Here is a 144179-nt window from a genome sequence, read left to right on the forward strand (position 1 = left end):
GCTTTTCCCATGATCCCCAGCTCTCTCCCAAACACTAGCTGGCTCCTTCCGTTCTCTCCCTTCTCAGAGGCACGTGATACCCATGATCCATCCCTGGCCACACCACAACCTGTGGCAACCTACAACACTATGCCTTACATGTTCCCATCATTCGCCAATGGCTGACTCCAACACCACCATGCTTAAAGTGATTTCTCCTAATGCTAAAGTACTCAACCACTTGGTAAAGCACACATATTTTTCTGACTACTGCCACACTCTTAACGGCAATCTGTTCTTCTTGCAGGAGACCAGAATTGGCTATAAAGAAGCGCTATCCTTCCCTTTTGAAGGGTTTCAGACATTGCCTGCTCCCCTGCTATCTCCCAAATAAATGGGGTCCGTACACTGATCTCCAAGAAATCTGACCTCCCAATTATCTCATCAGTACCAGATAACGATGGTAGATGATTAATTACATGACTCCAAAATCCCACTATGGAAATCTATGCAGTTAATATATACACACCTACCATAGAAAACCCTAAATTTTGGGATCCTCTCTCGGTCAAACTTACACTCGCGCGAATGCGTGGATTGTTCTTGGTGGCAACGTCAACCTCCCAATGGACCCCCTCCAGACAGGCGATCTGCCTTCATATACAGAATCCCTATATCCCATAAAGCATTTCATGCCTTGTGCTCGACTTACAAACTAGCCCATTCCTGGACACTCCACAACCCCACTGGCAGCTACTTTAACTTTTCTCACCTCCACATAACACTTTCTCCAGAATCGACTACCTCCTAGTAGTTTCCACTCTCCTTCAACATGCCACCTCTACCTCTATAGAACAGATCATTAATTCGGACCATGCAGCCATCTCGATACATCTCCAGCTCCTTCTCCATGTCCCAAAATCAAAGAACTTGCATATGAGTTTAGAGATCCTGGAGGATTCAAATGTGGTTAAGGAATGTTGGACTTGGCCCTTTTTGCAGGGTCATCCCTGAACTTTTTTCCTTCCTCCTGTATTTTTTCTGACCTGTTGTTGCTTTTTTATGACTCTGGGCACTTTACCACTGTTGATCAGTGCTTAAGTGCATATGCTCTCCCTATTGTAAATTGATGTATGGATTAGTGACTCCATGATTGTCTGGTTTGGTTTACGTGTCAGACCCTAGTACAGTGCACTGGTGTGCCCAGGGCTTATAAATAAAATGCTGCTGGTGGGCTTGTAGCACTGGTTGTGCCACCCACAGAAACAGCCTGTAAAGTGTCCCAGGTCTGCCATTGCAGAGCCTGTGTGCAGTCTGGTACTGCCATGTTGACTGGGCAAGTGCACCCACTTGCCAGTTCCTAAACCTTCCATTTTCTGCATATTAGTGACCCCTATGGTAGGCCCATGGGCAGGGTGCATTGTAGGTAAAGGTTAGGACGTGCCCTGATGTGGGTGGCATGTCCTGATAGTGAATTACAGCCATTTTCGCTTTTCACTATTGCAAGCGTACCTGTTCCCCATAGGCCTGAATGGGCAGTTTGATTATTACACCTTATAATCCTAACTGACTCAGGGAACCAGGTAGAAATTCGAGTTTAGTATGCCCGAACTCAGAAAGATAAAATACCTTTTTTAGTGAAGGTGGTTTTAACATTCTGTGTTTCAAACTACCACTTTTCGAAAGTAGTTATTTTCTTGCCGAACTGTCCAAGCCTGCCTCTGCTAGGTTGTGTTTTCCTTGTCTGGAGTTTGAGTGACAGGGGCTGGGGGATTCCAGGAGACAGGGTGAGCCAGCACAGAGCTGAATAGAGCTATCTGCATGTAGATGGGTGGGAGGAGTTGCACCTGGGACCTGAATAAGGCTGTGCCTGCCTTCCACTATGCTGGCTCCACCTCCTGTGGTGGGTCTGATGTCCCTGACCCACACTATCAAAGGAAAGAAGACGTCTTGTCAACAAAGTGCTCCAGGACTGCACAGAACTGGTTTGGACTGGGTACATGACCCTCTGCCTTCAGAGAACAAAGGATTTGCTAGTATAAATATAGGGAACCAGACTCAAGAGAATTAGATCATTTTTGGGAAACAAGAAGAACCTTTGCTGAGGAAAGGAACCAGAGAAACTGAGGAGGAGACTATCCCTAAGCTGAGTGCTGTTTGGGGGATTGGCCTGCAGTGTTTGCCTGACTGCCAAAGAAAGGAAAAAGTACTTTGTGCTACTTTCAAATCAACTTGTAAAGGATCTCCAAGGGCTTGAAATAGAGATTGCCTCCTGCTGATGTCACAGGGACAACAGGCTTGACCAACCAGCTCCCCTGCCTTCCCTTGCTGGGAATTGAAGTGCCTGCTGTTGAGTTGGGCCTTTTGAGAGACTGCCTGTTGCTGAGATCTGGAAGCCCAACTCAAGATGAAGAAGCGTGTTGCAGCCGCAGCGGTGGAGAGGAGTGTCACCATCGCTGCAGATGCCGTTGCATCACTGAGAATCGTGCCCCCGCTGTCGCTGTTGCATCACCCGAAGCTCCCCACATCACCGGAAAAGAGTGTCGCCGTTGCAGCAGACACCGTCACATCACCGGAGAAGCGCGTCGCAGGGCCTGTCGCGGCTCATAAGAATCGCTGAGTCGTCGCACGGCCGTCGGGCGTGCGCGCATCGTTGTCGCATCAAGAAGAAGACACCATTTTGTTTCATTGCACTGGATTTTCATCACCACGGATGCGCATTAACAAACTGACGCATCACCTCCCCACGCGGAGAAGAACCAACGCATCCCGTACGCAGCAGTAGGGAACCGACGCATCACTGTTCTTGCGTGTAAGGAACCGACACATCACCTTCCCTGCACCACTTTCGTTGTATAGCGTTACGCATCCAAAGGTACATTGAACTCAAAGTGTTGCATTTTACATCTAAAGAGAACTAAGCCATTTCTACCATTTTTAAAGTACAATATTGTGTTTTTTTGTAGTTTGTGGTCTTGTGTTAAGTCTATATAAAAATACTTATTTTTATACTACAACTTGTGTGGTGTCCATCTGTAGTGTTGTCACTGGGTTACTGTACATGTTCACAAATGTTTTACACACTGCCTCTGAGATAAGCCTGTCTGCTCCTGCAAAGCTACAAAGGCGGTGACCATGGGTTATTTTAGGAGTGTACCCCCTTACCCTGACTAGACGCAAGGGTCCCTATTTGGTCAAAGGTACCTACCTCTGCCAACTAGAGACCCCCAAATCCAAATCTAACATTGGTGGTCAGCAGTGGGGAGTCTGGACTTCCATTTGTGACTCATATACAGTGATTAGTGAACACTACTAGTGAGTGCAGGCCAAACACAACCACATACATTTTGATAGATTGCTTTTCCTGCAACCTTGGTAATATCCTGGACTATTCATACCCCAAGATACCGCATGCTAAAATTGGCCTGGTGCTGCCTCCCCTCGAGTTTCCACGTCATGTCCTCAGTCTTCCCAGCATTGACCTCATAACCTGATGCCCGAAGTCCTGTGCCAATCCAATTACAGCGGGGAAGGTCGTTGCTAAATCTGCAGAGAGAATCAAATTATCATCTGCATACAGGGCCACCGTCCTCTCCCAAGCCGAATGTTTGAATGGCACACTGCTTGGTTCCTCCCTCAGCCGCTGAGCAAAAGGCTCGATATACAGGTCGGAGATGAGAGGGGAGAGGGGGCAGCCCTGCCAAGTCCCCCTGGTAATATTAAAAGGTTTGGTCAGGTTGCCATTAACAAAAAGTCTGGCTTACGGCTCTTGGTAAATCAACTGAATTGTTCGACAGAACTTCCTGACCAAATTAAATTTCTCCATGACTTCTGACAGGTAAACCCAATTAACCCTGTCGAAAACCTTTGTGGCGTCAAGTGTCATGGCAGCAAGAGGGAGTAGAGGCGATATCTATTGCTCTGATGAAATCATAGGTAAGATCTGATAAGTTCCTTCCCTTGACAAACCCCTTCTGATTGGGATGAAGGATGTCACCGGCCACGAGGCCCAACCTGGCCGCCAGGATCCCGGCGAAGATTTTATAATCCGCGAGATGGGCCTATAAGACCCACAAATCACTGGATTCCTACCAGGTTTCAAAATTCAAATAATTGTGTCTTCACTTAGTGGTACTTATGATTATTATTTTTGAAATGCAATAAACAGAAATTAGAAGAAAAAAAAAGAAATTGTGGCTTCACTCCAGGACCCTGGGAGCTTGTGGCCGTCCAATAAAATCTCATTAAATAGTTGTGCCAAAACCGGGACTATCACTTCATTCAACGACCTATAGAGCTCTACTGGGAGCCCACCAGGCCCTGCAGCCTTCCCTCTCTTACAGGCGACAATGGACTTCCTCACCTCTTCCTGTGTGATGTCCTGCTCTACATCTTCCTGCTGTTTAAAACTCAGGGGGGGTGAGCGTGTTCCTACCCAACCAGTCCTTGACCTCGATCTTGTCTACAACTCGATCTTCTTGATAGAGGTCTTGGAATTTTTTTTAAAAAGCGCCTCCTATCTCTTCATCCACAGACAGAGCAGCTACCCCATCGTCTACATCAATTTGTTTGATCTGCTTACGAAGCCTGTCAGACTTGGCATTCCATGCCAAAAGCTTACCTACCCCTTCCCCATACTCAAAATGGGCAATCTTACTTGCCTCCGATCTACTCATGAGCCTTGTATGAAGAATGGTATCCAACTGCTCCCATAATTTGCTGAGTTTAACCAGGTCCTCTTGATGCCCTTCCAAAAATGACCCCTCTATTCAGATCTAACTCCACTGCCTTCATTTTGGCCTCCTTAAGTGCGATATCCCCTCTATATTTTTTGTTCCTAAAACTCACCCTACTCATAATTAGACCCCTTAGAAAGGTCTTTAGGGAGTCCCAGACCACAGCAGTTGTAACTGAGCCTAGAGTCACAATAAAAAAGTATTTAGCCTCCTGGGATAGGAAGGTCATCTCTGCTTCCTCGAGAAGTAAAGTTCAATCAAAAGACCAACTCTGGGATACTGGGCCTGCACCAGGTCGAGATCCAGTAATATCCCTGAGTGATCCGAGAGGTGTGAAGTCAGGTATCTGATGTCCTTAACCTTGCCCCTTAGAGATTGACTGACCAAAATATAGTCAATTCTTGACTTATATCGATATTTACTATTGCAGTATGATACTCCTAGCTGCTGGTCCGATCTTTCTCTCCAGATGTTCCAAAGACCCGTTTGCGCCATCATAGTCTGCAAATACATCCGTGACTTAGAAGGAACCATGGCTCTTCTACTTGCGGACTTATCAAGTTTATGGTTAAGAACAAAATTGAAGTCCCCGGCCATAATAACAGTGTCTGGGTAGTCTAGGAGATGCGAGAAGATGGTTTTAAGAAAAGAGGGGTCATCTTGATTTGGACCATAGGAGCCAACCAAGTTAAGCAGGAAACCTATAATAGTCACCTTCAAAATTACCCATCATCCACCTGGGTCAACCAAAAGAATAAGAACCCCTCCTAATGTTGGCGGACTGCTTTGAGCACATGAAAGAGTCCACCCATTTTTTGTTTGTAAAAAATTCATTAGTCCTTTCCCTAAGAAGATGTGTTTCCTGGTGGGAAATGACCTACGCTGGGGAATCTTTTAGCTAAGGCAAGATTTTAGCACTTCTAGACCTCACTCACAAGCCATTGACATTCCAGGACAGGATCTGGATTGTTTTCATGGCGGTTTAAGTCCAATACCCCGCACCCGATCAGACCAGAGAAGAAACCAAAACCAGACCAATGAAAATCTAAACACTGCTATCTGAACTAACTCTGAGGTGAATGAGGACGTTTTGTGTTTTATAACCCTGTGCTCCGCACCCCACACCTCTTACCCTCCCCCCCCGGAAAACCCCTCCCCCATTTACCTGGACAGATGTAGTCCAGATGCTGCCTCACAGATCAACCAACCCCGTCCCATTATGTGTAATTTTAGATAAAGCAAAAAAGACTTTGAGCACCAACTAAGAGAGAAACCCTACAATTAAGTGGATAAATAGTATTTTAAGTCATCTTTATATCATATCTGATCAAGGCAGAGGAATGGCAAGCCTTTTAAAAAATACTGAGCCCAAGCCTGACCTCGGGAATGGAATTCAGCTATTAGGGGTCCCCTTCCCCATGATTTCGAGCAACTCGTCTGCCTCCTGAACTGATCTTATATTATGCATTTTGTTTTTATACATAATTTTCAGAGATGCAGGAAATTTAAGCTGGGCAGCTGCACCAAGTTTTTTAAAAGTTGTCTAACTTCCTCCCTAATTCCCATTGCCTATCAAGGGTAACTCTGGCAAGGTCTGAATGGATTTCAAAGGAGAAGTCCCTGGCCTTCAATGATTTCGCCTTCAGGGCCATGTTAAGGATCTTTTCCTTTAAAGAATAAGTAAGGAAGTTGATGAGGATTTTACTTGGATTTATTCTGTTGGGATTTTTGCAGGATTTTTGCAGAAAGGATTCCTGGGGATTCTCTGTATATTGTTACTCAGAGCCTCTTCTGATTCTACAAGCTGCAAGGATTCTTTAAGCAGTGAGATGCTATAAGGCTTGAGGTTGGCTCCATCACACTCCTCCGGAATGTTCAAGATGCACAAACTGTTCCTTCGGGCGTTATTCTCTAACATCTCCATCCTGTTGCGGAGGGCCACTTCCTCCCTTTTGAGTGCCTGAATATCAGCCTTATCAGCCCCGAGATGGTCTTTAAGCTCTCTGACAGTGTTCTTTAAAGTCTCAGTTCTTATATTTAAGAGATCCACTTTTCTCTCCAACTACTCACAGAAATTCCTATTCTCTCCCCGATTAGCAGCGGATACAGAGAAGCCCTTTTTAATATCCTCTGGTAGTGTGGAGAAAAGAACTTCCAAAGAAGCCACTGAGGGACCCCTAACTTCATGATCCATATAGCCTTTATCTTCCCCTTCATCTTTGCCGGCTACTGATACCAGGACCGCCTCTCCTGCAGGATCTTTCACTTTATCGTTACAGATCTCACACTAACCACAGTTTAAATTACAACCGGGTGCAGCGGGCCACCGGCAGCCTCCATACTATCCAGGACTGGTTTTACAAAAGGTTGCCCTGCTGACCCCCTTCTGAGGGCCTCACCCTGCTTCGCAATGTCCAATACCGCTGGTTGTACTTTAAAATATGACTGCAGAGAATGGGTAATCCTGACTTTAGTATCAAGGGGATTACTTTAGGTCCTTCCAGCCTTGATACTCCTGCCTTTAACCTTGTATGACTGAAACTGCTGGTAACTGCGTTAGGGGGAACGCCAATCCCATGACTCTTGCCACAGCCCCCCTTACCTAGCTCCTCTGGGGGCTGTTTGTTGCTTTTCATGCTCAGTTTTAGCTTAACTGGCCCTAGGGTCGCCCCTAGACCTGTGCGTAGTGTGTGAAGACATTCTCTCAATACGCGAGTTTCGCAAGCGTGCGTAGTTGTTTGTCGGACCCGTTCACAATGCGTTGTTCTTGTTCGGGAGCGCGTTGTGCGTGTTCGGGGCTCAGTCTGCGTGCTTGGGGGATCGTAGTTCGCGAACTTACCCATGCGGTCGCCTATGAGCGCGGCCGGAATTGTTTTCTCAATTGTCCCGCCCTGCCTTATTTCCTGTTCCGGGTCGCGTATAACGTGTTCGCGTTGTGCATGTCATTTTCAGGAACGCTATCTACTTGTTCACTACGACAAGTGCGTGTTTGCGTGAAATATCGCGCACAGTTACCCACGTGGTCACGATGGGCGCTGCCATCTTGTTTTTCACTCTATGTTATGGCAATCCTTACTTATTTTCACTTTTTTTCTCCCTTTTTTTATTTAACATCTCTGTCCCGAAGTTTATATTTTGTGATTTATTTCTACTTTCACTGTGTTTTTGTTACTTTTCTACTGTTTTATTTTACTTCCTTCTTCAAGCTCCTAACTTCTACCCCCTAACTTTATTTTTTCCTTCTTTTCTTTTCTGCCTCCACCCCAGAACCATGGCCAAGGGCAGCAGTACCGGCTCCAAGGGCAAGGCGCCTGCGCCCAAGAGCCGGCTGCCTTGCGGCAGAATGCTCCCTGCAGGGGTGCAGGCCTGACAGATTTTTGGAGAGGCAGAGGTGGCCGCCCTGGATTTTTTCATCCAGCGCCACCTCCCCTTGACCTTGGCAGCAGGCGGCAGGCCAGGCTCTGGGTACCTTACCTAGGAGCGCCACCGCCGGAGGGCGAAGGTGTGCTGCTCGGGGATCCGGCGCACCCACAACCAGCTGGCCCACCAGTGGTCAGACATCCTGGACCGGGAGCAGGACCTGTTGGACAAGCTAGGTGTCGAGGTCATGGAACTTGGTGAGTAGCTAGTAGTATAAATATTGTGTATAATTCTTGGACGAATACGTTGAACCCGATTACTGGTGCGCTTGGTTACATTGCAGGTCTATTCCGTTTCAAAATCTTCTGTGATTGTATGACACAGGTGCTGCTCGGAACTTCTCTTACTTGTTTGTAACTTTGTTTGCGCTAGCTTGGGCTGATTAATGATGTTAGAGTTTACTTTAGAGAACTGAAGTTAGTTAATGCTATTGCTAGAGTCTAGTCCTTCCATTGTCCTTCTGTGAAATAGTGGTGGATGGATAATAGGTTTACTTAGTATTAGTTCATTTTATTTTTACGGTCTGCGTGACGCCTCCTCTGTCACTGAATGCTTCTTACCCCAGTCCTCCATAGAACGTTTTTGTAGTTTGTTTAGTGAGTGTGCATGTGTCCTCTATCTCATCTATGCATTTTTGATGTCAAAAATAAAATGGAAAAGCAGACTTACTGAATAATTGGCCCTTCTGGAATAGGTGGTGTAGGTCAGGTGGTACTTAGGCTTCGTTAGTATTATGGAATCAGAATGATTATGGAACATTTGATTAGTGTTCATAGAGTAAGTAAGTAAAATCGTTATTCGGTTTCAGTTTTACATGAAACACCATAAAAGCATTTATACATTTCATTTACATGCGTTTTAACAATACTAATGCATATTCAGTTCATTTAAAATTTATGTCACTGTTACTTAATCAGGATAATTTAGTAATTATTATTTTGGAGATTTAGCCTATGTTTAAAAATACATTTTAAGAAGGTGCTTAGGACTTTACATACATATTCTGAACTTAAAAATTGTGGCCACAACATGGTGGGACGACATTTTCTAAGGCCTAAAGTTCTCAACAGGGGGGTTAGCCAGAGCCTGCGGTGAGCGGAGTAATATTTACAGAACAGTACGGTATGGATTGTTGACTGTTCGGATAGTTCATCACATGGACAGGCCATTAAACTTTCTTCCCAGCTATTTCTGTTTGGAAATGCTACAGCCCTGTGAAAAATGTTCAACCTGAATCTCGCTAATAAGAATCGTTCAAACTGCGAATCAACATAGGTTAAATATGGTTCCATTTCCAAAGTCGTCATGACCGCTAGAGAGTGTTGTCCAGATGGTTTCTTAATCTCCACAGTAATACGTAACTCTTCAAAGTGGCTCAGCGCCTTTGCCTTGAGCTCTTTTTTTGGAATTTCAACAATCGTTTCAGGATTGTGGTAATACTCAGCCATTCCTAGGTCAGTGAGAAGATTTTTTACGTATGTTAGCCAATCTATTTTTTCAACACGATCTAGAGTCATACAATCCGCAACAATATCTTTGGTGAGAGTGTTTTTTGTTGATACCCATATTCTGCGCCAGAGAAGTACAGGTTCAATTTTGGCCAGGTCCTCGATATGTGGTATTCCCAATTCTGCGTAACAGGCAAAAGTGGAGACTCTTTTAGGGACTGACAATAAAAATTTTAAAAAAGTGTTCTCCGCTACCCGGAGGGCTTTTGTGTGTTTGTGACCCCACAGGCCCGCCCCATAAAGTGCGATGGAGTGGCACTTGGCTCTATAAATTTGGAGTAGTTCAGTCGGAGGCTTTTTCCCTAATTTCTGGGCGAATTTCATAAGAGCAGCCATAGAGCGCAAAAGTTGATGCTTACGCGCTTCTATGGCCGCTCCCCAGTTGAGCTTCTCGTCTATCATAATTCCTAAATAGGGGTATTGGGGGGTAGATTCTAATTTTTCATTATTTAGGAAGATGCTTTTTCCATGTTTCCTGACCTGGCCTGCTACCATAACATATGTTTTCTTGATGTTTATGTGAAGGTCTAGGTCACTCATGAATTTTGCGTAGCTATTCAGAGATTTTTGTAGCTCACGTGGGGTGCGTGCTAGGGCTCACGTGGGGTGCGTGCTAGGGCTCACGTGGGGTGCGTGCTAGGGCTCACGTGGGGTGCGTGCTAGTGTTCATATAAGTAGACGGTCCGTGAATCCTGCAAGCCAGTAGTCATTTTTATTAGATAGGTCAATTTTATTGCAATCGTTGTTTCCTAAAATGTTTGAGCGTTTTTTTTAATGATTTATTTGTTTCACAGCACTCAATGTTGCTCTCTTTCTTTATTATTTCTTACATGATCAGCACCCACGGGCAAGAAGATGGGGTCCGAGTCGGCGGAACAACCACTAGAGGAGCGCTCCTCTACCCAGAGTCCTGCTGCTGGCCCCAGTAAGTCATACAGTGCTTATATTAGCAATAATATTTCCATAACTTTTAATGCACCTTCTTTTTTCCAAACTATTAATTACGCTTCCTAATTCAATTTTTAACAAAACCTTCTTTGATCTTCATTATCTGTTTTCAGAATTTTGGTTATCCCTGCTATTCAGTTCCTTCAAACTGCCTCTGCTATGACTCTTGGTACTACTACTACTATTAGACTGTCTGTAGCTAAGCTTTCCCTGTTGGCCACTCTTTAGTTAAGGTTTTCTTTTGAATAAAGCTGTGATAGAGCTGTAGCCACTGGGTCCACTCCTGTCCTTTGTGTTGTCCTCTTTAATCTCTAGGCTTTGACAATTCCCACCAACAAAATGCGCAACCAGATGTTTGTCTAGTATTTTTTGTTAGGATTGTAGTACATACTACTACTGTTGTGGGTATTCTGCACAGCCACATACAGAACTATGCACAAGAAAATAGGATATTGGTGATGGGGGGTTGGGCCTTACTCACACCTCAGTCAGAACTCAGAACCCACATTTCCCTGACCGACTAGCTATAGTGTCTCATTAGTCATTTGGTCCCGAACCCCCACACGAAGATACCCAATGATTTTATTACACAACCCAGAAGATAACACCCTTTCGCTCACTCACTTGTGTAAGTCCACAACACCACACCAAATACCACAGAGTCTATGTGTAAGTTATGTTATGTTATGTTAAAGCTATTTCTAGAGCGCAACGTACACCCTTGGATTTCTTGGCGCTATTTGTTCAAGACACTAAACACAATTCTAAGCGTAAGCCTGTTGGAAAAGTCACGTTTTTAAAGACTTTCGGAATGCCAGTAAATCGTTACTCTGTCTAATAGAAAGTGGAAGAGCGTTCCAAAAAGAGGCAGCCAGATGGTAAAAACAGCTGCCACCCTGGCGTTTCCTCTTAAATGAAGAGACGTTTGCAAGGCTTAGATGTGTTGAGTGTAAGTTGCGTTGAGGTTTATAGTTAGTAATGAATATCGGGCCAGTGTCACGGAGCGCCCTAAAGGTGATGCAACCTGCCTTAAAAGCGATTCGCTGAGCCACAGGCAGCCAGTGGAGTTTTTCCAGCCCAGCCCTAATTGATTGCCACTTCGGTTGTTTCCAGATGAGCCTCGCCGCCTGGTTTTGTATTATCTGGAGGCATTTTAATAGGCCATTTGGAAGGCCCAAGTAGAGACTGTTAGAAAAATCCAAACGGGAAAGGACAAGGGCAATCACTACTTGAATGAGTGCAGAGTATGTTAAAAAGTGGGCGATTTTCCTAATCTCTCTGAGTTGAAAGAAACTAGAAGAGACCACCATTCCTACCTGTCCTTTAAGAGATAGATCCTCGTTAAGTGTAACCCCATGGCTTTTAACCGAGTAGGTCTTTGTGGGAGGGATTCCCATATCGGTTGGCCAAAAATGTCGACCCCAGCTCAGTTCACTTTCGCCAGGCAAGATTAATTCTGTCTTTCCCGGGTAAAGTTTGAGATGGTTTAGGGTCATCCATCTCTGTATGTGTGACATTATGGCCGAGCATTCGGCGGCTGAGTCTGGGGTGTTTAGAGGGATGATTAACTGAAGATCATCAGCATAGTTGTAAAGGGTGATTTTAGTTTTTTAAAGAGTGAATCAATGGGCGAAGATAAAGATTAAATAATAAAGGGGAGAGTGACGAACCTTGGGGGACCCCACAGGTAGATGACATCCTGGGGGCTGTGAAAGACCCTAATCTCACTGACTGTGTACGATTTATAATAAAAGAGGCAGTCCAATTCAGTGCGGGGCCCCTGAGGCTGGCCTGCTAGATACGGCTGATCAGAATGTTATAGTCAACCGTGTCGAACGCGGCCGACAAATCAAGGAGCACCAGGGCCTGATGGATGCCCTTGTCTGCATTAGATCTTAACGTATCTTGGACAGCCAAAATGACAGTTTCTGTTGAGTGAGATGGTCGAAATCCCACTTGGTTCGGTTCTAAGTATTCAGAGTTCTCGATGAAATTAGACATACACCTGGATACGTGAGCCTCCAGGAGTTTGGAGAAAAAAGGGAGAAGAGAAATGGGCCTGTAATTGGCTGGATCCAGGGGGTCTGCTCCCAGTTTTTTCAATAGTGGGATCACAGTGGCATTTTTAAACTTGTCAGGAACCTTGCCCTGTATGAGTGATTCATTCAGAAGAGAAAGGATTCCTGATGGTATAGCTAAACACACCTTTAAAATATGGGGTGGCCAGCTGTCATAGGGCGAGCCAGATTTAACACGAGAAAGAAGTTCTGGAAAAATCTTTTCATCAATGGATGGAAAAGTATCTAGAGTAGCTGGATTACAATAGATGTCTTCAATGGGATCCCCGCGAGGGAGACTTTGAATAGTCTTTTTTATGGTGGCAATTTTATCTATGAAAAAATCATTTAATGAATTACAAAGTTCCTGCGAGGAAGCCAGAGGAAGCATAGTTCTTTCGTTGTTACACAGATCGTTCACTATGTTGAAGATGTCTTTAGTTTTATTTTGAGGGTTTAGAATTTTCCCAGAAAAATAGTCAGTTTTACTTTGTAAAATGATCTTTAAATAATTTCTACGAGCCGCAGTGTATTCCTCTTTGTCTTGGGGCTTATAATTTGTCCTCCACTTTCTTTCTTTCTGACGTACCTCAAGTTTTAAATTCTTAAGGTCCGAGGTGAACCACTTATGAGCCTCCATGGTGCGTGCACGTGTAAATTTTACTAAAGGCGCATGTGTGTCAGTAGCCTTTAGGAGCCATTGTGAGATCTCCTCCTCCATAAGGTTTACCTCCTTGTGGGGTACTGGCAACGTAGATGCCAGTGTTTTAATAAAAGCAGGTGTGTTAATAGCTTTCATTTCCTGGTTTCTCCACCCACCAAGGATGGTGATTTGATGTACCCACTAATAGTTAATGTGAACTGGATAAAAAAATGGTCAGACCAAATGCAGGGCATGATGGAAAGTAGTGAAAAGGAAAGGTTAAGGGATTTGGTCCAAGGTATGACCTTTTACATGAGTAGCAGAATGTATGTGCTGAGTCAGATTAATATCTGAAAGTAACTCTGAGAGTTCCATTGCCGGGGGGTCGCTGGTAGTGTTATCAAACCAGTAGTTTAAATCGCCAACCAGGAGTAATTTTGGATATATGGTCGCAAGATGAGCAATCCGCTCTGCCAGTGACATTGGAAAAGTAGTCATGGTTTGAGGAGGTCGGTAGAGCAGGACAAGTAACAAAGCTCCGCCAGCGGTGTCAATTTTAATTACTATATTCTCCGTGTCACTCAGGGTCAGAGAAGGCAGCAGTACAAATGTATGATCTTTACGAATAGTGGCTGCTACCCTCCGCCCCTTTTACCCTTCGGGCGATTCTCAGCTATGATATAATACTCAGATGGAAGAGCCGCGAGAATGTCCGGTAATGAGTCCTGGGTAAGCCAAGTCTCGGTGACCAGAAGGATGTCAGGTTTTTCCGTGGTGAGCAATAGAAAAATATCCGTTTGGTGCTTAATCATAGATCTGGTATTAAGGTATAGGCACCGTAGTTTTAGTTGAGAATCGTTCGCCGATGGAGTATTGGAATGTTGAGTGTTTAAATGGGCTGGTGTGTCCTGGGAAATGCCATAAGTTGCAATACGTCTCCGTATATGAGGGGCAATGGGGGGACAAAGGCAAGGTGGAGGTCTAAGGGAAAGAAGCGTAACCGCCGAATAGGTGTATTTTTGGGCATAGTCCATGGCCCCAGGTCCCAGTCGGGCGCGGGCGGGCGCAGAGGGGCTTGCCTTAGGCACGCCTTGGGCGTGCCATCGGCGCGCCTTGGGTGTTCCATCGGCGCGCCTTGGGTGTGCCATCGGCGCGCCCGCTGCGCTCGTCCGCTGCGCGTAGGCGCCATGGTGTTTTATAGACGTATGGAAGTGGTCGACCACTAGAGCGCCACCCTGCCACAATGGCCGCTCTGCGCGGCTCCACCAGGAAGTGAGTGCCTCCCTCCACACAAGTTCAAAAGGTTTATTTATTTCAAATAATAACAAGCTTTGTAAGTTGTTCCATGAAATTACATCCAGCTCCAACATGCAAAATAAATAAGATAAAAACACTAAACATTTGTTACAACTAGTGCATGATAGAGATCTGTGTGAATTCTGGGAGACCCCTCACCGTTGAACGTATAAATACTGGTTACATCAATGCATCTTTCATAAGCTCTGCAAATCTCTGGTTCGTAGAAGGGAATCTTCTGCCTATTATGAGAAAAAAGGGGCACGTTAGATAGTATAATACAATTATGCAAGCTTTTTGCAGTCATGCCAAAAAGTGTAACATCATGGCTAATCAATAGGGACTAACTGAACTCCATAAAAAAAAGTGACTTGTTTTTCAACCTCTTCACTTGTATGCAACACTCATGTGGCCTCAAAGGCGTCTTACTGCGCAACAAGCTGCGAGGTAACATGTGCAAAAGAGTAGACATCTGTTCCTGAGGCTCAGCCGGGAACACGCGCACCATTTACTTAAAAAAACGCTAGCAAGCTGGAATAACTTTTAATGTGTTTTATGACAGTGTGATTTACTACTACTGTTTAATTTTCACTTTGGGGGACAGTGTGTCACAAAAGCTACTGCCTCAATCTCTGTGTGCGCTGACACTACAGCGAGTGTTTTGCAGCCCTACCTGATTCGGCACCTTGGTTTTCACGCTGCTTGCAGCGTGGCCGCCATCTTGGGTGGAACTTAGGTCAGCTCATTAGTCTTTAGTGCCCTCTGACCATAAGAGACCGGGTTTCCTAGCGCCGCTTTCAGATCTGTTCCTGAGGCTCAGCCGTGAACACGCGCGCCATTTACTTAAAAAAACGCTAGCAAGCTGGAATAACTTTTAATGTGTTTTATGACAGTGTGATTTGCTACTACTGTTTAATTTTTACTTTGGGGGACAGTGTGTCACAAAAGCTACTGCCTCAATCTCTCTGTTGCGCTGACGCTACAGTGAGTGTTTTGCAGCCCTACCTGACTCGGCACCTTGGTTTTCACGCTGCTTTCAGCGCGGCCGGCATCTTCGGTGGAACTTAGGTCAGCTCGCTAGTCTTTAGCGCCCTCTGACCATAAGAGACCGGGTTTCCTAGCACCGCTTTCAGATCTGTTCCTGAGGCTCAGCCGGGAACATGCGCGCCATTTACTTAAAAAAACCGCTAGCAAGCTGGAATAACTTTTAATGTGTTTTATGACAGTGTGATTTGCTACTACTGTTTAATTTTTACTTTGGGGGACAGTGTGTCACAAAAGCTACTGCCTCAATCTCTGTGTGCGCTGACACTACAGCGAGTGTTTTGCAGCCCTACCTGACTCGGCACCTTGGTTTTTCCGCTGCTTGCAGTGCGGCCGCCATCTTGGGTGGTACTTAGGTCAGCTCGCTAGTCTTTAGCGCCCTCTGACCATAAGAGACCGGGTTTCCTAGCGCCGCTTTCAGATCTGTTCCTGAGGCTCAGTCGGGAACACGCGCGCCATTTACTTAAAAAAACGCTTGCAAGCTGGAATAACTTTTAATGTGTTTTATGACAGTGTGATTTGCTACTACTGTTTAATTTTTACTTTGGGGGACAGTGTGTCACAAAAGCTACTGCCTCAATCTCTGTGTGAGCTGACACTACCAAGAGTGTTTTGCAGCCCTTCCTGCACCTTGGTTTTCACGCTGCTTGCAGCCCAGCCGCCATCTTGGGTGGAACTTAGGTCAGCTCACTAGTCTTTAGCGCTCTCTGACTCACCTCTCCTCCCTATTTAATCAGAATGCCTCCGAGGATGTACAGCGGACGAGTGTAGCGCCGAAGGTGCGCCAAAGGTAAGCCCATCTGCGCCCGTCCGCGTCCCGGAGGCGCCAGGGTCCAGCACCACAGATGGAACTCAAGTCCAAATGTCAGGTATCATACATGGATATGATTCCAGCTTTTTGAAAAGTTTGAGGGGCAATGTGGGATGCGATTGTCTCGCGCTCCCCGGCAACCTCAACGACGTATCTCGCTGCGCGAGTTGCAGCTGGCTATATCAGAACATTGAAGATACTAAGGCCATCACGCGCTCCGCAGACCTCTCTGACTTAGCGACGAATATGGGAAGCCATCCAATTAATTATTCCTGTATGCTACTCAATACTCGGTCTGTGGGTAGACATGCCCTAGATCTTTTTAATCTACTAACCAAGTTTAAGCCTGCGTGCCTTTTTCTGACTGAAACCTGGCTTGGTGATTCCTCAAGCCCGGGTATATCTAATGCTCTTCCTCCGAATTACTGTATGGTGAGGAAAGACCGAGCCACGGGTGGGGGGGAGTTGTAATTGTGGTGGATAGGCGCTACTCTTGTACAGTTGTTATGACGGAAGATATCCCCGGGGTGGAGTCACTTGGTTTTTGTCTGTCTTTTTCCCCTCATCACTCGTGTGCTGGTTTGCTGCTGTACAGACCACCCAGCCATTCTGGCTCTTTTTTGATGAACTTCATATTGCCATTTCTCCATTAATAATGAAGTTTAAACATTGTCTACTTTTATGGGATTTTAACATCCATATGGATGATGCAGACGCAACAGACACCATGAAACTCCAGGAAGTAACTAGTCCATTCGGTTTGTCTCCTTATATCTCCTCAGCCACTCACAACAAAGGGCATACCCTTGATCAAATCTTTTCTTCAATACCCATCATTTCTTCCCTTCCCCTATGACTGATTTGGACTGATCACTACTTTTTGAACATTGATATTTTACGTATCTCTAAAGCAGCCAATGTTGGCGCAGGCTCACAGTCTACGGCCTCCCGTCATTATCATCATGTCACAGCTGATATGCTGGAGAAATCCTTTGCTATACACCCTTGCAAGCTCACTGGTGAGCTGGCTAGCGATCTAGTTATTTTCCAGTCTTGGCTCACGCAGCGTCTTGACGAAATAGCACCCCTCTCTATTCAGTCCAAAAAAAGCTTGCGTGCCACGGCACCTTGGTTCACCCCAGCGCTCCATGAGAGCAGAAGGCTCTGCAAAAAAGCCGAGAGAATGTGGCGAAAAAGCTACGATGTCCCATCAAAAGAGACATATAAGGAACCTATTAAAGGATATCATAAGGCCATTGTCATAGAGAAAAAGTCTAACTTCTCTAAAAGAATTGAATCTGCAGCTAATATAAGCAAAGACATTTTTACTATAGTCAAGGAATTCACTTCCCCAGCCTCTCTAACTTCTAAATTTTCACCTACAGAGCTATGGATCAAACAAATGGCTAGTTTCTTTGCCAATAAGATCATAAATATTCAGGCTTCTTTTGTACCAACTGACTCTATAAGAGACTTTGGCTCAATCTCCCCCGTGATTCATTCCCTTGCGGAGAGTGATATGCTCTCTGTTTTTCCTCCTTTATCTCCACAGAGGTCACTGGATCTATTATCTAAATTAAAGTCTGGTTCCCCATCAGACCCTTGCCCTGCAAAATTCTTGGTCAAGATGGCACCTATTATCAATCCCATTATTAATCCAATCCTCAATGTCTCTCTCGAAACCGGCATTGTCCCCAGTTCATGGAAAATGGCGCACATCCTTCCGTTATTGAAAAAACCTAATTCTGACCCCCTTGTACACTCCAATTACAGACCGATTTCGCTACTCCCTGCTTTTGCTAAAATTGTGGAAAAACATGTCCACTCCACTCTCTCGAACTTCCTCGAAATCCGAGATATTCTCCATCATACCCAATCCGGATTTCGCTCAAATCTAAGCACAGAGACTGCATTATTGGAAGTTACAGAGTCAATAAAAGAGGTTCTGGACAGAGGAGGGAAGGCGATGTTGATTTTACTCGATCTTTCTGCGGCCTTTGATACAGTCCCTCACAGCCGTCTTCTTTCTAGACTCCAGGAGATTGGTCTGAGAGGGACGATATTCAACTGGTTTGAGTCTTTTTAATCTGGTCGCCAGCAATCGATTTGGGCCCCCCCTTTCTCTGCTCCAGTTCCTCTGCTGGATGTGGGAGTCCCACAGGGTTCGGTGTTGAGCCCCACTCTTTTCGATATTTATTTGTCTCCCTTGGCTGATCTGGTGGAATCTCATGGAGCCAGGATTGTATCCTACGCCGACGATATGCAGCTTCTTTTTACCTGCGAGAAGAACTCAGACTTCGCCAGTGATACCATCAGGAGCTGCCTCTAGGCTGTTTTTTCCTGGTTCCAATTGAACCAGCTACGATGTAACTCTGACAAGTCAGAGATTCTTTTCTTTGACTGTGCCCCTGATGGCCACTGGAAATCGTGGTGGCCTACCGATATGTTCCCCCCATCATCTGCCACTTCTATGGCAAAAAATCTGGGTGTAAAAATTGACAGCAGTCTAACCCTTAAACCGCAGATTCTCAGCGTAGTCGGCCAGTGTTTTGGCCTTCTACGTACTCTGAGTAAATTTCTTCCCTTTCTTTCTCATGCTCACAGGAGGATTATGGTGCAGGCGCTGATCGGCTCTAGGCTGGACTGCGCCAACATACTCTATTTAGGCCTCCCAGAATATCTTCTTGCACGCCTTCAATCAGTTCAGAATGCGGCGGCTAGGGCCATTTTTGGTCTCAGTCGTAGGACTCACACCTCGGCCCTTCTGAATTCGCTTCACTGGCTGCTGGTGCGCAAGCGCATTCATTTCAAAACTCTTATTATGGCCTTTAAATCTTTGTGCGGCACCGGCGCGGTCTACTTAAGGAAAAGAGTGCGGTTCTATTTCCCTTCTAGATCTTTACGATCCGCCTCTCAAGCGCTGGCCATTGTTCCTGCAACCAAACGAGAGCGCATTGGAGGACGCTCTTACAGATTGTTGGCTCCTCAACTCTGGAACAAACTGCCCCTTTCCCTCAGGAAATTAGACAATCTGTTATCCTTCAGGAAGGGGCTCAAGATGTGGCTGTTTGGACAGTAGTTCGCCTGCGTCTTCTTGGCCGCACCTCTACAGATCTGTATAGCGCCGGGACACTCTGCCCGAGTAGCCGAGCGCTCTATAAGACTCCCTTTAACATAACATAACATAACATAACATAACATAACATAACATAACATAACATAACAGACATGAATCTAAAATGGTTACATGGCTCAGGCTAACTTTCCAAAGAGTAGAGTAGGAGTAGAGATGAGATGACCCTAGGGACCATATAATAATACTACTAATGTCTGTCTACTGACTCTACAGTAGTACGCAATTTGGACTAGTGATGATTTATGTTGTACTTTAACAGTTTTTTCAATCTTCCTTCCTGGTGAAAACGAGTAAAATAGGGGGAGGTGTAAAGACATCTAAAAAGGTGTACCTGTTTTTATAGGTGCACTACCAGTGCCTGCGGGGCCAGCGGCGATGGCAAAGCTGCCATTCAGGAGGGGACAGGAGATGCGGCACCTGCAGGAGCACCAGGGAGGGAGAAAGAAGCAGCGGTGGGCAGTGGTAAGTTATATTCATTACTTATTGGCATTACTAGCTGGAAGGGGAACACTTCACTCACTGTACTGTGAGACTTAATAAGTAAGTATGAACTTGAAGTTGTACTGAACAATATACAACGGTTGAAGAAGACACCCTTTACTTAGCATTACCAATGCATTAGCAATAGCATTACCAGTGTGAGTTGAGTAACCAATGGCCTCTTCTATCAGACTCCAACTCAGCTGTGAAAGTTATGGAGAAGACTAAAAGTCAGATCAGATGACCTTGATGGATGTATTGAACAAAAAGGGAAAAACTAGGGTGGAGGGAGGAAGGACGGGCAAGATGTAATACGACTAGCAGAGAATGATACTTTGGAAGCAGCATGCAGGTGGCTAATAGGAATCAGATGCATGGGTTGTTGAAGGATGGGTGGAAGGTGAAAGAAGATGCTTGTCTGGGTGGGCGACACAATATGGGTGGATAGTGGATAGCAAGAATCATCAGCGGTGTTTGTGTCAAACCCAAAGCCAAGGCAAGGAAGGAAGGAGTGGACGCATGGGTGGTTGTTGGTGAAAGTGAAATCAGCTAAGGTTTGTTAAGCGATACATATAACAAAAGAATGATAGACATTTACTTTTGATTGATGGATGCCTGGATGTATTCATCATAGGTGGAGACTGTCACTGGATGCAGACTAGTCTTACTTTGAAGAGAATGTAAAAGAAACTGTGCCAGAGTAACAAAGCAGAGGGTCATATATTTATATAAAAGTAGGATTTCATTTCAGAATACAGTTGATGACTCAGTAGTTTGCAAGCACATCATATATATATATATATATATATATATATATATATATATATATATATATATATATATATATATATATATATATATATATATATATATATATATATATATATATATATATATATATATATATATATATATATATATTACCTAGCGCCTTCCTCTGACTCCAAGGACCACTTTGTACCTATGATAAAAAAAAATCGATTGTGTCAGCTCAGCCAGCCTGCAAAGGGTGGCCTATCTGTTGGTTACACAATCAATGAACAAAGTACCTTATGCATTAGCAGTCGGTGGTGGGAGTGCTGGCGGATGGTGATGTGGGGAGTGGGAGGGGCAGGGTGGGGGTGTTGTAAACTATGGATTCTGAATGCAGTGCGCACAACAAAATGTGTTTTATTTATTTATATGTTTACTTACCAGTAATTGTCCGCAATCCATAGTTTGCTCCTCCCCACGTAACCGCCCACCAGCACTCCCACCTTTGACCGCTACTGGACTGATATGTCGTTCCATATAAGCAATGATCATTAGATCAGAAGTACATTATATTATTATTAATCTGCCTTTTTGTAGTCGCCTGGGCACAGTGAAAGTGAAATTGAGCAATTTATGCAGAGTCAAGCACACACAACCTTTGTTTAAATGATTATATTAATCGTAGTATTTAAGAGAAAGGATGGGATCGCACACAAGTCTTCTTTCAATGTGTTTTTTAATGATTTGGTCTGGGTTCCTCTTAACCATAAGGGAACCAATTTGAACAAGAACCAGCCGACACGTGTTTCGTCAATTCGGGGTGAACCCCTGACTCTTCAGGGCTGAAGGTAGAAGTGCTTTCTCGTTATCTTAAGGTAGAAGTGCTTTCTCGTTATCGCGAGACCGGTGATAATTCCAACCCGATCCTGGTCGGGTGGGTAAGCGAAAAAATGAATCTGCGAGGAGTAACGGCACCAGACGGTGCTGTGTCCGGGGATTGTTTTCCGTGTTCCGGAATGTTGGTGAGGAGGCGGGTAGTGCCTGTGCCTGTGCTCATAAAGGAATTGGCTTGTTGCCGAGGTCGAGGAAGAGGATAACAGGACGTGGGTTCTCCGGGACCACTTCCTACCTATGATCATTTTTTTTCGATTGTGTCAGCTCAGCCAGCCTGCAAAGGGTGGCCTATCTGTTGGTTACACAATCAATGAACAAAGTACCTTATGCATTAGCAGTCGGTGGTGGGAGTGCTGGTGGATGGTGATGTGGGGAGTGGGAGGGGCAGGGTGGGGGTGTTGTAAACTATGGATTCTGAATGCAGTGCGCACAACAAAATGTGTTTTATTTATTTATATGTTTACTTACCAGTAATTGTCCGCAATCCATAGTTTGCTCCTCCCCACGTCACCGCCCACCAGCACTCCCACCTTTGACCGCTACTGGACTGATATGTCGTTCCATATAAGCAATGATCATTAGATCAGAAGTATATTATATTATTATTAATCTGCCTTTTTGTAGTCGCCAGGGCACAGTGAAAGTGAAATTGAGCAATTGCCCTTCATGTAACAGAGTATGGCCAGTGTCACCCGTAATCGAAAAATATATGAGCTACCCCACCTGCAGCTTAGTAAATAAAAGTAACAGGCGTCTGCGTATTGACTTGTATGTTGGTCTTGGACGCAAGCTTAGCTGACTGAGCTGGCTTGCCGGCTACAGCCTACAACAAGGTCATGTAATTTATCTAAACTAGAGATAAGAAAAAGACTGGTGTTCTTCTGTGTACTGGAGTCCATCCATAGTATTAGGGCAAGTATAATGCAGGAAAAAAACTCCAACAAATGTTAGAGGGCAGGGAAGCAGGAGGATAGATACTTACCACAAATGTTATGTACTGCACTTGCTAGTGCTACTGTGCCACTATGTGTTGAATTAATTTTGTGTTACTGTTTTGCTAAGAGTTTGGGTTACAATTCTGTTTCTTTCTTAATAGATCCTCCTTCCCAAAAACCAACACGGAAGGAGTTGGCAGCCAGGGCCTGTCAACGGAAACTGCAGGCCATCTGTGAGGAATAACGCCGGCTGGTGGCTCAGGCAGAGGAGGAGGAGGAGGCGGCGGCAGCAGCTACTGCCTCTTCCAATGCCCCAGGCCCCAGCCAGGCCCTGCCTGCAGTAGTACGGTGCTGCGGTCAGGCAGCCACCCACCACCACTCTTTTTCCTACAACTGCTGCCCCCCCTGATGGATGCAAATATAAGTGCCGTGCATTTTGCCAGAAACTTCTCCTTAGATGGCACAGCTGGAGGACCAATTAGAGGTGCGCATCAAAATCCTCGTGAGCAATCAGCTGAAAGACTCCTGATTGTAGATGGACGCTGTTAATTTGCCCCTTTTTTAGTACTTTTGTTCGTGGGTGGGAGTTGGGTATTGGGGTTTCTTATTTTTTGGACATTGGTTGGACTTGGACATTGGTTGGGGTTAGGGAGAGGGGTGGGTGAGGTGTGGGATAGTCTATTTGTGTTAGGAAAATAAATGTTATTTATTTATACTTACACATATAATGTTAATGTTTTGTGGGTGGTTACTGTTTCACGAATTTATGTATGTCACAAGGTTTCCTTGCAGATGCTGGGCAGCAGCCAGTGTTTGATTTAAATAATCTGCCAATGTTGTAACATGCAAACAGATCGATGCAGTACCTCTCATTGAGTTATATTTGTCCTACTCGTACTGCCAGTCACTCCTCCTAGTCCATTATACCTCCGAGCAAACTTATCTTACCTGTGATTGATGAGGATTAAGTTCGGCACAGCAATGGCTGCATGGTTTCCCAAGAGAATGGAGAAGATGCCATGGTTGTGGTGGTAGTAGTAGACACTGGCACTAGCATTTGCAAACAAAAAAAAGAGACAGTCACTTGCCTGGGAGAGGTTGTGGGAGTTGTAGAAAAGTACAGTACATAAGAAGACTGTCAAACAAACAATATTGCAACTGCTAAACTAAAAGAAAACAAATGGTGGCGGGGACAGCTTAGTACAAGAAGCTAAGAAGTTAAACTGTAGTTGTGTCGAAGGAGTGACTTAACACAATCGTAATTCGTAAACTTTAATGCTGTAAATTCAATGAATACCGGCAATTAATTATGATGTATTCGGTGGGTCCCTTTAAAAAATTAACTGGCTTGTACATAGACTGAGCATGGGTGGGCAAGCAGAAGAAGATCCTCGCCCTGACTCGTTGACATTTAATTAGTGTTGCTTTCACCACATCTGCCCCAGCAGGCGTGTGATCAATTGTTGGTGTTCCTTTAATGTAGTCACATCACAGCTCAATGTAAAATCACACAGCCCAGGGGAAGAGGATTAGGGTTTGATGAATGGATGGATGGGAAGGGGGTTTTGGGGAAAGGTTTGACAAAGAAAAACAGTACGCATGGAGACAACAAAAGCAAAACAATATTTGAAGATGACGATGATCCACTATCCAATAAATCTATAAAGGGAGAAAACGGAAATGCATGCATAATGAAGATTACTTGATGGTTAACGAGTAGTACTTAACTACTACTACACAATTAGACAGTACAGGGAAGTAGTATTATATGAAATTTGCCATGCCTGTATGCCCTCAGAGAAACCCTAATTACCTGCTGTACTGGGCTGAAACCTAGCACAGAAAATTAAAAAATAGTTGTAGGGAGCAATTAGCAAACAAAGTCACACAGTCGTAAAATGAATGAAGAGAAAAAAGGAATCACATTATTTAAAAGACTAATATGATACTAAAGTTACTGTATTATCCAGGTCCAAATGTGTAGTTGTATCTCGTCATTCATCTTGGTCCTCCCTTCCATGGACACTCTTCACATCATTCTTGGGTGCCACTGTCTGGCTGATGAGGATTGGTAAGGTAAGTGTGAGTTGTTGCTCCAAGTATAATAGCAGTGGGTAAAAGGCCGGCCTGTAAGTGTTGATGGAAAAACAAAAGGGGTATTGAAAATTAAATGAATTTAAAAAAAAGCATCAATTACGGTGTAGTGCAAAAAGACAAGACTCTTGAGCGAGAAGACTTTCAGACTGAGGCGGCTTGGATACATTGTGTCTACTCTAGTATTTACACAGCATTAATCGACAAGAAGAACAGGCCAGGAGCCAGCACAGAACAGGCCCACGGCACCGTGACCCAAACTCCATTTACCTTAATTGTTGACAGAGCCAGACAAAAGGCATATACAGCAACCTAGCATTTTCCAAATCAAGTGACTAAATCAATGCGCCACTGTCAGTCATCATACCACTATTCGACTCCACCACTGCACGGACATGTAGCCTAGGTGTGCTGTGGTTCTTGTTGAATCGTTGTGTTTACCTTTTATGCCAGTTCATGAAACGCTGTTATTCCATCAATCATCTCAGATCCAACTGACTGACTGCGTGCAAAGATAATATGGTCATCATCATGGTGTGGTACGTGTACGTGTTGTCCAACAGACCAACACCAACCCCAGTCTGTAGTGAGTGACTCCGATTAAGAAAGTCCAGACTGCACCTGCAGTAGGTAGTAGGAGTACAATTGGTTATTATTAAACAACATGGAAACATTGACTATCACTTGAGTCACTTTTACTTTGTTATTATTTTAACTACTAGTATAGTTCGACTTCATGCACATTTGCTCAGTCAGCAAGCATCCAATGCAATGCATGGCATCATTCATTAATCATATACCTGTCTTGCTTTTCTCTTTGCCTGTCAGATCAGAGATGCCGAGCCTTCTGAAAGTGATGATGAGTTTACATTAGTTTTGGATGTCTGCTCAAGTTCTGACAGTGAAGAGTTCTGGATGCCTGCAGACAGAGGTGGTAACCTTAAGACAGTGATGAGTTTCGGATTGGAAACAAAACAGAAGATGGCTATAGTCGCATATGTTTAACTTGTTATGGAGGGACTGTTAGAGGCTACATTATTGTACTATTCTCCATCTCCATCCAATGTCTGGCAAGATGGAAATGTATTTAGGGCGGGTCAGGAAGATGGAACAGGACTCTGAGGAGTGGAGTGGACAGTTAAATGCACAGACGTGCAACTCCAATAGGTAAATAAAAATATGAGACGGTGGTGATGGATTTGTTGTGGTTTGATTTGAACCAGAAAGGCAGATATACACACAAATAAAGAAGGGGAGAAAGAAACAATTTGAAAGCCTAGTTGTCAGGGAAGAGGAGCTCGTCCTCAAACTCTGGTGGTTCTGAGAGAAATAGATCATGTAACCCACTACTTATGTCTTCAGAGTAGCTCTCCTTTTCCTGCTGTGATTCACGTATTTTGTAGTCCGATGGTATGAAGTACTGATTCATTTTGATCATGGTTAACCTTTCCACGCTTTTGGGCAAGAGACTGGTCCTTTTCACAGTTACAATGGCACCAGCAGCACTGAAAACACGCTCAGAAGAGACACTTGCAAAAGGGCAAGCCAGATACTTTATCGTCAGCCTGCTGAGCACTGGCCATTAGCTTCTTATTCCATACCAATACGCCAATGGGTTTTGCTCCATGAAGACCTCTGTTGTGTCATCCCGATAGGCCTGGAACATTCGCTCAATGTTCAGGGGTGCTCCGATTTGCTTGGCCTCTTTTGACTTTGCATCAGCAACAGACTTACCCATCCCTTTCTGTAGAAACCAAGCAGCTATTTTTTTTTGCTGTGTCTGATGAATCAGATACTGTTGGTGCTGTTGTTGATGTTATTGGTAGTGTTGGTGACTGTTGGGAAGCAAACGCACTGCTCTCATGCTCTGAAGAAGAACTTGACTCTGAATGCCCTGTAGTACTTGCACTGTCCTGGGCTGGCACTGGCAGGCCTCTAATTGAGAGCCGTTTGTTTTCTAAATCAGTGGCTTCCCCAGCTATTAAAGTTTTGAACTTGGCAAGATCCCCTTTTGAAAAAGGAATTACTGCATTACTGTTCAGAAATAATTTGTACCGTGGATCCAAAATTGTGGCAGTAATGTAATGTCAATGTGACACAATCTTATTTTGAATCCTTCTATTGTCAGATAAGCGGACGGCTAAGGCGTTCGCCAAATAACATGTGTCTACGTTGTCTTCTACACCTTTGTATGTTTCAGACACCTCCTTCAGCTGTTGCTTTAGAATGTACAACAATGGGATAGCTTGGCCCATAGTATAGTCCTCCCTGCTAACTGCACGTGTGAAAACCTCAAAAGGATGTAGCATCTCTGTCAGGCATTTAATGGGGTCCCATTGCCACATCTCAACGGTCAAGGCTTTCACAGTAGGATCCCCTAATCTTCTTGTCATGACATAAGCATTAGGTGGTATGAACTGCTCAAACAGACGATCAAGCATGTAATAAATTGAGTTCCAACGTGTTGGCACCTCCTGGATGAGTGCTTTGACTGGCATTTTATGCTCATGTTGAATGATCCTTAGCTGCTATCGGGCTTTAAAAGAATGGTTGAAATGTGTTCATATTCTTCTGCGGGTGGTCAGTAAGTTGCTGACTTTGCTTTCCTTTTTCAGAAAGTCTTGAACAACAATGTTAATGCAGTGTGACAAACACGGGACCCTGAAATAGCCACCATCATTCTTGGCCTTAACTACATTACTGCCATTGTCCGTGGCAACAAAACCAATGTTAAGCCCTCTTGGTCGCAGCCATTCAAATACCTTGCTGTTAAACTCAGACAAAATATTTACAGCAGTATGACATTTCTCCACAGCAAACATGGCTACAGTTGCATGTCTGCGAGTATCATTAAAAATCTCAGCAGTGTCAACACCTGCAGATAGCTTTTCTCTAACACCTGAAAAAGAGATCCAGTGTGCAGTGAAGCACATGTAATCAGTGGCTTGGCAACTGGTCCACATGTCTGTTGTCAGGTGGATACTATGAACAGCACTCTGATGTAAGACTTTTCCAAGCAATTCCAGCACACCGTGATGTAGTGCTGGAACAGCAACTCTGGCAAAATAGTAGCGGCTGGGAACCTTCCATTTTGGGCAGATGGTTGTCACAAATTCCAGAAAACCCACCCCTTTAACAAAAGAAAAATGGAGAAGGTCCAGTGCTAACATTTTAGCCAGCTTCGTATTGTACAAACATGCTATTGGGTGGTTGCGGTCGTACTATCCCTCCTGCCTACTAAACATGCTAAGAATGGTACGCTGCATGGTATTTCTGTTTGGCTCGACGCAGCACTTTGCATCGCAGTACGCCTTGGTGTCTCCGGCTGACTCTTACTCTTGTGCCACTAAGATGTTGCTGATGCGGAGGATATAGGCTGTTCCACTGCAGTGCTCGGTACAGGGCAACTTTGTGTACCACTACTAGATAGAATGTCTTCCTCTTCTTCTTCCTGTTCAACCGTGAGTGGACCTTGTACTCGTTTATCCCCACCAACATCAATGGTTCTAGTTTTTATGCTACGACGGTGGTAATCCCACTTGATTGCGTGGTGTTTTTTCAAATGGGTCATTTGGCCTCCGGTACCATACTTTGTACCAAGCTTACCACGACAAACAGAGGAATGACAAATGAAGCATATAGCAATGTTCTCCTCCTTTACGCTAACCATAAAGAAGTCCCACACTGGGGAGCTTAACTTTTGTCTCCTGCTAGAAGTGCCCCTTCCAATGCCGGATGAATTTGACTATGTGGCTGCGCAGTAGTACCACTACCACTACCTACTTCTGCTGAGGTGGTGCTTGTGCTGGATGTAGGACGCTGCCGGCCCTTTGCTAATGTTAATATGGAAGCTGGAGGTCGTGCTGGTGTTGCCTGTGTTGGAGGCATGTGCTACATCCCTACTAGTCGCAGCCCTTCTGGATAGGGTAAAAATGTTGGTCTCCATGTCCTCGGGGCCGGGATTGATGCTTGTGATGACTCGGTCAGGCTCATCATCATCATTATCCTGCTGTTCTACATCGACCTCCATAAGTGTAAGGCTTTCTGGAACCTTCCTTTTCCCTAGCCCGGTCTTGGGAAGTGTCTCCCACTCATGCTCAGGTTGTTGTGGCTCCCAAGTGAGATCTAGATCATCAAAAGGGATACTTGGCGAAGAACTCGATGGACTAACCTTCCTTTTCCTTGGTGGGGATTTAGAAGACAATAGATCTCCTACATGAGTGGCTTCCTCTTCTTCTTGCTCTGCATGAGGCTCAATTTCCTGAACTGCCTCTACTTCGGGAGGAACAACAACTACTATTGCGGGCAGTGGTTGCGGTCGTTGTTGTTCACCACTTATCTGTGTTCCCTCATGCATTGATTGTGTACTACTTTGAGATAGCGATAAGTTTAGGTCAGGCTCAGCATCACTGCTTTCCACCATTAGGTTGGCTACCTCTTCCACACTCATCGGCTTGGGCCTGGGTTGGTGGGTTGGGCCCACTGATGCGGAGGTGCTACCCCCAGCTTGCCCCCTGGACACCGCTGCTGCAGACGTCCTTTTTGGTTTACCAAAAAAGGTTTTGGGGTCAACACCAGACTTAAGTGTCACTTCCTTCTTCTATTCTTCCTTCTTCTTCTCAGCAACTTTCTTGGTCTTGGAGGATCTGGTACCTGCTTTGTTTGGGCCCATCTTCTTCAGATGTCAGCAGCACTCAGTTGCACAAGTTGCAGAGATGTCTTGTCAGGTCACATCACACGTCACGTACAACAGAAGGACGTCTGTCTGGCAGTACAACGGCGATGGATGACAGACACCTCCTCCTCAGTCTTTTGTGCACCTACAAGCAAAAAAGGCAGAAGAACATCAGTCAAATGTGGAATTTGTTGTGCTTTAATTGTAATTGCTAGTAGTGTTAGAGTAAGAATAGCAAAGAACTAAAATACAAATGTAGTGGAAGTGGAACTTGTTTGTCCTTCATTTGTGCATGATGTCGGATGGATGCAGCATCAGTGACCTGCAGCAGATAGCAATGGGGATGGAAACAGGAAACCAACAGGAACAATGGAAAGACACACAGGCCTATCTGGCAAAAACAAAACAGCACACTACTAATACCACCACCAGACCCCCAGCCACATGTTCACACATCACAGGCACATGGATAAAGCACAGAAAACAATAAACTCAAGCAGGCCTATATCCCTATATGGCCAGACAAAGGAGAATGCCTGCTACACATCACAGCTTAATGCAAAAAAGAAAATCTGCATGGCTAAAAAAGGTTGGAAAGTTACACAACAACAACACATACAACAAAGGCATTTATTAACAAACATCCAAAAAGTTAAATACACCCCAAAAACCACATTTGGGATTTCAATCCAATGCCATCCATGCCCTAAATAATGTTTACATTCAACAGACAACATAGAAACAGCTACATCAAGCATCCCGAGGCCTACTGGCAGAATAGGCCACCAAGATGGAGGCCTATGGCAAATGCACAGTGGAAGGTCACACAAAATGGCCGCCACTACATGGCCTGGCCACCCACAACAACATGAAAAGAAAGAGAAGAGAGGTAATGCATGCCTATGGCAAAAGCACAACGCTTGGCTTCACAAAATGGCTACCACCCACATGGCCAGCCCACCCTCAAATAACAAAGTACATACAAAGGACAGGAACAGGAAGTTGAGGTCTCTGGGAAACTTCTTTCCCCCTTTTTAAAAAAAAAAATGAAAACAGAAAAACGACTCTATGTTCCAAAAACTACAACCAAATAACAACCTGAGGAGTTTTTTTAGCAAAAATGAACAAAATCATCATTTTTTTGAAGGTTTTATGCAACTCGAGACATATTGCTTGCGAGATTGCAAATTCGGCGTGTTCGGCAGCGCGAACTGTACAAAAAAGTCGATATCGCGTGCTCGAGCGCGCAGATAGACCGCGCAAAGAAGACAAAAAACGTAAGGTTGCGTTGTCGCACTGTGCAAAGATACCAAAACTACGTGACCTGAATTCCTAGGGTTACCTACAGGCAGGAAAAGCCCTATTATTTAACACACACCCAAAACCTGAAATTCCATCCCAAAAACCACATTTTGCAAATCAATCCAAATCCATACATGCCATACATGATGTTAAAAATTAAACAAACACCACAAAAATAGTTGTTTGACTTTCATGCACCCATGATGACTTAAGTAGTACCTCTGGGTCTACAGGCAGAGTAGGCCACAAGCTTGGAGGCCCATGGCAAAAGCACAGTGGCTGGTCCCACAAAATGGCCGCCACCACATGGCCACGTGCTCACAAAAAAAAAGAAAAGGAATAAAAAACAGACAATGCAGGCCTATGGGAAAAGCATAATGCCTGGCTTCACCAAATGGCCACCACCCACATGGTCAGCCCACCAACTAGAAAGTACATACAATAAACTCAGGCAGGCCTATATCCCTAAATGGCCAGACAAAGGAGGATCCTGTTACACATCACAGGTTTCATGCAAAAAAGAAAATCTGCATGGATAGAAAGGGTGGAAAGTTACACAACAACAAAACATACAACAAAGGCATTTATTAACACACATCCAAAAAGTTAACTACACCCCAAACACCACATTTGGGAATTCAATCCAATGCCATCCATGCCCTAAATGATGTTTAAATTCAACAGACAACATAGAAACAGCTACATCAAGCATCCCCGATGACTACCTCTGGAACTCTAGGCCTACTGGCAGAATAGGCCACCAAGATGGAGGCCTATGGCAAAAGCATAATGGAAGGTCACACAAAATGGCCGCCACCACATGGCCTGGCCACCCACAACAACATGAAAAGAAAGGGAAGACAGACAATGCATGCCTATGGCAAAAGCACAATGCTTGGCTTCACAAAATAGCCGCCACCCACATGGTCAGCCCACCCTCAAACAACAAAGTACATACAAAGGACAGGAACAGGAAGTTGAGGTCTCTGGGGAACTTCCTTCCTCTTTTAAAAAAAAAATGAAAACAGAAAAAGGACTCCATGCTCCAAAAACTACAACCATATGACAACCGGAGGAGTTTTTTTAGCAAAATCAAAGAAATCATTCTTTTCGAGAAGGTTTTATGCAACTCGAGACATATTGCTTGCGAGATCGCAAATTCGGCGTGTTCAGCAGCGCGAACTGTACAAAAAAGTCGTTATTGCGTGTGCGATCGCGCAGATTGAGCGTGCGAAGAAGACAAAAAACGTAAGGTTGCGTTGTCGCACTGTGCAAAGTTACCAAAACTACGCGAGCTGAATTCCTAGGGTTACTTACAGGCAGAAAAAGCTCTTTTATTTAACACTCACCCAAAACCTGAAATTCCATCCCAAAAAACACATTTTGCAAATCAATCCAAAGCCATACATGCCATACATGATGTTAAAAATTAAACAAACACCACAAAAATAGTTGTTTAACTTTCATGCACCCATATGACTTAAGTAGTACCTATGGGTCTACTGGCAGAGGAGGCCACAAGCTTGGAGGCCCATGGCAAAAGCACAGTGGCTGGTCCCACAAAATGGCCGCCACCACATGGCCAGGTGCTCACAAAAAAAAGAAAAGGAATAGAAAACAGACAATGCAGGCCTATGGGAAAATCACAATGCCTGGCTTCACCTCATGGTCAGCCCACCAACAGAAAAGTATGTACAATAAACTCAAGCAGGCCTATATCCCTATATGGCCAAACAAAGGAGGATCCTGTTACACATCACAGCTTTCATGCAAAAAAGAAAATCTGCATGGCTAAAAAGATTGGAAAGTTACACAACAACAACACATACAACAAAGGCATTTATTAACACACATCCAACAAGTTAACTACACCCCAAACACCACATTTGGGAATACAATCCAATGCCATCCATGCCCTAAATGATGTTTAAATTCAACAGACAACATAGAAACAGCTACATCAAGCACCCCCGACGACTACCTCTGGGACCCTAGGCCTACTGGCAGAATAGGCCACAAAGATGGAGGCCTATGGCAAAAGCACAGTGGAAGGTCACACAAAATGGCTGCCACCACATGGCCTGGCCACCCACAACAACATGAAAAGAATGAGAAGACAGACAATGCATGCCTATGGCAAAAGCACAATGCTTGGCTTCACAAAATGGCCGTCACCCATTACGTCAGCCCACCCTCAAACTACAAAGTACATACAAAGGACAGGAAAAGGAAGTTGAGGTCTCCGGGGAACTTCCTTCCTCTTTTAAAAAAAAAATGAAAACAGAAAAAGGACTCCATGCTCCAAAAACTACAACCAAATGACAACCTGAGGAGTTTTTTTAGCAAAATGAACAAAATCGTCATTTTCAAGAAGGTTTTATGCAACTCGAGACATATTGCTCACGAGATTGCAAATTCGGCGTGTTTGGCAGCGCAAACTGAACAAAAAATTAATTATCGCGTGCGCGAGCGCGCAGATTGAATGCGCGAAGAAGACAAAAACTATAAGGTCGCGTTGTCGCACTGTGTAAAGTTACCAAAACTACGCGAGCTGAATTCCTAGGGATACCTACTGGCAGAAAAAGCCCTATTATTTAACACACACCCAAAACCTGAAATTCCACCCTAAAAACCACATTTTGCAAATCAATCCAAAGCTATCCATGCCATACATGATGTTAACAATGAAACAAAAACAGTTGTTTAACTTTCATGCACCCATGATGACTTGAGCAGTACCTTTGGGCCTCCTGGCAGAGTAGGCCACAAGCTTGGAGGCCCATGGCAAAAGCACAGTGGCTGGTCCCACAAAATGGCCGCCACCACATGGCCAGGCCAACCACAGAAAGTACATACAATGACCTCAAGCATGCCTACACTAACTATATGAACTCCTAGGGTTACCTTTTGGCTGAAAAGTAAATATTTAATTAACACACACCCAAAAACTGAAATTCCACTCCAAAAAACACAGTTTGCAATTGAATCCAATGCCATCCATGATGTTTAAAAACTTGAAATTCAACAGACACCACAGAAACATGGTTGGACTAATGGGTACCTCTGGGCCTACTAGATGAAATTTCAAAGAAATACAACTTGGCCCCTCATGAAAGAATACTCCTCCCACAACAATAATTTTTAACAAGGATTTAAAAGCCCAGAAAACTGTAGGTAAAAAAAAGCCCAAATCAAACAAACATGTACACCAATTCTCCAACTTACTTGTAAAATAAAATTTCAAATCCAAAAGTCCTCAATAAATCCAATCCAATGATATGATGCAGCAGACATACACAAAAAGTGATCCTTCCAACTCCAAATCCAAATGAAGTGAACAGCACATGGACAAAGCACTGGGAGGAGCCTGCTAGACAGGAACAGCAAGTTGGAGACTCAGGGGCACTTCCTTCCTCTTGAAAAGAAGAGTAGAAAAAAAAGAGGATTCTTTGCACAAAAGACTACAGCAAAATCACTATCTGAGGGGTTTTTCTGAGCAAAATGATCATTTTCGAGAAGGTTTTATCATGCTCGAGAGATATTCTGTGCCAGATTGTAGTTTCTGCGTGTTCGGGAACGCGATCTTACCAACACTGCGCCGGAAGGAAGATCGCGCGTCCAAATGACGTGTTCGTTACCGTGCATGAGAGAAGAAAACAACAACACTCTGCAGTAGATTGCGAAGTATTCGACAACTTCGCGTTCATCGCGAAGTTGCCAAAACTTCGCAAACTCCGCGAGCGGCGCGTAGTTCACCGCCCAGGGTTAGTCGCCCCCCCCCCATGTTTTTTGCCTTTTTTCGACCCCTTAACAGAAGGAGCAATAGCCGGTCTCACCTGAAGTAAAGAGCTAGCCTGTGCTTCCTGGGCCCCCTGCACCTTTATCTCCCTCTGTGGCTGCACCAACAGCTACAAAGTAGCGTTGCTAATTAATTAAAGCCAGCTCTCGCTGTGTCTTTTGCTCGAATCTATCTCTCTTTGGGCATCAAGGTGTCGACAGGTGCTGGAGCTGCCACCACTGACCCGGAGGAGCCTACAAGCCGCCGCTCTGCGGCCCCTCCCGAGCTCCAGGGCGGCCTCCAAACAGTGAGACGGACGGGGAGAGCTGAGATCCGCCGTCTCTCAAATGCACATCTCCAACAAAAATGGCTTGGCACGGCAGGAAGAAGGAATACTAAAAGCGAAAGTCCGGTGGCATTCCCAGCAGTAAGGCGGGTCTCTCTCAGGAGCTTAAAAGAGCTGCGAATGGGACACGAGTGCTCCGGGCGCAAGCGGCAGCTCAGCAAGCCGCCGCCATGTTCTCCAGAAGCTTTTATTCTTAATGCAATCATTTTAGTAAAGAGCTTATAGTCAGCATTCAAAAGGCTGATGGGGCAATATGATCCTGGATTACGTTTTTTGATAAAACATATTATAGCAGCCTCTGAAAAAGATTTAGGCAAATAACAGCCTTCTAATATTGCATTGAATAGCTCGACTAATATATTGATTCATTGAGGAAGAAAAAACTTGTAAAACTCTGCTAGAAAATCATCACAGACCCAAGCTTTCCCATTCCGAGCTCCCTTGATAGCCTCCCGGACTTCCTCAGATGTAATTAGAGCCACAATAAAAGCTTGTTTGAAATTATTACGTTTAGGTATATCTATGGGCTGAAGAAATTTTTCTACAGAGGACGAAGAGGTCAAAGAAGAGAAGGAATACATTTTTTGTAATTAGAGAGAACAACCGCGCTGATATCAATCGTTTGGTCCACTAATTGATTTCTGTTTTGATCGAAGATACTTTTAATCATTCCTTCATTAGCTATTTTCATCAGAGACCATGCAAGTAGCTTACCTGCATATTAGCTGTGAGAACTGTGCGGAACTTGATAGGGTGTTTGGGAAGGAGTGGGGTCTTGGAGGTAGAGGGAGTGATAGTGTGTGCTGTGCCTGTGTCTGTTAAGGCTTCAATTGCTTGTGGGTCAGGTGCATGTTCTGCAAGTATGGGTGTGTCTTGTGTCTCACATGTCTGTTGGGTGCTTAATTGTGTTCATCTATGATTCTTGGGTGTATACTGTAGGATTTATGTTCTGTGGAGGGTGCTACTGTGGATGTGCTAGGTGTGGGTTTTATGAATGTTGATTTGGTGGGCATTATGGGTGTGGTTGTGTGTGTAGTGTGTGTGTGTAAGGGATGGTATTTGGGGTGCATGTGGTGTGTGTTTGCTGGGTGTGGATGTGAAGGTGGTTTGAGGGCCATGTCGGTGTGGTGGTGTATGTAGTGGGTGTATGTCAGGACCGACACAACCCAAGTCAGAAAGAAGAAGTTGTCAACAAATGGATTGGTAACTAAGGCTAGCGTTATGAACAGAAAGCTATGCAGGTTAGGCAAACCATTTACACGTCTAAACCTAAGATGGATGCCAAGGTTAGTGCGCGGAATGTGCGGGTTAGCGCTCTAGTTCACAGTCACAATTACAAAGATATAGGTGAAGTGCTCGTTCTGTGGCGCACTTCACCTGAGTATTGAGGAGAAGAGGACGTATCGGAAGGAAGCGTCGCGAAGATAGTTTAGGGAAGGAGTCTTCGTCACGCTTCTAACACCGAATCTTGGCAGAGTTCGTAGTGGCGGAATAGTCATTTTCCAAGAACAAGTAAGACTGTTCCAGTAATTGTTTTCTGAGCAGGTGCGTGTATTCGGTAGGCAGAGAAACACGTGTTTAGACATGCGCAGCCTCTTTTGGTGGTGTACTTAGTGAGGAGCATGCGCTTAGTTGGGAATTAAGTTTTGAGCTTAAGGAGTTTCCAGAGTTAGCACCAGTTCTGGAATTTCATCGGACTGCTTGGTGAAGAAACGAAGGCAGTTCACAGTGTATAAAAGAAGGCAGCAGTTCTTAGTCCGGAGTGAAAAGACAACTCAAAGGCAGTTCACCAGCAGTTCTTAGTCCCGAGTGAAAAGACAGCTCGAAGGCAGTTCACAGTGCTCAAAAGACGGCAGCTATTTCCCAGATCCGAGTGAAAAGACAACTAGGAGTTTTGGGGCAAAGACATAGTTGTTGTAGAAATGTCTGAATGCATATTTAGTTTTTTTCAATGTATATAGTGATTAAAACTACAGATACCCTTTAGTAATAAGAGCACAGAAATAATCTCCATAAAAACAAGGTGAAGCAAAAGAGATATATTTAAAAACTTACCAATACGGAATCCAAATACACAGTGCTGCAGTGTAGTAACAAGGTGAGAAACCTGTAAGAGAAAGAAAGTTAAGGTATTAGACACAAGAAACAAGATAAGAATAACCTGTTAAAAATAAACTCTTAGTTACAGCACACTGAAGCAAAGGAGAAAACATATAAAGAAGAGGATCATAGGTCACATCAAGGCTAGGTAGGTGTGCAAGATTTAAAGAAAATTGGGAGCAGAGGTTTGAATAGAAAGTAAGAGTTAACAAGTTGCATTATCTATTGCATTATCTATACTTGAAAAAACCTAAGAAGAGGACACAAAGAAAAAGACGTCTGAAGCTGAAGAAGGAAGCCAGACGTGGTGTGGCTGTCTCTTCTCTGTCCCATCCCCTTTCCCCCGTGGGGTTCTTTTGGCTTAGAGTGTTTAAATATGCACATGGCTGAGGAATCCTAGGGTGGACTTGGGAACTTGCGACATTCTGCTCCTGTGCGTAGAGAAAAGCTAGATCTGACAGTGTAGATGTGATGGTAGTAGGGGGGTGCATGTGGGTGTGGTGGTGTGTGTGCTGGGTGTGGATGTGAAGGTGGGGTTGTGGCATATCATGAGTGTGTGGTGTTGTCTGTGTAGTGTGTGGATGCCATGTGGGTGGGCACTGTGGGTGTGGTGGTGTGTGTGGTATCCATTTGGATGTGTGGAAATGTTTCTCGTGGTCTCTGTATTTATCTGTGAATGTGCTTCTTGGGTCTATATGGGTGGGTGCGAGAAAATGTGTGCATGTGCTTGGGACAGGTTTGAGAATAGGGTATTGGAATGGGGAAGGGGTGCGGGAGGGCCACAAGGTTAGGGGAGATTGGAGGCCAGAGCCTGAAAAGATCTCTGTAAGTCAAACATTACACTGTAAATGCCTTCCAGTTCAGCCGACATTTGTTGCAGTTGGCTGTCGTGCCCCTGGATGGTATTGAGTAGTACAGTCTGATCTACAGAGATGTTCTCAGGAGGTCAATTTTCTCCTCACTCAGCACAGCGGGGGATAGGGGCAGGGGTAGAGAAGCCTGGAGCAAAGGAGACAGCACCACTCCTAGGGGTGCGGGCGCAGCCAACTGTGTAGGGAGCAACAGGGAGGGTGGAGATGGTACAGGGTGGCGGAAAAGGATGATGTTCTCACAGTTCCTGTGGAGTCTGCTACCACTAGGGAGTATCTATTGGAGGATGACCACCCTCTGGGCCACTGGGTCCCTCAGTGTCAGTTATCTCAGGACCATAACCACTGTGGCCATCTGCTTCCCCGACAATGTTGGCCCTTTCTCCTTTGCTTGCCCGTGATTATGCTGAAATTATATATACATTAGGTTTATTGAATCTGCATAAACACAACGGAAAATGACCTATGAAGACAAAACATTTCCAATGTATACAAATTACACCTGCTTCTAGGCTATCAAAATTGGCCCCACCATTATCATGATCAGATGCATGCATGCTACATACAGTGATGTCATGAGCCCAGATAACTCCAATACCATGAATTATCTTGTCTTCACTCCATCCTTATACATACACTAGGACAGTTTAACTCCTTGCATACTTTGTCGCTTGCAGTGTAGCAAAGTGAACTGATGTCACCAAATAGAATGTCACAAAACTACATTTGCACATTGTCGACACAAGGCCCTGAAATTAGCAATGTGTAATTTCTCTAACACTACATCATGATGAAACAAGAGTCAATTAATACTGCTATGCTGCTCTAGTATGTCCAGAAATCAGGTCACCTGCAAATGGGCATTTCACAATTATGTCACTTTTTAGTTAGCACTTCCTCATATGTCCAGTGACAAAATAGTTAATTGAAAGCTGCACTGAAGTAGCTTTGCTGTGTATCACAATTATCATAGATAACTAACCTGGAGACATTCGGGGACAAAGGATTGGGAAATTTGCCAATAAATTCTAACATCATAAGTGAAACCATATCCTTAGAAACCTTCCCCATACACTTCAGTACAGATCAGAACACAATTCTTACACAGCATTCTTTAATGCCAAAAAGCCATTCAAGGTTGTTGTGTCTCAGTGACTATCTATGATAAAAATAGTAGTTTTTACTTTTGTCATAATGGAATGGCACATCACAGTATGAATTAATGAATGAATACTTTATTGTTTGGTTACTCAAAACCATTACATTAAAAACTAGAATACAAAATTACAAAAGTTAAAACCAAGAGAGTACCGGCAAGCAAATCTGTGTGGTGGTGCCCTGGGCACTGGTGGATACAGTGAAAAGGGTTCATGGTAAGACAGCCCAACGTGCGTCTGCAAGGTCTCTATTCATGTGTGCCCTGGGTGGCCATCAGCTTGGACCGTATCTGATGGATAAACTTTCCAAAAGAGGCCATCTGTTTTACCATAGTTAGTGTATATAGTTGGTAGATCGCCTCCTTTGCGGTGTGTGACCCCACTTGTCTTAGGATGGGCCTAAGGTAAAGACTGCGAGCCGTACGCAGATCCGGGCAACAAAGTAGAAGGTGGGCCAGTGACTCTCGTTTGTACCTGCAGAGCCTGCATTCAGGAGCACCTGATCCAGCCTGTTCAAAGGCGTATAGTTCTTTTAGGGGCAGGGGGTGTGGTCTGTAGGCTAAAATCTTGTGAAGTGCTGCACGGCCCAAGGCCTGCGTGAGATGGTATTTAGGATTGTGCACAGTATGCGGCAGGCATAGGGACTCGTGAAAGTCTCTTTTTGCCAGTGACTCCAGGTCCAGTTCCCGCGAACGCGCGCATACTTGTTTTTTGATCGCATTTTTAATGGCAGTATAATTAACGTGTTCGGGATTCCAAGACTCTGTGGCAAGATTGAGAAGATCCTTTGCCGCATTAAGAGTGGCTGACCAGGGAGTCCCAGGTTCCATGAAGATATGTTTCAAAACTGCCTTGAGTGTGTTCTCGTGTGCCGCTGTTTTAAGGAAATAATATTTACTTAGGGCTGCCATCTCTTCCAGGTTTTGCTGGTTGAGCGAGAACTCTAAACGGACGAGGGTGTTTCTGGTGCACCTTGGTAAGTGGAACAGTCTCTTGTAAGCTCTGCAGTGGATTTTTTCTACGTCCTTGTTGAGTTTACCTGGGAACGCTTGTTGAGCATTATTGAGGACCAGCATTAACTTAGCTTTGAGTACTCTTTGAATAGCCGTTGTAGATGGGCTATATAATGAGGCTTGTAACTTGCAGAGGGCGTAGGTGATGGTTTTACCTTTGCCTTGAATTTTCTTTAAGTGGATACTTGGAAGCCCCGACTCTTGGTAGCAAATGCCCAAGTAGGTGTATCGCTGTGTGCTTTCCAAGGAGAGATGACCAAGCCTCCATCTTACTGATTTTTTCTTTGGATAGTGTCCGAAGATGATTACTTTTGATTTGGAGGGATTTGCTACCAGCCTGTTTTTGTTGTTATATACTGCAAGTGCCGTCAGTGCCTTTTGTAGCCCAATTTTAGTGTGGTCCAGGAGTACCAAGTCATCAGCATATTGCATGAATCGGATTTTTATCCCTCCGATCTTTGGGGTTGCAAAGGATGCCCCGGTCAAGGCCCTCTCCATGTCCGCTGTATATAGATTGAACAACAGTGGGGCCAAAACGCACCCTTGTTTTAGACCTCGATCTGTGTCAATCTTCGCGGATGCGGAGTCCCTCGAGAGTTTGATTCTCACCCACGTGTTTTGGTACAAGGACTGGATCGCTCTTAGCAGGGATGAGTTGATGTTCCATTGAGCCAGCTTTTTCCACAGGATGGCGCGATCTACCCCATCAAACGCTGCCGAGTAGTCAATAAAGCAAGCGAATAGGCGGAGACTTTTGCGCGACCGCGCTTGGTGGACCAAAAAAGAAAATGCGGTGATGTTATCTACTGTGGCAAACCCAGGTCTAAATCCGGTTTGGCAGAATGGGAGAAGGCCTTCTTCGCTCGTCCAGTCTACAAGGTCCCTCAGGATGGCACTAGCATAGGCTTTTCCCTCGATATCCAGGAGGGCAATCATCACAGCACCATTTTTGTATCTGATACCAATTGCCATTTAATACTGAGTGTAAACAATCACATATGAGTCCTAAATTTCTACATACCACTCCTTGATGCATGTCAACAGGTAATGATTCTGGAAATTTCAATAAGTCAAGTTCACATTAGTGAATACGCCCACATAAATGGAACTTTTAGTACTGACAAATCTCTGTAAGTCTACCAGTCATGTCCTTCATTGCTTCATCATTTGAATATGAGCAATTACATTAAGTAATGCCTTATGGTATGTGTATACAGTCCTATCTGTGTTTTCACATTAACTGCATACCTATCACAATAGTTTATGAAAATACAGACTGGCCTACACACAGGCATTTGTGAAGGAGTCAGACATCATCCTATAATGACACTTCATTCAGGTATGATACAGTATTGCAGATGAAACAACAATAGGGACATGTTTGTATACCAATAAGTTGGCACTAATACTGATGGTATCAGTGATAGATTCACACTTGTGTTTGTGTAGAATCCCAACAAGTGTTGTCCACTCACTGCATCCAAAGTGCAATGTAAGCTATGTCACATGTAACAGGGCTAACATTACTTGAGACACAGTAGTGATGGAGCATCACACCTGATACAATAAAGACGAGTGGCCTGGTACAACTGTCACCCATAGTATCAAACTACTTGAGGTGATTTAGGACTGTAGTCATCCATGTGTCTGCTCAAGACAGTACATTGGTAGTGAACTGGTACCTGCTGTGTTCCTGGTCAAACGACAATAGTCAAAGCACATCATCGTGCACCTTCTACTAGACCTACACATTCAAGAACTCTTCTTGTGCGATGGGCATCGGTCACCTACAATGTTGATGGGGAAATTCCTACCTACAACTAAAAAGAGGTCATGTAACATGTAAAACTCTGGACAGGACTTAACCTATTTTTGCTGCTGTTGGACGCTGAACTGCCCTTCCAACTCAGGATAGGCCACCACAAGTATGCAGGCCATTAGGGGGTTCAGGGTGCGCTGCCCGCCCCGCATACATAGGGAGGAATTCCTCAGCTGGACCTCTGTGGTCTTCTGGGTCCAGAGCCTTAGGTCCTCCCAACATTTCCAGTAATGAATGCTGCACCGGATCAAGAGTCTGCACCTTCCTTGCAATGGCATGGCAATGGTCTTCAATATATCCAGCTTGTGATGGGCATTGACCTGTATGGATACAAGAAAGGCAAGAAACAGAATGTTACTGTAACTTTTTGTAAATCTGTATTGATGTCACACAATTTAACTACATCTAGCACTAGCATAACTCATAGGTTATCATACAAAATGTGCAGCTTTCACATCCTGAGCACTACAAATACATTACTACACATTTTTGTTGCAAGCTGCTGACTATCCTCATCACTAGTCAGGTCCTCAACTCACTAGCCCAGCCCAGTAAGATCATCTAGCCCAGGGGCTTCCTACATTTTCTGTGATGTGAGCTACAATGAAACAGGACAAAACATTGTGACCTACTGTAGGCTAAACAACTTCTGCATTTCTACCAGACACCTTCACGGCCAGCCTCTTTGGCTTGATGCCTTGCTCCATAAAGCCAAGTACCGTAGTATAGACTACATCCTATGCCTAAGGGCACAATGAAAGGGCTGCTATGTATGAAGGGAGAGCTTGTGGACATGTGTGGACATGTGCACATATTCATGGTATATCATTCGATGGCTGACTGAGTATGTGTGGTATGTATTAGCAGCCCAGGGCAAACTTTTTGCCATATGTGGCACTGTTACAGGCACTGTTACAGGGAAGACATTAACATGCCATTGTATGTCATTTTGGATTGAGGGAATATAAAACTACAGAGGCATCTCCTATTCAATATCTCATGTGAAATAACCAAATGTCTGCACTGTTAATGTGTCACATGTGAATTAGGGCTCTAGAGTGCAAGCATGACTTATGGAACTCGGAATACTTACCTATGGGAGTAAGGTACCTGTTTTTAGGAAAGCACACACTTTGAAAATGTAGGTAAATGGAATTAAGTGTTATGCCACAATCTACGTCACTCAACATTCCAAATGTAGTCCATGTAAAAGCAATCAGGGGTAGTATTGTTGGTCACAACTCAATATGTGATCATTTAAGAACAGGGATGTAATTCAGTGCATCAATTGCATTGCCACAGAGACACGGCCCCACCCGGCGCATGATTCTGACTAGGCACAGCTTATTGTCAAGCCTTGCTATCTGCAGTCTGAGTAGAATGATGTCACATGAACAGCGCCTTTCCACCAGCTAAAAATTAAAATGTTGAGCTTGTGCCCATCCAATAAGTTACCTCAAGGCTGATGGTGTCTTTGAGCTACTGATAGCTCTCAGACAACTGTTTGGAGAGCCCCAATCTAGGCTGAGTGAAATGTGGGACTAGACAAATCACTAACATCATCCTCATTTGTATTTGACAGAGTACATAAACAGCTCATGCTATAAAGGCTTTAGATTTGTAATCACGTTTAGCATTATGTTAGCTGTCTAAATATCACAGGTACCATGAAATGTACTTGCATAGATGTCTACATATACACCAAGTTTAAACTAGGGCTTTAAACATTTACACATCCCAATGATGATGTCAATTAGACAATGTATAGTGCTCAACAATCCCTAACATGAGTGCCCTATGTAAGGACCACATAATGTGACAATAATTAGCACCCTTCACTCTGGAACTCAGAGGCACATTGCAACCTGTGGAGATGGACACGAGGCAGTAAGATAATCATATGCATGCAATAAATGTACCTGTCTTCTGGTGAGCCATTGAGCTGGCCATGTAGGGAAAGGACCTCAGTAACCAGCAGAGAAGGCAGGGGCCTTCTCACCTGCTTGGCCTGGCATGACTGATCCCAGAGGTGGCAAACCGCAACAATAGTGGAGGAAGTCTTGACAGCAGCAGTGTCAGGAGGCAAGTGAGAGATTTTAAAAACCACTGTGTACATGTATACGGTGTACAGAATCATCAGCGGAGACGAATACAGCCATTGGCTTCCTACCATTTCAATCACCAATGTTAGCCTATGCTGTGTTCGTCTTGGAGTTTACTGCCCACTGTGCGGTCAACTTCCTTCACCGCCGTCTGACTCCGAATGTCCCATTGGCGAGGCCAGGCAGCCACCATTTTAACGGTTGATATTACTGTGTTGGTGACTGTTAAGTGCATCACCACTGCTTCAAATGGGAGCTAACATGTTAATATTTGCAAATATCTATTTACATTTTAATTTTCAACCAAAAATGTATTGTGTAGTGTCCTACTGTGCTGAAACGCTATATTAGCACTGTGTAGTGTACAGCTTAGTTGGCGTTATTTTTCAAAAAAATTGTATTTAAAGTGAACGTGTAAATAGTACCTTTATGATGTATTATTTACGCATTTGTTTGCCATACACATGTCAAGGCCACAATTGTCTTTAGTGATGAATGAAGAACATAAGGCTATTTCTCAGTAAAACATGTTGATTACATTCATATCCAGTGATGTATAATCTTTTTGCTTACTCTTCACATATGTTACTCTGGACATTGTGACAAATGATCCAATTTGTCTTCACTGCAGAAATAGGAACCCTGGGAGAGGGGGAAGGCAATAGGCTCCCTTGTACTGGGCATTTCTAGACCTTGTCACCATAGAAGAAATGGATATAATCCAGAAGTTTAGATTGAATAGGCAAACAATACTGGTTTTATGTCATCAGTTGGAGCCTGATCTCTTGCCTCACAATACTAACCCCACATGTATCACAACAATTGTAAAACTGATGGAAGTACTTAATTTTGTAGCCACAGGTTCCCTACATTACTCTGTGGCAGTATCTGGTGGTATGTCTCAACCAACTATAAGAAGTGCTTTCTTCAACGATGAGAAACATTAACAGCTTCATCCAGTTCCCAAGGCATGAGGATTTTGACAAAATGAAGGTTAATTTCTATGGATTTGGCCACCTACCACATGTGGTTGAAGCCATTGATACCACCTGCATTGCCTTGGTACCACTGTACGCCAGGGTAACAAGTTTACCGTAACAGGAGGAACTTCCATTCGATCAACTTGCGTGTTGTCTGCTTACCGGATTTGTTTATCTCAAGCATCTGTGCCCTATTCCCTGCATCAGTCAATGATTCCTTTGTACTTTGGAACAGTACCCTATTACTGCTGATGTTACAACTCCAATTGGAGAGGGCCTGGCTTGTTGATAAGTATGATCTGTCATGGGTTTGTAGGGGTAATGTCAAGTAGTATAATCTAAAAGTGCATAACTTATTGCTGCTTTATGTCTGTCTTCCATCTAGGAGACTCTGCTTGTCCCAATGGCCCATGGTTGTTGGCACCACTGAGAAATCCAACAACGACAGTGAACGTCTACTTCAATGAGGCCCATGGAAGGACACAATGATCAGCAGCGCGGGCTTTTAGACTCCTGCATGCCAGATTTAGATATCTGGACAAAACTGGCGGAGCCCTCCTCTACTGTCCCGGGAAGGTGTGCCAAATCACTGTGGCCTGCTGCATGCTCTACAACATCGCCCTGCAGTGGAACATCTCTTACATCACAGAGGATAGAGACCATGAAGAGCAACCTGATGAGGACCATGGGATGCCAAATGAGGATGATAGTTGTGAAGGTGAAGAAGCTGACTTGCATCAAGATCTCATCAACAACTTATCATGAGTGTAAGTACTTCTTAAAATATCACACCTTTCACTGTTACTCCAACTATTGTTGTGATGATGAGAGAAGCATGTTAAGGTAGACTCTTAGGAAGGTCACGTTCTGGGAAATCCAGGACAAATGTGTTTATTGAACAAGGTGTTGACACATGATCATCTTGGTTGTCAATGTTTATCTATGAATCTTATCTAAAACTGTGTCCTCCAAAGTTGACTATGTAATGTTTTTATTAGGTATGGCTTGATTTTTTATCTTCCTATTTTGATCTGTTTGAGGTACCTTTACCATATCATTTTCATTTGGACATTTCAGAGTTCTGACATTTGAGGATATATGGTGCTGTTTGGAAGTACAAAAGGGACATGAGTTGTTCCAGGCATTGACAGACACAAACTTTGGGTGTACAAATCCTGTATCGTGACAGCTTACACACTGATTGGATGGTAGTTATAAAAAAATCTGTTGTACTTGTTCCTGGACGTGGGTTGGTCCTAAGGCAATCTGTATGCCTTTATAGGCTCAGACTTTTGTTGCTGGACCCAAATCATGCTACTCTCCCTTCACATTGGCTAAATCCTCATTGTGTGTACAGCATATGCAGTTGCTGATGTGTCTCATCATTCTGGGCCTTACCTCATGTGGCAGGCACTGAAAGTTTCTTTTGACATTCCTCTGTATACTGGAACCTGGTATTGGAATGCTCCTGTGGCCAAAAGTTGTTTTACTACTATGTGTTATGCTATTTGTGTTATTGCTGTGGAATTGCATGTATGAGGCAGCACATCTGGCTCCAGCTGATGCCATTGATTAATGATAAATTCCTTATTCAATTGGAAATTGTCAGATATATTACCTCCTTCCAGGTTGGTAAGGTCTGGTATTGAAAATATGATCACTGGCAATGAATATTGATGTAATGTTTGATTTGGTATGTTTCTGAAATTATGACAGGTTATTGTTCGTTCAATGGAATGAAGATGGCATTTAAAATTACATTTGTATGTAGTTTTTGGTGAGCCATGGTTGTTAACTTGAGCTAAACATTGGCTACATGCAAAATAGCCATGCTTACACAAGCTAATGTTTTTGGTCTTGTAAAGTTATGATGGGGATACACACATGCGTTGCTAGATTTGAGATATACTACAGCAGTCAATGAGATTCTGATTAGTGGATTTATTGAAGTTAACAAGGAGAAATGAAACATGATGAAAATGAAACATGAAAACACAAAAAAGTGAATAAGACAGTCATGGTGAATGAAACCATAGTAGTAGATGTGAAATTGCTTGAAGTCCAAAGTACAATATGTAACTGCCATCTGAAAGAGAAATGTGTCCAGAAATAGTTCACAGAGTGAATGCTAGGCACGCACTGTAGGACATTATGTTCAGTGTTTCTTGTTGGGGGTGGGTAATGTCTTGCCATGCTAAGCTCCTCATGAACTGCATGGACACCCACTCTTGTGGGTGGTGGGGGATCCACAGTTGCAGGACCTGGGGGGTCTTCTTCTGACAGGGCCTCCCTTCCTGTGGCTGTGGCAGTAATTGAAGGCCCTGATGTTGTGGAACTACAGGAAGAGGAAAAAGATGCTGGAAAAACCCTGACCAGATGGGTGCAAATGTCCTGCAGCAGCCCATGTTAGATTTATGGGCCTCCATCTGATGATTAAGGTCCCTCTGTATCTGTCTCAACTCCTGGATATCGGGGTGTACCTGGTCCATCACACCTTGGGACACATGATAGGCACCCAAGACTTGGTCGATGGTGACCTGGGTGTGAGCGGCCCCAGTGGCTTCATTCAGCTGGCCCACAGATTCTCTCCCGCTTACCCTACCCCCACGAGCCTGTGCACTTGGCCCACGGTGCCCTATCCCACTGGGTCTTGGCTCTTCTGTAGCTGGTGGAGTGGTTTTCACATCATTAGCCAGGACTGGGGATACACAAGAGTTGACACAGTGCTAGGTACACAGTGCATGGAGACTACTGTCGGCTTAGGTAATGCAGCTGGGGTGGGAGTTGTTATGGACCCAGTGAGACTCACTATTTCCATCTGTCCATTGACAAGCATTATCATCCTCATCCAGATCACCTGGAGTGTTGTCCTCCCTGAAGGCGTGGTCCTGGGTTGGAGTGGGGGTCTCTTCTGTGGAAAAGCTCTGGCCACATGCCCTGCCAGATAGACCTGTTAAAAAATGGAGAACATTGTTATTGCCGGAAGGGTGGTATTTACATCCAAAACTTTTGATATACAGTAAGGAGTAACCTAGAAAATCGGTAGAGATTAATATAGAGATACATTTCTGTGGTATTGATTACATTAACCAGACATTCTGAGCCAACAGAGTGGAGAGGAGATGTGTATTTGGCCATTCCAGGCCTAGCTGAGTGCAAAACAGGTGATGACAAAATGTGATTTTGCATTTGGCATTGGTAATCATGTGAGCAGTGCAGAGTCAAAAGGTCACCTAGCACTTCATCTGAGTAAACTTCATGCCTTACAAATGTTGAATCAACATACTTGCTATGGTGTTACTTGTGCCATCAATTGCTTCAGTTGCCGAGACCAGGTCAGCATACAGGAAAGTAGCCAGACATGTCTCTGAGGTGATCATTGAATACAGATTGATTACTCTAGAAGAACTGAACATCTGTTGTAATATGTCAGACAAGTGACACATTTTCATTTTGTTTAGAGTGACAGAAGCAGGGAAGCATGTCAGTTGTAGTCATATCAAAGTGAGACGGGTAGGCCCAGACGTGGGCCCTGTGCTCTCCATGCACCTGGAATCAAGCTATCCTGGCTGAAGAGGCGTGAAACCCCGAAACCCGTCCTAGGATTCTTGTTTCCAGTCGAGGGAGGACCTGGCTTTGCAGTTTGGGCTGGGATGTTCCCATGAGGCACAGGGTCAAGACTGATTTGCATATGGCTGGGTACAAACTGGAATGGCATGGTGAGCAAAAACACAATAGATTTAGGTCCAGATGTCTGTACTGGGGTGAATGTATGACATTGTTCTGCATTCTGTCCATCAACTGTTCTTTTTGCATTTTTCATTTCAAAGTCAACAAGCCAAAACTAGCAAAATGGTTAGTGTAACATACCTGATGACAATATGCAGTTGGGATGGGCCATACATACAGTGTGACACCTGGGTCCTGGGATATTATGTTTTTTTTACAACGCTTACAGACATCATTCCATCATGTGCAATGTAATGGAGATTGTTACATGTAATCTTATAGGCAGCACTACACATTCACACAGACAATCCAACATCTCTGATACTGATACTTTGAGGATTGTAGGTTACGAAAATATGTGCAGTACATATTGCCAAAAGCTGAGTTGAAAGCAAACAGGACATTGAGGTTTAGTTAGAGTTTGTAAAGTGTAACTTACCAGACTCCACTCCAACAGGTATTCCTGTTAAGCCTTCAGGATGTAGGATCTGCTAGTACTTCTCCTCTCTGGGAAACAGATGTATTGGGGTGTTGGGAGGACCACCACCAGTCCTTTGGGCCTCCAGGTGTTGCTTGGAGGCCAGGGAATGCACCCTCCCCCTCAGGTTGTCCCACCTCTTCCTAATTTCCTCCCGCATAGGGTGGCAGCTACAGTTTTCATTCTGTCTGCAATTCTGGCACACAATCCGCTTTTCTGACTGATACTTGTATGTTGGACCTGGGCATTAAACAATCGTGACTCTACTCTTATGATTTCCTCCACCAAAACTGACAACTCTCCCTCTGAAAAAGATGATTTTTTTGGCCTAGTCATATCCCCAAATTAAAGAAAGTGAGAGTACAACAAAAAATTACACTCAGAAAAAAAGAAATTGAGTTGAAAAACGTGTGTGAAGAGTGGTCAAGTGATGGGGAAAAAAGCTTGGCTTCTATGACCAAAATCTGCCTCGGAAATGGTCTGGTGCAGTGGAGTGACAAAGGATCGTGGTCTGAAATGGGCCATATTTTATATAGTGATATGCAGGTGTATCTACTTGGCCAATGGCCATGAGTGTGCTGTATTTGTATCCATCCAATGTTCACTGTTATGGCGCCTGGCTGAGCACGTACCACAACGGACTCCATTAGTCGGGGAACCGCTGCAAGGAGACGGCCAGTTCCACTGTGATTTTGTAATCTGCTCGGTGAGAATCGGGCCCTGACGGCGACAGAGTACTATTCGCCAGCATTGCAGTCAGCTGCGTCACAGGCAGGACACACTTCATTGACCCAGTTGATGGTTCGGGCTACATGCATCTAAATAGGGAAGGCGATAGACGGTCGCCGTACTTGTGACAGCCACTGTCGCAGAATGGACGTAAGACCGCCAAACTTTAAATCAGGCCCTTAGACTGAGAGAAGGTTGTTCATTCTATGGTGAGCATGGTATCACTTTCAATACGCCTAGCATTTTGGTGAATTGATGCAGTTTCCTTGTACCCATGCAATGTCCTTAGTTACATTTGTTTTGTACTTTAGGAGCAAGAGGGTATGTAAAGAATTAACCATGAGAAAGTTGCTTAGCTTCTATTGTCTAGATCAGATGCTGTGAACAAGTTTTGTGAAAACAACCGGCAAGCTACCATTTATTGAAAATGTGTTTTTCTGAAATGTTTTCTTTTCCTAAATCACACATCAGATGTCGGTAGACAGCAAAGCATGACACTTTACTCAGAACCCGTAAATGTATAGCACAATTAAATTGTGACTTACCAGCACCATCAAAGAATGTTATTTGTCAAGTATGACACTATGGTTACAAAAATAAATAACTATAATTATCAACAACTATAACTTATTCTATTGTTCCTATGGTAAAAGACTTTATCAAACAGTTCCCAGAGGTAAACAGGAAACCACTAGTCAGTTAGGTGTGAAGAAGTATTGCACACCATGTAATTACTAGCTGTCGTGCATTTTCTATTTTATGAAATAAACAGCTGATATGCAACAGAAAAAAAAATGCAGACAGTCTTCTTTCAATGCTAATTCTCATATTTATAAATCATTTAAATAGTTGCCTGCATTTGCCATCGCAGGAGAGGGCCACTGCCACACAGCATGCTTTTGCTTTTGGGCCTGCTATCGCCTTTGATTCTCACTTCTACAATTAACACGCTTTTGGTTGCTAGGATGAAACCATCAATTAACGTGACTCATGTTCTCTGCATGTTAGCAATGAAAGTTCAGAAAAGCCTGTTCACAGCGAGTTCGCAAAACGTCTAGACAGAGAGAGCTCCCTTTGTAATAAGGCACAGGGTTTTCGGGAGAAAAATGTACACGCAGTTCTAACAGTCAACCTTGCAGCTCATTAATCTGCAGAAGTGGCAAAGCCGACACGTGAGTAGTGCTTAATTTGCAAAACAAAGAGTGCTGATGTCCAAAGCTCTGCTCTAAATCCCGTGGTGGATACAATTAAGCGTTTTCGCGCCCTATACCAAGGATTTCGTTTCCTGGAGTACAGACCAAGCCTCTTTAAACCACTAGCAAAAATGAGTGCAAATGCCTTCCCCTCAACCACGGCTCAAATTAAGCTCTGATTATGTAATTCACAAATGGCTTAAGTTTGTTAGTCAGTTGACTGATTAAAGTCAGGCGTATAACGAGGCCCATATTCATTATGGTGTTTATTTGGGCCCACGTCACTTCTGTGGCACAGCACAGAATCAATATCATTTTCGCTGCCTTGCGCTACTTTGCATCGTATAGGCATTACGTTTGTGGAGCATGGGCGTTCCCTGTATTGATGCAGACACAGAATTACAAAGACTTGTAGACTTGTGTTTGCTCCATAATGGTGCACTTACAAGAGAGGCTTAATGAGGAGAAATATCTTTATTTCTTCTTGTTACTTCCTTTTTCCGTGGTCGCTGCATTCTACAGCACACACAGAAAGAGGAATATGGCTCCGAGAGTTGTTTTTGTGCAGGAAAAATGTCCTGTCATCCACAAAAACAATCTTACCTGAAACGCAGGCACACTTGTACTATGGTGCAAGGGTGCCCGCATTGCCGATAGCCAGTAAGTACACAGTGTGCCAGCATATGGAGAGGGCAGAAATGTTTGATATCTTTGTAAATATAGAGCTTTTCTGCTCTCTCCCTCTTACACGATGCAGCAAGTTCCCTTGCTGTTCTGCATTACATGAAATAATAGTAAATGTGCCCCCTGATGTTCATACTTGTACATGGGTTGAGTAACAGACAGTAGCGGTCGGCAGTAGGTGTTTCTGTAGGGCGGTGACGTGGGTAGGGGGAGGGGCAGGGTGGGAGGTAGTAATGTATGGATTACGGAGTTTTACAGGTAAGTAAACATTTAAAAAAATAAAATGAATTTCGTTGCGCGCACTGCATCACATTTGGTGATGCAGTGCGCGCAACAAAATTCGTGATGCCAAGTAACAGTACTAAAGATAAGCATGTGTGCTATTCCTCAATCCGAATATATATTTAAAAATATATATATATAGCAAACAGGCAGCAAAGAGAGGTTCTTGGAGAGAGGCTATTCGGTGTCAGTAGTGGAAAAAGCCATGATGAGGGCCAACAAGCAGAGCACCCATCAAGACCCAGAGGGTAAAACAGGGAAAACTCAGGACATGGGAAGTAGCGAAACGGGCCAGCCCAGGCTAATAACAGCTTATAGCCGACAACATAAGCAGCTACAAAAAATCATACAAAAAAATTGACCCCGTTCAGTGAAACACCTGTACCAATCACCAAGAAGATCACATGTAAGTCTGAATTCGTCATGTATGTGCTGGAGTGTGCGTGTGGCCTGCAGTATGTGGGTAGCACCAAGCTGCAGGTCCATAAGCGCATACTCCAGCACATGCGGGCGGTCAGCAATGGTGATGAGTCTTACCCGGTGGCGAGACACATCAACTCACGTCACAATGGAGATCTAGGGTGTCTCAGCTATTTTGCCATAGATATGGTCCCACCGTTACGTAGAGGGGGCGACAGGGAGGCCCGCCTGAGAGTCCTAGAAACTAGGTACATCATAGAGCTTAATTCAAAGACACCGAATGGGTTAAATGCCACAGAAGACCTCTACACGTGCCTGTAAAAATCGAGCTGAACTGAGCAAACTTACAGGGCTCATGTAATAAGAGTCAGAAATCTGGTAAAGGGAGTCATCAGAAGATACGATTGTTGTTTGGAAGAACATGAATACAACTATATGTTGTTGTTTTTTAAACCAATTACACTGGGTGAAGGAGGGGCACAAATTGGGGTTTTTTCCCCACCTTTGTTGTTTTTCCAACAATGGTGTACTAAGAGCTGACCACAAGACAAAGGGCAGTGTAGACGCAGTTGTCTCAGTATCAGATTATCAACAAGCCCACTTGGGCATAATTACAACAGACCACCTCTAAACCCCCAACCTCTTACAAATATCTTCAGTTATCCGAATGCGAATTTTGCACATAATGAGCTGATTTGCACAAATGATAAATGAAATGGAGTATATCAAACCATGAATTGTACATTTTAGGTACAAAAGAATGGTTTTTTTATGATATTTATATGTATATATTTATTTATTTGTCGATATTTGCACATTGACGGCCTTTTTTGCACAGAGGATTCTGACATGAAAAAAACGTATACATTGTTTTTTTAATGTGGGGGTTCGGTGGTGGGTGATGAATATTTAAACATTATGTGTATTATTGAATGTGTCACCCTTGTGAGTCGATAATACTGAGGCAAGGCAGTAGTATGTTTTTTAGGTCTACAGGCTCGAGGGTCAGGTCATCTGTGTGTACACGAATAAATCAAGGTGATAGGCTAACCATGTCATGTGATCAAGGGCTCAAGGGCCCGAAACACGTCATGGCGGAGAGACAAGCACACGAATAAAAACTGCAAATCTACCTGAATGGGTCCGGTTCGTTTTTTATCCTGGTGATAGAGGATGATTTAACGGAGTTCTTGGAATATATATATATATGTATATATATATATATATATTCACTGAAAAAACCATAGGTTTCAGGTCATATATAGTTAGGAATTAGCATTTAAAAAACCATTGAAAATGCTCCTATATAGTTAGTTGTACGAACTATATTTCGCGCACCCGCAATCCACTGCTGATGATGTCACATATTACATCATTCATGATATGGTCAGTGACATCACTGATGACATCACTGATGAAATCTTAAATGACATCACTGATGTCATCACTGATGACATCTCAATTGACATCACTGATCACATCACTGATGATATCATTCATGTGATAATACGATGCACCTCTTCACACTCTAATATAACCTTTGATGCACCCAGTGTTAAACACAGACTACCATTCTTGAAACCATTGATACACCAATACCAGTTACTACATACGCACACACTGATTGCTAGGTCTATACACACATCCAATCATTTACCCATAGAATCACTCATACATACAGTCACTCATCAATACAACACTATCATCTGCACTCAAACACCTATACAGACATTCACACTCTACCACTCATCCATGGAGTTACTCACACATCTAGTCAGTCATGCAAAGAATCAATCACACTTTCATTTCCTCAACTATACAGTTATACACACAACATCTTACTTATTCAAACATATACTAACACACACTTACTATGTTATACAATTACTGATACAAGTACACAATGATGCATACAGCCACTCGCACAATCAGTGGCTCTTATGTATAGTCATTTATATATGCCAGCTACCCACACACACACTCAGTCTCCCATACAAATACTCGGGCAACCAATCAATAACACATATAGCCACTCATATAGCTACTGATCAACACATGTAGTTGCTTATACAACAACAGACATACTGATGCACACATTCAGACAGTTTAGTCACTAACCCATGCATTCAGTAAGACACATTTAATCACTCACTCATACATTCAGTCATGTACCTACTAAATCTTTCATCCAGACACTTATACATCCACTCATTCTTCAATATGTAAAACATATTTAAACTTTACAGAAACACACAGTCACTGGATAATGTCATCAGTGATGTCATCAGTGATGTCATTTGAGATGTCATCAGTAATGTCATCAGTGATGTCACTGACCATGTCATGAATGATGTAATATGTGACATCATCAGCATTGGATTGCGGGTGCGCAAAATATAGTTAGTACAACTAACTATATAGGAGCAATTTCAATGGTTTTTTAAATGCTAATTCCTAACTATATATGACCTGAAACCTATGGTTTTTTCAGTGAATTTGCATGTTTTTTTAAATGCTAATACCTAACTATATATGACCTAAAACCTATGGTTTTTTCAGTGAATTTGCAAGGTTTTTTAAATGCTAATTTCTAACTATATATGACCTGAAACCTATGGTTTTTTAAGTGAATTTGAAAGGTTTTTTTAAATGCTAATACCTAACTATATATGACCTGAAACCTATGTTTTTTTCACAGAATTTGCAAGGTTTTTTAATTGCTAATACCTAACTATGTAAGGCTTGAAACCTATGGATTTTTCAGTGAATATATATATTTAATATAATATATATATCATTTTTATTTTCAAGTTTTTTTTATATGATTACAGGGTCCGCGCTCCGTGAGCGCTCTGTAAGCACACCAAAAACGCTCTGAGCTCTCGACACATTTTTTAATTTTCTAAAACATAATATCTACGTTTTTAACGTAGATTTTAAAGGTAGACAATATCTGCTTTAATGTAGAAAATGTTTTTTTTTACTTTTAACAACAGTATATTATTTTTTGAAGTAGTAACAAATCTCGCGAGGGTACGTCGCATGTGCACGCAACGTAAGAGCTCCGTCCGCGCAACGTAAAAGCTTCGAGCTCTTACCCCCGAAAGTTTTATAAACTTTAAATCGTTATATCTACGTATTCATTGCACAATGTAAAGGTACACATTATCTGGGATAATAAAGAACATGTTAATTTAAACTTTTACAGACCATATATAACTTTATTAAAGCAATTATAAATCTCGCGAGGGTGCGTACTACGTAAGCGCATCGTAAAAAAACGTAAGTGCTCCGTACATAATACTTAAACGCAACGTAAGCTTACGTAAGCGCTCCGGAAACAATCCGTAAACGCTTCGTAAGCTTACGTCCAACCATGTGACCTCAGAACAAAAGATTCTATTGGTTTATAATACTTCCTACTCCAATTCTTGAAACACCCCTCCCATCTTCATCATTCTTCTTTGGCTTTCGAGGAAGAAACACCTTTTTTCATCAGCACTTTGCTCCTGAAAAATCTATTGAAATGTCTGAACAGCAGCAACCTGAGCATTCAGAACATGAGGAACCTGAGCATTCTGAACACCAGGAACTTGAGGATTCTTCTACTTCATCTTCAGAAGAGTTTGTTCCTGCAACCCCTTGATCACCGAAAGAGTCCATAGTTTGGAATTTTTTTTAATTCCCACATGGACAGAAAAAGGTAAATGCGCCTTTTGTCACATGTAAAATCTGTGACACGGTACTTTCCAGAGGGGATCCACAGAAGAAGTACAGCTTTGGAACTTTTAGCATGGAACGCCATATCAAGAATATACACCTAAACAATTGGACTAAAGCTGTAATGAAAAGATCATCAGAGGAGCAGGGCTCTGCTCCCAGCACTTCTTCTCAATCAACAGCGCCACCAATGCAAGCATCAACGATTGCAATTATCCAACCAGAACTTAAGGATTTGATGATGCAATGCATTTGTTGCCAGAAACTAATAGCGTTTGGACAAGAGTCCATTCAAGTTATCCTGCAAAAAAACAGGAAGCACAGATGCACCCCATAATTTTTTTCTTTATTTTTCATAGTTTGTTCCGGTTGAACAATTATCTGCCTTAAAAAGTTTATTTTTTTTACATCGTTTTTCAAGCAAAACAAAAACAAACAAAAAAACAGTTCTTTTTAGAACTACCTCTACTGGTTAAAGAAAGAACTAAATTTCTATGTTTGTATGTAAAAGTTTGTCATAGTGAATGTCAAAGTGCAAAACTATAAGAATGTGGTACAGCATAAACCTATAAGGTGTTTACCTATAGTATACTGTACTACTTCCAAAGCACTGAAATGTAACATATGTATATAAATATGTTACAACTCAATGGGCCAGATGTACGTAATCTCGATTTACCTACTCATAAATACCGAGGGCCCGATGTAGGTAATCCCAGATTACCACTTCTTAAATACCAAATCATACCGATTCGGTATTTAAGAACTGGCAATGGGGATGTTGGTATTTTTACCGAATTAATTACTGATTCGGTAAAATTCGGTAATTACCGATTCGATAATTACCGAATCTGTATTTGCCATTGAAGCCCATAGGAATCAATGGCAAATACCGATTCAGTAATTACCGAATTGGTAAAAACCGAATCCTGCCAGGGGGAACAGGGTGTCACTTTGACACCCTGTAGCACCCCTGTTTTTGGCTTGTGTGCAATGTGACACACATACATGCCCTTAGGGAATGTATGTGTGCCACATAGCACAGGTGTACATGCACAGATGTGCATGTACACAGGAATTCCTTATTTACCACCCAATTGTATTGAGTGGTAAATAACGAATTCTTAGACACCTCTAGCACGATCAACAGTGCTACCTACATTAGAATTTACAGATTTGTTTTTTTACTAAGTCTGTATTTACCGATTCGGTAATTTTACCGATTCGGTAAATACAGAATCGGTAAAAATACCGAATCTGTAAATAAATGCCTTCTACATAGGAAAAGGCATTTACCGGTCGGTAACGGCCAAATTCAGCCGTTAACGACCGGTAAATGCCTACCTACATCGCGTCCCAAATCATACCACTTCAATATTTAAGAGTAGGTAAATGGGATGTAGGTAATTTCTCTTTTGAAATTACCGAACCTGTATAATTCAGTCATTTTACCGAATCGGTATTTACCGATTCGGTAATTGCCATTGATTCCTATGGGCCTTGAGGCCAATAGGAATCAATGGCAATTACTGAATCAGTAAATACCGATTTGGTAAAATTACCAAATTGTCAAGGGGACAGGTTGTCACTTTGACAGCCTGTTTCACCCCTGATTCTGACTTGTGTGCCATGTCACAAACATACATGGTCTTACGACATGTATGTGTGCCACATGGGACAAATGTACATGCACAGATGTGCATGTACACAGCAATTCATTATTTACGTTATATCTACATATTCATTGTACAATATAAAAGTACACATTATCTGGGATAATAAAGAACATGTTTATTTTAATTTTTAAACAATATATATAACTTTATTTAAGCAACTTTTAAACAACATATATAACTTTATTTAAGCAACTTTTAAAAAACATATATAACTTTATTTAAGAAATTACAAATCTTGTAAGGGTGCGTACCAAACAGTTCTTTTTACAACTACCTCTACTGGTTAAAAAAAGAACTACATTTCTATGTTTGTATGTAAAGGTTTGTCATACTGAATGTCAAAGTGCAAAACTATAAGGATGTGGTACATCATAAACCTATAAGGTGTTTACCTATAGTATTTTGTACTACTTCCAAAGCACTGAAATGTAACATATGTATATAAATATGTTACAACTCAATAGGCCAAATGTATGTAATCTCGATTTACCTACTCATAAATACCAAATCATACCACTTCAATATTTAAGAGTAGGTACTTTGGATGTAGGTAATTTCTCTTTTGAAATGACCGAATCTGTAAAATTCAGTCATTTTACCGAATCGGTATTTACCGATTTGGTAATTGCCATTGATTCCTATAAGTCTTGAGGCCAATACGAATCAATGGCAATTACCAAATCAGTAAATACCGAATCGGTAAAATTACCGAATTGACAAGGGGGACAGGTTGTCACTTTGACAGCCTGGTGCACCCCTGATTCTGACACGGCACAAATGTACATGCACAGATAAGCATGCACACAGAAATTCATTATTTACCTACGAAAGTTTTATAAACTTTAAATCGTTATATCTACGTATTCATTGCACAAAATAAAGGAACACATTACTTGGGATAATAAAGAACATGTTTATTTTAAACTTTTAAACAACATATATAACTTTATTTAAACAATTATAAATCTCACGAGGGTGCTAAATCATTATATCTACATATTCATTATACAATATAAAGGAACATATTAACTGAGATAATAAAGAACATGTTTATTTTAAACTTTTAAAACAACATATATAACTTTATTTAAACAATTATAAATCTCACGAGGGTGCGTACCACGTAAGCACACGATGCCTCTCTTTTTTGTATGTTCTATCTCAATTTATGCCATTAGTAAAATCCTTTACGCATCTCTCACAGCATTTCATATTCTTATCAGTGTGCCAATTTTATTACTCTGCATGCATTTTCTGTTTCCACCCATGTCAAATATTGCGCAAGGGGCTTGTAAATATGCCTCTCTGTTTTGTATATTCTATCTCAATTTATGCCATTAGTAAAACCCTTTACGCATCTCTCACAGCATTTCATATTCTTGTCTGTGTGCCAATTTTATTACTCTGCATGCATTTTCTGCTTGCACCCATGTCAAACATTGCGCAAGTGGCTTGTAAATATGCCTCTCATTTTTGTATATTCTATCTCAATTTATGCCATTAGTAAAACCCTTTACGCATCTCTCACAGCATTTCATATTCTTGGCTGTGTGCCAATTTTATTACTCTGCATGCATTTTCTGCTTGCACCCATGTCAAACATTGCGCAAGGGGCTTGTAAATATGCCTCTCTTTTTTATATATTCTATCTCAATTTATGCCATTAGTAAAATCCTTTACGCATCTCTCACAGCATTTCATATTCTTGTCAGTGTGCCAATTTTATTACTCTGCATGCATTTTCTGTTTCCACCCATGTCAAACATTGCGCATGGGGCTTGTAAATATGCCTCTCTTTTTTGTATATTCTATCTCAATTTATGCCATTAGTAAAACCCTTTACGCATCTCTCACGGCATTTCATATTCTTATCTGTGTGCCAATTTTATTACTCTGCATGCATTTTCTGCTTGCACCCATTTCAAACATTGCGCAAGGGGCTTGTAAATATGCCTCTCTTTTATGTATATTCTATCTCAATCTATGCCATTAGTAAAATCCTTTACGCATCTCTCACAGCATTTCATATTCTTATCAGTGTGCCGATTTTATTACTCTGCATGCATTTTCTGCTTGCACCCATGTCAAACATTGCGCAAGGAGCTTGTAAATATGCCTCTCTTTTTTGTATATTCTATCTCAATTTATGCCATTAGTAAAATCCTTTACGCATCTCTCACAGCATTTCATATTCTTATCAGTGTGCTAATTTTATTACTCTGCATGCATTTTCTGCTTCCACCCATGTCAAACATTGAGCAAGGGGCTTGTAAATATGCCCCTCTTTATCTTATATTCCATCTCAACTGATGCCATTAGTGAAATCCTTTATGCATCTCCCACACCATTTCATATTGTTTTCTATCTGCTATTCCTATCCCTCTCCATACATTCACTGCTTGCACCCATGTTAAAGGTTGCGCAAGGCGCTTCTAAAAAAGGAGCATATTTACAAGTCCAATGAAACCATTACACTATCTCTATACCAGCATTGAATCCAAGCATGAAAAACAATTTAAAAAGAAGTCTACCCTATAAGCTAAAAGATACAAACTGTAAGCACACACAGCTAACATTATGTAAAAAGGTGAAAATATAATTCCTTAATTCACACAGACACTCACTGTCATCCTTGTCAAAAATCTTTAAGCCACACATTTTATCAAAAAACATTTAGCATGGTAAATCATTTTACACACAGAGCACAACCCATTTAAATGAGCACTACACTACAATGCAGAAACCTGACTCATTTTCAAAATACAACAGTAATGAAGCCCAATATGCTTGTTATGCTTCCCAATACTGCAAACAGCACTCTCTCTATATTACTCACCTTTAAAATTACTTTTGAAAATATAGAACAGTGTCAGACACACACCAGATTTTCTTAAGCAGAATCTCTGAAATGCAGCTCAGACACTGAAACCAGAAATGACACACTTTCCCACTCATTCTTCACACATATCTCAGGTCTTAACCAATGAAATGTCTTCCCACACTATTTCAAAACTAAACTAACATTGCAATTGGTTCTACATTCCCACACTTTCAAACTCACATAATATTCGCCCATCCCCCTAGTGCTCATTCAACCTGTTACCATGGTAACTCCCACCTAAGGAAGAACAGAGTTTAAAAGTTCATCATACTATGTTGCAAATGAATACAGCAAGGTTGTTAGACCTTTCAATATAACAGCTAATCAAGTGCAATGTTCCTTTCAATTACCTTTTCTGAACCATTGGAATTGCTTCTTTTAAAAAACAAAACTATGCACCCTAATATGCTCTTATGCATTTTCAGAAAGCACCAATCATTTCTTAAGCTTCAAGTGCAGTGAATGTCCTCCTCTTTTTTTCTAAACTGCAAGCTTTCCAACTGCCATTTCATTTACAGCCCTCATCTGAGTACAACCAGATCTGCCTTGCACATGCTTTCAGTATGGTTTGTAGGAAACAGCTTTGTATTCTGGTTTAAAAGGTATGCAACAAACAGAGGAATTTTAAACCTTGATTTACCAAATGTGGATATTTTATGGATTGGCCAGAGAGGATTGAGATGTCACCAATTGATACCATTAGTGAAATCCTTCATGCATCTCCCACACCCTGACCTCATAATTGTGCACTGTGGTGGAAATGACTTATGCACTTTGACTGGGGTTGGTCTGGAAATGCTATTGAAGGACATCTTTGGACAATTTATGTCGCTTTTTCCTCAAACTGCCTTTGTCTATTCCAATATATGCCAAAGGCAAAAGTGGAATTGTTCCAATCAATTTTGTCCGCAGATTGAGAAAGCAAGGAAACATGTAAAAAAAAACAGTTTCTGCATACATGAGAGACTATGGAATGGGTTGTATATACCACAACAACTTGCGTTACAACATGCAAGGCATCTATAGGACAGATGGTGTACATTTCACTGATGAAGGGAACATAGTCTATCTCTGTAACATCAGACTCTGCATTGGTACTTACTTGTAGGTACCCAAAAAAACACAATGAACACAACGGCTCTTTTTAGAGCCAACTAACATGTAAACACTCAAATTTAATTTTTTACTTCATTTTTTGTATTCATTTTTACCGAGGTCCGCGCACCGAGCACTCACCGAGCACTCCCCGTGCGCGGACCTATCGTGTTTTCTGTTATTTAAAAAAAAAACATTATTTTTAACCTTAGGAGTCCTTGAACGACCCCCTGAGAAGGCCTAAGGGGTCAGGGACACTCTACCCTACCCCCTTCCCATGCTTTTAAGTTATATTTTTCACTCTCTTCTGAAACCACAAAATGGCGGCGTTAGGGTTCGCGCACCGTGCATTCACCGAGCACTCACGCTGCGCGGACCTATTAGAATTAAAAAAAAAAAAAAAACTAAATGGAAATGGACATCGTCTCCTCTGTAGATACCTTGTATGTTGTAATGCAAGTTATTGTGGTATATCGAATCCATACTGTAGTCTTTCAGGAAAGCAGAAACAGATTTGTTCACAAGATTCCTTCCTTTCTCAATGTGTGTTCAGAATTGGCGTAGGGGGTCATTAGTTCCTACTCTGGTGAAACACACTTGCTGTTCTATATACTTACTTATGTTGTAAACTAGTGCATCAGAGACAGTCAGTAAGAGAAAGGATACAGGACATGAAGAACACAAAATTGTATCACTTTGCTACTACCTCATAAATTACATTTAAATAAGTATAATTTTCAAAACAATTTTCCTTTACTAAATTAACATTTATTTATCAGAATTTTCAAAATCTTAAAAAACTTGTAGCATTTCTTCATCAGGAATTTCATCCATCAAAGTGTCTGAAAATGATTCGTCAAACTCAACAATGTCTACACATTCCATTAATTCCATATCTAGTGTATCATCAAAAAAATCTGCCATGGTATCTCCTTCATGTTCTTAATGATTTGTTTCATCTATAGGATCAATATACACCACAGAATAAGTTGCCCCAATAAACGTTACTGTTATTTCAAAGAAGATGTTGGTAGGCTCCTCATTTTCATTCATCATTTTATGTTAGTGTACTATTAAAAGAAAGAGAAACAGCGCTTAGGAAGAGTGAGATAGGGCAGAGAAAAACTATTAAACTCTATTAGAAGAGTCACTACTGTGTAAATCTCACACCAGAAATTGAACACCAAAATTTCCTCACAAAACTACCTCAGACACTATAGTCACAAAATGGCTGTGTTTCCCTGGACAGTGTATACTATCAAGCAAGAATTAGAAATATAAAGCAGTTTCCCTGGACAGTGTATACTATCAAGCAAGAATTAGAAATATAAAGCACTGCATCTGATGTTGCCCTACTCAATCCATAAGTATAACAGAAAAACATTAAATAACTTACAGAAAACATTTTTCCTATTAACTTAAAGTGAACAACAGAGTTCTCCTTACAAATTAACAACTCACCTTCTAGAAAACTGTTCAACAGTAAATTCTGTCTCAATCTCACACCTCAGAAGTATACGTCAAACACTAAAATCTCAAAATGGCTGTGTTTCCCTCTCATTTTTCATACATATTCAAATACCCAACCAATCACATTTTATCACACACAAAATCAAAACCAAAGTAACATTTTAATTGGTTCAAATTATCAACACTTTCAAACTCACATAATCTTCCACCTACCCCCAATGCTCTCTATCAATTACCATACTAACTCTCCACAAAACACCTACCTAAACCCAAAGGTGAAAGAGTCATCACTCAATGTTGCACTCAACCAACATCTACACACTGAAACTTGTTATTTTAATGTATTTCTTTTTTGTCTTTTTGAGCCGCAGTCCGCACACGGTGCGCGGACCCTGCGATTTAAAAAAAAAAAGAAACATTTTTTTGAACCTTCGGGGTCCTTTACAGACCCCATGACAAAACCTAGGGGGCTCAGGAATCTCTACCCTGCCTCCTTGTCAACTATTACACTTCTCTTTACAACCACTATCATCTGCCACAAAAACAAGATGGCGGACAACACTTCCTCATTTCGACTGACTGGAATGTTGACAGACGTCCAACAGCCAATCAGAATTCCTGCGCGCGCACGCTAAGGTCCGCGCACTTGCAAGGACAGTGCAAGGACGGTGCAAGCCCGTGAGCGCACCTTGTCCCGCCTATAGATATATAATTTCAAAAAAGTCGATTTTCTCAACAATTACTGAAGGGATTTTCACCAAATATACAAAAGTCACTTCTGCATACCAGGCTCTACCATTTTACCAAGTTTGCAGTAATTCCATTCAGCCGTTCGGGCTGTAGCTGTGTCTAAAGGTCCTATGGAAAATTGCATTGGACTCAATTTCACATTCAATTTTCTCAAAAACTACTGGAGGGATTTACACCAAACATACAAAAGGCACTGCTGCATACCAGTCCCTACCATTTTGCCAAATCTGGTGTAATTCCGTTCAGCCGTTCGAGCTGTAGCCTTGTCAGAATGTCCTTATGGAAATTAACATGGGGAAAACACGTTTTGGGACCCCCCTTTTTTCTCAGCCCCCGCTTGATGAATCCCCCCGAAACTCTCAGGGAAGGAGCAGAGCGCAGCGAGGCAAATTTAAGGAAAATTACAGGCAGATCCCTGAATCGGCGCCAAAGTTATTCCCAATAGAATGTTCGGAATTTCCTATGGTAACTAGGTCCTAACTATATATACCTACTGGCGACCGCCAGTAGGTAATATATGTATATATATTACCTACTGGCGGTCGCCAGTAGGTATATATAGTTAGGATTTTTTCCCTATGGGATTTTTGAAAATTCTATGTCTAATAACTTTGGCGTTTGTGGACGGAATTGGCTGAAATTTTCTGGAAAATGGAACATTTTGTTTCTGAGCAGCCCCTGGAAATTTGGGGGGGGTTCGTCAAGGGGGGGCCGAGAAAAAAGGGGGGTCCCAAAACGTGTTTTTAACATTGAGTTTTCCATAGGGCGGTCTGTCGCACTTTTAGCCCGAACGGCTGAATGGATTTGCACGAAACTTGGCAAAATTGTAGAGACTGGTAGCCCGATGTGCCTTTTGTAGGTCTCAATATATGTGCTCCAGTGGATTTTGAGAAATTAACGTTTAAAAAAAGATATATATCTGTAACAGCGGACCGGGCAGCTCCCGGTTCGCGGACCGGGGCGCGTACCAAAACTTCGCGTAGCGAAGCTGATTGGTTATCCGGCGTCTGTAAACATTCCAAACAGTCCGGAGCGGCCGCCATCTTGTCTCTCGGTAGGATTGAGAGACAAAAGGAGGCCAAAACAAAGGTGGAAATAACCATAAGGGGGCATAGTAGATCCTCCCTGACCCCTTAGGTTTAATGTGGAGGCTTTAAAAGGGCCCCGCGGGGCAAAAAAAAATAAAAAAAAAAATTTGTTTTTTTGCGTGGGTAGCGCCCGGTCCGCGAACCGGGAAGCGTTCTGGGCAGCGTACTGCAATGAAAAATGAATGATAGACTTTTCAAATGCTGTATGTTAATTGATTGTTGGTTTTGTTGATTATTTTTTATTTTTTTTTATTTTTTAAGCATTTTTTATTGTGTTTCATAATTTATTAAACTTTCTAACATTTCATTGTCAGAAATTTCATAATTATCGTGGAATATACATTGTAGTCTCTGAGGTTGTAAAATGTCCTCATTTGCAAGGAGGTTATCTACTGCTTGTACACATTGCAGTAGTTCTTGGTCCCAAGTTTCATCCATAAATTCAATCTCATTTGGATCAATGATTTCTGTGTTGGACTCTGGAAGGACAATTTCAAATGAAATTTTTTGTTCGCTTTCCATTTTCCCTGAAATTTGCATAAAAAAAATATATATTAGTAGAAGTAGGGCACTGTTGGGATTAATTTTAGATAGGCAGTTTTTAACAGTGAATTTATCTTTGGGCAGTGTATAGTATCAGAGTGGAAGTAGGAATATAAAAAATTGTATCTAAATTTATAAGTACTACAGAGGGATAGTATATAACTAACAGAAAAAGTTTGCCATATTAACTTAAAGTGCACAATATACTTCAGTTTTAAAAATAACAACTTACCTTTAAAAAGAAGTTGAAGTTATTAATGAAAATCCTATTGAAATGTACACCAGGAAGTAGTAGTCAAAATGGCTGTGTTTCCTTCTCTTCCTTTATATATATTCGGGTACATAACCAATCAAATGTCAGGTAAAAAAAGTAGAAAATGAAAGTAACATTTTAATTGGTTGTCAATTCCAACACTTCAGATGTGTTTTGTGAAGTAATTTACCTCACGGTATTTAGAGAGGTCTACAGGCTAAATGGCTAAATGGAATTCCAATCAAATTTGTGAAAATGGTAGGGATTGGTATGTAGTATGAGCTAATCTATATTTGGTGAAATTGTCTCAAGTGGCTTTTGTGTGAACTACTTTCCCACCTTTTTTGATGGTGCGCTTCCCAGGGAGCGACCCGGTACGCGAACCGTTGAGCGCCCCGGTTCGTGGACCTTAAGCGTTCCGGGAGTCCACCATTTTGTGTTTCGGTCGAATTAAGATACAAGATGGAGGGCAAATAATGTTCAGAATGGGTAGAAGGGGGCACGGTAGAGTTATCTTGACCCCCTAGGTTTTCTGAGGGTGGCTGAGGAGGCTTATATGTGCGAAAAAAAAACATTTTAAAAAAAAATTTCGCGAGGTTAGCTCCCGGTTCGCGTACCGGGTAGCGGCCCCGGTAGCGTATTTTGTTGAAAATTAGTGAAAAATGTTAGAGTTAAATAATAATTGTGAGTGATCAGATGTAGGGTAGCTCTGAGAAGAGCTTTTGGGTTTATGGTACATTTAGGTACTTATAAGTAGGTACCAATGCACATTCTTAAATTCAGAGTGAAAATTCTGTTGCCCTCATCTGAGAAGTGAACTCCATCTCCTCTGTAGATATCTTGCATGTAGTAACGCAAGTTATTGTTGTACAGGGAGCCCATTCCATGGTCTCTCATGTAAGCTGAAACAGATTTGTTTACATGCTTCCTCGATTTCTCAATTTGTGGACAAAATTGGTTTGACCACCTCCATTTCTGTCTTTGGCATATATTTGAATATACCAAGGCAGTCTGAGGAAAAAGTGCCATTAATTGCTCAAAGGTGTCCTTTAAAAGCATTTCCAGACCTACACCAGTCAAAGTGCCCAAGTCATTACCTCCACAGTGCACAATTAACAGGTCAGGTTTGGGCAAATGCATAAAGGTTTTCACCAATGGTATCAATTGGTGACATTTTAATCCTCTGTGGCCAAACCACTTAATTTCCACATCTTGTAAATTGAGGTTAGGTAAATTCCTGCTTTCAACGTACCTTTGAGCCCAGTGAATATAAGTATGACCAACAATCCAGACAGAAAACATGGTGAGAGAAGGTTCTCCTGCAGTCAGATGAAGTGTGGCAATGAAATGGCAGTTGAAAAAATGAGAGTTTGAAATGAAAAAAACTGTGGAGTTTCTGTGTTCATGAAGCAGTAACAGTGATTGGTGGATTTTGATTGCTGAAAACAAAAAGTTAGGGTGCACGGATGTGTTCTTTGAAAGATGTATTTTGAGTGGTCAATAAAAAATCATTAAATGAAAGAATGCACTGGATATGCAGGTGCACTGAGAGTTCAGAGTTCAATTGCAACATTGTTGTGTGAACTTGCAAACAACAGAGGGGTATATTATCAAGGGGTTTTATCTCCGCTTTTTTGGCTTTAAAAGCCAAGAAAGCGGAGATAAAATTATCTCCCTATTACCAAGCTGTCGCTAACACCAGTTAGCGACAGCTAATAGGAGATAGCGACCATCATGGGCCCCACTTTGCATGTCAGTGATATTTATCACTAATGATATGCAAAGTGGGCGTGCCAAGATGTTAGCGACTGGAAACAGTCGCTAACATCGCTATCTCCTATTACCAACTTTTGGAGATATTTGCGCTAAGGGCGAATATCTCCAAAAGCTAACACCTGCCCTGAGCAGTTCTTAGCCATGTTATCCAATGGGAGGTGGATAACATGGCTAAGAGCATTTGCTCGATAATGCATGAATATCGCTGACTTTTCAGCGATATTCATGCATTGCGGGCGTTTTTTATCGCATTTGCGATAAACCTTGCTAATAGCAAGGTTTATCTGCGATAAAAATCGCCGATGTGCGGCGATAATTTTTGTCTCTAAACAAGTTAGAGACAAAAATTATCGCTAGTTGTTGATAATATACCCCAGAGTTCTTCCAGGAGGTGGTTGCCATGCAGATAAAGCAGAAAGGGCAGAGGGGGGATGGGTTTTCATTTGAAAAAAGTGAGGGAAGACTTTTGATTGGGTGACATGAGAGATATGTGTGAAGAATTACAGCATTTCTGTGCTTTTCATAGCTGCAGACTCTGGAGTGCATACCTTTTGCTCTGCTGCAGACAAATTGGTGTGTTTCTGAGACTGTTTTCAAACTCAAAGTATTTGCTAAGGTGAGAAAATATTTCTTTACTTTAGATAGAGAATAGTGTGCTTTAAGGAGAAAATTATGATTTATGTGGCGCAAATTGCTTGTAAATATGCTCTCACATGTGTATGGAAAATTTTGATTTTGAATGTTTGTGTTACATAGCCATGTTAAAAGTGACCCAACCATGCTGGAAAGGCAATCAAAAAATGCTTTCATGTGTTTTATTGACATTTTAAGTCATTTTCCCATGTGCAGTGTTTAGAAATTATGATTTGAAAATCGTTTTTGGGGAAAAGGAATTGTTTTTAAAATCATGACAAGGAGATAATGGTGTATACTTCTTTATAAGGCTATTGACTGTCCCTGATGTTATTTTTCTCATTTTAGTGTAAGACCTTTCTCTGTGGCGCAAATTGCTTGTAAATATGCTCCCACATGTGCATGGAAAATTTAGAGTTTGAATGTTTGTGTTACATAGCCATGTTAAAAGTGACCCTACCATGCAGGGAAGCCAATCAAAAAACGCATTTATGTGTCTTAAGGACATTTTAAGTCATTTTCCCATGTGCAGTTTTTAGAAATTATGATTTGAAAATCGTTTTTGGGGAAAAGGAATTGTTTTTAAAATCATGACAAGGACATAATGGTGTATGCTTCTTTATAAGGCAATTGACTGTCCCTGATGTTATTTTTCTCATTTTAGTGTAAGACCTTTCTCTGTGGCGCAAATTGCTTGTAAATATGCTTCCACGTGTGCATGGAAAATTTAGATTTTGAATGTTTGTGTTACATAGCCATGTTAAAAGTGACCCTACCATGCAGGAAAGCCAATCAAAAAACGCTTTTATGTGTCTTAAGGACAATTTAAGTAATTTTCCCATGTGTAGTGTTTTGAAGTTATGATTTGAAAATCGTTGTTGAGGTAAAGGAATTTTGTTAAAATTTATGTGTGCCATATGCCCCCCAATTTTTTTTTCAGGGGTGCAGCAGGGTGTTCTTGAGATACCCCTGCACGCTTGAAAAAAATCCTATTTTGTGATGAGCTAATTGCTAATCACAAATTGCAACCTTCATTCCTATGAGCCTCCTAGCCCATGGAAATGAATGGTTAATTTGCAATTAGCAATTTGCTCATTGCAAATTAGGAATAGTAAAGAATTGCTATTTATTCCTTAAAATTTGGTATTTAGGAAATGCAAAATAGTTTGATGGTACATATGGTGGTTCATCTGTAACAAGATAAGAAGCTTAGGGATACATTTATGATGACTAGCGCAAAAAAGTGCACATTACTTACTTCATTGGTAGGCCTTTACATGTATTATCTCCTCTGTATTCTTCATCAAGCGTAACTTTAATCTGCAATCCTGAGTAGGCCTCACCTTAAACAAACCTGTGGATAGGACACACTTTATTGTCATCCTGGATTAATCATTTAAAATGGTAGGGACAGATTATGATAGGTGTATGCCTCTTTTGTGCCACTGTGCGTCAATTTTATGATGCAGCGGTGGTGCAAAAGATTTGCTATGAGGCGACAACATTACAAATTGATGCATTTAGGCAGATATGTCATGGTGTAAAAAAAACGTACCACATAAAACCCAAGCAGCAGTGATGCAAAAGATGCACCATGCCGCAAGACAGGCCTCACTTGGGGCCATATGTATGAAGGTAATTACCATTCGCATATTGTGGTAAATTGGTGGTAATTTGTGAATTCTTTTCAAAAAGCTTTTTTTCCAAAAAACAAAAGGTGACATATGACGCCCATACATGCCCTTAGGGCATGTATGTGCGCCATATGCCCCCAAATTTCTTTTTCAGGGGTGCAGCAGGGTGTTCTTGAGATACCCCTGCACCCTTGAAAAAATTCCTATTTTGTGATGAGGTAATTGCTAATCGCAAATTGCAACCTTCATTCCTATGAGCCTCCTAGCCCATGGAAATGAATGGGTAACTTGCAATTAGCAATTTGCTCATTGCAAATTAGGAATGGTAAAGAATCACTATTTATTCCTTAAAATTCGCTATTTAGGAAATGTATAATATTTTGATGATACATATGGCAGTTCATCTGTAACAAGATAAGAAGCTTAGGGATAGATTTATGATGACTGGCGCATCACCAGGGATGTGACAGTCATCCTGCGCCACTGTTCCGCCACCCATGTTGTGCTGCATTTACAATGCGGCGCAGCATGGGGCAAAAACGGCACAGATGCGTGACGCATCTGTGCCGTAAAGGTGGCGCATTGCTGGAGTTGTATCGCAAGTGCGATGCAGCTCCAGCAAGGCTCAGGGGTGCCCCATCTCCACAATGCTGCGTCAAGACCTATGCCAGCTTCAAGCAGGCGCAGGGTTTTGACGCAGCTTTCTCCTATCTGATTGTAAATGCGGCACACCATGGGTGGCAGAGCAGTGGTGCACGTTAACTGGTGCATGCCTGGGGATGTGCCATTTAATATAAATCTGCCCCTTTACATTTAAGTATGTGCAGGGGACACAGAGTCGGTGAGGCTTATCCAAGGTTAAGAAGAGATGAGTCCTGTTCAGTGAAAAATTAGACATAGGCTTCACCTGCTCAGCATTGCTGGACATGGCTAAATAATAGCTGCTAAATGTTAATCTTGTTAAACAATTTTACTATTATAATCTCTGAGATTTGTCTCTTACTCTGCAACATCTCATTGTTGTTATCTTTCTTTAAAGATAAAGACAACCTCAACATGAGCGACAATCTGCAATCAGTTGATTTTGACCTCATCATTGAACTTGTAATTGAAACATCAGTGGATGTTGATCCTTTGGATGATTTAAATCCTGAGGATGAAGAAGAGCGTGATGAGGATGCAGATTTGTCCGAACTATATGATATAGGATGGGAAGCTGACCTGCTTGAGCCTTTGGAAATATAAACATTTATTTTTAAATTTTATAATTAATAAAAAGTAAAAAGGTAAACCGTTTAATTTAAAAATAAAGACACCTTCAAAAACAGGTTATGTGTAGTGTCTTCAATAAAATATTAAAATATGTTCATAAAATTAGATCAGATTCACATATAAAATAGCATAGGTAACATAAATATAAATGTCATTTCTTTTCTGGTATTTCTGTATTGTAAGATTGCCAATGACTAAAAAATCTTCAAATTAAAATGTCAAGTAGTGTGTTAAGTTTTTGATCACTGTTACTGATTTACTGTTTGGTAATAATGTTTATTAACATTTTTTATTATATTTTTCCTCAGATTCAACTGCAGATCATTTCAAGATTTCAACATGCCTACAATACAAAGACAGATAAAGGCTGCAAAACGTCAAAGACAGCAGGTGAAAACAAAAACCCAGCAGTCCTCTAACAAAAAGATTTCTCAAGACACGAAGAAAGCACCGGGTAAGAGCTCTAAATATTTCATAAGAAATATTTGTAATAAAAAAAATATTACTACAGAAAATGTTTCAGTCCATAACACGAGAAGGAAATCAAATGGAAAGAAAAGGACAATGAAAAATGTTACTGCTAGAGCAAGAGATAAATCTGTGCATGATAGTAGAAGGAAACAACAGTTTAGGGAGATTCGTAAACGAATGTTCCGCAACAGGATAATTGGCAATTTGTTAAAAAATATTAAGAAAGGTCAACAGAAACTATTTTTTTATAAGAGAAAAAAAAAGTTGAGAAAGTTATTGATCAGGCATTTGAAATTAAACGTAAGTTATTTATTTTGATAATCAATAGAATTAGGAAGCTAAACAAGGCAATTTTTGATTTCAAAAGAAATAGTAGATGGAAGAGAATAGTTAATCGTAGTAATTTTTGTGAAGTTTTTTCTGGAGAATGGATGCATAGTTCAAGCTGTGAGGCATTTTTTAATGAGGAGAGTTACTTCCAGGATAATGATTTGGTGCATGCAGTTGACACCAGTGGTCGTGCTTATGAAGTGAAAGATGGTTGTCCAGTTGAAAAAGAAAAACTTGTGACAACAGAGGCAGAAGAGGTGTTAGATAATGAGGTTTTAGGAAGACGTGCTAAGGGTCCTGTGTACACCTGGAAGTGTAGTAGTATTTGCAGTGTGCGACAGGATTCCATCAATTTGCTTTGTGATTTCGTACGGTCATTTAACAAAAAAAGTTTGAAGCAGAAAATGATGTTGTTGCAAGAATTAGATCCTTGCAGAGTAAGAGAAGTGACAGGTTTGCATGGTCATTCACTGGCTTGTCTTTCCAGGAGAGTATGCCAGAGTGTTTTTCATCATTTCAGGATGCTAGCAGTGCATCATAATAAAGTGAGGAAATTAGTTAGAATGTTGTATTATGCTAAGAGTCCAGCAATTATGCTTAAACAATTATGCGCTGCTCTTTTGCATGGTTCTGAAATAGATGTGAAGAATATATGTGAAGAAATTGAGTTTTGTTACTTTGGAAGTAAAGAGGAGAATGTTGAAATTGAGCAAGAAGTAGAGGGTCATGTGGAAGATAGTGTACAGGTTTCCAGTACAGATAATTTCCAGAGGGAAATTGCGACGTTTGAGGTGAAATCAAGTGAGAGGCCTAATTTCACTTGTGTGTGTTGTCGACGCACTTATTATAAGAATCAGACTAAGTTAGTGGATTTATATGCAAAAAGTGAAAGGGAAAATAATAGTGAATGGAAGGATTTTGCAACATACTTGATGGTAGAAAATTGTTTTGATTTGGGATTGGATCAACGTGTGTGTACTTATTGTTGTAACAAATTAAAACAAAACCAGATGCCTGCTAGAGCAGTTCATAATAATCTGGAATTGGTTGAGATTCCTTCTGAATTGAAGGACTTAAATACTTATGAATCTATTTTGATTCAAAGTATCCATCCCTTTCAGGCTATTGTAAGAATGGAGCCAAAGACAGGGAAATTGCCTCCATCAGATTTACAGAGAGGATTAAAGGGAAGAGTTGTTTATTTGCCTCTAGATTTAAAAAAAAACATTAACACAATTGGAGTAGAAAAAGTGGAAGAGGAACCTCTGGTTATCTTAGTTAATGGGGTTCCGACAAAGAATAAGAAAATATGGCAAGATTTAGTAGATGTTAGGAAAGTCAAAAAGGCAACATTGTATTTGAAAAAAAATAATAAATACTACAAGAATGTATATGTTGCAGAAGAGGAAGTAAGTGAGGAAGAGGATAGCGATTTGTGTGCTGGTCAAATTGAGAAAGTAGAACCCTCTACTAGTGAAGAAATATATGAACATTATAGTGTTCATCCTTTGCATTCCAAGGAAGTCATGGGGAATGCTATTGAGTTGTTTCAAATGAAACAAGCCAAAGGGAGTCCCATTAGTGTTTGGGAGGAAAGTTTGGAAGCTCGGTGTTTCCCACAGCTTTTTCCAACAGGTCAGGGAGGAAGATATGATGAGCGACCTCATCAAATTCCTGCTTCTGAATACCGGACTTTGCGATTGTATGCAGGAGATGCTAGGTTTCGACAATGCATTCCTTATTTGTTTCATCTCCTGTTTGAAAGCGATCTGTCTGGACTGTCATATGCAGTGAACCACATCTTGAAAAGTGGTATACACATGCAAAACATCTCGGCAAGTGACTTTATGGATAAAGTCAATGTCCAAGATAGTATTTTGGATTCTCACCTGATTAATCTCATGGCGTGTCAGCGTGGTACTAATGAGTACTGGTACCGTCGTCATGGTGATTTAAAATGTATGCTGAGGAACTTAGGTACTCCCACATGGTTCCGCACTCTGAGCTGTGCCGAGTATGGCTGGGAAGACTTACTTGAATTTGTACGAGAGGCAAATGCTAACGTAGATAACATCGAATTCAAGACACCCGGAGAACTGTGCTCTTTGGATCCAGTCAATGTATGTAGGTACTTCAATCATAGATTTGAAGCTATGATGTCTTTCATCATGAATAAGAAGAATCCACCTCTTGGAGAGGTGTTGGATTTCTTCTGGAGAAAGGAGTACCAAGCAAGAGGTGCTCCTCATATACATATGTTGCTGTGGATCAAGGATGCACCTAAATTTGGAACGGATCCAGAAGACTCAGTGATGAGTTTCATCCAACAGTATTCTACGTGTGCTGTTCCAAACGCAAAGGAGAAGAAAAGCCTAAGAGAAAAAGTTCTGCGTTTCCAAAGCCATCGATGTGGAAAGTACTGCCGTCGTAAATTCCGAAACAAGGACAAGTTCTACACCAAATGTCGTTTCGGCTTTCCACGACCGGTGATTTCTAAAGGAAGAGTAAACAGTTTGATGTCTTCGTTGCGACACAATGTCATGAAGAAATCACCTAAAAACACTTACAATTTGAAGAGGAACGAAGAGTCCAAGTACATCAACGACTACAACCCGGTGATTTTGTCCATGTGGAATGCTAACATGGATATACAGTTTGTGGCTGATAACTGTATGGCTGTGGCGCGGTATGTGACGTCTTACATCACCAAAAAAGAGAAGACAGAATTGAAGGATATGTGGGAGGACATTTCCCATGAAAAGAGCCTCAGCAAGAAGTTGTACAGTTTCAGTCTGAAGATGTTGTCGCATCGAGAAATCGGAGCGTACGAATGTTCTGACCGGTTGTCTTCAGCAAGTCTCTATGCCAAGTCCAGGAGTATCGTTTGGGCGAGTCTTGGTCTTGCTGCAACGCGTAATCGAGTTCTCAAACCTGTGCGGGAAATTGAGTATTTGGCGGAAAAGGAGCCAAACAGTACCGACATTTTGAAGACCAACATGTTGGATACATATTATCCAAATCGAAGCAGTCACCTCGAGAATGTTTGTCTGTATGAGGTTCTGCAAAATTACATATTCAAGAGGAACATCAAAGAAGATACTGAGAAAGGAGTGTATGCTGTAATAGGAAGTGAGGGATGTCTGGTCAAGCAAAGAAAATGCCACTTGGTAAACCATCGAAAATTGAGTGGCGAATCTCCTGAAAAAAAGGAGTTTTTCTATTTAGCACTTTTGCAACTTTTCAAGCCTTGGCGTGCAGAAGAGGAACTGCTTGGAGATTTTCTCTGTTACGAAGACTCTTTCAATGCCGCCAAGGAGACCATAGAATGTCCTGCTTTTCCCAAATATGTAGAAATGTTGAATGCGGAAATTGAGCAGGAAGCAACAATTGCAGCCAAGATTGCCAGAGACAGTTCTCAGGACAGTCAGAGTTCTGCTTCATTGAGTCAGGATCCACTAGGAGGACCTGTTATCGAAAATGAAGCTGCCACTGCTATGAATGAAGTGGAAAGAGCCATGGCACATGCTCAAGAGGATGCGGTTAACTTAGAAGAGTTGGAAAGGCAACTCAACGTTGAGCAGAGGAAAATATATGACGAAGTTACCATGCAAATTGATCATGGATTAAGTCATGATGAGAAAGAGTGCTCATGTACGTCGTTGAAGCCTGTCCGACTGTACGTGAGTGGAGAAGCGGGAACTGGAAAAAGTTTCCTCATTAAAGCAATTTCATGCTATTTGCAGGAAAAGACAGAGTCATCGCTGTCTTGTGTTGTCACTGCTCCAACTGGACTGGCAGCACATAATATTAAAGGGATTACTTTACATCGTTTACTGATGCTGCCAGTGGAGCATGACAACAAATTAGAATATCATAAGCTATCTGGAGATGCTTGTTTTGAAGTTTCAAGAATCTTGAGGAAAATGAAACTTCTTATCATTGACGAAGTAAGCATGGTTTCCAATGTCATGCTTGCCTTTGTGCATTTGAGGATGCAAGAAGTTCTCAAAACAGAGTATGATGTGTTATTTGGTGGCAAACACATCATTGTTTTCGGAGATCTTTTGCAGCTGACACCAGTGAAAGGGCAACCTGTGTTCAAAATGCTCACGCATGAAGATACCAGGAAGTGCCTAGGCAGCATTGGCAACGTCAATATATGGTTAAACTTCAATTATGCTGAACTGCATGAAAATATGCGTCAGGCGAAGGATGAAGTTTACAAGACTATTCTACAAGATGTTAGAATTGGAAAAGTGACTGAGCATGGGAAAGAAGCTTTACATGCACGATTACTGTCAAATTTATATCCAGAACAAGATGTTGTGCCTGAGAATATTTTTCAGAAAATTACTGAAAAGAAATCTGGAATATGTTTGATGCCAACTCTTGCAGAATGTGCCAAATTTAACAACAAAATGTTGCATTTAGAAAAGCAAGAGATTGTGAAACTGGAAGCTATTGATAGAGTAGAGCATATGGGATCAACAATTATTTTGTCTGAGAATCTGAAAACAAAATTGGATTCATTAGAGAAGAGTATATCTAAAACTGCAGGTTTTGAAAAGACTCTGAATGTGTGCTTGAACTGCCGTATAATTTTAAGAAGGAATTTACATGTTGAAAGAGGTCTGGTAAATGGATCAATGGGTAATGTTGTTGATTTTGTGAAATACAGAAATAGAGATGGAATTGAATTTTTAAAAATTAAATTTGATGGCATTGAGGAAGTACAGCTAATTGCTCGTTGTTCTGCTAGATTTTTGCTTGTAAAAGACTTATATGTTCGCCGTAAGCAGTTTCCTGTTTGCTTGGCATATGCGGTGACAATCCATAAATCGCAAGGTTTAAGTGTAGACAGTGCATTGGTGAATATTGGCAGTTCTGTGTTCAAGGAGGGTATGGCATATGTGGCATTGTCACGAGTTAGAACTTTATCGGGATTGTACTTGATTGAGTGTGATGTCACAAACATTTGTGCAGATCTAGATTGTGTTAAGGAATACAATAGGTTAAGAAGAGAGTATGCGCCACATTTGCCTCAGTTTCCTTTGTTTGAGAAACGTCTGGTAGGCCGGAAACGAAGAAATGAGAACAATACTGGGGAGGTTATAGCAAAAAGACAAAAAGTGAATGAACCTAAAATTACAAGCAGAAACAAAAAGGATTCTGTTGAAGATGTTGTTGGTTTTCAGTTTGAAAACAGTTCTGGTGTCAACTGCTATGCTAATGTAGTAATTAATGTTTTGTTTTCTCTAAAAAATGTAAAAGAAGAGATTGTGGTCAATTCTGATCAAAGATTTTGCGGTTTGTTAAATTCTGTGTCAGAGAAATGTAGCACTGATAGAAGAAACATAGAAAGTGTGTCTGAAATTCGAAATCTGTTAGACAGATGTTCAGGCCAAACACAATTCTCTCAAAATATTCAGCAAGATTGTCAGGAGTTTTTAATGTATATGCTTGATGTATTACATGCTGAAGGTGTAGATGTAGACCAGCTGTTTGGGCTTTCTTATCAATGGCAGCATGACTGCGAGAACTGTATGATATCAAGTACTACTAGTGTAGACTCAGAAAGATTTATATATTTAACTTTGCCAGACAGTAAATTAGTCTCCTTTAATAAGCTAGTAAAAGCTGCTAATCACAACATGGAGTGTAGCCAATGTAAATCTGAAATGATGTCCACATTATTTATACGAACATATGGCCAGTACGTCATTTTAATGTTCCAACGATGTAGGCCTGATGGAACAAAATTGACAACTTTAATAAAAAATTTTGTAGCTTCGCAGTTGTCAATATCAGGAAGGACTTTTGTAACTACAGCAATTATATATCATGACGGCCCTTCAATATCATCAGGACATTACACAGCTTATTTAAAGTCTAGAAATGGCTGGTCATTCTGCAATGATTCTGTTTTAATTTTCAAAAAAAAATTGCCGTATGACCTTAAAAACTCTTACCTGGTGTTTTTAAAACCAAAATTTTAGGGAAATAATCTCGGGATGTGCTCTATGGAATTTCAAGAAGTTCTAATGGCTCCTACACAATTTGGCCTTGAGGATAAGTGTAGTTCAGCGACATAACTTCTAATCATAGGACTGGACATCATGGAGATATATGTGCACTTTGAATGAGTTCAGAAAAACTGTTTCTTTTTATAAGCTAATTGAAGCAGCCAATCAAAACATGGAGTAGAGGGAATGTAAGTCTGCAATGTTGTCTACTGTTTTACATTGCTTTGTGATTAAAAGTGATGTAGAGAATTAAATAATTGTTGTAGTCATAGAGGTAGTGTAAGTCTGCTTCATATTAAGCAGTATCAGTGTCATAGGAAATGTAGAACATGACTGAGCAAGAAGGGGAAGATATTACTATTCCTGGATTGTGAAAATGATCTTCAACATTTTAATTCTGAAAGTTGCGGAAATGCCAAATGATGGGATTGGCTAACAAGAAATCCAAGAGTTATACATGGCTCTGACCAGATTTGGCCTTGTGGAATCTTGTGGTAGAGAGCAAGAAGTCATTTATTGTATGTAACGTGTTTTTAAAAACGATGGAGATTTTCTTTCAGAAAGTGGCGGGCTGAAAGTAATAACAGCACAAAAGAGTGTAAGCTGTTCATAGGACATCCTTGGACGTCATGGAAAGTAAGTTAACTTTAACCACATCGATGCTCGATGAGTTCCAGCCCTGTGCTGGAATATGCAAAAACCCATTATTCATGACGAGCTGGGCTCGTCATGAGCGTGCTGGGAGGCTACTGCATGACGAGCCCAGCTCGTCATGAGTGTGGAAGGGGTTAAGGAGTTCTGAATTTTCATTTCTGATGTTGTATGGGTTTTTTAAACACAATCATTTTGATTGTGTTTTTTTTTCCCCGCTGTTACATGATGAATACCTTCAAGTCACTGTTTTTAGTGAATTTTGATACATTCTGAGAACAGCAAAAATAAACCATTTAACATGTATAATTAATTCTGTACTGTTTGCATTTATGATGTATATGTAGAACTGTGTAGGAGGCATGGAGAAGGTGAGGCTTCTGTAAGTGTCAAAGTTGTTGCATGCAGTGCTGCACTTCTGCGTATTCTTTCATATGCTAGACTACATCTGCACAATGAGATACCTAAGCAAAGGAAACACAAGTGATGTGATTGTGAAATGAGCAAAATAAATTGCATGTATTTCAATTACATCACCTGTGTTTCCTATCATTACGAATCACATTGTGCAGATCAAGTTTAGGTCTGTCCAGGGAAACATAGGAGGTTTGGACTTTGTTGAAGATTGCAGTGGACATGACTCACTTCATTGGTAGACCTTCACATGTATTATGTCCTCTATTCTCTTCAACAACTCGAAATTTCATCTGCAACCCTGAGTAGGCCTCACCTGAAACAAAACTCTGGATAGTAGACATCTTATTGGCATCCTGAAGCAATTATTTTAAATTTTAGTGTCTTGCGACACTTTTCTGAGACAACAGCAATGCAAAAGATGCACCATGTTTTAAGATAGGCCTCACTTCATCTGCATCAAGATAGTGTTAGTTTAAAATGTATATCTTTAGGACTGTGTAGCTTCTGTAAGTGTCAAAGTTATTGAAAAACTGTTTGTCTTTCAATCTTTGCCCTTGTCTTTTGTAATTTTTAATACATGTTTTTATATTTTTCAAATGTTTGTTCTCTCTTTCACAGATTGAAAGTATAAAAATAAAAAGTGAGGAATTTAACGACAATTATAAGGTAAGTATTTTGTACTCTTTTCGTTACATTTCTATCACATTGAACTACTATTAGTTCCACTGCTTCATTTCTTTAATCCTCAGTTTCCTGCCTTTGCTACTTCCCTCATTCCTTTCTCTATTACCTACTTACTCAACTCCTTCCACTCTTTTTCTCAGTCCCTCTCTTCTCATAGTTCCTCACTCTTGTTCACTCACTCCGTCTCTATTACTCTTAGTGTCTTTGACTGATCACTGTATCACTATTTGTTCATAATGCTTTCTCTGTGTAGTTGAAGCACACTAAGGGGCATATTATGAATGCAGCCAATAAAATTATTGCTCTTTTTATTGGCAGAAAACTGGTGCAAAAGTGGCTTTAGCGGCAGTTTTCTGCCGCAAAAGCAGCTTTAGCGACACATTTCTGCCGATAAAAGCTGCAAAACTTTTATTGCCTATGTTGATAATATGCCCCTATGTTATTTACATTAGGGCTATATTGTCCAGTATAACAATCAAAATTGCTCTCCAAAGACACCAGGCAAAGCAGACGCTCCCTCAAACAGATCACCAAGCGCAATTTACCCTACTTACAATCTAGCCTGTTCTCTGTCGAGACTTTAGCAATCTTTAGAGCACAAGATAAGATTTTTTTACATGGAAGAGCCATACGTATTGCAATTCTACTTAAGAAACAAGCATTGGCATAGACAATAGGTCTCGCCTTTGGGACCTTATACGTGTTTAGCCATGCAACAGTTGATGTTGCTGCACCAAGGATATTATGCTGCATAACTAAATACTTAGAAGGTCCCAAAGTCGATACCTATTGGCTATGCCAATGCTTGTTTTTCTTTCACTTCGTTATCTATTTTGTTTTTCACAATTATACCCTCTTCTGTCTGTTCTTTGGTAAATAGATCTATTAAACAGTATCTCTTCTTTACTCCCTATAGCTGTTTTTCTTGAAACATCACTCTCTGTTTACTTTCCTTATACTTACTCTTTTTTGTAAAAAAAAAAATTTTTTTGGTTAGCTCCCGGTCCGCGTACCGGGAAGCTAACCCGGGAGCGAACCAAAAGAAAGAGAGCTTGCCAGAGTGCTAAACATTGTAGCAATTTTTTTGGAAAGGGAAGGTAGTTCTGAAAAGAACTTTTTTTTAAATATTTTTGTTGTTTTATATTTTTTGAACATTTTTTGTTTTTTTTGTATTTTTTGAACGATTTTATATTTTTTTTGGTTTTTTTGGGGGGGGGAAACAACAAAAAACAGGCGTTGAAAAGGGCTCAACAGGAGCAAAAAAAAATTACTGGGGGCGGTTAGGGCAATCATGGTGTTCATACGCCAGGTTCAGTGCATTGATGCTCATGTTGCCACAAGCTAATAATGCACGACAGCGCATACATAAGTGTATCATGTTCCCAAAATTGGGTTGGATATTTGGCACAGTTTCCCGTGCCTCCTCTGGTGATAAAGAAACCGATGTTGTTGGTCTCGTCACAGGAGTTGGTCGAGGATTGTCCATCATATCTCTTAATTCCGCCCGGCTGTAATTTAAGGGATGTTTCCTCGTCATGTGCCTATGCATGGTATGATTACCGTAGCTGTATTTTTTGTCCGTCCCTCTGGACAATTGTTCCTTGCATATGAGGCATGTTGCGTACCTGGCATTGACCTTTTTTTGGCCACGAGGGATGGAAAAAAACTGCCAGATGAAACTGGGTTTCTTTCTTGAAACCCGGGGCAACTCTTCAAGAAATTGTGGTTGTTCTCCCTCCTCATCCATCTCTTCATCTTCCTCCTCAGTGTTGGTAACCACCTGGGGAGGTGGTCCTCTCTTCCCATGAGGAGGTGGAGGTGGTGGTGGGGGTGCACCAGCTGAAGCAATCAGTGAAGCCATTTTCATACAATCAAAATAGGTCTTCCAAGAAGCAAAATAGGTCTTCCTCTCACAATAATGAAAGTCAGAGTGAGGAAAGAAGGAGTGGTTTTCATCATTTGGAAAAAACAATACTTCTCAACCAATGAAAAGTGTTATTTTTAGGTCACCTGACCTAGCCTTCCATAATTATGAAACTAAAAGTGAAATGAACCAATGAAAAGCTTTATTAACAAGTCACATGACCTCTAACGCTCATGTTACGCGCTGCGGAACGCTCCCCGGTTAGCTTCCGGTTCGCTGCGCTTCGCGCCTCGGTCCGCGCCCCGGGACACTTCCGGGTGCGCTAACGCGATACGTCACAAGACGCATTTCGCGGCAACGCGATACGTCGCGCTTTCGCGCCGCGGATCGCTTCCGGGGAGTTGCGTTTCGCGCCTCGGTCCGCGCCCCGGGGCACTTCCGGGTGCGCTAACGCAGTACGTCATAAGACGCATTACGCGGCAACGCGATACCGTCACTATGTTGATTTGTTACCGGTTCGCGGACCGGATCGCGGAATCGAATTGAGCTAACGGGAAGCTTCCCGGTTAGCGGACCGGGAGCGAAACAAAAAAAATATAAAAAAAAAATTATTAATAAACATATAAAATATATTTTTGGATTTAAAGAAGAATACATTTTACTTCTGTAGATATTAGCTTTTAAAAAACCAATGAAATTCACTGAAAAAACCATAGCTTATAGACCATATATAGTTAGGAATTAGCATTTACAAAACCTTGAAAATTCACTGAAAAAACCATAGGTTATACACCATATATAGTTAGGAATTAGCATTTAAAAAACCTTATTTTACTCACACAAAACCATTGAAATTCCATATATAGTTAGTTGTACTAACTATATATCGCGCACCCGCAATCCACTGCTGATGATGTCACATATTACATCATTCATGACATGGTCAGTGACATCACTGATGACATCACTGATGACATCTCAAATGACATCACTGATGACATCACTGATGACATCTCAAATGACATCACTGATGACATCAATGATGACATCATCCAGTTACTGTGTGTTTCTGTAAAGTTAAAATATGTCTTACATATTTAAGAATGAGTGGATGTATAAATGTCTGGATGAAGGATTTATTAGGTGCATGACTGACTGTATGAGTGAGTGGTTAAATGTGTCTCACTGAGTGCATGGGTTAGTGACTAAACTGTCTCAATTTGTGCATCATTATGTTTGTTGTTCTATAAACTGCTGCATGTGTTGATCATTAGCTATATGATTAACTATATGCGTTATTGATTGGTTGCCTACGTATTTGTATGGGAGACTGAGAGTGTGTATGGGTGGCTGGGAGGTGTATGACTCTGTGCATAGATGTGTGAGCAGTTGATTCACTAGATGTATGGGTTCAAAAGTGCATGTGGAAACAGCTGTATGGGCGGTTGACTGTGTGCATGAGTGTATGGGTGAGTGAATGGATATCTCAGTGCTACATGTAAAAGTAAGTACATATGTAAAACACAGTACATGTGAGAGTTGACATATATAAATAACTGTGCATAAGAGCCAGTGAATGTGTGAGTGGCTGTATGGATCATTGTGAACTTGTATCAGGGATTGTATAAGAGAGTAAATATGTGTTAGTATATCTTTGAATAAGTAAGGTGTGTATAACTGTATAGTTGAGAAAATGGATGTGTGATTGATTCTTTGCATGACTGACTAGGTGTGTGTGTAACTCTATGGATGAGTGACAGTCTGTGAGTGTCTGTTTACACTTACTGTATCTAAGGTTATATTAGAGTCTGAAGAGCTTCATCGTATTATCACATGAATGATGTCATCAGTGATGTCATCAGTAATGTCATTTGAGATGTCATCAGTGATGTCATCAGTGATGTCATTTGAGATGTCATCAGTGATGTCATCAGTGATGTCATTTGAGATGTCATCAGTGATGTCATCAGTGATGTCACTGACCATGTCATGAATGATGTAATATGTGACATCATCAGCAGTGGATTGCGGGTGCGCGATATATAGTTAGTACAACTAACTATATATGGAATTTCAATGGTTTTGTGTGAGTAAAATAAGGTTTTTTAAATGCTAATTCCTAACTATATATGGTGTATAACCTATGGTTTTTTCAGTGAATTTTCAAGGTTTTGTAAATGCTAATTCCTAACTATATATGGTCTATAACCTATGGTTTTTTCAGTGAATATATATATATATGAATAACACCTTCCTTCGACAAGAAAGCAGAGGCCAGAGGGGGGTTCTTTGGAGAGACCTTTATTTCAATGGTGCCAAAGTCAGTGGCGGCAAATGCATTTCGGTGTGCGGTAGTGCCTTCCTCAGTGCCCTTCACTGGCTGGAACCCTTCATAGTAGTTCGACAGTCCTGCCCCTCTTTTGATGTAGCTGAGGGTGACGTGCTCCTCCCCCAAGCAATGATTGCTCACCTGTCGATTGTTGCATGAAATGGCAAACTTCAACTCCCAGAATGCAACATGTTTTTGCATCTGGGCCGGCGGTTTGGGTGGAAGTACCGGACTGGTACAAGCTTCGTCCTCTAGGCAGGCTGTAGCTATGTGCCCCAGAGAGTATATATGTATGTATATATATATATATACATATACATATATATATATATATATATATATATATATATATATATATATATATATATATATATATATATATATATATATTCACTGAAAAATCCATAGGTTTAACACTCGTTATAGTTAGGAATTAGCATTTAAAAAACCTTTGAAATTCACTGAAAAAACCATAGGTTTCACACCAGTTATAGTTAGCTGAACATTTTACTCATACAAAACCATTGAAATTCCCACGTTACAGTTAGTTGGACTCACTATAACTCGCGCACCCGCAATCCACTGCTGATGATGTCACATATTACATCATTTATGACATGGTCAGTGACATCACTGATGACATCACGGTTTTTAAAGTGAATTATTAAGTTTTTTATTAGCAATTTTTTATAGCTATTAATTATTATACATTTTTATAAAATTATTTAAATAATGTATATTTTTCTAACATTATTTTTTCAATGTATTTTTCCTGTGTTTTTTTTTTTAATCTTTTTACCCCGGAGCGCTCAGGGTACGCGCACCCGTAAACTCACCCGTACACGTAGCGAGAGCGCTTTTCCCGCGTGCGAAAAAATATATAATTATGTATTTAAAGTAAATAATAAAGCAAGACATTCAGTGGCATACTCATGAAAGTACAAATTTTCATTTTTAATAACCGTATTTCACCATTAAACGCATTTAAGAAAATCTAGCAAAACGTCATTCTGACGCGCCGCGTAAGTGCCCCGGAAGCGTTCCCGGAAGCGCCTACGTACGTGCCGCGTAAGCGCCCGCGTAAGTGAGGGAGCATAGAAAGGTAAGTGAGGGAGTGTAGGTGAGTTAAAGGGAGTGAGCATGAGGGAAGGGGAATGAAAGAGTGAGGAGACGAAGGTAGTGAGGCTAAGAGAGAGGGAGTGAGGGAAGGAGAGTGAGGATGTGACTTGACAGAGGGAGTGAGAGAAGGAGTGAGTGAAGTGGAGTAAGGTGAGTGAGGGAAGGGGAATGAGTGAGTGAGCGAAGGAAGGTAATAGAGGGTAAGAGGACTGAAGCATAGGTACTGAGAGAAGGTGAGTGGGGGATGAAAGTAAAGGGAAGGGGAGAGAAGGATGGGGAATGAGGGGTAGTGAGGGAACCGGAGTAAGGGAACGGGGGTGAGGGAGGGTGAGAGAAGGGCAGAGAGCGTTAGTAAAGAGGGGTGAAAGAGGGTGGATAAAAGTCAGTGAGGGTAAGACAAGGGGACTGAGTGAGTGAGGACATAGAGGTAGTGAAGGAAGGAGTGAGAGAAAAGGACTGAGTAAGGGAGCAAAGAAAGGTAAGTGAGGGAGTGTGGGTGAGTTATAGGGAGTGAGTGTGACGGAAGAGGAGTGATAGAGTGAAGGGACGGAGAGAGTAAGGCTAAGAGAGAGGGAGTGAGGGAAGGGGAGTGAGGAAGTGAGAGGACAGAGGGAGTGAGAGAAGGAGTGACTGAAGTGGAGTAAGGTGAGTGAGGGAAGGGGAATGAGTGAAGGAGCGAAGGAAGGGAAGAGAGGGGAAGGGAAGTAAAGCAGGGGGTCTGAAAGAAGGTGAGTGTGGGAGGGGAGTGAGGGAAAGGGGAGATGCAAACTGTGAGGAGACACAGGTGACATTATAGAAAAAGTTGAAAATATAATTCCTTAATTGACACAGACACTCAGTGTGATCCTTGTCAAAAAAGTTAAAGCCATACATTTTACCCAAAACCATTTAGCACAGTAAATCGTTTTAGACACAGAACACAGCCCATTTAAATGTCCACTACATTACAAGGCAGAAACCTGACTCATTTCCAAAATATATTTCCAATATGCACCATTCATTTTTTTGCCAGCATTACATAGAAACATGAGGCACAATGCAAAAAGAAACAGTACCCTATAAGCTAAGAGATGCAACCTGTGAGGAGACACAGGTGACATTATAGAAATAGGTGAAAATATAATTCCTTATTTCACACAGACACTCAGTGTGATCCTTGTCAAAAAAGTTAAAGCCATACCTTTTACCCAAAAACATTTACCATAGTAAATCGTTTTATACACAGAGCACAGCCCATTTAAATGACCACTACATTACAGAGCACAAACTTGACTCATTTCCAAAATACATTTCCAATATGCACCATTACATTCTTTACCAGCATTACAAACAAACATGACACATAATGCAAGAATAAAGAAGCCCGATATGCTTCTTAATCTTCCCCATAGTGCATACAGCACTCTATCTATATTAAATAAAGTATTACTCACCTTTAAAAATGCTTTTGAAGATTTAGAACAGTGTCAGTCACACACACCAGATTTTCTTAAGAAGAATCTCTGAAATGCACCTCAGACACTGCAACCACAAATGGCCCTGATTACCTGTAATTCTTCACACATATCCCTGGACTTAACCAATCAAAATTCTTCCCACACTATTTCAAAACCAAGCTAACATTTTAATTGGTTCTACATTTCAACACTTTCAAACTCACATAATATCCACCCATCCCCCCAGTGCTCATTCAGCCTGTTACCATGGTAACTCCCACCTAACTGAGCACACAGGTGAAAAGTTCATGATACTATGTTGCAAATGAACCCAGCAAGGGTGTTTGACTTCTCAATAAAGCTTATCCTGTGCAATGTTTCTTTCAATGACTTTTCCTCAACCATTAGAATTACTTCTTTCAAAAAACAAAAGCATGCCCCCTAATTTTCCGTGGAGAATTTTAAGAAACCACCAATCATTTCTTGATGTCACTTTTTCCAAAAACTGCCTTGGTATATTCTAATATATGCCAAAGGCAAAAATGGAACTGATCCAACCAATTTTGTCCACATATTGAGAAAGCAAGGAAACATGTGAATAAATCTGTTTCTGCTTTCCTCAGAGACTATGGTATGGGTTCTATGTACCACAACAACTTGCGTTACAACATGCAAGGCATCTATAGGGAAGAGGGTGTACATTTTACAGATGAGAGGAACAGAGTCGTCCTTTTGAATTTTAGACTCTGCATCGGTACCTATTTGTAGGTACAAAAAACACCCACATAACACAACAGCTCTTTTCAGAGCTACCCTACCTCTAAGCACTCTAAATTCTTTTTTTACTCTAATTTTTTTCACTGTTTTTCCCCAGTGGTACGCTCAGGGTACGCGTACCTGTAAACGCCCGTGTAAGCGCACCCTGAGCTTACTCCGCGAAATTTTCAAAAACAAAATAATAGTGTTTTTGCCCTTCAGGGTCCTCCTAGGCCCCCCTGAGAAAACCCAGGGGGTCAGGGGGTCTCTACCCTGCCCCCTTTTATAGTATTCCCCTTTTGTTTTTTTACCTCTTGTGTCTCGATTCTACCGAGACACAAGATGGCGGACTCTCCGGACTGTTTGGAATGTTGACAGACACCCGAGAGCCAATCAGCTTTCCGCTCGTGATCTTTCGTGGCGCGCTGGGTGCGCTTACCGGTACGCGTACCCTGAGCGCTCGAAGCGCGCATATAGATATATGTGTTTTTGAAGTTACTTTTCATAAAAACCACTGGAGCAATTCTCACCAAATATGGAAAAGGCACTTCTGTGTACCAGTCCCTACAATTTTGTAAAGTTTGGTGTAATTCCATTCAGCGGTTCGGGCTGTAGCCGTGTCTGAACGTCCTATGGAAATTAACATTGGGAAAACACGTTTTGGGACCCCCCTTTTTTCTCGGCCCCCACAAGACGAATCCCCTCGAAACTTCCAGGGAAGGAGCGGAGCGGAGCTGGCCTAAATTTTGGAAAATTACATGCAAATTCCTCAACCGGCGCCAAAGTTATTCCCAATAGAATGTTGCGATTTTCCTATGGAAACTAGGTCCTAACTATAATATCTATATATATATATATTCACTGAAAAAACCATAGGTTATAGACCATATATAGTTAGGAATTAGCATTTAAAAAACCTTATTTTACTCACACAAAACCATTGAAATTCCATATATAGTTAGTTGCACTAACTATATATCGCGCACCCGCAATCCACTGCTGATCATGTCACATATTACATCATTCATGACATGGTCAGTGACATCACTGATGACATCACTGATGACATCTCAAATGACATCACTGATGACATCACTGATGACAACATCCAGTGACTGTATGTTTCTGTAAAGTTAAAATATGTCTTACATATTGAAGAATGAGTGGATGTATAAGTGTCTGGATGAAGAATTTAGTAGGTGCGTGACTGACTGTATGAGTGAGTGATTAAATGTGTCTCACTGAATGCATGGGTTAGTGACTAAACTGTCTTAATTTGTGCATCATTATGTCTGTTGTGATGTAAACTGCTGCATGTGTTGATCATTAGCTATACGAGAGGCTATATGTGTTATTAATTGGTTGCCCAAGTATTTCTATGGGAGATTGAGTTTGTGTGGGGGTGGCTGGAAGGTGTGTGACTCTGTGCATAGATGTGTGAGCAGTTTATTCACTAGGTGTATGAGTTCAAGAGTGCATGTGGAAACAGCTACATGGGCAGTTGACTGTGTGCATGAGTGTATTGATGAGTGAATGGATATCTCAATGCTACATGTCATAGTAAGTACATATGTAAAACACAGTACATGTGAGAGTTGGCATATATAAATAACTATGCATGAGAGCCACTGAATGAGTGAGTGGTTGTATCGATCATTGTGAACTTGTATCAGGGATTGTATAAGAGAGTAAATATGTGTTAGTATATGTTTCAATAAGTAAGGTGTGTTTAACTGTATAGTTGAAGAAATGGAGGTGAGATTGTTTCTTTGCATGACTGACTGGGTGTGTGAGTAACTCCATGGATGAGTGTCTGTATACACTGAGTGTATCTAAGGTTATATTAGAGTCTGAAGAGGTTTATCGTATTAGCACAAGAATGATGTCAAATGAGATGTCATCAATGATGTCATCAGTGATGTCATTTGAGATGTCATCAGTGATGTCATCAGTGATGTCACTGACCATGTCATGAATGATGTAATATGTGACATGATCAGCAGTGGATTGCGGGTGCGCGATATATAGTTAGTGCAACTAACTATATATGGAATTTCAATGGTTTTGTGTGAGTAAAATAAGGTTTTTTAAATGCTAATTCCTAACTATATATGGTCTATAACCTATGGTTTTTTCAGTGAATTTCAATGGTTTTTTAATAGCAAATATCATAAGCTGTCGAATGTCAAGTACGTGGTAAGTAAAAACATTTTCGTGTTTATGCACACTGATCTGCTTTGAATGCTGCCCCCCACCCCTCATTTCTATTAGGAGTACTCTCTCTTTGCAGATAGTGAAGGGTAGTTAACGCAGGCCTTTGCCCCCGTTGTAATCCGTCGTGCCTGCTTCTCTCTCCATTTGATTGATTGTTCTCTTTGGTTCATTCTCTATTTACAAACAAGCACAGAGTCACAATACTCTGTTTAGTCTTTGCAGATAGCTAAAAATCGTGTAAAAAAACAAAAGGAATCGAGCAAAATCAGTAGGCCACTAATGGGATCTCTTTTTGACCTCCCTAAAATAGAAACATTAGGAACAACCTGTTGATAATACCAATGTGTATGTACATAAGCGGCGTTCATTTGTGTTCACAGTACCCCTTGTTGATTGTTTGAATCGAGCATTGAATTGTTCGAAGTTGGTTCTCTTAAGAATCTTCTCTGCCTGCAAACGAGGAAGAATAGGAATATTCTCTCTCCCTTTGCAGATAGTGAAGGGTAGGTAACGCAAACCTTTAACACGTCATGCCTATTTCGTTCCTCATTGATTGATTGTTTCCCCAAACATTGACTGTTTGGGAATTGGTTCTTTTTGGAGGTATTCCCTGTTTGCAAATATACGTAGGAAAATCTTTGCAAATAGTGAAAGGGTACGTAATGCGGACCTTTCTCCCCCGTTGTAATCTGTCATGCCTATCTACTCCCCACTGATTGATGCACCTGTTTCACCCGGACCATTTACTAGAGATACGTCATCTGGCCCGACCAGAGAGCACCCCTAGTGAAAAGGACATATGCAATAATAACGAAGTGATCACTGTATCCTGTTAACAGAAACTTTAGCATGAAACAACCTGGAAAGAAAAGAATAGGAAAACGAAAATCAGTAGGCCACTGATGAACATGAACTTTTATTAAACAACGAACAAAGAAACGATAACATAACGTAATGATAAAACCTATTAATGTCCTAGAAACAAGAAAACGTTAAAATATGCCAGTGGTGAGAGACCAGAAAAACAGTAAGAGAAACCAAATCACCCCTCGCTGTCCCACCGCCTGCCACGCCAAAAAAATCGTTAGACTAGGGAAAATGCAAGTCAGTAGAACATCCGCCCCCACTCTGGAAACTTCCAAGGTGGGGCAGGGTTGCGGCTACGCCCAGCCGGGAGCAGCCCATATAAGGCGGGTCCTGCTGCCACGCCTCGGCCAGGAGATCATCACGTAGGGTGTAGCCGGAGGAGAGGCCGAGGCCAGCGGGACCCGGCCAGGGGATTGCCTTTACAACGCTGAAGAGTTGCAGGGGGGGGAATGTCTCCTCGACCCTCCCCTCTCTCTCCCAGTCCGGCCGCGGTGGCCCTTGACAGTTTCAGGTAGTCCCGCCACATGCTCTTCCGGTCCGGCCACAAACGGTCGGGGGGCCGAGGCCGACGGGATCCGGCTGCGGCCGATAAACTAAGGAACCCGTTCATGGGGCCAGAGCCAGGGGCGTCCGGCCGACATTCACCGGAAGCCCGGCCCGAAGACGGACGGGACACTTCTTCTTTCTTGAATAATGGCTGCGACAACACTGGGGGGGGATGTCTTGCACATGCCTCCGACCCCCCCCCCTCGTCCTCATCGCCTGGTCCGGCCATAACAAATCTCAAGCGAGACGCCGTGGGGTGCACTGGGAGGGAGAGACGGTGCGAACAGGCCTCTCCCGCCTCCCCAGGTGGAGGCTTCCCAGCTGCACCCTCAGCGCTCCAGGCGCCCGGAAAAGGGTTCTTCCACTGTGGCCATGCTGCAACGTCTCGCCCGGCAGGGTGGAGCCCGTCCGCTCATTTGACCCCGCGATCGCCAGTAGCTACCGAACTCTCAAAATGGCGGTCGACCTGGCAAGAGCAGGCCCAGCATAAAGAAATGGCCCGGTCACTGGTTGACTCCACCACCGTAGTCCTCCACGACCTTGAAGATTCTAGAGGAGCCGCGGGAGTCTCCGACCCCCGATGGGGAATGACTGCCATGATCGCCCGTGGAGTGACGAAACTGTATCCGCGGGACGTCGCCGCTCCCATGCTGGCGCCAGCCTCACTTTGAATTACTAGAATCCTGCAGACCTCAGTTCCGGTGAAAGCACAGTGTGACCCGGTAGGAAAAATTGTTGCACCCCCTCCCCTTTTTGACTGATAGTTCAAACCACCGATCCTTTCCTTTGCCCTTTTAACGGAACTTTGGACTGCCTCCCCCTCTTTTACATTTTCTAGAGAAAACAAAACATTAACCACTACATTAGCATAGCAGTTGACACCAGAACTGTTTTCAAATTGAAAACCAACAACATCTTCAACAGAATCCTTTTTGTTTCTGCTGTGACCCTGCTACAGCACAGGCATTGTCCCCAGCAGTAATTCTGCAATGCCGGTAAGAATAGCTGTGGTGCCTACTGGACTCACTCACCCCCGCGGCGCCCCACGCCGTTATTTGCTGGGCGGCAACTTACTAGACATCACTTTCGTGCCATCTAGATTTCAGCGCGTTCTGCTGCCTTGGAACTATTCGCACAACAGACTGCTACTGACGACCCACCCCCAGGCAACATCTTCTGAATTTTCATAATTTGAAAGAACTAGTAACATGTCCTCTTCAGGAATTCAAAAGAAATTGCCACGGTCTCTTCGTTGTTTAAATGTTTTTACTGTTTTTGTTTTGTTGTATATATTTATATGTTATTAAAGTTTTATATTCCTACTACTTTGTTGGAGTGCTATATATTTTTAATGTGACACATAATTGTAAAAACTTTGATGTACAAAGAGTCATTCCTGGAATCTTCAGCTTCAGGCTCGGTCCCCTCCCCAATCACAATACAGGATGGTTTTCAGATAGTAGGAACACGTGTGGTGTGACGGATCTCATCGGGTGTGGGCCTTGATCTACTATAACTCCTTTGAAGAGGGGTGATTCTTTACAGCTGGAGCCATAAACTACATCTGCAGGGCTAGCTGATAGCCTGGACAATCGGACACAGAGGAAGAGGAGTGTCAGAGGGTGCGGTAGTGAATAGGGCGAAAGAGAGGTGTCGGGCGGGCACAGAGTGTGATTCTCAGGGAAGAGCAGCGCAGATGGGGGGAGGTTTATTGCCCATGCATAAGACAGAGAGCGGGGGTGACCAGTGCCTGGGGAAGATGCTTGCGAGGGTGGGGAGCCATGCTACGAATCGACAGCGTGCAGAGAGTGGGTCTGGTCAAGGCATCTAAAATGGCTGCCGTGCACGACAAAAGTGTGGCATTTCAAAAAAGGCAAGATGGCGCAAACAATGTTTTTCAACACTTCCTCATTTCCTTCGAATCGAACGTTAACAGACGTTGGTGCATATTACCAAAGTTAAGCGATATTTATCTCTAACGATGCTTACCAACGAATTTTTTACCGCTAAGCATCGTCAGAAATTATCGAAGATAAACCTTGCTATTATCAAGGTTTATCGCAAATGCGATAATAAACGGCCGCAATGCATGAATATCGCTAAAAAGTCCGCGATATTCATGCATTACCGAGCTAATGCTCTTAGCCATTTTATCCACCTCCCATTGGATAACATGGCTAAGAACTGCTCAGGGCAGGTGTTACTTTTTGGAGATATTCGCGCTTAGCGCGAATATCTCCAAAAGTTGGTAATAGGAGATAGATATCTTGCATGTTGTAATGCAAATTATTGTGGTATATGGAACTCATACCATAATCTCTCAGGAAAGCAGAAACTGATCCTTTTGGGACCGCCTGAAAAGGCCTAGGGGGTGAGGGGTACTCTACTTTGCCCCCTTTTCACGTTCCGAACTATTTTATTTTACTCTCTTCTGTAATTACACAAAATAGCAGCGATAAGATGCATCGGAGACACACAGTGAGAGAAAGGAGGCCGGAGATGAAGAAGAGATGTCAAATACACATTGGAGATAATATAGTGGCAGAAGGGAAGTAAATATGAGTAAACTTACCATGTAACATAAAAATTTTGCACTCTATACTATAAGTCTCATTTTATACTACAATCACTTCGCTACAACCTCATAAATTAAAAATAAAAATGAATAATGTCTCAAACAATTTTTGATTTCTAAATATAAATTTATTCTTCAGAATTTTCTGAAATTTGAAAGAACTAGTAACATGTCCTCATCAGCAATTTCCTCATGAAAAGTCTGCAATGATGATTCTTGTAACTCTATGGTCTCCAAACATTCGATAAATTCGCCATCAACAGATTGATCAAAAAAATCATTCAAGTCATCTCCTCCTTGTGACAATATTTCATTATTGGTGCTGTCAATTTCAATCAATGTAGTGGAATCATTCAAGTCATCTCCTCCTTGTGACAATATTTCATTATTGGTGCTGTCAATTTCAATCAATGTAGTGGAATCATTCAAGTCATCTCCTCGTGACAATATTTCATTATTGGTGCTCTCAATTTCAATCAATGTAGTGGAATCATTCAAGTCATCTCCTCGTGACAATATTTCATTATTGGTGCTCTCAATTTCAATCAATGTAGTGGAATCATTCAAGTCATCTCCTCCTTGTGACAATATTTCATTATTGGTGCTGTCAATTTCAATCAATGTAGTGGACAATTCAAAAGAAATTGCCACGGTCTCTTCATTGTGAGCCATTTTATTTTGAAATTGCTTGCTGTAAATTGCAGAAAAAAATAATCACTTTCATTTATCGTTTTTAGTAATACATAATATAAAACTAACTTTATCAAGTATTTAGTATAACAGAAGGACTGCAAATAAATAACAGAAAACATTTTTCAAATTATCTTCAAGTGTACAACATAGTTCCCCTTACAAATTAACAACTCACCTTTTTAAAAGTAGGAGAAGTGTTAGTACTGTGTAAATCAAACACCAGAAATTCACCACCAAAAATTCCTCACAAATGTACCTCAGACAGTAGTATCACAAAATGGCTGTGGTTTCCTCTCATTTGACATATATACATAACCAATTAACTTTCATCACACACAAATACAAAACCAAAGTAACATTTTAATTGGTTCTAAATTTCAACACTTTCGAATGTGTTTTCCCCATGCAATTTTCCATAGGACATTTACATACGTCTACAGCCTGAATGGCTGAACGGAATTACACCAAACTTGGCAAAATGGTACATCAAACCTAAGAGGTCAGGAAGGATCTACTATGCCCCCTTATGGTCATTTGCCCCTTCGCTTTGGCCTCCTCTTGTCTCTCGATCCTACCGAGAGACAAGATGGCGGCCGCTACGGACTGTTTGGAATGTTGACAGACGCCGGAGAACCAATCAGCTTCGCAAAGCTCCGTAACGCAAAAAGTATGCGAAGCGGAGCGCTGTTACAGATATATATCTTTTTTTAAACGTTAATTTCTCAAAATCCACTGGAGCACATATATTGAGACCTAGCAAAGGCACATCGGGCTACCAGTCCCTAATATTTTGCCAAGTTTCGTGCAAATCCATTCAGCCGTTCGATTATTGACATTTAGATACGTCTACAGCCTGAATGGCTGAACGGAATTACACCAAACTTGGCAAAATGGTACATCAAACCTAAGAGGTCAGGGAGGATCTACTATGCCCCCTTATGGTCATTTGCCCCTTCGCTTTCGCCTCCTCTTGTCTCTCGATCCTACCGAGAGACAAGATGGCGGCCGCTACGGACTGTTTGGAATGTTGACAGACGCCGGAGAACCAATCAGCTTCGCTTCACAAAGCTCCGTTGCGCGAAAAGTCCGCGAACCGGAGCGCTGCCCGGTCCGCTGTTACAGATATATATCTTTTTTTAAACGTTAATTTCTCATAATCCACTGGAGCACATATATTGAGACCTACAAAAGGCACATTGGGCTACCAGTCCCTACAATTTTGCCAAGTTTCGTGCAAATCCATTCAGCCGTTCGGGCTAAAAGTGAGGCCAACCGCCCTATGGAAAACTCAATGTTAAAAACACGTTTTGGGACCCCCCTTTTTTCTCAACCCCCCTGGACGAACCCCCCCCTAATTTTCAGGGGCTGCTCAGAAACAAAATGTGCCATTTTCCTGAAAATTTCAGGCAATTCCGTCCACAAACGCCAAAGTTATTCGACATAGAATTTTCAAAAATCCCATAGAGAAAAAATCCTAACTATATATACCTACTGGCGACCGCCAGTAGGTAATATATATATATATATATATATATATATATATATGTAAATGTAAATGTAGTTGAGCTTATATAGCGCACAGCTACCCGCAGTGGGTTTCTCGGCGCTTGCTTAGGGAACCCTTCCTGGTATTCCCCTGTGAGATAGCAGGGTATCCACAAGGTGAAAGTCAGGCATCCCGCCGCGAGGGGCCGTTGTGGAGATTAAGCAAGCTATTGCCCAGAGTTGCAGAGTGTGAACCCTTGAGTCGAGGAGGCACCGGGGCGAGAATTATCGAGTCCGTGGAACTTTTAGCCCAAGACCCGCCGAGGCGGGGAATTGAACCCTGGTCCAGGACCGATCTCAGCTTCCGGGTCTGCTGCCTCTAACCCCTGAGCCACACTTCTCCGCATATATATATATATATATATATATATATATATATATATATATATATATATATATATATATATATATATATATATATATATATATATATATATATATATATATATATATATATATATATATATAATTTCACAAAAGTTGCCCTGAAGCAGGAAGACACTGCGCAGTGGGATGATATGAATCATTTATTTATGGAATGGCAGCTCATCAGTCCCGAGTCAAAAACAAAATCCTTACGCGTTTCTGAGCACTGCGGCTCCTTCATCAGAGGAAATGGCAGGAAAAAAAACCACACGGCATGCGCTATATATATATAATGCAAAAGGAGTGTTTGAATGAATACTTTTAATAGAATTTAGAAGGGTGTGAGATCTGAGGGTCTCTAGCTGGTAATGTTATTCACCTTTGTCCAAATAGGGACCCTTACTTCAAAGTCAGGATAAGGGGATTACACTCCTTAATAACCCCTGCTCACCCCCTTGGTAGCTTGGCACAAGTAGACAGGCTTATCTCAGAGGTAGTGTGTTAATCATTTGTGAATATACACAGTACTACAGTGAAAACACTACAGATGGACGCAACTCAGGTTTGATAAAAATAAGTATTCTTTATATAGACTTACACAAGACCACAAACGACAAAAATCCACAGTACTACACTTAAGATTGCTTAAAAGATGATTAAAGTTGCTTAGTTCAAGTTGATGATAAATGCGACAAAGTTCCCAACAAAGTACCTAGATGTGTAACACAAAGTAAACAAAAGGCTCGCAAAAGGGGAGATGCGTCGGTTCCGTGATCTGGGGGAGATGATGCGTCGTGCCTCAATGCTTGCGCAGAGTAGGGGATGCGTCGTGATCCTTACCAGTGCGGAGGTGATGCGTATATTCTTGGCCTGCGGGCCCGTTGCCGTGCGCAAGATGGCACCTTGATGCGATGCGATATATATATATATATTCCTGAGCAAGATCCCTTAAGCTTTCAAGAGGTCAGACGACGCACTGCCAGCCATCCGGTTTTCGTGCCTTTCAAAGCATGCAGTTCTGACCTTCATTATTCATTGTAGGTGTCTCTGTCCGACGCGTTTCAAGGCAACAACGCCCCTTCATCATGGACTATTGCACAGGGGGAGAGAAAGACTTCACTGCAGATTCATTTCCTGTCCTTTATTACAGAAACGGCCGTCACAGTGGGCGTGGCTTAATCCAGGTATCCAGCAAGATGCTGGTATTTGTAGTCCTTATGCAGTGAAGGTAATTTATCTCCCTGAGTGGGCTCCCACCCCCTGTTAGTGAGCAAAATTAGTTTCCTTTGAGTAAGGCAAAAGTCCGTTCTGCACGCTAATTGTTCTCATCAGCAGTGCGTGCTTTGCAGATGGAAAATAAGTTTTTCCTTCTGTGGCCCCTTCTCCTTCGAATTCACATCCATTAGAAGGGGAAGGTGGTGCTCCTCTTATCACGGTAAAGGGCGACCGTGTAAACAAATTCCTGAGCAAGATCCCTTAAGCTTTCAAGAGGTCACACGACGCACTGCCAGCCATCCGGTTTTCGTGCCAGTTAGTTCAGCTAACTATAACTCGCACACCCGCAATCCACTGCTGATAACGTCACATATTACATCTCTCACGACATGGTCAGTGACATCACTCATGACATTACTGATGACATCTCAAATGACATCACTGATGACATCACTGGTGACATCATCCAGTGAATGTGTGTTTTTCTGAAAATTAACTATGTTTTATATATGTATATCTCAAGGTCGATAGAAGAATAAATGGGTATGTAAGTGTCTAAATGGATGATTTTTTTGTGTAAAATTGATTGTATAACTGACTGATCAATTGTATCTTAGTGAATACATGGTTTAGTGAGTAATGTTTATGTATGTAAATATCTGTATCAGTCTCTCACTTTGTGTATAAGTGGCTGCATGGGTTGGTGAGTAGCTACATGTGTGTCTATATAGGTTATTAGTTGGTTTTTGAGTATCAGTATGAGTGTCTGAGTGTCTGTATGGTTCGGTGGGGGATATTACTTAGCGCATAGATGCATGAATGAGTGACTCACTGTTTGGATGTGTTTTGAAGACAACATGTGTGCAGGACTGTATGGGTGGATGAGTGTGTGTATGGGTGTGTTAGTGAGTGAATGACTGTCTTAATAGTGACTTTATGAGTAAGTACATATGTTTTAAACTATTATATGTGAGTATTGATGTGTATAAGTGAGTATATATGAGAGTGAGAGATTGGAACAGTTCCTGTATAAATAAGTATGTGTTTCTATAAGTGATTGTTTAAGAGAGTAAGTATGTGTACGTTTCTGTAGAACTAAGTGTGGTGGTGTGCGCATAGCTGTATATGCAAGTAAATGAATGTTTGATTTGCATGTGTGAGTATGTGTGTAACAGGATGTATAGGTGTATGAGTACATATGATGAGTGTGTACATATATGAGTGACTATATATAACTGTTGGTGAATGAGTGGATGTGTATGTAGATTATGGAATTACTGAATAGGTTGTTCTAACTGGTATTGGTATCTCCATTGTTTTCAAAATTTTAGTTTCTATTTTTGAATGTGGGTATCAAAGGTTATATTAGGGTGAGAGGAGGTCTGCCACTCTTTCACGAGGATGATGTCATCAGTGATGTCATCAGTGATGCCATTTGAGGTGTCATCAGTGATGTCATGAGTGATGTCACTTACCATGCCATGAGTGATGTAATATATGACATCATCAGCAGTGGATTGCGGGCGCACAAGTTATAGTTAGCTGAACTAACTATAACGGGGGAATTTCAATGGTTTTATATGAGTGAGATGTTCAGCTAACTATAACGCCCCTAAAACCTAAGGTTTTTTCAGTGAATTTCTAAGGTTTTTTAAATGCTAATTCCTAAATATGACTTGTCTGAAACCCATGTTTTTTTCAGGAAATTTCAAAGGTTTTTTAAATGCTAATTCCTAACTATAACATGTTTGAAACCTATGATTTTTTCAGGGAATTTCAAAGGTTTTGTAAATGACAGTTTTTAAATGTATTAATTGTTATTTTTATTTTTTATACTGATTTTCTACTTTCTTTATACAATTTATTTTTAGATAGTTTATTTTTTTTAATTACAATATAATTACATTATACATGACATTACAAAATATACTTTCTCAGAATGAATTACTTTAGTTTATAAATACTTTGCAAATAGGCAATAGTCTTCTAAGTACAGTAGTTACAGTTGTTGTAATGCGCAACACAATTTCAGACACAATGCAACATTGAGGTCAATGTGAATTTCTAGTTAAATGCAATTAGTTACTTTTTTGATTACTTTTCTAACCACAAGACTGGATCCTAGATTCAGTCCTGGGACATCTCTTGTAAACAGTTGGGTAAAAGTGTTTTGGTTACAGTAGAGATTTTTAAGGAATATTATTGTATTTTAAAAGTTGACAGAAACTTTTTCACATACAATCACCAATGTTATCCTATGGGAGGAAATTCACTTAGCAGGTAAGTTGAGTTAACCTTACTTTTTCTTACTCAGTGGTGGCTCCTGGATTTAGCACGGGTGCATCTCCTGTAAACAGTTGAAAGAATGCGTTTAAGTCAAACAGGCGATTCTTAAAGAATATTTTTAGTTTGTGAAAATAGACACTATTAAACTTTTCTGGTGAAAACCAGACAATAGATTCCTATGGAAGGAAATACAAGTTACTGGTAAGTACGGTTAGAATTACTTTTCAGGATCAGTACTGGCCTCAAAGAAGCAGCACCGAGGTCACTCCTGATAACAGGTTAGTAAATTAGAATTCGTACTTCTGCTGATTTTATAGGAATTTGCCCCCAGGGACCCTAAGTATTTATAAGGAATTAATTCCCCAACTTAAACCGCGCCACAGGGCATGTTTGCACTTGTAGCCCCAGGGACCCTATCCCCTGGAGCTGTCCCAGTCCGTTGGGGACAATGGGGGGGTCCCCAATCCCCCCACGGTCCCTGCCAGCTCCCCGCATCCTGCGGGAGCTGGCAGTGCTTTTCCACATGGGGAGCAGCGTGTTAGAAAAGCCCTCGTCTTTGGTTTTTGGAAGAGAGCTCAGGTTTCCTGCTCTCTCTTCCAAAAACCAAAGCAGCCCTTTCATAGCAAACTACAGTGTCCCGGGGGTAGTCACCCTGGGACACTGCAGGAGCTGGCCCTGGGGGGTGGCGGTCCCCAGGGCCACCACAAAGCTCCAGGAGGGGGGCCCCCGCCCAATATTTAAAAGCCCCGGGGGGTGTGGTCCCCGTGGCTGGGTGGTCCGTCACGGACCCCCCCAATTTAAAAATGTTGTGCCCCGGGGAGATGGCGGTCCCTTTTTTTAAAAAGAACCCCCGGGGTGGGGATGGGCCCCCCATCATAATTAAATACATTGCCCCCGGGATTTGCCCCCCCAGGGGCTAATTTCAAATAACACAGACTTTGTTTTTTTTTCCACATGATACGCGTATCCTATGCGCATCCCGCGATTTTTAATTTTAAAAAAAAAATGTTGGTCTTGGGGGTCCTTGTGGACAACGAGGGGAACTTCTAAACAAAACCAAAACAAATAGAGAAGTACCATCAACAACCCAACCAATACGACTAATAACAACAAACAGTGTGGAAAACAAAAATCTTATCAAGATCATCAAAAAGCATTGGGGCATATTACGACTCGACTCAACCTTGGAGAGCATCCTGGGAGACCACTCAAGTGTGACGTACCGTAGAGCCAAACACATCGCTGATAAAATCACACACAGCCATTTCAAAGATACACCCACAACCACATGGCTACAAAGAGAGGGCTTCTGGCCATGTAAACATTTTAAAGCGTGTAAAATTGCAAAACACAAAAAGGAATTGGACATTCAGAAGGGCACAAAATGGCAAATAAAGCACCATCTGACTTGCAAAAGCAACTATGTTGTGTACATGGTGGAGTGCCCATGCAAGTTACGCTATATAGGGAGTACTATCTTTGAGGGTAAGAAGAGGATTCTGGAGCACATCCGTGCCACAAAAAACAAAGACCGCTCTAACGCAATAGCAAAACATATGGAGAAAGTACATGAGAGTCGGTGGGAAAGTCTCAAGTACTGGGCTATTGAACAGGTACCGCCACTGGAAAGAGGAGGGAAACACAAGCGAATCCTACGTCAGAAGGAATCAAAACACATACTGGCGTTCAGAACTCTTGATCCGAGGGGTCTTAACCAAGACGAGGAGCTTTACGTGCATTTGTAAATTTGAGAAGAAACTGTATGGCACAATAAACATCAGTCAAAATCGAAAATGAACTAACTCACCAGAGAGTTCAAAATGTAAAGAGTAGCTGTGAAAATAAGGAAACAAATGATACTGGAATCATTAAGAAAAATAGAACCATCACGAAGGCACACCAGAGAGCTAAAATGTAACTAATGCTGAAGAGACTAATAAAGACAAACATTAAAGCAAAACCATTCTCTAAATATACGTAAAAATAAATAAGAATTGTCACAGAGACAAGAGCACCTATTCACAAATTCACATAAACACCATGTTTAATGAATACTAATCACTACATCACCCATAATGCACTTAAATTGTTTAAACAAGAAGTATCCCTGTGCAAACAAAATTGAAATAAAAGAAGAACTTTACTCTGTACAAATCCAATCCCGTAAACAAGGTCAGTTACCTGACCGAAACGCGTAGGGCATGGCAATAATCATCAAATAAATCCGCCTAACATAAAAAATGAAGACGAGTGAGTGCCTTCTTTAATTTCGCTCTGCGATAAATCGTTTGATATATATATATATATATATATCCAAACTCCAACGTTTGCAGCGAACCCCTGCCACTTACAGCAGCGGGCCCGGACGAGGTTGCGACCCCCGTTATTCCACCAGATTGTTTCCAAACAAAACGAACAAGACAATGTCAGGCCGCTGTGCAGTTCCAGCATGTTATTTATTTTCAGGCACGCTCACTCAATGCGTTTCGGAGGTCAAGCCTCCTTGGTCACGAGTGCGAGTGTATGTGTTTTTAAATACAAATCACGTGCTTTCACCGTAAGTGTGGACATAGGTAACAGGCAGTCTGAGAAGCTTGGAGCTAGAAGGCAGACTCAATAGGTAAAGAAATGTCATTCCTATGTACATAATGCATAGCAGTAAATAACTAAATTCAATGCTTTACTCAATGCAGCGGTCACAATTACATTTGCAACGATATGAACGCATGATGGCTGGGATTGCTTCATGTATTAACAGCCATATAATAATAACTTGTGATGGCAGTGACCAACATAAATGACAATAAATTAAAAGCGTAGTCGCTTTGAATACTACATTTTGGGAATCACCCAATCATGTCATGATCTCAAGGTGAGCAGTCGATATGGCTTGACATTTTATCATTCTAAATTAACAATTTCAGCCCCAGTGGGCAAAAGATTAACTAATCTGGCATAAACCTCATATTATGCATACTAGTCAAAATTTTAAATTCAATGCTCGACTTTGCAACAATCAAAAATGCAAAGAAATAAGTGCATAGTGAATCGAATTACTTCACAAATTGGTAGTCATAACCTGTAATGCCAGTTACCAACATAAAATTGCACTAAATAAAGAAACACAGTAACGACAATTGTTCATCTTTTGCCCACTGGGGCTGAAATGTCCGCCCGACCACTCAAATCACGGTGGGGGGACAATAGAATCCCCAACACACCGATCATTTAACCATACAGATGACAGTTAAATTAAAAGGAGTATGACATCTGTAATGGACTTTTAACCTCACTTTTTTGTAAGGGCCCCCACTTAGCTTTAGAAGTGCATCCCTGTCTTCAGGTGTATGCCCGCCCTCTATCAAATCAAGTTTTTAGAGGGCAAGGACTGGTCAATGATGAAGCATGACACCAGGTGGTGTGTGAGACCAGTCTTTCACTTTTTGTGAGACGCCTGCACTCACAAAGGTACACTGTACTATGTCATCAATGATGTCATAGAATATGTCATGAGTGATGTGATATGTGAGGTCAAAAGCAGCGTTTGGCGGGGGCACAAAATATAGTTAGTTCTTCCACTACAACTGCTTCATTTCTGTGTTTTTTTTTACTTTAAAATGTTAAAGTTGTCCCTGAGAAATAAACCAAAATATACCATCACTTTATTCTTTGTTTCTTTTCAGTGAGTTTCGAAGTATTTTTTTCAAAAGGAGATATTTTTGTTACACGTAACTATAATGTCACTTTAACATTAGTTTTTTTCAGTGAATATTTATTTAAATAAAGTGCAGGGGATACATCATCTTGCACTCGAGGCTTTACCTCTTGCAAGTGATGGTCCTTTACCATACTCTCAAATGGTGAAAAATTGCATAATACAATCCACATATCTGTATATATGTTTTATGCAAAAGGCTTTTCCATTTGTTTTGTTTTTTAAAAAAAGGTATTCAATCGAGACCAGGATGCATTGTGTGAAATTTGTGAATCAAGGTACAATCACATCCAAGAGCCCTCGTGACTATTGGAAGAGTTATTTTCTCTTTGTAAAATTCTTATAGCAGGTGATTTGTGAGGCGGTAACATCGTTTTTCTTGTGTAAATGTCACTGTATTGTGGTAATAACATGGAATTTTACGGTTGCACTGTAGTAATAAATGCACAAACATTGCTGCTGGTGTTTCGACTTTCAGAGTGCACTAGGACCTGCTAACCAGACCCCAGCACCAGTACCCTGACCCAAAAGTGTATGTCAAATTGGCTGTACCCAATTGGAAATGGCAAACTTACCTGTAAGTCCCTACTATATAGTACCCTGGTACCCAAGGCACATACGTTAAAGGGGTCCCCAGGGTTGCAGCTCTGATTGTGCCACCCTGAAGGACCCCCATGGAAATTGAGTCCTTCAGACAAACGCTGAAGTGTGGTACACAGGCAGTGCACTGTTAGCCGGATTATGCCTTTGAAAGCAATGGAAAAGCCACTACTTCCCCTTTACATTTGTATACGTCATCCGTCTGGCAGGCCTACCGAGTCCTAAAGCAGAGTTTAACATATGACACAGGCAGGACATGTATTTTACAAGTCCTAACAGTAAACATGAAAAACTACAATTTTTACAGTGGAAAGACTTGGTCGCCCACTTGGTGAGTACAGGATTACATGCTGACCATGCAGCTATGCTAACTCATGCTCTAACAGCAAGTTACATTAAGCCCAACTTATCTCAAGGTGAGTTAATGTAACTTGTTGCAGTGAGCAGCTTTTACAAAGCTACCACTTTCTTGCCCTTACAACGCCTGGGCTGTCCTGGGCACACTTGTAGCCTGGTCCATGAGAAAGCTTCTGCCCTCCTGGCGAATTATGCCAACAATTCTCAGGAAGGGGTACAATGAGAGATTGCAGGCCAGGGAGATGTTACCTCTCTGCCCAGATGGGCACCTAGGTGTTAGCCCCAAAAGGCAAGCTTCAAAGGAATAGTGACCTTTTATAGACATATGTGTTACACCAGAGGGGAGGGATACCCAATTGTTTAGGCAGACAGGCTGAAACATGGAGCAGTGAGGGGAAATCAGTTGCCAAACTGTTTTGCCCAGTAACATGTAGTTCTGAGCAGTCACACCCCTGGGGTGGGCTAGGGAGGTCTGAACACAAAGAGGGTTCTCACCATCTTGGGAGTGGGCAGAATGGTGCATCCTGGGATAGCCGGGTACCACACTCCACAGGAAGTGGTCATCAGGTGGGCGAGAACCGGGTAGCCCATTGGCTACGAACTGCATCCAGCCCTGAGGGCATTTTCCAAGCACAAAGTGGGCACCCCTTGAACCTAGACCTCAGATAGCTACGGAGGTGAAGAAGGACTAAAGCAAGACTACCCAGCTGCACCAAAGAGAGGCTGCACTGAGAAGGACGGACCTGCTGCAATGACGTCTAGCAAAGGTAGGGACAGTGGTTCTCTAATGACTTAAACTTGAAGAAACTTGTTCTAAGGCAGGCTGACCGTAGCTGGAGATGGGATTACTCTCCGGACAAAAAGGCTTGTTATGTAAAACTACTAAGAGTATAAAAATGCCATCCTTCAGACTAAGGAGGAATGGCTAAACCTGTTCCTTCACAATCTTTATGTGACTCTCTCAATCTTTACTTCATTGAGAAAATCGCTACGATCAAGGCCACTATTCCTCCTTCTATATACACAACAGCCTCTCCACTCTTATGCAAAAACTCATCTTCGCTTGATCAAATCCCTCTCATCTCAAAGGAAAACTTTGTGGCCCTTCTAGGAAAAGTTGGGTCCGGCTCCCCCACAGATTGCTTCCCTCCTCAAATTTTACAGGTAGCCGTCTTGAATTGCCCAGACCTGCCTCTCGTACTTCTTAACAACTCCCTTAAACTTGGTATTGTCCCCAACTCTTTCAAAGTTGGTGAAATTGTCCCAATACAGAAGAAGCCTAACTCTGATCCTTTGGTTCTCAGTAACTACCACCCTATTTTGCTGCTGCCCTACTTAGGTAAAATCTTGGAATCTCATGTCACGAATTGTCTTAGTTCAAACACTCCTACTTTCTGGACCCGCACCAGGCGGGTTTTCAACCGGCCCACTCAACTGAGTCAGTTATCCTTGCAGTTATGGATGAGCTCAGAAGAGGTGCTGACAGGAACCTCATCCAGGCCTTGGTATTGCTTAACCTATCGGCTGTCTTTGACACAGTCAATCATGGTCTCCTGATCGACAGTGTCAGCAGCCCTGTGTTCCAGGGCCTGGTGCTGAACTAGATTTCCTCCTTCCTCAGCAGCTGATTTCAAGCAGTCCGTCTGGCTAATTTCTCATCCCAAAAAATTAAACTGGCATGCAGGGTTCTGCAGGGGTCTTCCCTATCACCCCTTCTTTTTAACCAAAAATGCATTACCCCATATCCAATCACTACGTGAAAGAAGGGTTGAAAAATTTAACTATGCTGATGACTTGCAGCTAGTGTTTGACATCAACTCCTCTACTTCCCAGTGACCGATTTGCAGTCCATCATGTGCTTCATCAGTAATTGGATGAATGCCAATCAATTAAAATTCAACCTCGATAAAACCAAGCTCATTCTGACAGGGGGCCCAGCTGACCAGTGGAACTCTCGTTTTTGGCCTCCTTTTCTGGGTAAGCCCCCACTTCCAGTTGGCTCTGTCAAAAGTCTGGGGATTGTAATCAGCCACGATCTGTCCATGAAAGCCCAGATTGGTTCGGTGGTATCTGCCTGCTTTTTCCATCTGTGCAGAATCCGGAAGATCAGCAGATTCCTGACCACTGAGGCCCTTACTGTGGTCGTTCTAGCCTTGGTAATCTCGCGTCTCGACTACGCCAACTCATTATATGTTGGTATCCCAGCTCATCAGTTACACCGTCTGCAGTTGGCGCAGAACTTCGCAGCCAGATTAATCGCCCGTCAGCCTAGCAGACATCAAATTAAACCTCTGCTGAAGAGCCCACATTGGCTCCCACTGGCCAAACGCTGTGCCTTCAAATTGGGCTGTACCATCTTTAAAGCCCTTGCTGGGAATGGTCCAGTCTTCATTTCTTCTATGATTAAACATTATATCCCTTCCCGAGATATGCACTCTTCCAACCTCCACCTATGTCCATTTTTGCCATTTAAATGCAAAAAAGCATGGCGGGCTCAGATTTGCGGTTCTGGGCCCACAATTTTGAAAAACTCGCTCCCCTTGTCAGTGAGAATAGCGTCCCCCTATGCTCAGTTCAGGAAAAAGCTTAAAACCTGACTCTTTTCCCACGCATATCAGTAAACTGACTGCCCGTTAACACTGCGCCCCTTCTGCCTTCAGCGCCATGAAACCGCTTGGTGTACGTGCGCTTAAGAAATTCCTTTAACATAACAGGGACTGTGCCTGCCATGTCCTGCTCAAGGAGAAGTCTCCTCCAGAGGCCAGCAAAGCCAAGAGACTACAAGGACCAGCTGACTGGCCTCTTGTATGCAGCACAGGGGCACAACAGCTTAAGAAGTCTGCTGGGGCAGGACGGCAGCCTAAAGTCTTCAAGTCGCTACCACTACTGCTGTGCAGCACCTCGGACCAAGACCCAACACACAGAGCTGCACCTAAGTTCGCTGAGCCCAGGGGTGCTGTTGGAGAGCTGCTGGGACTCTCAGAAGGTGAGTTATTGATCCAGGAAGGATTGGGTTGTGACCATGACACAAGGAGACTGGTGGGCCAATCGCAACAGGATTTCGGCCAAACTGGAGAGGACCTCAATGGATGTTGACTCTACAACCAGAAACCCTGCTTCCTCTTTGTTTACCCAGGAGTGTCTGCAGGGAGACCCCCATTGACCACGTCACTTCCACAGCATCCTTGGAGCATCTTCAGCATTCTTTATCCATTCTTTATCCCTTGCATCAGGACAACTCCATAAGAATCCAGTGTTACATAGATAAAGAGCCTGGACTTCCTGGAGGACTGCTTCTTCTGTAGAGGTAACAGTTTCTGAGGACCTTGCCAGTATCCCTGACTAGCTCCCTGCTCGAATTGGTCGCCCCAAGTAGTTTTACCTGACCGCATTAACACTTACTAAAGTTTTCCTATAAAAAGTTTTCAGGTGTCAAAATTGTTGAATTTGCCAAGGCTTGTTTACAGTTGAGTGACAGCAATTTGATTTATTATTGATTGTAAAATCCGCATCCGTGGAACCCAGTTGGGGATGTTTTCCATTGTGGTGTCTAAATTCTTATATAAATGCAGTCTATTTTTATAAATTGGCGTTGGATTTCTTAAGTGTTGTGCTGGTTTCTTCTTCAATAGTTTTGGTACTGTTAAAATGCATTATACTTGTTCCTCTGTATAAGGCTCAGTCGCACAGCTACCCGGGGTTGAGCTGAGGGCTTGAAAAATAAAACCTAAGGGTCCGAAAGGGGTTGGCAAGTGTGTTACGCTGTGAGGTTGCATACGACACCCCATAATACACCCCATTTCCCCTAATTGGAACAGGGATCTGTGTCTTTCTTTTTGTTACATTTTCACAAGCTTTATTGAATATTTATAATAGATAATAACCACTTAAGTGTTCTCGAAACCTGTGTTGAAACGATGCTTCTGCAGGTGGCCCCGCTGAATCATTCCTACCTGTTCAGGCCTGAGTTTTTTGGTTTACTTGTAGGGTGATCACCAATTTCAGTTTATCAGCTAAAATCCTTACCAATATTTAACTTCTTTACATATTAGGGAGAATTGTCAATAGAGTGAACATCCATCCCTGGGTTTTCCTTCCTTGGGTATCAGAATTTTCACAATTCTTCTCTGATCCCTCAGTAAAAACCCTACGTTTTTCACCTCACAATAAAAATCTTGCATATGGTTTTTGATTATTGTTTGTTGGACTTGGGAATGTATTGTTTTGTAACATTTTGCTAAAGACCATTAGTCCCTGGTGTCTTAATAGTCTGCATTCATCAAAGTACTTCATGCACCCACTTCAGTTTGATTCTCCCTCTAGTCTGATCACCTCCCAAAACTGTGATACTACAGCAACCTATAAGACAGTGTTCATTATGACATAGTTTGAGGCAACTGTACAGCTATGCAAGTTTCTTTAGTACTCCACGAACGCCTCATCAAAATCTTTGCTATTATTAATCACATGACAGCATATGCCTCTAAGACCCCTTACCAAACACACCTTTTCATTCTCTTTACTCAACCATGTCCGTAGTTTACATGCACTATTCACAGACAAATACATTTTGAATGTAGTTCCCCTGTATTGTACTCCAGATGCTTCTGTTAGTAAATATAATAAATCATCTTGTTCTTTCCCATTTTCATAACTTTTTCTGTTGATGGATCCACTATATAATCCCTATGTAGTGACAAAAGGGAAATTTTTCCACATCAGAATACCTCTTACCCTAGGTTCTTTCTATGTTTTGAGGAAGCTCAATAAGTGCCTTTATAAAACTGGTTTAAAGGCCTTCATATTGGATCACTGACATAATATCGATTACAAAAATATCACCACATATATATATATTGACATATAAATATTGATGTCAAAAATATCGAAATCCTATCTTTATAATGTAAAGTACAAAAATATGGAAAAAAGAATATCTATGTAAAAAATATTAATATACTAAATATCGTTTTTTATATATAAAAAGGAATGTTACATAAATGAATTAACAAAAATAACTTGAAACAAATTATTCAGATGTAATGTAATTTAAACAATTATAATAAATACATGTAATTAAAAAACTTAAACATACATATATGAAATGTAATATATATGTATATTTACTTAAAAAAATAATTAAACTTATCATCTTAATTCATTTTAAAATTATATCAATGTATAAACATTTACAATATATATATATATATATATACCAGGAAACTCTCCCCACACTTTGCTTCTTCTGGAAAAGAAAGAGCGCAGACCACAGGGCTCAATTTCTGCAAGATTTATTAGTGTTCTTTTCGCGATGCAGAGGCAGCCATGACATGTTTCATCCCACGCAGGGGACTTGTTCACATGAAAATATTAAAGTTATCATCTTAATTCATTTTAAAATGATATCAATGTATAAACATTTACAAATAAATACATTTATATATATGTATATATATATATATATATGTATATATATATATATATATATTCACTGAAAAAACCATAGGTTATAGACCATATATAGTTAGGAATTAGCATTTAAAAAACCTTATTTTACTCACACAAAACCATTGAAATTCCATATATAGTTAGTTGCACTAACTATATATCGCGCACCCGTAATCCACTGCTGATGATGTCACATATTACATCATTCATGACATGGTCAGTGACATCACTGATGACATCACTGATGACATCTCAAATGACATCACTGATGACAACATCCAGTGATTATGTGTTTCTGTAAAGTTTAAATATGTTTTACATATTGAAGAATGAGTGGATGTATAAGTGTCTCAATGAAGGTTTTAGTAGGTGCGTGATTGACTGTATGAGTGAGTGATTAAATGCGTCTTACTAAATGCACGGGTTAGTGACTAAACTGTCTGAAAGTGTGCATCAGCATGTCTGTTGTTGTGCAAGCTGCTGCATGTGTTGATCAGTAGCTATATAAGTAGCTATATGGGTTATTGATTGGTTGCACAAGTATTTGTATGGGAGACTGAGTGTGTGTATGACTGGCTGGGAGGTGTGTGACTCTGTGCAGATCAATGTGTACTTGTATCAGTGATTCTATAAGAGAGTAAGTATGTGTTAGTATATGTTTTAAAATGTAAGGTACTCTATGTTTAACTGTGTAGATTAGAAAATGGAACTGTGATTGATTCTTTACAGGACTGACTAGGTGTGTGAGTAACTCCATGGATGAGTGGCAGAGTGTGAGTGTCTGTATAGGTGTATGAGTGCATATGATAGTGTTGTAAAGATGAGTGATTGTATGTATGAATGATTGTATGGGTGAATGAGTGAATGTGTGTGTAGACGTAGGAATCAGTGAGTGGGTATGTAGTAACTAGTATTGGTGTGTCAATGGTTTCAAAAATTATACTCTGTATTTAACACTGGGTGTAACAGAGGTTATATTAAAGTGTGAGGAGATGCATTGTATTGTCACATTAATGATATCATCATTGATGTGACCATTGATGTCAAATGAGATATCATCAGTGATGTCATTTGAGATGTCATCAGTGATGTCATCAGTGATGTCACTGACCATGTCATGAATGATGTAATATGTGACATCATCAGCAGTGGATTACGGGTGCGCGATATATAGTTAGTGCAACTAACTATATATGGAATTTCAATGGTTTTGTGTGAGTAAAATAAGGTTTTTTAAATGCTAATTCCTAACTATATATGGTCTATAACCTATGGTTTTTTCAGTGAATTTTCAAGGTTTTGTAAATGCTAATTCCTAACTATATATGGTCTATAACCTATGGTTTTTTCTGTGAATTTCATTGGTTTTTTAACAGCTAATATCTGTAGCTGTAAAATGTATTCTTCTTTAAATCCAAAAATATATTTTATATGTTTATGAATATTTTTTTTTTTTTAAATATTTTTTTTTCTTCGTTCCCGCTTCGCGAATCGGGAAGCTTCCCGTTAGCTGACCTTGATGCCGCGAAATAGACCGCGAGCCGGTAAACGTTTCTTTACCGCAACTGCCGCGTTAGAAAACAACATCGTGACGCCTCCCGTCCGCATGACGTTTCGCGTTGTCGCGTGATACGTCATATGACGTGCTACGTTAGCGAACTCGTACGCTTACCGAGTCGCAAAGCACAGGTTTCTGGAAGCAAACCGGGAGGCCCTGCAAAGCGCGTAACGTAAACACAGCAGGTCATGTGACTTGGTAATAACACTTTTCATTGGTTCATTTCACTTTCGGTTTCCTAATGATGTAAGACTAGGTCATATGATCTAAAATGAACACTTTTCATTGGTTGAGAACTATTTTTTTTCCCAAATGGTGAAAATCCCTCCTTCTTTCCTCACTCTGACTTTCATCATTGTGAGAGAAAGACCCTTTGTTACCAGTGAGCAATGGCTTCTTTACTAGCTTCAGCTGGTGCTTCCCCACCACCTCCACCACATCCAAGGAAGAGTGGACCACCTGCTAAAGTTATAATTCAGCAAGAAGAGGAAGAAGAGGAACAGGACGACCTAGATAATCTCCCTATTATGGCCAGAAGATCTGTTGTACCGGAAGTAACGGGACCAGAGGGCAGGGAGATGGTGCCAAATATACAAACGAGATTTCGTGAAGTAAAACAAGTCTGCGTACATTGCAGTGGAATCATTTGCTACGCAGAAAGTAGCATCACTCTGATCAACAGAGCTATTAACAATCATGCTCATGTTTGTCCGAAACTCCCCAAACAATAAATTCTTTTTTTTGTTTTCTTCCTCCTGTTGAGCCCTTTACAATGAATCGTTTTCGTTGCCCCCTCCGAAAAAAAAACAAAAAAAATATAAAACTGTTCAGAAAAATTCAAAAAAAGTAAAAAAAATGTTCAGAAAAATAATAAAAAAAATATAAAACAACAAAAACAATTTAAAAAAAAGTTCTTTTCAGAACTACCTCCCCGTTATAAAAAAATTGGTACAATATTTGCAACTGTGCCAACCTCTATTTCTCTTAGTTCGCTTCCCAGTTCGCTCCCCGGTACGCGAACCGGAAGCGAACCAAAAAATTTTTTTTATAAAAAAGAACAGTAAGTATAAGGGAAGGAAACAGACAGTTATGTTAAAAGAAAGACAGCTATAGGGGAGTAAACTAGAGATACTATTACCCGTAATCCACTGCTGATAATGTCACATATTACATCATTCATGACATGCTCAGTGACATCATCAGCAGAGGATTGCGGGTAACAGTATCCCTAGTTTATTCCCTATAGCTGTGTTTCTTTTAACATAACTGTCTGTTTCCTTCCCTTATACTTACTGTTCTTTAAAAAAAAAATTTTTTAGATCTGTCAGAAACAGTGAAAGTAATGAAATATAAAAGACTACGTAGAATATGAGCACTGTATGCAACAACTTTGACACTGACAGAAGCCTCACCTTCTCCATGCCTCCTACACAGTTCTACATGTACATCATAAATGCAAACAGAACAGAATTAATTATACATGTTAAATGGTTTATTTTTGCTGTTCTCAGAATGTATCAAATTTCACTAAAACAGTGACTTGAAGGTATTCATCATATAACAGCGGGGAAAAAAAAACACAATCAAAATGATTGTGTTTAAAAAACCCATACATTACAAATCAGAATTCAGAACTCCTTAAAGTTAACTTACTTTCCATGACGGCTAAGGATGTCCTATGAACAGCTTACACTCTGTTGTGCTGTTATTACTTTCAACCCGCCACTTTCTGAAAGAAAACCTCCATCGTTTTCAAAAACATGTTACATACAATAAATGACTTCTCGCTCTCTACCACACGATTCCACAAGGCCAAATCGTGTCAGAGCCATGTATAACTCTTGGATTTCTTGTAAGCCAATCCCGTCTTTTCGCATTTCCGCAACTTTCAGAATTAAAATGTTGAAGATCATTTACACAATCCTGGACTAGTAATATCTTCCCCTTCTTGCTCAATCATGTTCTACATTTCCTATCACACTGATACTGCTTACTATGAAGCAGACTTACACTACCTTTATGACTAGTACAATTATTTAATTCTCTACATCACTTTTAATCACAAAGCAATGTAAAACAGTAGACAGCATTGCAGACTTACATTCCCTCTACTCCATGTTTTGATTCGCTGCTTCAATTAGCTTATAAAAAGAAATAGTTTTTCTGAACTCATTCAAAGTGCACGTATTTCTCAATAACGTCCAGTGTTATGGTAAAAAGTTATGTCTCTGTACTACACTTATCCTCAAGGCCAAATAGTGTAGGAGCCATAAGAACTTCTTGAAATTCCTCAGAGCACATCCCGAGATTCTTTCCCTAAAATTTTGGTTTTAAAAACACCAGGTAAGAGTTTTTAAGGTCATATGGCAATTTTTTTTTGAAAATTAAAACAGAATCATTGCAGAATGACCAGCCATTTCTACACTTTAAATAAGCTGTATAATGTCCTGATGTTATTGAAGGACCATCATGATATATAATTGCTACAGTTACAAAAGTCCTTCCTGATATTGACAACTGTGAAGCCACAAAATTTTTAATTAAAGTTGTCAATTTTGTTCCATCAGGCCTACATCGTTGGAACATTAAAATGACATACTGGCCATATGTTCGTATAAATAAAGTGGACATCATTTCAGATTTACATTGGCTACACTCCATATTGTGATCAGCTGCTTTTACTAGCTTATTAAAAGAGACTGATTTACTGTCTGGCAAAGTTAAATATATAAATCTTTCTGAGTCTACACTAGTAGTAGCTGATACCCTACAGTTCTCGCAGTCATGCTGCCATTGATAAGAAAGCCCAAACAGGTGATCTACATCTACACCTTCATCATGCAATACATCAAGCATATACATTAAAAACTCCTGACAATCTTGCTGACTATTTTGAGAGAATTGTGTTTGACCTGAACATCTGTCTAACAGATTTCGAATTTCAGACACACTTTCTATGTTTGTTCTATCAGTGCTACATTTCTCTAACACAGAATTTAACAAACTGCAAAATCTTTGATCCGAATTGACCACAATCTGTTCTTTTAAAGTTTCTAGAGAAAAGACAACATTAACCACTACATTAGCATAGCAGTTGACACCAGAACTGTTTTCAAATTGAAAACCAACAACATCTTCAACAGAATCCTTTTTGTTTCTGCTTATAATTTCAGGTTCATCAACTTTTCGTCTTTTTGCTACAACCTCCCCAGTATTGGTCACATTTCTTCGTTTCCGGCCTACCACACGTTTCTCAAACAAAGGATACTGAGGCAAATGTGGCGCATACTCTCTTCTCAACCTATTGTATTCCTTAACACAATCTAGATCCGCACAAATGTTTGTGACATCACACTCAATCAAGTACAATCCCGATAAAGTCCTAACTCGTGACAATGCCACATATGCCATACCCTCCTTGAACACAGAACTGCCAATATTCACCAATGCACAGTCTACACTTAAACCTTGCGATTTATGGATTGTCACCGCATATGCCAAGCAAACAGGAAACTGCTTACGACGAACATATAAGTCTTTTACAAGCAAAAATCTAGCAGAACAACGAGCAATTAGCTGTACTTCCTCAATGCCATCAAATTTAATTTTTAAAAATTCAATTCCATCTCTATTTCTGTATTTCACAAAATCAACAACATTACCCATTGATCCATTTACCAGACCTCTTTCAACATGTAAATTCCTTCTTAAAATTATACGGCAGTTCAAGCACACATTCAGAGTCTTTTCAAAACCCGCAGTTTTAGATATACTCTTCTCTAATGAATCCAATTTTGTTTTCAGATTCTCAGACAAAATAATTGTTGATCCCATATGCTCTACTCTGTCAATAGCTTCCAATTTCACAATCTCTTGCTTTTCTAAATGCAACATTTTGTTGTTGAATTTGGCACATTCTGCAAGAGTTGGCATCAAACATATTCCAGATTTTTTCTCAGTAACTTTCTGAAAAATATTCTCAGGCACAACATCTTCGTCTGGATATAAATTTGTCAGTAATCGTGCATGTAAAGCTTCTTTCCCATGCTCGGTCACTTTTCCAATTCTAACATCTTGTAGAATAGTCTTGTAAACTTCATCCTTTGCCTGACGCATATTTTCATGCAGTTCAGCATAATTGAAGTTTAACCATATATTGACGTTGCCAATACTCCCTAAGCACTTCCTGGTATCTTCATGCGTGAGCATTTTGAACACAGGTTGCCCTTTCACTGGTGTCAGCTGCAGAAGATCTCCAAAAACAATGATGTGTTTGCCACCAAATAACACATCATACTCTGTTTTGAGAACTTCTTGCATTCTCAAATGCACAAAGGCAAGCATAACATTGGAAACCATGCTTACTTCGTCAATGATAAGAAGTTTCATTTTCCTCAAGACTCTTGAAACTTCAAAACAAGCTTCTCCAGATAGCTTGTGATATTCTAATTTGTTGTCATGCTCCACTGGCAGCATCAGTAAACGATGTAAAGTAATCCCTTTAATGTTATGTGCTGCCAGTCCAGTTGGAGCGGTGACAACACAAGACAGCGATGACTCTGTCCTTTCCTGCAAATAACATGAAATTGCTTTAATAAGGAAACTTTTTCCAGTTCCCGCTTCTCCACTCACGTACAGTCGGACAGGCTTCAACGACGTACATGAGCACTCTTTCTTATCATGACTTAATCCATGATCAATTTGCATGGTAAGTTCGTCATATATTTTCCTCTGCTCAACGTTGAGTTGTCTTTCCAACTCTTCTAAGTTAACCGCATCCTCCTGAGCATGTGCCATGGCTCTTTCCACTTCATTCATAGCAGTGGCAGCTTCATTTTCGATAAGAGGTCCTCCTAGTGGATCCTGACTCAATGAAGCAGAACTCTGACTGTCCTGAGAACTGTCTCTGGCAATCTCGGCTGCAATCGTTGCTTCCTGCTCAATCTCCACATTCAACATTTCTACATATTTGGGAAAAGCAGGACATTCTATGGTCTCCTTGGCAGCATTGAAAGAGTCTTCGTAACAGAGGAAATCTCCAAGCAGTTCCTCTTCTGCACGCCAAGGCTTAAAAAGTTGCAAAAGTGCTAAATAGAAAAACTCCTTTTTTTCAGGAGATTCGCCACTCAATTTTCGATGGTTTATCAAGTGGCATTTTCTTTGCTTGACCAGACATCCCTCACTTCCTATTACAGCATACACTCCTTTCTCAGTATCTTCTTTGATGTTCCTCTTGAATATGTAATTTTGCAGAACCTCATACAGACAAACATTCTCGAGGTGACTGCTTCGATTTGGATAATATGTATCCAACATGTTGCTCTTCAAAATGTCGGTACTGTTTGGCTCCTTTTCCGCCAAATACTCAATTTCCCGCACAGGTTTCAGAACTCGATTACGCGTTGCAGCAAGACCAACACTCGCCCAAACGATACTCCTGGACTTGGCATAGAGACTTGCTGAAGACAACCGGTCAGAACATTCGTAAGCTCCGATTTCTCGATGCGACAACATCTTCAGACTGAAACTGTACAACTTCTTGCTGAGGCTCTTTTCATGGGAAATGTCCTCCCACATATCCTTCAATTCTGTCTTCTCTTTTTTGGTGATGTAAGATGTCACATACCTAGCCACAGCCATACAGTTATCAGCCACAAACTGTATATCCATGTTAGCATTCCACATGGACAAAATCACCGGGTTGTAGTCGTTGATGTACTTAGACTCTTCGTTCCTCTTCAAATTGTATGTGTTTTTAGGTGATTTCTTCATCACATTATGTCGCAGCGAAGACATCAAACTGTTCACTCTTCCTTTAGAAATCACCGATCGTGGAAAGCCGAAACGACATTTGGTGTAGAACTTGTCTTTGTTCCGGAATTTACGACGACAGTACTTTCCACATCGATGGCTTTGGAAACGTAGAACTTTTTCTCTTAGGCTTTTTTTCTCCTTTGCGTTTGGAACAGCACACGTAGAATACTGTTCTATGAAACTCATCACTGAGTCGTCTGCATCCGTTCCAAATTTAGGTGCATCCTTGATCCACAGCAACATATGTATATGAGGAGCACCTCTTGCTTGGTACTCCTTCCTCCAGAAGAAATCCAACACCTCTCCAAGAGGTGGATTCTTCTTATTCATGATGAAAGACATCATACCTTCAAATCTATGATTGAAGTACCTACATACATTGACTGGATCCAAAGAGCACAGTTCTCCGGGTGTCTTGAATTCGATGTTTTCTACGTTAGCATTTGCCTCTCGTAGAAATTCAAGTAAGTCTTCCCAGCCATACTCAGCACAGCTCAAAGTGAGGAACCATGTGGGAGTTCCTAAGTTCCTCAGCATACATTTTAAATCACCATGACGACGGTACCAGTACTCATTAGTACCACGCTGACACGCCATGAGATTAATCAGGTGAGAATCCAAAATACTGTCTTGGACATTGACTTTATCCATAAAGTCACTTGCCGAGATGTTTTGCATGTGTATACCACTTTTCAAGATGTGGTTCACTGCATATGACAGTCCAGACAGATCGCTTTCAAACAGGAGATGAAACAAATAAGGAATGCATTGTCGAAACCTAGGATCTCCTGCATACAATCGCAAAGTCCGGTATTCAGAAGCAGGAATTTGATGAGGTCGCTCATCATATCTTCCTCCCTGACCTGTTGGAAAAAGCTGTGGGAAACACCGAGCTTCCAAACTTTCCTCCCAAACACTAATGGGACTCCCTTTCGCTTGTTTCATTTGAAACAACTCAATAGCATTCCCCATGACTTCCTTGGAATGCAAAGGATGAACACTATAATGTTCATATATTTCTTCACTAGTACAGGGTTCTACTTTCTCAATTTGACCAGCACACAAATCGCTATCCTCTTCCTCACTTACTTCCTCTTCTGCAACATATACATTTTTATAGTATTTATTATATTTTTTCAAATACAATGTTGCCCTTTTGACTTTCCTAACATCTACTAAATCTTGCCATATTTTCTTATTCTTTGTCGGAACCCCATTAACTAAGATAACCAGAGGTTCCTCTTCCACTTTTTCTACTCCAATTGTGTTAATGTTTTTCTTCAAATCTAGAGGCAAATAAACAACTCTTCCCTTTAATCCTCTCTGTAAATCTGATGGAGGCAATTTCCCTGTCTTTGGCTCCATTCTTACAATAGCCTGAAAGGGATGGATACTTTGAATCAAAATAGATTCATAAGTATTTAAATCCTTCAATTCAGAAGGAATTTCAACCAATTCCAGATTATTATGAACTGCTCTAGCAGGCATCTGGTTTTGATTTAATTTGTTACAACAATAAGTACACACACGTTGATCCAATCCCAAATCAAAACAATTTTCTACCATCAAGTATGTTGTAAAATCCTTCCATTCACTATTATTTTCCCTTTCACTTTTTCCATATAAATCCACTAACTTAGTCTGATTCTTATAATAAGTGCGTCGACAACACACACAAGTGAAATTTGGCCTCTCACTTGATTTCACCTCAAACGTCGCAATTTCCCTCTGGAAATTATCTGTACTGGAAACCTGTACACTATCTTCCACATTACTCTCTTCTTCTTGGTCAATTTCAACATTCTCCTCTTTACTTCCAAAGTAACAAAACTCAATTTCTTCACATATATTTTTCACATCTATTTCAGAACCATGCAAAAGAGCAGCGCATAATTGTTTTAGCATAATTGCTGGACTCTTAGCATAATACAACATTCTAACTAATTTCCTCACTTTATTATGATGCACTGCTAGCATCCTGAAATGATGAAAAACACTCTGGCATACTCTCCTGGAAAGACAAGCCAGTGAATGACCATGCAAACCTATCACTTCTCTCACTCTGCAAGGATCTAATTCTTGCAACAACTTCATTTTCTGCTTCAAACTTTTCTTACTAAATGACCGTATAAAATCACAAAGCAAATTGATGGAATCCTGTCGTACACTGCAAATACTACTACACTTCCAGGTGTACACAGGACCCTTAGGACGTCTCCCTAAAACCTCATTACCTAACACCTCTTCTATCTCTGTTCTCACAAGTTTTTCTTTTTCAACTGGACAACCATCTTTCACTTCATAAGCTCGACCACTGGTGTCAACTGCATGCACCAAATCATTATCCTGGAAATAACTCTCCTCATTAAAAAATGCCTCAGAGCTTGAACTATGCATCCATTCTCCAGAAAAAACTTCACAAAAATTACTACGATTAACTATTCTCTTCCATCTACTATTTCTTTTGAAATCATAAATTACCTTGTTTAGCTTCCTAATTCTATTGATTGTCAAAATAAATAACTTACGTTTAATTTCAAAGGCCTGATCAATAACTTTCTCAACTATTTTTTTTCTCTTATAAAAAACCACTTTCTGCTGACCTTTCTTAATATTTTTTAACAAATTCCCAATTATCCTGTTGCGGAACATTCGTTTACGAATATCCCTAAACTGTTGTTTCCTTCTACTTTCATGCATAGAGTTATCTCTTACTCTAGCAGTAACATTTCTCATTGGCCTTTCCTTACCATTTGAATTCGGTCTCCTTTTCTGGAGTGAAACATTTTCTGTAGTAATATTTTTTTTACTACACATATTTCTTATGACTGTTTTTCGACTCTTACCCGGTGCTTTCTTGGTGACTTGACAAATCTTTTTGTTAGAGGACTGCTGCAATATTCCATGCTCCTGCTGTCTTTGACGTTTTCCAGCCTTTCTTACTCTTTCTTTGCTAGGCATCCTAAAATCTTGAAATAATGTGCAGTTGAATCTGTGGTAAAATATAATAAAAAATGTTATTAACCACTATTACCCAACAGTAAATTAATAACAGTCATCAAAAACTTAACACACTACTTAAGTATATAATATACTGAAGCCTATCTTCAATTTTTCACTGAACAGGACTCATCTCTTCTTAACCTTGGATAAACCTCACCTACTCTGTGTCCCCTGCACATAATTAAATGTAAAGGGGCAGATTTATATTAACTAGCACATCCCCAGGGATGCACCAGTTAACGTGCACCGCTGCTCTGCCACCCACGGTGTGCCGCATTTACAATCAGATAGGACAAAGCTACATCAAAACCCTGCGCCTGCTTGAAGCAGGCATAGATCTTGACGCAGGTAGGCTGAAAGCTAAAGCAACAACTAAGTGTCGTGTGCAGAAGTTACAAAAAAGGAAAAATGGCGTTTAAACCAGTAATGAGACCATGCTAACGTAATACAGAGTAAAAATATCCAGGATCTACATCAGTTTGGGGTTCACGAACCTGGCAGGTACAAGGCACTGAGGCTTTCCACCGTGCATGTCTCATCCCAAAACATATGTTGTTTGTGAATGAAACAATTTCCCAGACCAAATGCTTTGGATTGGCTACTTCTAAAAAATTAAACACCCCTACTATCCCGGAGTTAGAGGAATACGATGGTTGGAGTAATTTTACTCGTTGTCTATTAAAGATTTACAGGCCCTACTCCGTAATTCTTCCTTTAACATTTCCAGTATAAATCCAAAAGGTTGACTGCTTTGGCAACGTGCCTTATCCACGGTTTAATAACGCTGCCTTTTGCTTTATATAAGTTTTCAAATTGTATGAAATATATACCAATAGGTCGTTATTAACCTTTAGGTAGTGGTTTTCTTCATCAAGTCTGGTCGCTTCCATACACATACAGATTTTCAAAGATGATCAAGAACTTTATCTGAATGGAGAGGAATGCACTGAGACGCCAGATCATTCACTAATGTGTAGGCACAGACAGTTACACGGTTCATGCAACAAACACCGACCAAATATGGCTTGCGTGTTGCAAGGCACGCCAGTTCCTGCTATCATCCCCACGTTCAAGTTCTTGGAAAATGGTAGTTATTTGATGCTCAATAATGAAGATTGTTCTGGGTTAATTAAAAGTATTCATTTTATCGTAACAGTAAATGAACGGGTTATTTGCTGCAGAAATGTTCTATTTCCTCCCACACATGAACATAGGGAGTTTTCAATCTGGCCACAAATACCAACCTTGGGAGCACATTTCAACAGCATGGCAAGAATAAGAGCTCTTTTGTCTCAGAGAGAGGTGGCCTTGAGTTCGGCCCGTGAAACTTTCGTGCTTCACATAGCGAACACCCGTACAGAGGTGCAGACCCTTTTAAATACAGATTCGACTTTGCATTTCAGCAAGATTACCCATTCATTTCCATGCAGCAGGAGGCCCATAGGAATGAAGGTGCAATTTGCGATTAGCAATTACCTCATCGCAAATTACGAATTTTTCCGACGGTGCAGGGGTATCTCAAGAACACCCTGCTGCACGCCTGAAAAAAAAATTTGGGGTCATATGGCGCACATAAATTTTGAAAACATTCCTTTACCTCAAAAACGATTTTCAACTCATAATTTGAAAACACTGCACATGGGGAAATGACTTAAAATGTCCTTAAGACACATAAAAGCATTTTTTGATTGCCTTTGCAGCATGTTTCAGTCACCTTTAACATGCCTATGTAACGGAAAATTGCCATGCACAGGTGGGAGCATATTTACAAGCAATTTGCTCCACAGACAAACTTCTTACATTGAAATGGGAAAGACTCTCAATTACCTTATAAAGAAGCAGACACCATTATGTCCTTCTCATCAATATTAAAACCATTGCTTTTTCTCAAAAACGATTTACAAGTCATAATTTGAAAACACTCCACAGCTCCTATGCACATAAAAGCCCTGTCAGTACTAATACTTCACATTTTCTCCAATTACAATTTCTCAAACAAACAAAATCTATTTGTGAAACACTTGAGACAAAGCAACATTTGAAAAACACAACTTTCTTCATAATTTTCTCCTTAAAGCACACTATTTTCTATCTAAATTAAAGAAATTTTTTCTCACCTTAGCAAGTACTTTGAGTTTCAAAACAGTCTCAGAAACACACCAATTTGTCTTCAGCAGAGCAAAAGGTATGCACTCCAGAGTCTGCAGCTATCAAAAGCACAGAAATGCTGTAATTCCTCACACAGATCTCTCATGTCACCCAATCAAAACTCTTCCCTCACTTTTTTTCAAAGCAAAACCCTTCCCCCCTCTGCCCCCTCTCTGCTTTTTCTGCATAGCAACCACCTCTTGCAAGACCTCTCACACAACAATGTTGCAATTGAACTCTGAACTCTCAGTGCACCTGCATATCCAAAGCATTCTTTCATTTAATGATTTTTTCTTCGCCACTCAAAATACATCTTTCAACGAACTCATCCATGCACACTAACTTTCTGTTTTCAGCAATCAAAATCCACCAATCACTCTTACTGCTTCATTAACACAGAAACTCCTCAGTTTTTTTCATTTTACACTCTCATTTTTTCAACTGCCATTTCATTGCCACACTTCATCTGACTGCAGGAGAACCTTCTCTCGCCATGTTTTCTGTCTGGATTGTTGGACATAGCTACATCTATTGGGCTCAAAGGTACGCTGAAAACAGGAATTTACCTAACCTCAATTTACAAGATGTGGAAATTAAGTGGTTTGGCCACAGAGGATTAAAATGTCACCAATTGATACCATTGGTGAAAACCTTTATGCATTTGCCAAAACCTGACCTGTTAATTGTGCACTGTGGAGGTAATGATTTGGGCACTTTGACTGGGGTAGGTCTGGAAATGCTTTTAAAGGACACCTTTGAGCAATTGATGGCACTTTTTCCTCAGACTGCCTTGGTATATTCAAATATATGCCAAAGACAGAAATGGAGGTGGTCGAACCAATTTTGTCCACAAATTGAGAAATCGAGGAAGCATGTAAACAAATCTGTTTCAGCTTACATGAGAGACCATGGAATGGGCTCCCTGTACAACAATAACTTGCGTTACTACATGCAAGATATCTACAGAGGAGATGGAGTTCACTTCTCAGATGAGGGCAACAGAGTTTTCACTCTGAATTTAAGAATGTGCATTGGTACCTACTTATAAGTACCTAAATGTACCATAAACCCAAAAGCTCTTCTCAGAGCTACCCTACATCTGATCACTCACAATTATTATTGTACTCTAACTTTTTTCACTAATTTTCAAGAAAGTACGCTCCCCAGAACGCTTCCCGGTTCGCGAACCGAGCGCACTCCACGCAAAAAAACTAAAAAAACGGTATATATTTTTTTGCCCTGCGAGAACCTTTCAAAGCCTCCACATCAAACCTAGGGGGTCAGGGACGATCTACTATGCCCCCTTATGGTCATTTGCCCCTTCGCTTTGGCCTCCTCTTGTCTCTCGATCCTACCGAGAGACAAGATGGCGGCCGCTACGGACTGTTTGGAATGTTTACAGAAGCCGAAAAACCAATCAGCTTCGCAAACCTCCGTAACGCGAAAAGTACGCGAAGCGGAGCGCTGTTACAGATATATATCTTTTTTTGAACGTTAATTTCTCAAAATCCACTGGAGCACATATATTGAGACCTAGCAAAGGCACATCGGGCTACCAGTCCCTACAATTTTGCCAACTTTCGTGCAAATCCATTCAGCCGTTCGATTATTATTATTATTTTTTTTTTTGCCCCGCGGGGCCCTTTTAAAACCTCCACATCAAACCTAGGGGGTCAGCGAGGATCTACTATTCCCCCTTATGGTCATTTGCCCCTTCGCTTTCGCCTCCTCTTGTCTCTCGATCCTACCGAGAGACAAGATGGCGGCCGCTACGGACTGTTTGGAATGTTGACAGACGCCGGAGAACCAATCAGCTTCGCTTCACAAAGCTCCGTTGCGCGAAAAGTCCGCGAACCAGACCGCTGCCTGGTCCGCGCTTACAGATATATATCTTTTTTTAAACGTTAATTTCTCAAAATCCACTGGAGCACATATATTGAGACCTACAAAAGGCACATCGGGCTACCAGTCCCTACAATTTTGCCAAGTTTCGTGCAAATCCATTCAGCCGTTCGGGCTAAAAGTGAGGCCAACCGCCCTATGGAAATTAACATGGGAAAAACGCGTTTTGGGACCCCCCTTTTTTCTCGGCCCCCCCTTGACGAACCCCCCCCAAATTTTCAAAGGCTGCTCAGAAACAAAATGTGCCATTTTCCTGAAAATTTCAGCCAATTCCGTCCACAAACGGCAAAGTTATTAGACATAGAATTTTCAAAAAACCCATAGAGAAAAAATCCTAACTATATATACCTACTGGCGACCGCCAGTAGGTAATATATATATATATATATATATATATATATATATATATATATATATATATATATATATATTCCTTTAAACCAAAACTCATGCGATTGAAGAAGGCGCTGACTCCGTGGGTCTGAATCCAAACTTTTTTATTTCTCGATCAGTGTCTGCTTAGACGCGTTTCGGCGTTGCCGCCTTGTTCACTGGCGGTCGCCAGTAGGTATATATAGTTAGGATTTTTTCCCTATGGGATTTTTGAAAATTCTATGTCTAATAACTTTGGCGTTTGTGGACGGAATTGGCTGAAATTTTCAGGAAAATGGCACATTTTGTTTCTGAGCAGCCCTTGAAAATTTGGGGGGGGGGTTCGTCAAGGGGGGGCCGAGAAAAAAGGGGGTCCCAAAATGTGTTTTTAACATTGAGTTTTCCATAGGGCGGTTGGCCTCACTTTTAGCCCGAACGGCTGAATGGATTTGCACGAAACTTGGCAAAATTGTAGGGACTGGTAGCCCGATGTGCCTTTTGTAGGTCTCAATATATGTGCTTCAGTGGATTTTGAGAAATTAACGTTCAAAAAAAGATATATATCTGTAACAGCGGACCGGGCAGCGCTCCAGTTCGCGTACTTTTCGCGCAACAGAGCTTTGTGAAGCGAAGCTGATTGGTTCTCCGGCGTCTGTAAACATTCCAAACAGTCCGTAGCGGCCGCCATCTTGTCTCTCGGTAGGATCGAGAGACAAGAGGAGGCCAAAGCGAAGGGGCAAATGACCATAAGGGGGCATAGTAGATCCTCGCTGACCCCCTAGGTTTGATGTGGAGGTTTTAAAAGGGCCCCGCGGGGCAAAAAAAAAAAATAATAATAATAATCGAACGGCTGAATGGATTTGCACGAAACTTGGTAAAATATTAGGGACTGGTAGCCCGATGTGCCTTTGCTAGGTCTCAATATATGTGCTCCAGTGGATTTTGAGAAATTAACGTTCAAAAAAAGATATATATCTGTAACAGCGCTCCGCTTCGCGTAACGGAGGTTTGCGAAGCTGATTGGTTCTCTGGCGTCTGTAAACATTGCAAACAGTCCGTAGCGGCCGCCATCTTGTCTCTCGGTAGGATCGAGAGACAAGAGGAGGCCAAAGCGAAGGGGCAAATGACCATAAGGGGGCATAGTAGATCCTCCTTGACCTCTTAGGTTTGATGTGGAGGTTTTAAAAGGGCCCCGCGAGGCAAAAAAAAAAATGATAATAATAATCGAACGGCTGAATGGATTTGCACGAAACTTGGCAAAATTGTAGGGACTGGTAGTCCGATGTGCCTTTGCTAGGTCTCAATATATGTGCTCCAGTGGATTTTGAGAAATTAACGTTCAAAAAAAGATATATATCTGTAACAGCGCTCCGCTTCGCGGAGATAAAATTATATCTGTATTACCTAGCTGTTGCTAACACCAGTTAGCGACGGCTAGTAGGAGATAGCGACCATCTTGGGCCCCACTTTGCATGTGAGTGATATTTATCACTAATGACATGCAAAGTGGGCATGCCAAGATGTTAGCGACTGGAAACAGTCGCTAACATCGCTATCTCCTATTATCAACTTTTGGAAATATTCGCGATAAGCGCGAATATCTCCAAAAGCTAGCACCTGCCCTGAGCAGTTCTAAGGCATGTTATCCAATGGGAGGTGGATAACATGGCTAAGAGCATTAGCTCGGTAATGCATGAATATCGCTGAGTTTTCAGCGATATTAATGCATTGCGGTCGTTTTTTATCGTATTTGCGATAAACCTTGATAATAGCAAGGTTTATCTGCGATAATTTCTGACGATGCTTAGCGGTAAAAAAATCGTTGCTAAGCATCGTTAGGGATAAATATCGCTTAACTTTGGTAATATGCCCCAACGTCTGTTAACGTTCGATTCGAAGGAAATCAGGAAGTGTTGAAAAACATTGTCTGCGCCATCTTGCCTTTTTTCAAATGCCACACTTTTGTCGTGCACGGCAGTCATTTTAGATGCCTTGACCAGACCCACTCTGTGCACGCTGTCGATCCTTAGCATGACTCCCCACCCTCGCAAGCATCTCCCCCAGGCAGTGGTCACCCCCGCTCTCTGTCTTATGCATGGGTAATAAACCTCCCCCCATCTGCGCTGCTCTTCCCTGAGAATCACACCCTGTGCCCGCCCGACACCTCCCTTTCGCCCTATTCACTACCGCACCCTCTGACACTCCTTTTCCTCTGTGTCCGATTGTCCAGGCCGGTCCTAGGGTATCAGCTAGCCCTGCAGATGTAGTTTATGGCCCCAGCTGTAAAGAATCACCCCTCTTCAAAGGAGTTATAGTAGATCAAGGCCCACACTCGATGAGATCCGTCACAGCAGACGCGTTCCTATTATCTGAAAACCATCCTGTATTGTGATTGGGGAGGGGACCGAGCCTGAAGCGGAAGATTCCAGGGATGACTCTTTGTACATCATAGTTTTTACAATTATGTGTCACATTAAAAATATATAGCACTCCAACAAAGTAGTAAGATTATAAAACTTTAATAACTTATAAATATATACAAGAAAACAAAAACAGTAATAACATATAAACATTTTTAGGGAAAAACAACGAAGTAGCGGTCGGCTGTGCGAATAGTCCCAACGCAGCACAACGTCCAGATTTCTGGCGTGGGGCGTCACGGGGGGTGGGTCATCAGTAGCAAACTGTTGTGCGAATAGTTCCAAGGCAGCAGAACGATGGCACCAAGGTGATGTCCAGTAAGTTGCCGCACTGGTTTTGGTATCCTACAATGCTGCTCCGAATAACGGCGTGGGGCGCCCCGGGGGAGGCGGCGTGAACGGGCCTCTCCAGGTGGAGTGTCATCTGTTGTAGTGGGGCGCCCCTTTACCGTTTCAGTTGCCATTCCGTCCGTTTTTGGTCCACTGTGTCAAAAGCCGCAATTCAGCTGAGTTGCGCCCGCTCTTGCGGTGCAGCGATAGGCGGCTGTCACAGGACTCTCAAAATGGCGGCAGGCTCTTTCCTTTTTGGGCCTGGTCCACTGAAATGGCCCCGGGACACCTTGGAAATCGGACGCTTGTCTGCTAGGTCTTGGACCCCATTCTCGAAAGCGTCCCCTCCGCCTTGAGGATTTATCAAAAGTTTTGGGGGCCCCCGACTCCTGTAGGCTTCTGGTGGGGAGCGGTTGCCATGATTGCTCACGGAATGACCACGACGGAGCTACGAGATGGTGGTGCTCTCATGCTGAAGCCAGCTTCAGTCTGAAACATCCAGAAACAAGGTGGGGCTTTCATCGTTTGGGAAAAAAAAAAAGTTTTCATCCAATGAAAAGTGTTGTTTTTAGGTCATATGATCAAGCCTTCCATCATTAGGAAACCAAAAGTAAAATGAACCAATGAAAAGTTTTATAAACAAGTCACATGACCTGTTATGCGGCATAGGGTATAAAATGCGGAGAAAATACGTTGGCACGTGAGGCGGCGTCAGTAGCGGACCAATGTGCGAATAGGCCGAAGGCAATACAACGCGCCAAGATCCGGATGGCACCGAGGTGGTGTCCAGCAAGTTGCAGCACTGGTGTGGCCATCCTACAATGCTGAAAGTCGGCGTGGGGCGCCCCGTTGGCCTGTGAGTTTGCGTCAGTAGCGGACCGATGTGCGAATAGGCCGAAGCCAGCACAACGCGCCAAGATCCGGATGGCACCGAGGTGGTGTCTAGTAAGTTGCCGCACTGGTGTGGCCATCCTACAATGTTGAAAGTCGGCGTGGGGCGCCCCGTTGGCCTGTGAGATGGCGGCAGTAGCGGACCGATGTGCGAATGGGGCCAAAGGCAGCGCAACAATATTTTCGGAATAGAAGACACCACAAGGCGCTGAGATGCCAAGATCCGGATGGCACCGAGGTGGTGTCTAGCAAGTTGTGGCACTGGTGTGGCCATCCTACAATGGTAAAAGTCGGCGTGGGGCGCCCTGTTGGCCTGTGAGATGGTGTCAGTAGCGGACTGATGTGCGAATGGGGCCAAAGGCAGCGCAACAATATTTTCTGACTGACACCACAAGGCGCTGAGATGCCAAGATCCGGATGGCACCGAGGTGATGTCTAAGTTGCGGACCGATGTGCGAATGGGGTCAAAGGCAGCGCAACAATATTTTCTGTATGGAAGATACCACTAGGCGTTGAGATGCCAAGATCCGGATGGCACCGAGGTGATGTCTAGCAAGTTGCTGTACTGGTGTGGTCATCCTACAATGCTGAAAGTCGGCGTAGGGCGCCCCATTAGCCTGTGAGATGGCGTCAGTAGCGGACCGATGTGCGAATAGGCCGAAGGCAGCACAACGCGCCAAGATCCGGATGTCACCGTGGTGGTTTCATAGTTGAGAGGCACTTCATCTGCAGTGGGGCGCCGAGATCCGGATGGCACCGAGGTGATGTCTAGCAAGTTGCTGTACTGGTGTGGTCATCCTACAATGCTGAAAGTCGGCGTGGGGCGCCCCATTAGCCTGTGAGATGGCGTCAGTAGCGGACCGATGTGCGAATGGGGCCAAAGGCAGCGCAACAATATTTTCTGAAGAGAAGACACCAAAAGTCGCTGAGATTCCAAGATCCGGATGGCACCGAGGTGGTGTCTAGCAAGCTATGCAGTTGAGTTGTGTGCGCACTTGCGGCGAATAGGTCGAAGGCAGCATAACAATGTTTTCTGAATAGAAGACACCACAAGGCGTTGAGATTCGGTTACCACCGAGGTGATGTCTAGCAAGTTGCCGCACTGGTGTGGCCATCCTACAATACTGCTCCGAATAACGGCATGGGGTGCCCGAAGGGGGGGGGGGAGGCGGCGTGAACGGGCCTTCCTAGGTGGAGGCTCGTCTGCTGTAGTGGGGCGCCCCTTTACCGTTTCAGTTGCCATTCAGCTGAGTTTCGGCTGCTCTTGATGCTACAGCGACAGGCGGCTGCAACAGGACTCTCAAAATGGCGGCCTGTTCTTTGGATTTGGGCCTGGTCCACTAAAATGGCCCTGGGACACCTTAGAACTCGGACGCTCGATTTTTTTTTTCCTTTCCTGTACATGCAAAAAAAGGTAAATGCCCGGTACGTTACACACTTCATCTGCCACGATGAACTCTCCAGAGGAACCGAAAAAAAATATAGTTATGGTAACTATACCATGCATCGTCATATGGAGAGGTGGCACCAATTAATTATAGTGCTGCATAAAAGAGAGATTTGGAGGAGAACCCCTGACCTGCTAGTACATTCATCAAAGAAGTGGCACTGACAGCATCAGAGGCAAGGGAAACGGTCCCAAATATTTAGAAGAACTTTGGAAAGATTAAAATGACATGTTTAGATTGTGGCAAATTAATTTCATGTGGACAGATGAGTGTTACTCTAATAAATACAGCATATGAACATCATCATAGTCGATGGTTGGTAGAGACATTTTGACTATATCCTCGACCTGCCCGTCCTCGCCCAAAATGGCGCCGGAATAAATGGGACTCGTAACTCCTTGTTGTGTACTGGTTGCAGAACCTTGAAATCACGAGATACGTATGCAGTTTTGAAGCACATGGCGGGCGGGGACGAGAATTGATTGAATATTTCGACATCCCTATTGATATTAAGTTCTGATGTGTTATTGATTACTGTACTATTGAAAGTTCGAATTAACGTCACCCATGGTACTTGCCCGCAAATGTATATCTAGATAATTTTATTGTAACTGGCCCTGTCGTATTTTAATTATAAAATGTACGTCCACCGATTCCGTAACTGTTAGACACCTTAGTTCTTGCAACCTAATGGCCCGCCCGTTACGTTCCTCTACAGTGTAAATGTCTACTCATCATATACGATTACAGTTTGCTCCGTGGCCGGCCCACGTGGTTATAGGCTCGTATTTGTATAATGAAATTTTCACAATAAAGGTTTTTAAAAGAAAACATGGTAGTAGTATATACATTGGTAAAGTTTTTAATAATAGTCACTGTTTTAGAATCAGTAAAAGGCAAGTGAAATAAAGCAGACCAATTACATGAAGGGTAAAAGGTATAATTCGAAGGAACGCAGTAAAGATAAATTGTCAAGGGCTGTTGTGTTTTCTACTCCTGCAACATAAAGTGATCGATAAGAATCTCATATTCAGGCGTATCGGCGACTAAGACAGCAGGTCGACCCTCTTTTGCTCAACGGCTCCGTCATGGGACGAAGAAACGCTCTTTTTCTCGAAAAAAGAATATATTTTACTTGCAGGACAGTTGTAAATTTTCCGGGAAAGTACATTAGCCTGGAACATTATAACATATATTTAAGAAAAAATAATGTTCGGAAGTAATAAAAAGCGTAATTTTTAGGTGATATGACCAAGCCTTTCATCATTAGAATAAGAAAAGTAAAATGAACCAATGAAAAGTTTTATTAACAAGTCACATGACTTGTTATGCTTACGTTACGCGCTGCGCGCCCCGGATGACTTCCGGATGCGCTAACGCGGCGCGTCATATGACGCATTACGCGACAACGCAGGTCCAGAATATAGTCAAAATGTCTCCACCAACCAGCGGTTGGAACACAACCCCTTTCAGCAGGCTAAATAGTTCTGTTAAATGACAACAGAAGGGACAGGCAACAAGAACCATCAGTCAAAGAGGGGAGGGCTAGTTCTTCTCTACCGGGTTACATTGGGGCACTACCGGAACTGATCGAATTGGTAGTCTACAGTGTTTCTGGATATTCAGACTGAAGCTGGGGTTAGCATGAGAGCAGCACCATTTCGTAGCTCCGTCGTGGCCATTCCGCAACCAATCATGGCAGCCGCTCTTTATCGTTATTTTGGGCGGGGTGGGTGGCGGAGCCAAGCTGTTTTGCAGCCATCATTGTGTGGAGTTCAGTTCATCTCACTAGTTTTGTATTTGTCATGAGGGGTTGTTCCTAATGTTTCTATTTTAGCGAGGTCAAAAAGAGATCCCATTAGTGGCCTACTGATTTTGCTCGATTCCTTTTCTTTTTTTTTTACACGATTTTTCGTTATCTGCGAAGACTAAACAGAGTATTGCGACTCTGTGTTTGTTTGTAAATAGAGAATGAACCAAAGAGAACCAATTCTAAAACAGTAAATACTTGGATAACAATCAATCAAATGGAGAGAGAAGCAGGCACGACGTATTACAACGGGGGCAAAGGCCTGCGTTAACTACCCTTCACTATGTGCAAAGAGAGAGTACTCCTAATAGAAATGAGGGGGGGGGGGCACCATTCAAAGCAGATCAGTGTGCATAAACACGAAAATGTTTTCACTTACCACGTACTTGACATTCGACAGCTTATGATATTTGCTATTAAAAAACCATTGAAATTCACTGAAAAAACCATAGGTTATAGACCATATATAGTTAGGAATTAGCATTTACAAAACCTTGAAAATTCACTGAAAAAACCATAGGTTATAGACCATATATAGTTAGGAATTAGCATTTAAAAAACCTTATTTTACTCACACAAAACCATTGAAATTCCATATATAGTTAGTTGCACTAACTATATATCGCGCACCCGCAATCCACTGCTGATCATGTCACATATTACATCATTCATGACATGGTCAGTGACATCACTGATGACATCACTGATGACATCTCAAATGACATCACTGATGAGATCACTGATGACATCATCCAGTGACTGTGTGTTTCTGTAAAGTTTAAATATGTTTTACATATTGAAGAATGAGTAGATGTATAAGTGTCTGGACGAAGGATTTAGTAGGTGCATGACTGAATGTATGAGTGAGTGATTAAATGTGTCTCACTGAGTGCATGGGTTAGTGACTAAACTGTCTTAATTTGTGCATCATTATGTCTGTTGTTCTGTAAACTGCTGCATGTGTTGATCAGTAGCTATATGATTAACTATATGGGTTATTGATTGATTGTCCAAGTATTTGTATGGGAGACTGAGTGTGTGTGTGGCTGGCTGGGAGGTGTGTGACTCTGTGCAGATCAATGTGTACTTGTATCAATGATTGTATAAGAAAGTAAGTATGTGTTAGTATATGTTTGAAAATGTAAGGTGCTCTATGTTTAACTGTATAGACAAGAAAATGGAAGTGTGATTGATTCTTTACAGGACTGACTAGGTGTGTGAGTAACTCCATGGATGAGTGGCAGAGTGTGAGTGTCTGTATAGGTGTATGAGTGCATATGATAGTGTTGTAAAGATGAGTGATTGTATGTATGAATGATTGTATGGGTGAATGAGTGAATGTGTGTGTAGACGTAGGAATCAGTGAGTACGTATGTAGTAACTAGTATTGGTGTGTCAATGGTTTAAAAAATTATACTCTGTATTTAACACTGGGTGAAACAGAGGTTATATTAAAATGTGAGGAGATGCATTGTATTGTCACATGAATGATATCATCAGTGATGTGGTCATTGATGTCAAATGAGATGTCATCAGTGATCTCATCAGTGATGTCATTTGAGATGTCATCAGTGATGTCATCAGTGATGTCACTGACCATGTCATGAATGATGTAATATGTGACATGATCAGCAGTGGATTGCGGGTGCGCGATATATAGTTAGTGCAACTAACTATATATGGAATTTCAATGGTTTTGTGTGAGTAAAATAAGGTTTTTTAATGCTAATTCCTAACTATATATGGTCTATAACCTATGGTTTTTTCAGTGAATATATATATATATATATATATATACTACTATTATAAAGAGAGAACTGTGTCCTTTGAGCCAGGTAAACTCAAAAAGTACACCACCAATCCAAACACCCAAGACATCTTTGAAAACCTCAGGGCAAGCAGAAGGACATAGGCTATTAAAAATAAAAAATATACGTTGTTTAAAAAATTTTGAAATAAAAATAAAATAGTCCCTTGCAAGTAGCGCCGGCCGCGACGTCTGCGTAATGACATCATTTGCGCTCCCTGGCAACACTTCCTGAAATGGCGGCGAATCGTGCTGTCCGGGGTGTCCGAGGCTGTGCAGCTCTGCGGATCGTGCCCACGTGTGTGCTGACATCATTTGCGCTCCCTGGCAACACTTCCTGAAATGGCGGCGAATCGTGCTGCCCGGGGTGTCCGAGGCTGTGCAGCTCTGCGGATCGTGCCCATTGACGGAAGATCGTGACCTGCTGGGAGGACTTCTGCGGCCCTGCTTGCTGTTGGGCGAAGTGGCGGCCTGTGCGGGCGGGGCGCCTGGAGAGGGACTGGACAATCCCTTAGAGCGCGGACGGGGGTGAGTCCTGGAGTGACTGGCGCTGCTTCATGCGCATGGAGCGGGTGGTAGCAAACGGTGAATTACAGGAGGAAAAGCACATGGAGCGGGACCGGCGGCTGAGGTAAAGCTCAGGCTCTCCGGGACATGGGTGGGAGGGGGCCTGGGCGGAAGGAGGAGGGGGGCGGGAGGTTGGCCCTGAACAACGGCGGCTGAGGTAAGGATCAGGCTCCGGGACACAGACAATGCAGAGAGTGCACGCAAGCCTGAAATGCTGCCCCCAGCCTGAGATACTGCCCCCAGCCCCCTTCTGCCCCGGGCAACGCTGGGGCGGGCTGCTAGTATATATATATATATATATATATATATATTCACTGAAAAAACCATAGGTTTCACACATGTTATAGTTAGCTGGACATTTCACTCATACAAAACCATTGAAATTCCCCAGTTATACTTAGTTCAGCTAACTATAACTTGCGCGCCCGCAATGCACTGCTGATGATGTCACATAGGTAAATAAGTGTCTAAATGTTTTTTTTTTGTAAAAATTATTGTATAACTGACTTATTAAGTGTATCTTAGTGAATACATGTATTAGCAAGTAATGTTTGAATATTTAAATATCTGTATCAGTGTCTCACTTTGTGTATAAGTGGCTGCATGGGTTGGTGAACAGCTACATGAGGGTGTATATGAGTTATTAGGTACCACCAGGTACCTCCAGTATGCGCCAGCGAGCTGTGTGCAAGAGAGGTGTTCAGAGGACACGCCCCCTTTTTCCAACACTCTGCAATGCAGCTCTGTGGCGCTTACTGGAGGTACCTGTTCTGCTAGTTGGCCCCTAGGGGACCTCTGGATTGAAGAGGAATTAATTCTCCAACTTAAAACGCACCACAGGGCATGTTTGCCCATATATCACCTCAAGCCCCGCCCTCTACCTTCACCACTCTGCAAACGTGCCCCGTAGCACGTTCTAAGTTGGGGGATTAAGTCCCCTTGCATACTGGGGGTCTCTGGGGGCCATCTAGCCCACCATGAACCTCCAGTATGCGCCAGGGGGCTGTGTTGCAGAGAGGTGTGAAAAGGGACGTGGCCTCATTACACCTCTCTGCAACGCTGCCCCCTGGCGCATTTCCAGAGGGGTAACTAAATCCCATTGAATACTGGGGGTCCCTGGGGGCCAACTAGCCCACCAGGAACCTCCAGTATGCGCAAGGGGGCAGCGCTGTAGAGAAGTATAAAAAGGGGCATGGCCTCATTACACCTCTCTGCAACGCAGCCCCCTGGCGCGTTTCCAGAGTGCAAACTAAATCCCCTTGAATACTGGGGGTCCCTGGGGGCCAACTAGCCCACCAGGAACCTCCAGTATGGGCCAGGGGGCTGCCTAGCAGAGAGGTGAAAAAAGGGGCGTGGCCTCATTACAACTCTCTGCAACGCAGCCACCTGGCAAATTTCCAGAGTGCGAACTAAATCCCCTTGAATGCTGGGGGTCCCTGGGGGCCAAGTAGCCCACCAGGAACCTCCAGTATGCGCCAAGGGGCTGAGTTGCAGAGAGGTGTTATGAGGCCACGCCTCTTTTTACATCTCTCTGCAATGCAGCCCCCCTGAGCAGGCCTAGGGGGTCAGGGTTTTTCTACCCTGCCCCCTTTGCATCTTTTGAGCTCTTGTTTTTCTGTTTTCTTGTGCCACAAGATGGCTGCCAACACTTCCTGGTTTGGAGTGTTGACAGCCAGGTAATATATATATATATATATATATATATATATATATATATATATATATATATATACATATTGATGGCAAAGGAGTTCATTAGCAATCTCAACAACAATGACCTGAACTTGGGTTTCACCAGTCAAATCAGTGCAAGTACAATTTCTTTTTTGGATGTGGAGATTTTTATTGCAAATGACAAACTGGAAACCAGATTGTTAAGGAAGCCCACAGCCGGCAACGCCGTGCTGCTCGCATCTAGCCATCACCCTGCACATCTAATACAGAGTATTCCTTATGGAGTAATGCTCTGTATTAGACGGATCTGCAGTACTGACACGGACTGTAGATTAGCACAGAATGAATGCAGGGCTAGACTTTTGAGAAGGGGCTACCAATCGAACATTCTCAATAAGGCTGTGTGCAGAGCTAATGCGTTGAGTAGACAACAATTGCTGTCAGGTAGCCAACGACATCTCAAAAATTTGGATGGCGACACTAGGCTGATCCTTACATACAGTAGCCAACATCTAGCTATTCGCAAAATTGTTAAAAAGAATTGGGCACTGATTGCCAGTGATCCAATATTGGGGCAAGATTTAACACACTCTCCCAATATCACTTACAAGAAAGCTAGATCAAAGAGCAACTGTCTGGTATCCAGTAGTCCAGAGATCAGGTCATCAAGTTTATAGTTAACAAGCAGTAAAGGATTTTTTAAATGCTCGGTTTGTAAAGCATGCAAAAATGGAATTAGCAAAACCGAGTACCACTCTCCTTTTACTGATAGACCTGTCCGTATCTCCAAAAAACTGACTTGCAAGACTGAGTACACGATGTATGTGCTGGAGTGTCCGTGTGGCCTGCGCTATGTTGGTAGCACGAAACTGCCGGCACACAAGAGGATACTCCAGCACCTGCGAGCCATTACCAACGGCCACACCGCGTACCCAGTCGCGCGGCATTTTGAGGAAAGCCATAGCAAGAATTCTGCTGACCTTAAATACTTTGTAATCAATGGTGTTCCTCCACTTAGGAGAGGGGGTCACCGTGAGGCACTCTTCCGCAAACTTGAGACAAGACACATTATTTTACTCGATTGTAAAGTACCCAATGGACTCAATGCCAGTGACAACTGTTTTACATATCTTTAATTACTGTTAATGTATAATTGTTGCTAGCTGCTGTTCTGACCCAATGTGGTCTTTTAACTTTTTTAATTTTTCACAGTTATATTATATTTTTTAACACTGGGTTTGCACAGCATGCTATGATCATTAATTTATTTGCGGAATGTTGCACATATTTACAAAATTAATTTATGTGATTGCCGAATATTTGCCCACTTGGGCTATATCGAGGTTGTCTTCAATACATTGATCCAATCAATAGGGAATGTTAAGATTTGCAATCCCATAATCAATTAGCAATGAACAGAATACCAAAGAGCAATCATAAATTTTATAACAGCATTAAGGTATTTATTTATTGAATTTTAAAGTCTATATATTTATTTATGGTCTTTTTTATTCTATATGCTGCTAATATGAGAATATCTTTTGTATGTATTTAAAGGTCTGATAATGTATTTTACAGTTATTTATTCTGTTCGACATATTTATTGATATCCAGTTGCCCACAATCTAGAAAGACGACAGTATGTCTTCTATGTTTGTTACCAATTCATGTTTTTTTACCATGAGTTCACTTTAAATTTGCACTCCTCCTTCTCAGAAGTGTAATGTGATCAAGGCCCTTTTCGGGCTGAAACGCGTCATGGCGGATTTTGGTGTCGGGCATCAATAAACAAGAAAATTGCACCAATTGTGCGTTTGCCTCGTCTTGTTTCAAGTGGCTAAGAAGACGTTTTGTACCATATATATATATATTCACTAAAAAAAACATAGGTTTTACACACGTTATAGTTAGGAAGTAGCATTTACAAAACCTATGAAATTCACTGAAAAAACCATAGGTTTGACACCAGTTATAGTTATCTGGAAATTTTACTGATATAAAACCAATGAAATTCCACGTTATAGTTAGTTGGACTCACTATAACTTGCGCGTGTAATGCACTGCTGATGACATCACATATTACATCACTCATGACATCACTCATGACACCATCCAGTGAATGTGTGTCTTTCTGAAAAATAAATATTAGTGAATAATGTTTAAATTTTTAAATATATGTATTAGTGTTTCACTTTGTGTATAAGTAGCTGCATGGGTTGGTGAGTAGGTACATGTGTATGTAAATGGGTTATTAGATGTTTTATTAGTATCAGTATGAGTGTTTGTATTGTTTAGTGTGGGAATTACTTACAACATTGATGCATGAGTGACAGACTTTTTTTGTATGTATTTTGAAGACTACATATGTGCAGGACTGTATGGTTGAATAGTGTGTATATGTGTATGTTAGTGAGTAAATGACTGTCTCACTAGTGTTTTAAACAGTAACTACATATGTTTTAATCTAGAATATGTGAATATTGATGCATATAAGTGAGTATATGTGAGAGTAAGAGATTGTAAAAGTTCCTGTTTACATAAGTATGTGTTTCGAAAAGTGATTGTTTAAGAGAATAAATATGTGTAATTTTCAATAGAAGTAAGGTGGTAGTGTATGTATTGCTCTGTATGTGAAAAAATGGATGTTCAATAGTTTATTTGCATGTGTGAGTATGTGTGTGAGCAACTTTTGGATGACTGTCGGTGTGTAACAGGAAGTATAGGTGTATCACTTCATATGATGAGTGAGTATATGTATGAGTGACTATATAGAACTGTTGGTGAATGAGTGGGTGTGTATATAGATGGTGGAATTACTGAATTGGTTGTAACTGGTATGGATATCTCTTTTTTTTGGAAAATTTTAGTTTCTTTTTTCTTTTTTTGAATGTTTTTCAAGGGTTACATTACACTAAAATGAGATCTGTTACTCTGTCACAAGGATGGTGTCATCAGTGATCTCATGAGTGATGTCACTGACCATGTCATGAGTGATGTAATATGTGATGTCATCAGCAGTGCATTACACGCGCAAGTTATAGTGAGTCCAACTAACTATAACGTGGGATTTCATTGGTTTTATATCAGTAAAATTTCCAGCTAACTATATTTGGTGTCAAACCTATGGTTTTTTCAGTGAATTTCATAGGTTTTGTAAATGCTACTTCCTAACTATAACGTGTGTAAAACCTATGGTTTTTTTAGTGAATTTCATAGGTTTTGTAAATGCTACTTCCTAACTATAACGTGTGTAAAACCTATGGTTTTTTCAGTGAATTTCATTGGTTTTTAAAATGCTAATTCAGAAATATCTCGTGTATGCAACCTATACTTTTGTCAATAAAGTTCTGGCAATATTTTTTTCGGAAACAAGCCGTTTTCTTCACTGTTCAAGTTGCATAGAGACTCCTTGTAAAGCGATACAGAATTAGAAAGTCTGTACCTTGCCTTTTTTTGAACGCATTAAAATTTGTCTGTAAATAAAAATAACCTTTCTAAACTTTCGTGCGTGAACCGGTGTGCGCACTCTCGGCAACAGTTCTCAATAAAATGGATAGCGCATTTCCAGGCTTTCGTGCGCGACCGACTGCGCGCACCCGCCTATATATTTCGTGAAAACTTTGCAATTTGAACTTATTGAATTTCTTCATAGACCCATCAAAGAACTTATAGTACGTCAAAGAGACTAAACCTAGGCTTCTTTTTTATTATTATGAAAATTTTCATTAAATGGAGCCGAATGTCTTTTTAAACTTTCGTGCGTGACCGAATGTACACACCTTGGTATTTTAAAAAAAAATATAAAAGGTTTTATACTTTAACAATTGTATGCTTGAATCGAGCTCAGAAGATATATTAAATCCGGATGTGTTTGGATTTACTCCTTTTCACGTTTTGAAACTTCGCTGAATTAGACCGCTACTTCCAAATGACGTACGTGACCAGATACTGTCACCGCGTACACGTCCTGAGACGCGCATGTGAAGTCATGTGACTTGAAAACAACACTTCCAATTGGTTCTTAGTAGTTTCTATTCTGCAATTTACACGGAGCACTCCACCCACTTCCCTCACTATCTTTTGTACTCTCAAAAGAGAACAACGTTCAACATCTTTCGGAAAACTTTGCTGAAATGGCTGCCGTTCCGCATTCATCTTCCGAATCTGAAGGAAATGAGCGACTACCTTTAAAAAGAAAAAAGGAATCTTTTATTTGGCAATTTTTCACTTATCCTGAAGAACCAAAGAAAGTGAATGCGCCAAAAGTTACCTGCACGATATGCAAATCGGTTCTCTCGAGAGGAAATCCAACAAAAAAATATTCCTTTTCCATACATACCATGGTGCGGCATGTCAAACAAGTGCACCCTGTGGAATTTGCACAGGCATTGACAAGAGCCCTGGCCACGCTATTACCATCAGAGGTGGCCAGCACATCTTCTGGTGGACGACCTGTATCTCCATCGAGTGCTGTGATGGACTTGAGATCATATCTTGCAAAGGTGCACATGAAATGCAACGAGTGTGGAGAAATTCTTCTGTACGGAGAGCAGAGCCTCATCCTTACTCAACTAAAAATTGAGAGTCATAAATGCCCCGAGAAAAGATACATTTCTTCATTTCATTTTGATCCTGTGTCACACATGAAAATGTTGTTGCAAGTTTAAAAAATCAAAAACAACATAACACTTGTTTAAAAAAAAAAAAAAAAAAAAAGTTATTTTCAGAACTAACTCATTGTACCAAAAAGAGCTCCAGGAGCATATTATAAAGGGGGTTTATCTCCGCTTTTTTGGCTTTCGTTCGTGCGCGACCGTGTGCGCGCACCCGCCTATATATTTCGTGAAAACTTTGCAACTGCAACTTATTAAATTTCTTCATAGACCCATCAAAGAACTTATACTACGTCAAAGACACTAAACCTAGGCTTCTTTTTTATTATTATGAAAATTTTCATTAAATGGAGCCGAATGTCTTTTTAAACCTTCGTGCGTGACCGAATGTACACACCTTGGTATTTTTAAAAAAAATATAAAAGGTTTTATACTTTAACAATTGTATGCTTGAATCGAGCTCAGAAGATATATTAAATCCGGATGTGTTTGGATTTACTCCTTTTCACGTTTTGAAACTTCGCTGAATTAGACCGCTACTTCCAAATGACGTACGTGACCAGATACTGTCACCGCGTACACGTCCTGAGATGCGCATGTGAAGTCATGTGACTTGAAAACAACACTTCCAATTGGTTCTTAGTACATTCTATTCTGCAATTTACACGGAGCACTCCACCCACTTCCCTCACTATGTTTTCTACTCTCAAAAGAGAACAACGTTCAACATCTTTCGGAAGACTTTCTTTTCACGCGATAATGTGAAATACTGAGATTGTTACAGGATTTTCTATCAGATATGTGTTCCCATTGCTGTTGAAGCACTAACACCGTGGAAAATTCCACCAATAGCAGTGATATTATTAACGCCGAGCACCGGCGATTTTTATCGCTTAGAAGCCTTCCTATTATGAAGGTTTATCTCCTAAAGAAGCCTGTGAATAACTTTAAAACATCAGGTTAACCTTTTTTTACTCTCTCATCATTGTTAAAGATAAGTATTTACAATACTATATTAAACAATGCCATGGTTGTTGCTTTTTAATTTTAAAAATCTTGCAATCTTTCACAAACCCAATACTCATGGCTTCTTTTTCGTGACAAAAATCTTGCAATATTACATACCTACATAGAATAACAGAAAAAACATAACACTACAAAGGCCAAACACTCTACTAAACGCGGATTTGTAACCTATGGGGCAGATTTATGTTAACTACTTCATACCCAGATATGCACCAGTTAATGTGCACCACAGTATGCTAGTGTTCCGTTACCCATGGTGTGCCACATTTGAAATGTGGCGCACCATGGTACAAAAACACCATACATGCGTAACACATCTGTGCTGAAAAAGTAATACATTGCTAGAGTTGCATCGCAAGTGTGATGCAGCTCCAGCAAGGCTCACCAATGCACTATATTCACAATGCTGCGTCAATACCTACGCCTCCTTCAAGCACATGCACAGTTTTGAAACAGCATGGGCCTGAAAGTTACTGAGTGAAATATCATGCATTACAGTCAGCCACTTTCAAGACGCATTCCTTCAGAGGAACACTTACCGTTTATTAGAGGTAGATCGTCCGACTCCACCGGAAGACACCCCTAATAAAAAGGACATATATATAAAATGCGGACTAGCCGCTATATCGTGCTAGCAAACTTTAACTTAAAAATCGTTACAAAAAACAAAAGGAATTGAGCAAAATCAGTAGGCCACTGATGGGATCTCTTTTTGACCTCGCTAAAATAGAAACATTAGGAACAACCCCTCATGAGAAATATGAAACTAGTGAGAGAAACCGAGCTCGACGCCATGATGGCTGCAAGACAGCTCGGCTCCGCCGCCCACCCCGCCCAAAATAACGACAAACCCTATGCAAATATTATAAATATATACAACACACCAGCAAAGTAACAGGGTAAAACGTTTTATTAAATAACTATTTACATGGCAGCCTGCTGCAACATCGATCCAAATGCATGACGCTGTTCCTGTCGAGGTAGCATAGCTGGCGGCCTAGGGGTGGAGGACCGTTGTGCAAATACCCCGGGGACGACACCATGCGCCAAGGCTCGTCCCCAGTACATCCAGAGGTGATGTCCGACAAGTTGTATGGGGGGATGCCTTGCTGATGCCGCCACCCCCACCACCTTCTTGTTGCCTGATCCGGCCAGCTCAATCGATCGAGCATGAGACTCATGCACTCTGATCTCCTTGGCCTCAGTCAAGCATCAATAGTAAGATTTTCATAGGTGAGTGTAGGTTCATAGTTTTCCATCCACAGACTAAAAGCCTGGAGTGGGAGTGAAAAAACCATAACTAGGTAAGAAGGAAGGCAGAGACTGTAGGAAGGACTCTGGATATGCTTGGTCCCTGACATGCTTCGATGTCACTGCCTTGCGCAAATGGCATAAGTCCTGGATGTTGGGTGCCATAGTTGAGGGTTTGACCTAAAGACACGTCCTGCGGTGCCCTGGTCCAACCATCACATATACCTGCGCCAGGAGACGGCGTGGGGTGCACTGGAAGGGAGAGGCGGCACGAACGAGCCTCCCCCACCTCCCCAGGTGGAGGTTTCTCAGCTACACCCCAGCGCTTCACTCGACAAGCTGAGTTGCGCCCGCTCCTGCGGCACATTGCCTCGCTCGGCCAGCTGAATTACGCCTGCTCTTGCTATTACAGCGTCTCACCCGCCATCCGGCTGAATTGCACCCACTCTTGCGATACAGCGACAGGCGGCTGCCACGGAGCTCAGGAAATGGCGGTCGGCTCCACAGACTTGGGCCTGGCCTGCAAGGATGGCTCTGGGCAACCCTGGAACTCGGACGCTTGACTGCTAGGGCATGAGCCCCATTCCCAAAAGCGTCCCATCAGCCTTGAAGATTCTACAAGAGTCACCGGGGGCCCCGACTCCTGCAGAGTTCCGGTGGGGAGTGACTGCCATGATTGCTCGCGGAATGGCCACGACGTAGCCACGGGGTGCTCTCATGCTGACGCCAGCTTCAGTCTGAAACATCCAGAAACACTGTAGACTACCAATTCGATCAGTTCCGGTGGAGCCCCAACGACGTATCGCATTGTTGCATAATGCGTCATATGACACGCCGCGTTAGCGCACCTGGAAGTGCTCCGCTGCGCGAGGCGCGAAGCGCAGCTTCCCGGAAGCAATCCGGGGCGCGGCGCGGAACGCGTAACGTAAGCATAACAGGTCATGTGACTTGTTAATAAAACTTTTCATTGGTTTAGAACTATTTTTTGTCCCAAATGATGAAAACCCCTCCTTGTTTCCTCTTGGCTCCTGCCCCCTCCCCAAGTCTCGCTCGGCCAGCTGAGTTTCGCCCACTCTTGCGGCCTACGACATGGATAGGCCAGGGCATTATGGATCAGTATGGGCAAATATACACTTGGGGATTCACAAGCAACAACAAGCCTTTGTATTTGGGGCTCTAAATCAACAACAGTGACAGAGAACAGAACTGAACTAAGCACTCACGGGCTACGTTTAAATGTAACATCATCTCCCCAGAGGTACATCACCTTACACAGACATGCACTCTGATCTCCTTGGCCTCAGTCAAGCATCAATAGTAAGATTTTCATAGGTGAGTCTAGGTTCATGGTTTTCCATCCACAGACTAAAAGCCTGGAGTGGGAGTGAAAAAACCATAACTAGGTAAGAAGGAAGGCAGAAACAGAATCTTCCTCTGCAACATCAGGCTCTGCATCGCTACTTATTTATAAATGCAGAAAAAACTCAATTAACACAAGGGCTCTTTTCAGAGCCACCTTATATCAAAGCACTCAAACTTCTGATTTATCTCCATTTTCACACTCTTGTAAATAGGTGTGCGCGCCCGAGTGCGCGCACCCCGCAACTTTAAAAAAAAATATATATATATATTTTTGCCTTTAAGGGCCTTACTTCACACCCTGAGAAAACCTACGCAGCAAAACAATCTCTACCTTCTCCCCTTTCCATGTTCCAACGCTTTGAAATGAACAATATATTTACTGCAGTGACAAAATGGCGGTTAACACTTCCTGATTTCCTTCGAATCGAACGTTAACAGATGTCACGCAGCAAAAAAAAAATTCCGCTCGCGCGCAGCCGCTTGAGTGCGCGCACC

Source organism: Lissotriton helveticus, chromosome 2_1 (genome assembly GCF_964261635.1).
Source record: "Lissotriton helveticus chromosome 2_1, aLisHel1.1, whole genome shotgun sequence".
Lineage (NCBI taxonomy): Eukaryota > Metazoa > Chordata > Amphibia > Caudata > Salamandridae > Lissotriton > Lissotriton helveticus.